Here is a 144,179-nt window from a genome sequence, read left to right as displayed (position 1 = left end):
ACAAAGTGAGTTAACTATCATATTGGGTTGGGGCCAGCCTGTCGCATACTGGGGCTGATGACTAATTTTGAATTGGAGGACAATGAGAACCATTCCAACCCGCCTAACACCTGAGCTAACTATTCTTTTTTTTCTTACTATTTACTTCTTTATTATTTTAAAGATACAAGTTTATCATAAACACATAGATTTGTATCAAGGCTTATGGAAAGTTATGCCTCCTGAAAGAATAATTTAAACTCAAAAAGTTGCCTCCGAAGATGAAGCCACATCGGCAATTTATACTTAATTTTTTTGTTTTAGCACATATGCAAACGCATCCAGTTGAATCTGTCATGTTACTAGAGCATGATTAATGGTTCTGGCCAACCTAGGTTGGGTTTTGGATCATTGGATAGACATGTACTAGGTCAACCAGCATTAGGTTGACACCACTAGATCAAAATGCATGAATGTTGACATGACTGAAGCTTGGCTGTGGGCTGAGTCTTCAATCAGGGGAAAGCTGTTGGTGTTGAGCCTCAGTTCTGGAACAGTTTAAAACTGACTATTTTCAGTACTGACTGATCTTGCAACACTTTGGGTGATGTCATCAGCATCACCACTCAGCACAAAGCATGGGTCCGCCAGGCATGTGTGCAGCTGCACAGAGCAATGAGAGGAGGAGCAGGGTGAGCTGCTTACGTAACATCCAGTGCAGCAGACGCCCAGCCCGGCTAACTACTAGAGCGGTGAGCTTGTCGGGTTGGGGCACTGGCGGCACAGCTCTCAGATGATGGGTGGCTTAGGGAACGGACTCAATATTAGTCACATTAAGCCCGTTCCCTAAGACACACATCAGCCGGTAGGCAATGGATTCAGTGTCCCCTTCTGACCAGGCACCCGGTGGCAAATTACTCTATTCCCTCCACTGGACTCGACCATGCAGTCCTTTTTTCTTCAAATGCCTCCTTATTTTAAATCTTGAAACAACCACACCACTTTTTTCAGAGAGTCCTGTATTTCAGTAGAGGCTGAAATTTTGGTTTCTGCAGAATCCCTCATTTCCACTTCTTAATTAGAGTTTGAACACTGCTGATTGGCATTCTCAATTGCTTGGATATCTTTTTGCATATATCCCTTTACTGTTTCATACAGTTCAATTACCTTTTCTTGAAGATCCTTTGACAATTATTTTGCTCTTCCTATGAATCCAGGCACGTCAGTGCAGCCATTGATGAAAGATACAAGGGTCTTTCAGGAGACCAGAAACTAACTGACCTTTTATACACACACACACACACACACACACACACACACACACACACACACACTGATTACAAGCAAACAGATCACAGGTGAGGATGGTTACCTTTAGTAGCCATTCACACCCATTTGTGTCAACTAGTTATCAGGCCAAAATCTCCAGAGTATGTAAACTTTTGATCAGGGTCATTTGGGTAGTTAAAAAGAGTAAACACAGTTGTTTGACAATAAATGGCTTCACCCAACCACTAACCATGAGTGAAAGAAAAGTTTGTGTTATCATCCATATTCTCTTACAAATGGCCAGAAAATCACAATTTATGCTAGGATATGTAAACATATATATATATATATATATATATATATATATATATACATACACACACTTCTGTGTAGGTGTTTGGCATAAATGTTTAGAACAATAGCCAATCTGGGTGCCCATGCAGAAATTCAACACCAACAGCATAAGCATGGCACACCACTCTTCTTGTTAAAGCATATACTGTAGTAAGGCTCTCAATAGCAATGTTTCAATGTGTTGCAGGGACAGCATATTTTAACATGAGAGCAATGTGGAAAATCCGGTCCAGGTTTTAGAGCAGCAGCAAGAGAAACTGATGTGATCAAAGTTGGGCTGATGAGCAGCACCTGTGGCTTCCTAATGAAAGTGTTTCGAGGGCAGAGGGACATTGCTCTTGTTGTTGGAATAGCTACCCAAGTGATAGGCCAGGGTGAGGGCTATGGTAGGGACCACTGGAGCCTTATGAAGAGTTTGTACTATGCTGTGACCTGTATGCTGCAATGCTGTAACCATTCTTGCAAAATATATATTCTTGCGATATATCGTCGATCCGATGCGATTTTTTACCTGTTCATAACCCCACCGCCGTGAAACTAAACAAGTACCGGCATTTGATAGGATATCCTGGTCACATCTGCTAAGGCTTTTGGAATATCAAGGTTTTTTGCCCGGAATTTGAACATATGTTCAAGATGATTTATAAAGAGCCTAAGGCTTATATAACTATTAATTCCCTAAACTCTCTGCTCTTTCTCTTACAATGGGGAACAAGACAAGGCTGTCCCCTATCCCCACTCCTGTTTAATTTGGCAATAGATCCAATAATAAGATTTTTAAACAATTGAAAAGAATGGGAGGGTATAACAATAGGCACGGAAGAACTAAAGATCTCAGCCTTCGCGGATGACCTATTGCTCTATATTTCAAACCCTAGGAAAACTATTCCCAAGTTAATACAAGTGCTGGAGTGGTTGGAGAAGATCACAGGCTTTAAATTGAACCATAAGAAAACGATGGCATTAGCATTCGGCAAAGAAGTGAAAAAAAGGATGAGGAGAACAGTTCCCGTTTACATGGGCAAGAAATCAGATTAGGTACCTGGGAGTCAATATCCCCTCGAAGTTGAGAGATCTATATGAAGTAAACTATACTGCCAGTCCACCCCCCCTCATTCTTCGAACCAAGATTGCTGGGCCTTCAATCTGATACCAGGCTGGTTCATATGGGTTAATTAGTTCCAGAGATATTGCGGGTAAACTGATTTTTTATTTCTGAAATGTAATTTCATGGCTGAGGGCAGATTTCTCTGGAACCAAATGGCCCAGTTTCAAAATCATTCGAAGCCCACTTAAAAGTTCTTCAATATGATAATGGTCTCATGTAAATGGGTCAGTTGGATCCAAAGATATAGGGGGGTGGGGGTGGGCAGAGGGGGGGTTTCTCTCCCCTTCACATCAGAAAATGCAGGGACTAGGCTGGTGTAAAAGGGGCCAACCTGGGAATGTCCCTGCATGATCCTGGGACCATATTCCCGGGTAAGTCCCTGCATTTTCTGGTGTGAAAGGTGTATTATTTCAAATAGCCGGGACCTGCAGTGCTCTGAATACAACTGGGCATACCCCCGTTCTCTTCCCTGGCTGTCACTTCTGCCCGGCGGCGGCTGTCCCCTAGTTGCCAGGAGCATGTATTCCCCCTTGGCAATGAGCATGTAATCCCACATTTCAACAAGCATGGAACCCCTGGCAATGAGCATGGAACCCCTGGCAATGAGCATGTAGGTAAGCAGCACGTGTGTAGCATAAATTCTAATAGGCATTATGGTGTTTGGCATAATACATATTGGACATTATGGTGTGTGGTTTAACATGTAATGGGCATTATGGTGTACATTTTTAATGCGCGCATTTGGTGCACAATGTCCCTGTTTGGGAAGCATATTGTGAATTTTGGCTCAATCTGTTTGGTATAGTGTGTATTTTGGCTCAATTCATGTCTCAAAATGTGAATTTTGCCTTAATCTGTGTGGCATAAAGTGAATTTTGACTCCATCCGTGTGCCTTAGTGTGAATTTTGGCTAACTCGTGTGAATTTTGGCTTATTCCATGTGGCATAATGTGTAAGTATAAGGGGGTTACTATCGTGTTGCATGATTTGTATAAGAAGTATATGGTGTGGTAAACTTAGATGACCACATAAAAGGTGCTGAAATGTTGTCTACCAAGTTTTGGCTTTCAGTAACCCCACCAGTATTTTAAGACATTGGCGTTCTGTGGGTGCAACACCCAACCAGAACACTGGTCACACCTCCCACATTATTAGGTGATGGCCACAACCGCTGTCGCATAATAGGCCCTTGATAATTTTCAGCTCCAGGCCCATTTAGACCTTAATCTGGCACTGCTTTTGAGCACTACATGTGAAGAATGGAGAATATTACGCACCGGACACCAGTTCAAAAATACGTGTCTCTGTTTATACCACTATGGAATAACCCAAGTTTTTCAGCACATAGAACACATGCATGTTTTCAAAGTTGGTATAAGGGAGGATTATGTTATGTACACCAATTCACAGATGGGGTTCAGTTTTTCCCCCTCACATGAGAGCAACTACAAATAAAATTTCCAGATTTGGTTTCCCAATTGTCCCAGTACTACAAGCTCTAAGCTATGTAACAAAAATAATACAGGAATTGAAGATAGAAGATAAAAATAATAAACTTGATGAGCGAATGAGAAAGGGAACACTGAACCCTTCAAGAGTATATTACACACCTCAGGTACGATTTTTAACAAAAGGCTCTACCAATGCAAATTGTTACAAATGTAATATGCCAGAGGCAGACATAATGCGCTGTCTATGTGAATGCCAAATAGTGGCATAGTTTTGGAACGAAATTTAGGAGTATATAAACAATACACTAGATATTCAATTCCAAATAACAAAAGACTGGGTGTTTTGGAATAATTATGTAGGTGAACAAGAATAGAAGCCCAATAAGGGAATCATATTCTTAAATATTTTTAAATAAAATAGCGGCTGTATAAAAAAAAACTATACTGTCAAAATGGATAGAGAGAACACCAATATCAAAAACTGTAATGGAGTCAAGAATCCAACAACTATTTCCACTAGATTGGGTAGAGAGCACCATGGATAAAGAGAAAACAGGTTTAAGATTTATAGAAATATGGATGCCATATATAAAAACACTAAATATAAAAACAAAAGAAGCCTTAGGAGAATGTTTTAAATCAACATCTTGGTTCAAATCAGAAAGGATGAATATAGGGAACCCACCCCTTTAAGCCTCAAATGAACTGAACCAAACAAATTAAACCAAATAAAGAAAGACCATAGGGAATTAGGCTTTTAAAGTCAATAGATAAACAGATACATGTAAATAAGTAAGACCAGGAATATACTAGTATTAAAAAAAAATATTTAAAGATATATATATATATATATATATATATATATATATATATATATATATATATATATATATATATAATGAAAAATTTCATTGTGCTGTAATGTTGTTATAATTTTTGTGGATTAAATTAATAAAAATATTTGAATTAAAAAAAGAAGTTCCACGCACTGTTATACAAGCTGCACATTAAAAAGAAAAATAATACCAAAAAATAATTTTGGTCTTCTTTATTGTTTTTGTGTACTGCACCCCAATAAACCATACTGATACTGTCAGAAGTTTTGTGTGTCAATAACCAGCCAGCTTGCTGCAGACCTTGAAAACAACATTGTGAGCTATAAAGTGGTCAAAATTGTCTGGAAAGGGCTGGAAATTAATGTTATTGAGGTTAATATTACTCTAGGGACAAGAAAACGCAAAAATGACCGTATATACTTGAGTATAAGTCGACTCGGATATAAGCCGAGGCACCTAATTTTGCAACAAAAAACTGGGAAAACTTATTGACTCAAGCGGGACCCTCACTCGAGTATAAGCCGTGGGGGGCTTTTTCAGCATAAAAAATGTTCTGAAAAAGTAGGCTTATACTCGAGTATATATGGTATGTGATTTTGGTGTTTTTTGACCATTTAAAAAAAAATCCAAATCCAAAGCCTTTCATCACCGCTCGACAAAGCAAAATCCAAATCCCAGCTACGAATCCAAATCCAAATCTTCGGCCCCAGCGCCCATCTCATCATCTAGTTTTTATGGGGGGAAGGGGGGGGGGGGTCGCTTTAAAAAAATATATATATATATAATAAGCAAATCCTATAAAACATCCTTATAATAATTGTATAAATGTATGTATTATATTATTTGAGGCAACTGTAATAATTAATTGATTAAAATATGAAATTAGTTTTCACATCTAGTCATTCATTGAGTATGAAATACAAAAATACGCAAAACAATCCTTGTCTGTAAGCCAGCTCCCAAGCAACTTTTTAGCTCAAATATGCATCTTTGTAACTCAAATATAACAATCATATGCGACAAAACCACTTAACGAGACGAGATGTTTTGATCAGTTTGATAAGTAGCACTTGTACATCTGTATGCAAATGATTCTAAAGGTGCCCATACACTAGGGTGATATTGCATACAATCTGACTCGATCCCCGGGTGCCCACCGGTCAAATGTCTCATAGATGGATATTATACGGTGCACATAATATCTATTGAATTGCATGAGCGATCGCATCCGCCAACACACCGACGCCCACCGCCAGCCCTCTTCCGGCATCCAATGTGGCATCGTAGACGGAAAAAAGCACTTTGGGCACCATAATATATCACATCGCATCCGATCATATTTGTTTATGGGCACCATAAATCTGTATACAATGTGTTATGATGCAGTAGACATGTTTGTGTGTTCTTTCACCTCAAGTTCAGATGTGCTTTATCTATGACTTTGCACATATGTTTCATGATGTGCAGTGCTGGTTGAGTGCCGAGAGGCACTGCCACTCACTGCAGCCCCTGTCAATGAAGCACTTCTAGAAGTGCTGTTTTTACCATTTTTTAAATGGGCTTTTTTTAGCCTACGGCTTAGCCCCCCCCCCCCCCCTCCCCGGCAGGGCTAGTGGGAGGCACGCTTATCGGTGTATTTTTTGTATTATTTTAAACAAACTTACAGGGAAAGCACTGCCTCCCCTGTCTCTCCTGACTGCATGTCCCTGTTTGAAACTAATTCCTGTGTGGTTAAAGTCAGCATCTGTGTTAACGTTTGCGTGGTGTTTTGCTGCATCTGTAGTGCTCTGCAGGGCTCACTCATGCTGGTCGTTTTGTGCCACTTGTCCTATTACAGCTTTGTGTAGGAGGATACACCTGTAAATCAGTATAAAACCATCTAATAGCTACTTTCTATTTATGTGCTTCTTACATAAGTGACATTATCCTGCCCCGTTTCCACATATATATATTGTCTGTTTGCTTTCTTGAATCTCTGTTAGGTATAAGCAGGGCAGCCGAGAGGAATTCCGGGCCCCGGTAAAAAATTGGGGGCGTGGCCTAAGTGTGGGAGGTGTGTGTTTTAAGGAGGGTGAAAGAAAACTCTAAAAACTGTAATCTCAGCAGCAGCACACATGCACAGCACATGCTGTAGAAGTGTGTGCTGCTGTTGCTACCCGGGAGGGACGGAGGGGGAAGGGAGGGGTCGGATCAGGGCCCCTGCGGGGCCCCCCCAGCAAGCCTGGGCCCGGGTAATTTGTACCTGCTCCCCCCCTCTCTCGGCTGCCCTGGGTATAAGTAACTGCAAAACATCAGGAAGCTAGTCATGCATAATCACATATACAGGTTGAGTATTTCTTATCCAAATATCCATTATCCAAATTATTCCGAAAACCGTACATTCCAGAAAGTGAAAAAAAAATGTTTTCTTCCTAAAAACTTACTGGGGACATTTAAAACAGCACTACTGAGGACATGATATGTAACTCGAACTAAATATGTGCAAGACAATGATTGCTTTGCATTCACATTCAGGGCCTTATTCTGGCTGGTTCTTTGGGATGCGCGTTCTTTCGGAAATGACCAAATGCCATGCACGGTGGACATTCTAAGAACACACACCCACAGGTCGTCTGCATCCATTCGGACGGACTCTCTAAGTAGAGGGAGTGTCTTCAGACTGCATCCAAACGTGCGTGTGCGGTGGGAACTCAAAGAATCTGCACGGTCTTACTGCGTCCGAACGGACAGGAATCTGACCGTACGCACAGAGTTGGTGTATGTGTGCAAACCTCAGTAATCTATTCGGAAGTCATGCTTCAGCAGCATGACACATTTATCCAATTAGGGTACCTCATAACAAATATATTTATTTTTCATTAAATCAATGACTTCCTAAATGACACTTTAACACATTACTAGCACTTTAGATTAACCCTTACATCATGCTAAGTTGTAAAACTTCATTGTTGCCCCTTTACCTGTGTTTTATGTATGCATACTATTTTTTAATTGCAAGGCAAATGCAATCATTCTAAAAGGGCAAATTGTGATTTACACATAATAAATGTCAAATACCTACAGTTTAAAACACAGTATGTTTGCAGCATATATTCTAGTATTTTGTATTGGCCCATTTAGGCAACAATGCTTCCAATTGAACCTGTGAAAAGAGTTTAATTAATCACTAATGACTAGAGGACTGGATTGTATTGTGGTCAGCTGCGAGTGTTTAAGGTGCGGCCGTACTAATTGGGCAATCCGAATGCCTGGCGCATGAACCATTGCCTTCCGAGAACTGAAACTTGCTTATTAACACCGAAGATTCCTGCCGTGTTGGTTCGCTTGCACTGGGTGTCCGGTCCGAATGCATGCCTACCACTGTTCATGCACTCCCACGTGTACGCCAAGATTTACGCCCAGTTTACCCACTTTGAAACCGCGTCCTTGTGTACTCCCACATGACGCCCATATTATGCCCATATTTCCCGAGGGAGTTCGGTGCACATTTGTAGACGATATTGCTGAGAACGAGTGCGAAGACACTGCATTGCACATGCGCATTGCGTTGCTTACACATGCGCAAGTAGCTACAAATCACCGTTCCAAAGAATTTGGAACGGACCGCACCAACCAGAATAAGGCCCTCAGTGCCTGATACTTTACACAACTTTGTTTCATGTTTTGAAACCTTGTTTAATGCACAAATAAAATATATTTCTGTGTATTTCATGTGATTGATGTGTTTATAAATCATAAATACAAGATGCTTTAAGATACATCATTGAAACATAAAAATATGTTAACCAGCATTTTGAATAAGGGATACTCAACCTGTATTTATTTATGACAGTTTCTTATATATTGCAGCAGATTCTGTTGTGCTTTACAATTGTAGACAGTGATAGAGCAAACTGGGTAAAAACAGACAGATGTGGAGGTAGGAGGGCCCTGCTGCAAGCTTAAAATCTATAAGAAGGACATTGGCCCTTATTATGATTGATTCACAAGGCTGTGAAATTCGCAGTCTTGCGAGTCCCCAAGACACCGCCTGCATGGCTGAACAAACCCCCCTCCCCTCGGTCGCCGCAATCGCCGCACTGCTGTGAATGGACAATTTGCATAATAATCCATTCGCAGCCTTGTCTGTGGGGGAGATATAAGTCGATGGACGGAAATCATTAGATAGTGTCTCTGATCTGCAAGCGCCCTGTGCGGGAAGAAGATGGGCAGCTGACATGAAACGCAGGGCATTCCCATGGGCTGTGCCCTCCGACGCCACCCCACGCCCCCTGGACACACTGCTACGTGCGAGTGAAATGTCGAACATGTAGTTCACCTTGCCTGCTTACACCCTGCATCTGGACATGTGCAGAAATGTGCCTGTGCATGCACAGACGCAAAACATTGGTCTCCCTTGCAAACGCCCGGGGGACGGAAGGAACCAGAAGAACCCCTATTGTTATAGACCAGGTGTGTGCGCACTGATGATAACAATTGCAATCAAACCAAGCAGATGGATAGGAGGCAATGTACCGTAAGATCTGCAAGCTCTGCATACCAGCGAATATACACATTTCCTCTGTGCATGCTATGTATCAGTCTCATAATTACCTTTACAGAGAAAGTTGTATACAAAATAATCCTAATAATTACTGGTCCAGAATGAAAGTTTTGCGTTTTCCTCTGTAAACTAATCCAAGTAAAAGTATAATGAATAATTATTAATAATGTTTCAGCGAGCACTTAGAACGCGACTTACCTGCTAATGCTGTTTTCATGATTGATATTGAAGGAGAGACTTACAATGAAGGCAAGTTGGAAACGGCAAAACTAGTCATTATCACTGTGCAGCCTTTGTAGTGTTGCTAAGAGACACCGTGACATGGCCTCCTGATACACAATGGGGTTATTTAAAGGAAAATTATAGCTAAAATACCCACTCACATATCGTCACTCATATGAAAGAGGAACTTGTCACAATTACGGATTGCATGCTTTACCATAGTACAAGACCTTATACTTGGAAGACAATGCTTTATTACTTTTCCATTCATCATTTTGGAAGCATGGCCTTATTCAGTTCTGGATTTGGAAGCACAAACAGGGGATCATTGCTTAATTTCTGGTGTATTGTCGCCATCCCTCCATGTCCTAATTTTGCTGTTGCAATGACATGTTACACCTCTGATTAACATTCACAAGATTTATACGGAACACTGCAAAATGCAGGAAAACTGGCAACTCTACAGAGAATTGTGATATATCGATGATTACCAACAGTGTTGCCTAATTATTTAAGACTGCAAAGTCAACTCAGGGTTTTTGACCCATGATACTAATGGGCATGGCAAAGCCCATGGGAGCAGAAACACTTCATCATGAATATAGGGCCTCCCCTTACATGCTGTCATTGTTACTGCATGCTAAAGAGGGCATGGCCATCTTAGGACAAGTCTTCTAGACAGGCTCATGCTCCGGTGCTTTGTCCATGCTCCACCTCCTCTTGGTGACTAGGAAGACTGGGTACATCTTAGACTATGTGTACCCAGTGCCACATTATCCAGTGCTGGGAATCATGCCAGGCACAATGATTAATGGCGGGTGAGGTAAGGGGGGGACGGGGACAGCTAGTGATATCCTTTGGCATCCTGCATGTACAGATGACATCACAAATGACCCATAGGAGAACGCATCGTTAACATCTGTACACTCTAGACAATATGCAAAGTTATCATGCAGATAATTTAATATATCATCTAGCAGGAGATAAACCAGATTTCCCCAAGGCTCAGAGCAGTGGTATAGTCTCTCAGACCATTTAAAAGGGCGGACGGCAAGACGACATCTTCACTCCATCCTGGCTGCCTGCCACCCAGTCCACTGATAGTGATGTCTTGTCCAGTGACTCCAGTAGTGCCCCCTTGTCCAGTCCAGTGATAGGGCTGTCTGCTGTCCTTGTCCAGTCCAGTGAAAGTGCTGTATAGTCCAGTCCAGTGAAAGTGCTGTATAGTCCAGTCCAGTGAAAGTGCTGTATAGTCCAGTCCAGTGATACTGTGTGTATAGTCCAGTCCACTGATACTGTGTGTATAGTCCAGTCCAGTGATACTGTGTTTATAGTCCAGTCCAGTGATACTGTGTGTATAGTCCAGACCAGTGATATTGCTGCAAAAGTCCAGTCCAGTGGCACTGATAAAGTCCATTAGTACTGCTGCATAAGTCCAGTAATTCTGCTGTTAAAGTCCAGCGATACTGCTACATAAGTCCAGTCCAGTAATACTGCTGCAAAAGTCCTGTCCAGTGGCACTGTTAAAGTCCATTGGTACTGCTGCATAAGTCCAGTAATTCTTCCGGTAAAGTACAGTGATACTGCTACATAAGACCAGTCCAGTGATATTGCTGCATAATTCCAGTACAGTGATACTCTAGAACAGGGGTTCTCAAACTCGATCCTCAGGACCCCACACAGTGCACATTTTCCAGGTCACCCGGCAGGTGCACAGGATGCACTCATTACGGACTGGCACATTTTAGAAGATCCACAGGTGGAGCTAATTATTTCACTTGTGATTCTGTGAGGAGACCTGCAAAACATGCACTGTGTGGGGTCCTGAACCCGAGTTTTAGAACCTGTGCTCTAGAAAGATAATGGAGAACCAAAATTTTGAGGATAAAATAGTGAAAGAACAAGAACCACTTCCTCCTAGTGCTGAAGCTACTGCCACTAGTCATGACATAGAACATGAATGCCAGCAACATCATCTGCCAATGCCCAATGTCCTTGTAGAAGGCATATAAAAGCCAAAATTGCAAAGTTCAGTAACTTGAAGAAATATTTTTTGGGGTGAAACGTATACTTACCAATATGCCATTTATGACACAAAGTGGCAAGGAACAGCTAAGGCCCTGGCCTATGGTCATGACTATTGGTTCAGCTTCACGCGATGATCTAAGGCCTCATCCTCACCCCGCTAGAAAATTTAAGAGAGTTAAACTGTCCCCAATGAGAGTCTAAGGGTGTTGGTTGTTGGCCTGATCTTCCCATCACTGTACGGGAAGAGGTGGCTCCTTCCACCATTTGCAGTACACCCTCTGCATATGCTGGAAGGATCACCCACAGTCCAGTTCCAGATTTTGATAATGAAGGTGTCAATGTTGTACACCAGGAGGAGGATATTGATGTAGCTGGCGCTGAGGAGGAAGTTGACAAAGAGGATGCTGCTGATGGTGATATGGTATGCCTAAATGAGGCACAGAGTGAGACAGTTGTTGTTCATAGGATGCCATAGGCCATGCCTGGGCAGAAGACCAAACAATCCACCTATTTGGTCTGGAATTTTTATCTACATTTAAACAACATGTCTTTGTGAAGAGCACGGTTCCTTTCTTCCGGGGGATTGGGAAGACAAAGGTTGGAGATAACTTTGAAGAGACAGATGCGGTTGAAAGTAACTGCTTTATTATTTGTAGTTTAATAAGAAGAAATATGACGGCTTCAGGCCTACGGTTTCAACCACAATCACAAGCTAGGGGTACAATTTTCCTGGCACTCACTGGACTAAATTAATTATCAAACATTACTCGAATAGCAACTATCGTTCAAATACCAGAACATAACACATGCTATTGACATGCATCTGACAATTCTTAGCAATTAATACACTGTGAACTAACACCATCATTTATCACTAACATCTCTAGCAATCAATAACTGATCCTAATGGTACCAACATATGTAGGGTCTACCAACATGTAGCTAGAGGTATCAATACCCGGTTACTGTCCTGAGTCCGAGCCTAGGACTCGGTCTGTCCACAGGGATAAATGTACCACTCTCCGGGAAGGCGTCTCTAAGGGAGAACCCCGGCCTTCCTACGGATCAATAACCTGGGTCTCGCTGTAATCAGGCCTTCCTGCGGATCAATGGCCTGAGTCTACTGCAATCAGGCCTTCCTACGGATCAATAGCCTGGAAGTACTTTAAGCAGGGGAGTGAGGCTGCTGTATCTTGGGGCAAGGTGAAATCCCTCTTGCATGATACGGCAGCAACTACTAACAGCCCTAATACACATTACAGGACAGTGGCATCAAGAAATAAGTACGCCCCCTGGTCCTATGGGGTACTCCTGAGTACAAGGGTAGTTCAGCACCCCGTGACCCTTGGGGGGAATCTCTAAGGGGGATCCCAGTGTCAGTTGGCCAGAGGGGCTCCGCAGGCAATCCAGGGCAGTTAAAGGCCCTTTACTTATGAGGTGGCCTGACTGGGCCAAATACCCTCTTTGGTGAGGGAGCTGCTGGCGTGGGTCAACCGAATACACTTATGGTACCTGTGGCCGTTGCAGGCTCCCGCCCGTTGTCTTCCGATGCACGCTCCCCCAGGCTCTATCTGGTTGGTGCTGGGGCCTCCTGATGCCGCGATCCGTCTCCTGCCAGTCACACTAGTGCGGGCGCACGTTGCGTTGCCGCACTCAGTCTCCCAGATGCCGCTGATGTGGGGTGATGTCACCCCCGGCTTCCGCTGCTCACATCCCTTGCAGCCAGGCACCTCCGTCCTCGGGTGCACCCGTACATTGGCCGCACGCTGCTGCTCTGGCCAGTCCCCTTCGTCCAGCCTCAGCCTCTCGCTGGCTGCCGGTGTCTCGGTCTCCCTCCTGCCAATCACCGCCGGGGTTACTAGACACCCTCTGTGCGGTGCAGCAGTCGGCGGCTCTCTCTCTCCTTTTTCGTCCCCCGCCGGATCTCGCGTGGGCTCTCGTCTCCACACTGGGGTTCTCTCTCTCCTCCCTCCTGGTGACCTCTCACCCCCGTCTTCGCGCCTCCGCCTCCTCCAATCCTGGCCGGGCTCCTTCCCCTGCTCATCGGCCCGGGGAGTCCCGCCTCTTTTTTTCTCTGCATCGGCACTTGGAGAGGAGTTAACCCCTCCTCTGCCAGAGGATTCATCCTCCCTGCCTCCTTTTAGTGGGACCCGCTGCGGGGTACCACATTTTTCCATATGTAGCTTATGTAAAGCAGGGGTAAGGACATTGGCCACCTAGGGACATCCTCCCTCATGCATCACCTGTAGCTCATTCATAAGTCACTGTTTAGTTCAGGAACTGTGGATATGACCTAAATCCCTTAGTCCTGTTGTATCCAAGCTCCTGAAACCCACACCAGCAACTCCCTCCTCATCAATTTCCTCCTCAATCTGGAGTGGAGGTAGTCCTGCAAGCCATGTCACCGGCATGACTGACTCTTCTGCCACGGGCCAGCAGTGCTGAATGGCAGGACCAGCAGAGGGGTTCACAGGATCAGTGTGACCTTTTTACTTCTTAATGTATGGTCTGGAAGGACAGGCAATGAGAGACAATGGAAGAGGTGCCCACTTCAGGCCTGGAGCCCAGCAGTAACTGACTCCATTGTTAATTCCATTGTAGTTCCGCTCCTGGATGCACTGTCCCAACAGGAGTTACTTGTTATGTTTCTAGGGTTATTCGTCTGTTATTGCCACAAATAGCTGTTGTAGTAAATGTTAATTGATGAGCAAAAAACCATATATATCAACCAATTGCACAATACACAGAGGACTGCATACGCCGTCATCATGATATGCATCTTCCTGTGGCAGCTGCTACAGATACTCTCTCAGAGAAAATGCTACACGCGTGGCTAGCCCTATCTAATAATGCTTTTTAGAGATTGGCTTTTTTGCAGTCCCCCTTAACATCAATGCAGACTGCTGCTGTTTATACAGGTTGAGTATCCCGTATCCAAAATGCTCGGGACCAGGAGAATTTTGGATAACGGATTATTCCGTATTTCGGAATATTTTAATATTTCAATGATGTATTTTGAAGTATCTTGCATGTATGCTGTATAAACACATAATATACACACAAATATATTTTATTACCACATAAAATACACACAAATATATTTTAATTGTTCAAAAAACAAGGTTTCAAAATGTGAAACAAAATGTGTGTACTATCTCAGCACTGAATTTGAATGCCAAGCAATCATTGTCTTGCACATATATAGTGCCAGTTACATATCATGTCCCCAGTGATGCTGTTACAAATGTCCCCAGTGAGTTTTTAGCAAAAAAAAAATTTTTTTTCACTTTCTGGAATGTCCGTATTTCGGAATAATTCGGATAACGGATACTCGGATACGGGATACTCGACCTGTAGTAATAGCTTGATACTATAAACAGCTTAGTATGGAGGAATAACAGCAATTATTAGTTCCAGAAATAGTCCAGTATTCTGACTACTGTTAAATAATATTTGGATTGCATAAATAAGAATGATACAAACTGTTCAGTGAAACCTGTGTAGTTAGCTAATATACCGTAGCTCTTTATGTAAAGCACAATCTGCATAACCTGACGTGCCTGCTCTGTCTGTTCCATAGCAAGAATCCCTCATTCCTCTCTTATGAGTCACCAGTCGTCTCCCAATGACCGTCACCTGCATAGTAACCAAATCTCTGCAATCACAATCCTCTAACACATTGCAATGTATAATATGTGACATGCTTTGATGAATGGAAGCTGTGTGTCTTTATATAACCTTATTATAAATGTGTTCATCCCTTGTATATGTGCTCAACAAAAGGATGTCTTTGTTATAAGTACACACAACAATGCATGGTGTGCATAATGGTCTCTGGGGCAATTGAAAAGTGGCCACATATAAGCTCACAGTTATAGTCAGCATAATAAAAGGGCTTATTGACAGTTGACAAAACAATCTTTGAAAAATAATACACAACTCCATCCAATAAAGCATGGGTCCTCAAACTGCGGCCCTCCAGATGTTGTGAAACTACATGTTCCAAGATGCATTGCCACATTTTTTCCTATAAGGAAGTGTTAAAACTGTGGCAAGGCATGCTGGGATTTGTAGTTTCACAACATCTGGAGGGCCGCAGTTTGAGGACCCATGCAATAAAGGATGGGATGTGTTTATGTGGTGCATTTATGTAATACTAGTCACCAACGTGTCACAATGACAGAACAACATAACAGTAATGTCAGCGCAGGTGGCTGTGCTTTGCACATGAATTATTCTGTTGGGCGCCGTCTAGTGGCCGCTGGTGCTCAAAACATGTCCTCCCCATAGAGGTGAGGAGCAGCCTTAGCCTTCTATCGTGCATGATGTAGCATTTACATTGTATTTATCAATGTGTAAAAAAAAAAAGACAACCTCCCTAAGGGATTTATTTACTAAGACGGGCATGCAATTGAAGATGGGATGTGGCCCATAGCAACCAATCAGAATCTACTTCTTATTTTTTTAGCACCGTCTAGAAGATAATAGATATAATCTGATTGGTTGCCCATAGCAGCACCCTATTTTCAATAGAACTCCCATCTTAATAAAAAAAAAAACTAAGTTCTTAAACTGAGCGTTGCTTTTATAAAAAAAAATGTGTCACATTGCCACTGAAATAACTGTGATAGGTATATAATGGCACTCTGTTAGATGCGTAACTATAGCAACAATGCTCAGCTTAAACATGAGGATACTTTGTAATGACACTTTTATACATGTTACCCGGGAGTTTGCCAGTTCTAGCGGGTATGGGTCATTGGGTCAACCAACCCAAGGTCGACGTGCATTGGGTCGACCTTGGGTTGGTCGACTCAATGTCGACATTCAAAAAAAACATGTTGACTGTAGACCTAGCCATTGTCGACCTAATACTTATGCCGACCTTCCATCCATGTCGACTTTAGGCATGTTGACATATGTCAGGTGTCGACCTAAGCCATGTCGACCTTCACTGCTCGACCCAATACATGTTAACATTAGGTGTGTCAACCTAATGACCGCATACCGGTCTAGCAGCTCCATAACATTGGGCAGGTCCAGTGCAAGCTTCTCAGCACCTGAGGCAAAACTCCCTGATGATCAGGGAATGCTTCTGCCTGACGTGACTGGCCGGTTACCGGGCAGGAGGATACCAGGCTGCCATCGTTTTAATACAATTATTTAATGAGTGCTACCCACTCAGGAAATGCACTGAAGCAGCTGTCTTCAATAATTATTCCTGGGGGGCTTGTCTTGCCCTGGTCTCTCAGATCCAGGCCAAGCTGGAAAAATGTGAGTTTGAAATACAACAAATAGCCTTCCTGGGGTAAATCCTTGGATCCCAACAAACTTCAGGCAATCCAAGATTGGGCACAACCAATTTGAAAGCCATTCAACATTTTCTCTGCTTTGCCCACTACTATAGGATATCCATTTGTTCCTTCTCAACTATAGTTCCGCTTATTGTTGCCTTATCCAAAAAGAGAGCTGATCCTTCACACTGGTCATCCTAATTTGCAGGCTTGAATCAAAGAATCTTAGATGCCATGACACAATGCTTTCTCCAGAATAAAGATGCTTCCGCCCAGTGTGCCTGACCAGTTTTTGGGCAACAGGACACCAGCCGGCCATAGTTTCATTACAATTATTTAGTGAGTGCCACCTTTTCAGGAACATGCACTGAAGCAGTTGACTTCCTGGGGTGCCTAGATGGCTCTCTTCTTTCTGATTGGATCCATTAGCCTTTATTGCTCTCTCAGCCCCAGCATACCTTGCCAGTTATAGCTTACCTGATGGTTCTCCTAACCTGTGAATACCGTTTCTGGTTACTTTGTTATCCATATCGATAGCCCAGCCAAAGTCTTCTACCTTTTGCCTAGTCCTCGGTCCAGCATACCTGAGACTCTATCCCTATTAATGCCGCAACATTCAGATTTATTCCCAGTCCCGCGAGGGGACGCGGATACCTGTAAAGCCCGCGAAGGGACGCGTTTACCTGTGAAGGTATCCGCGTCCCCTCGCGGGGCGCGCTGCGCTCGCCACGCTTCGGGCTCGGTGGCTCGCTACGCTCGCCACACTAATCTATTCTCAACTCCACGCCGACGTGGATAGTGGGGGTATGAAAAGGTCGGAGGACACGTACCGCCGCCGCTCGCCACGCTTTGGGTTCACGTTGATCGTGGGGTGGCGTTAACTATTTTTGGGGGGCCATTTCACTGGTCAGGGTTTTTTTGGGGGGTCTCTGGCCCATTTAACATTGTTCCCTATGTTGAATTGGTTAAATTGAGGCATTTTACATTGTTCCCTATGGGAAATCGCGGGCATCGCGTCGGTCGCATCGCATGCGATTTTTTATCCCGCATGCGATGCGACCGACGCGATTTTTTTTACCTGCGATGCCCCAGATCAAGATCGTTGTGGCCGTGCTAGGAAACAAGTACCCAGGCTAATTAGTGTCTGCACTTGTAAAAGGCAGAAAAAAACTGAGTCAGGGATTGGCTCAGGGTCTTTCTACCTGGGTAAATATGCATCAGGCCTGTTTTGGGACACCCTAATTATCTGTAGATCTATTATACCACACCCCTTGGCTGTTGTTCTGTACATAGTTGTTCTGCGCATTCCCTATTCACTCTGCATGCTTTCTGCCCCCTAGCAGGGTGTGTTGTGGCATGGGCCACTGTGCAAAGCTGTTAGGGGTCAAGGGTGCAGTTGTTGGGGGGAGAGGAGTATAGGAGGAGGACTACTTTGTCCATTCTCTTTACCTGCTGCCTCATGTCCTGCCCATCCCCCTGCCATGCTCAATTCTTGCCTCAGGTCTCCTTACCTGCACCTCATGTCACCTGTCTGTCTCCCCCTGCCTCTAGATTGTGATTTTACCGTTTAAAAAAACAAAAAAACGGTTTTTGGAAACGGTAAAAAAGCAGGGTCCTACCCGTTTCAGACCCATTTTTTGCAGTCTGAATGGGTCTGAAACAGTATTTAGGACCCCACACTGGTCCCCCCCCCCCCCCTTCCCTGGTTCCTGGGCAGCTCGGTCCAAGGCGGATGAGAACTAGCGTCGCAGGGACACCGCCGCTCATTTCACATTCCCCAAAGGGACTCTGCGCTGTGTGGCACTGGGGAGACTGCCCTTATCATCACCCCCGGACCGGGGTCTCATCTCCCCTGCTGCAGCATCTGATCCCGGCTCCCCTGTCTACAGCGAGGCATAGACACATTACTGGATTACAGGCTGGCTGTCCAGGTACGGGGGTGCTGCCTAACTGCACTGGCTTTGAACCTGTATTTGAAAAGTTTCCAAAAAACGGGTCTGCCAGATTATGTAAAAAAAACTGCATTTAAACGGTAATGTACCGTTTAAGAGATGCGTTGTGAAAGGGGTTTTACCTGGCAGACCCGTTTTTGGAAACGTTTTCAAATACAGGGTCAAAGCCAGTTATGTGGTCTGAAAGCAGCATTACTCACCTACAATCTATACCTGCATATATTCTCATTCACTTTCTGTCACTGTTATGTCTGGTTCTGTGTACCCTGTACTCTTATAATGTGTTCTATATGTACGGCGCTGCTTACCACTTGTGGTGCCTTATAAATAAAAATATAATAATAATAATAATAATAACTGACTGCAATTCTAAAACTACAGATCCTCCTACTTGCTTAATATAGCTTTCTATGTTGTACAAATAAGCATCAGTTGAGAACCTAATGATACTGGCAACCTGTAATAATACACATCCTTAAAAGCAGGAACCTACTATTTAACAGAAATAGCAAACAAGGCTGGATGATTTTTATGAGCACAGCATGTGTGCTGGGACCTGTATGTCCGCATACATTCACTGAGTCCAAGGGTTAAACAAAGACAAAGACAGTCACAAACCCACTTATAAACCTCACCAGTCTCTTTAAATAACCTCTAAAGCCCCATACACACTATTGTTCACAATACAGTCTAGTGTGTATACTCAATATAATTAATAATGCACGCTTATGCATGTCATTAATGATGATTGCTGTCTTCCAAACACGCAGGTCAATTTGGCAAAATAGCCAAGCGATCTGCATGTTTATAGGGCCCCAGTGACGACACTGAACAATATTGACGGACGATTTCATTCAGTGTGTACGGACAATGTCGGTCAATACGGTTAACTACAAACTGTCACAGTCTCCCGGACCGCGGGAGTCTCTTACCGGGTCCGGGGACGTGCGTTCTGCGGGCGGCAGGCTGGGCATGGCGGGCGGCAGGCTTGGACGTCCGGCAGCGGTTCAGGCAGCGGGCGGTTCAGTCCGGGCATCGCCGGCTTGACGCGGGCGGTAGCCGGCGAGTCAGCAGGCTGTCGGGGTCTCCCTCCGTCGGAGCTCCGGCAGCGTGTGTCCGGCTTCCGGGTACACGGGCGCGCGCTCACTAGGGGCGCGCGCACCGCACGTTCTAGAAATTAAAGGCACAGGCAGGAAACTAGGCAGCAGCCTGCAGGGGATAAAAGGAAGTCTCTGGCAGGGGAACTCTGCCAGAGTATAGGCTCACACCTACTCCAGCGTTCCTGTGCTTGTATCTCATCACACTTGCTATTGTTTTGACCCGGCTAGTTCCTGACAACCCTCTCGCTTAACCCCTGTTACTCCGTTGACCTCTCCGTGTATGACCTCAGCTTACTCCCGACTATCCCTCCGTCTCATCCCAGTGTACCGCAAACAGTGTCTCCCATGTATGACCCGGCTTGTTTTGGACCTTCTTTGCCTCTCCCCTGGGCTCCTAACTGACCGCATAGATACCGACCCGGCTAGACGACCGCCTCTCCATATTACCTACTCCCGGCCTCCAGCTCATAAAGGGAAACCTAACCAGAGGACCGCGACCGACGTGTCGAGTGCCGCAGAAGCCCAAATCCCAATTGGAGGGGTCACTGGCAGAAAACCCTCGGCACGGTTAGACTCCGCACCTCTGCGTTAGGTCTAGCCAATTCCTGAGCTGAATAGGCAGGTAGTCAAAGTACATTTGTGACAGAATACTCTGGCCCATAAATATGGATCCAGCGGCCGGTCTGTCACGGCAAAAGGGCTGGATGGAGTCGTGTGGTGCACAGGAACTGGAGACGGACCAGGAGGAGTAGGAATGAAACGTGCCGGTTTAATAACGGATTTCATAAATGATAAACTTCACTCAAATACTTCTTTAAGTGACAGTAGGATAACTTAAATAGAGTCCAGCACAATACTAATAACGGGCAGGTAAATATGGAAACGTATACTTGATGAGCCAGAGTACATAGAGGAAGATCCGGAAAGAGGTTGATTTGATGATAGAAGAAATGGATCCGGATGACTGAAAGATGATGGAATGAATGAGTTGAATGAAGGCGGACAGCGGAAAGCTGAGCAGGGTAATTCTGGGACACAAGCAGGAACAAGCACTAGGTAGGACTTGCAGCATTGGTGTCAGGAGAAAACTTCCTTGTAGAAAGATGCAGGGAGCAAGGCACCAGAGTCAGGAGGGAAAGAGCCAGGATCCGGGAATCAGCTAGGAGTTGTGAATGACTCCAAAGACTCATTGCACTGACACTGATCAGCCTAGGCAGATCCCCTATATCCCCAGGGGGCGGCTGCCATTGGCTGTCAGCGCAGGATGAGGAGGGAACCTCCACTCTGGGCCAATCTGTCTCCTGCCCTTAACCAAGATGGCGACGTCGGCCTCCCGGCGCCGCTATCTGCAAGGACGCCGCTACCCGACGCTCCCCTGCTGCCATCCCCACCTGGAGCTGCTGCTACCCGCACACCGCAGACCGAGACCTGCACACGCTAGCCGGCGGACGGGTGAGTACTGTACCCGCCGCGCTCCGTCGCGGCTACGTGTGACACGGTCCATCTCCAAAGGAGCTTCTGGAGCATTTGCTAACCAGGGTGAACAAGCAGGAACAGGATCAGGCTCAGATCATGCAATGCCTGCAGACCTTAATGCAACGTATTGAAGCTCCACCGCCTCCGGCTCCACTTCCTCCGGTGGCCGCAGCAAGTGCTGCTCCGCTTCACATTCCGAACCCCGCTAAATTCGATGGGAACCCTAAGGAGTGTCGGGGATTCCTAAATCAGTGCCTCATCCAATTTGAAATACAGGCGGCATCCTTCCCGTCAGATAGGGCGAAGGTAGCCTACATGATTTCGCTACTCACGGGTCAAGCTCTGTCCTGGGCCTCTCCACTCTGGGAGAAGGATCACGCGGTGATTAATAGCATCACTGAATTCATCACCGAGTTCCGTAAGGTGTTTGATGAACCGGGTGGGGTGACGTCCGCCGCTTCAGCCATTCTCCGGCTAAGACAAGGAACCCAGACTGTGGGACAATACACGGTTCAGTTCAGGACCCTCGCATCCGAGTTAGGGTGGAACGAGGAGGCTCTGATGGCCACCTTCACACAGGGGCTATCTGAGAAGATTAAAGATGAGTTGGCAGGTCGGGAGCCGTCGACTTCTTTGGACGACCTCATTTCCTTATGTACACGGGTGGACCTCCGTTATCAAGAGAGGGAAGTCAGCAATTGGAGGAACCCATGCAGATTGGGAAAGCTCGCCTTCCCTTCGCAGAAAGAGAGCGAAGATTTAAGAATCGATTGTGTCTGTATTGCGGGGAGTCAGGTCATCTCCTTTCTGCTTGTCCCAAGTGTCCGGGAAACGACAAGGCCTAACTGATTGTAAGGGGGTCAGGCTAGGCACACTATCATATACCTCTTCTCGAGTGTCCACAATTGGGTTCATCATCGATGTAACCCTAACTTATGGGAACTCTTCCTTGGTCTTCGAAGCTTTCCTAGACTCCGGCGCGGATGGTAACTTTATCACCGCAGACATAGCTAAACGCTTGGGAGTTCCGTGTCACGGACTGACGAATCCCCTACACATTATAGGGGTAGATGGCAATAGGTTGCCCTTTTCAAGCATCCGTTCCAATACTTCAGTAGTACAGATGAAAGTGGGGATTCTTCATCAAGAGTCCATCTCCTTCTTCGTGCTCCCTTCAGCAGAGAATCCCGTCATTTTGGGATTGCCATGGCTGCAATTACATTCACCTGTACTGGACTGGAAGCGTCCTCAAGTATTGGCATGGGGGCAGGAGTGTCAGGGGCGATGCCTTGAACAGACCAAACGACATTCCTGTACTTTATCTTCCTCCAAGCTGGGGACCGGGCCCAGGCTTCCAATCGCTTATCAAGCCTTTGCGGATGTGTTCAGCAAGAAAGAAGCTGAGAAGCTACCAGCCCATAGGATTTGGGACTGTGCCATTGATTTAGTTCCTGGGAAATGTCCTCCTCGTGGCCGAGTGTTTCCGTTGTCCATGGCGGAGTCTCAGGCAGTCTCAGATTATATCAAGGATAATTTGGAGCGAGGTTTTATCAGGGAAACCAAGTCACCAGCGGGAGCGGGTCTGTTTTTTGTCAAAAAAAAAAAAGACGGGGGTCTCAGGCCTTGTATTGATTATAGGGGTCTCAATGCCATTACCGTGAAGAATCGTTTTCCTCTTCCTCTCATCTCTGAACTCTTTGACAAAATCAAAGGGGGACGTATTTTCACAAAACTGGATCTCCGCGGGGCATATAATTTGATCCGAATTAGGTCAGGAGATGAGTGGAAGACGGCTTTCAACACGCGAGATGGACACTTTGAGTACTTGGTAAAATGCCGTTCGGCTTGAGCAACGCCCCGGCAGTTTTTTAGAGATACATGAACCATATCTTCCAAGATTTGTTGAACAAATTTGTAATTGTCTACCTGGATGACATCTTAATTTTTTCAGGGAACCTTCATGCACATCAGCAGCATGTTCAAGAAGTTCTAGTTCGCCTTCGTAAGCACCGGTTGTACTGCAAACTAGAGAAATGCTCATTCGAACAACAAGAGATGCCTTTCTTGGGGTTCATTGTCACTGGTTCAGAGTTACGGATGGACCCAAAAAAATTGTCTGCAATCTCTGACTGGCCACAACCGGTAGGGTTGAAGTCCATTCAACGCTTTTTGGGTTTTTGCAACTTCTACAGGCAGTTTATAAAAGATTACTCTTCTGTGGTAGCTCCAATAACCAAGCTTACTCGCAAAGGAGAGAATACCAAGGAGTGGTCTTCGGAGGCTAAGCAAGCCTTTTCATTACTCAAGCAACTCTTTGTTTCCGCACCCATCTTAAGGCGGCCTGACCCTGACAAACCCTTCTTTGTGGAAGTGGATGCATCTTCAGTAGGGGTGGGGGCAGTTCTTTTCCAAAAAGATGAAGCTAACAAATGGTACGCCTGTGGTTTCTTCTCCAAGAAATTTCAACCTGCAGAAAGAAATTACGCAGTAGGAGATAAAGAGCTGTTAGCCATTAAATTTGCTTTACAAGAATGGCGTCATATATTAGAGGGCGCAAGATTCCCAGTAACAGTCTATACGGACCACAGAAACCTGATGTACTTTAAGACGGCTCATTGCCTAAATTATAGACAGGCTAGATGGTCCTTATTTTTTGACCGATTCAATCTAGTGTTAACTTATCGTCCAGGAGACAAAAACATTAAAGCAGATGCACTTTCGTGAGTCTTTGGGCCAGCTGCTTCAGAGGAGTTAAATGACCAGAAGCCCATCTTAAAGTCATCTTGTTTTATTGCATCCTCCAAGAGGATTAAAGTCCCTGTAGGGAAGACTGGAAAAGAGTGTGTGGTGTGCAAATCAACAGCGGCTGGCACAGGGCGGTCAGGCCCTAAAAAATACAATGTAAGAAATAAAGAATAGTGCCTTCGCTGGCTGTACCAAATAATTGTATCAGACGTTTCTCAAAAATTAAACAACATTTATTAAAAACACTCAAATAAGAATAAAAATAAAATCACACTAGGCATGCAACTGACTTATAGTCCATATTATGGGATACGTTTGATCACTGGGATAGTGAATGTGCTTAGAATTGCTGAGAATATTAAGGTGCTATGAGGTTATATTACCATCCTGGTCGGTCTGGAAGGATGTTCGATTAACCAGATACGGGATCACAGTCCTGAGTAGTGCCCTGTTATGGGCAGGGGCTTGAACGCTCCTCTCAGATGTTAATGTCCTTTGGAGACTGGGATTTAGGGATCATGCAGATATCCCAATAGCTGGAACTCCAGTTTTTTCCAATTAGGACGTCGATGGATTGTTGATGGCTGTGTCCCTTATTTTAGCAGCAAAGTTCAAATGACCAGATTGTGGATGGGTTCCATTCAGGGGGATGTAGGTCTCAGGCACCGGGTCTTAGCAGCACAATGGGGTTTGTTTGGAAAAGGCTCAACGCGTTTCCCCGGATCTAACCTCCGGCTTCTTCAGGAGCAAGTGAAGAAGCCGGAGGTTAGATCCGGGGAAACACTTGCTCCTGAAGAAGCCGGAGGTTAGATCCGGGGAAACGCGTTGAGCCTTTTCCAAACAAACCCCATTGTGCTGCTGAGACCCGGTGCCTGAGACCTACATCCCCCTGAATGGGACCCATCCACAATCTGGTCATTTGAACTTTGCTGCTAAAATAAGGGACACAGCCATCAACAATCCATCGACGTCCTAATTGGAAAAAACTGGAGTTCCAGCTATTGGGATATCTGCATGATCCCTAAATCCCAGTCTCCAAAGGACATTAACATCTGAGAGGAGCGTTCAAGCCCCTGCCCATAACAGGACACTACTCAGGACTGTGATCCCGTATCTGGTTAATCGAACATCCTTCCAGACTGACCAGGATGGTAATATAACCTCATAGCACCTTAATATTCTCAGCAATTCTAAGCACATTCACTATCCCAGTGATCAAACGTATCCCATAATATGGACTATAAGTCAGTTGCATGCCTAGTGTGATTTTATTTTTATTCTTATTTGAGTGTTTTTAATAAATGTTGTTTAATTTTTGAGAAACGTCTGATACAATTATTTGGTACAGCCAGCGCAGGCACTATTCTTTATTTCTTACCTGTAGGGAAGACGTTTGTGCCATTAAAGTCTCGAACTAAACTTCTACGTTGGTTCCACTCCTCTCACTTCACCGGACACGCTGGAACCAAGAAGACTACAGAGATCATTGGTCGTAGCTACTGGTGGCCATCAGTCAAAACAGACGTTAAGAACTTTGTAGCTGCTTGCGATACTTGTGCTCAACACAAGTCTATACCACAAGCTCCAGTTGGGTTGCTTCAGCCCCTTCCAGTCCCAAGTCACCCCTGGGTTGACATTTCGATGGATTTCATCACCGAGCTTCCTGTTAGCCAGGGTTTTAATACCATCTGGGTGGTGGTGGATCGTTTTTCCAAGGCGGCCCATTTCATTCCCCTCAAGGGCCTTCCATCTGCTTCTCAGCTGGCCGAGAGTTTTATTAAAAATATCTTTAAGTTGCACGGATTTCCTCAAAGCATTGTGTCAGATAGAGGAGTCCAATTCACTTCCAAGTTTTGGCGAGCTTTATGCTCTTCATTTAATATCAAACTCAACTTCTCTTCGGCTTACCACCCCCAGAGCAATGGGCAGACCGAAAGGGTTAACCAAGACCTCAAGAAGTTCTTAAGGATTTACGTGTCAGCCAATCAGGATGATTGGCCATCTCTGCTCCCCTGGGCAGAGTTTGCCCACAACAATCTGTACCATGAGTCCACCGGGCATTCTCCATTCTTCATTCCAAATGGATTTCATCCTAATCTTCCTGAAATTTTTCTAAGTCTTCTAGTACTCTGCCAGCCATTCAACATACGGTCAAGAAGTTTCTGAGCCTCTGGTCTGAGGTGAGAAGAAACCTTACTAAATCCTCTGATCGCTACAGACGCTTTGCCAATCATAAAAGGGAAGAAGCTCCTCAATTTAAACCTGGAGATAGAGTATGGCTCTCCACGAGACATTTAAGGCTCAAAGTCCCGTCTATGAAATTAGCTCAAAAGTTCATCGGTCCCTTTTATGTTCTTCAAGTAGTTAATCCAGTGGCAGTAAGACTCAAACTTCCTAGATCCCTTAGGATTCCCAACGTCTTTCATGTGTCACTTCTGAAACCGCTTATTCTCAATAGGTTCTCTTCCCTCAGACGGCCTTATTCACCCCTCCTGGTAGGAGGTCATGAGGAATATGAGATAAGTCAGATTCTGGATTCAAGAGTTTCCAGGGGTCGTGTTCAATTCCTCATCGACTGGAAAGGATTCGGTCCTGAAGAGCGTTGCTGGGTTAAGGCTTCAGAAATTCACGCCCCACAGTTACTCCACAAGTTCCATCAGAAATATCCCAAGAAACCTTTCATAGGGTGTTCGGTGCCCACCCCTAGGGTGGGGGGTAATGTCACAGTCTCCCGGACCGTGGGAGTCTCTTACCGGGTCCGGGAACGTGCGTTCTGCGGGCGTCAGGCTGGGCATGGCGGGCGGCAGGCTGGGACGTCCGGCAGCGGTTCAGGCAGCGGGCGGTTCAGTCCGGGCATCGCCGGCTTGACGCGGGCGGTAGCCAGCGAGTCAGCAGGCTGTCGGGGTCTCCCTCCGTCGGAGCTCCGGCAGCGTGTGTCCGGCTTCCGGGTACACGGGCGCACGCTCACTAGGGGGCGCGCGCGCCGCACGTTCTAGAAATTAAAGGCACAGGCAGGAAACTAGGCAGCAGCCTGCAGGGGATAAAAGGAAGTCCCTGGCAGGGGAACTCTGCCAGAGTATAGGCTCACACCTACTCCAGCGTTCCTGTGCTTGTATCTCATCACACTTGCTATTGTTTTGACCCGGCTAGTTCCTGACAACCCTCTCGCTTAACCCCTGTTACTCCGTTGACCTCTCCGTGTATGACCTCAGCTTACTCCCGACTATCCCTCCGTCTCATCCCAGTGTACCGCAAACAGTGTCTCCCGTGTATGACCCGGCTTGTTTTGGACCTTCTTTGCCTCTCCCCTGGGCTCCTAACTGACCGCATAGATACCGACCTGGCTAGACGACCGCCTCTCCATATTACCTACTCCTGGCCTCCAGCTCATAAAGGGAAACCTAACCAGAGGACCGCGACCGACGTGTCGAGTGCCGCAGAAGCCCAAATCCCAATTGGAGGGGTCACTGGCAGAAAACCCTCGGCACGGTTAGACTCCGCACCTCTGCGTTAGGTCTAGCCAATTCCCGAGCTGAATAGGCAGGTAGTCAAAGCACATTTGTGACACAAACAACAAGAGGAACCCGCGCTTCTTATTGGGGTGTACACGGTGATATATGTGGAATGTTAATGTATCAGACAAAACCGTTTTCTTTCTTCTGGTGTGGTGATCAACTGACGACAAATGACCTCAAAGGCAAAAAGGAAAAAAAAATTGTTAGGCTCTGGTACTGGGGCTCACTTAGGCCAGAGGAAACAGCATAGATCGTGGGTCACACAATAAGAGTTATTTTTACACTTTTTCTTTCAATATCCCTCGGAGATATAAAGAAAGCTCGTAGTGTAAAAGGTAACATTAATTCAATCACAAATATAAAAAAACAACTCAAAATAATAAAGCCTGGTTCCATATCCGGCCTCCAGGTGGTTTGGAGGTACCTGGAGCCTTTATCTGAACTGGACTTTGGGACATTTTTCAAACACAGTCTGTGACATGGCAGGTAGGAGATGATTGGCTGGCTGTTTACTGTATATCACTTTTGAAGCTTACTGCATCTGGCCCTCTGTTGACCTGAGTTTTAACATCTAACCCCACATATGTTTAAAACTAGCCTTTTGTCAAAAGGCCAGATACGGTACCGGGCTTCATATATTATTTTGGGTTGGTTTTTTACATTTTTAATTTAATAAATGTTACCTTTTATGCTATGAGCTTTCCCTCTGCTTTGTTTATATCTCTGAGGGATAGTGGAAGAAAAAGTGAAAAATCACGTTTGTACCCCGATTTATGCTGTTTCCTCTGGCCTAAGTGAGGCCCACATAGGGTACAGGAGCCTAACAATTGCTTTACCAGAATACTGATCTTTGAAGTATCGAATCTGCACCATGAATAATATTTTTTGTTTTTGTTTCTGAGGTATATTGTCGCCGATTGATTACCACACCAGAAGAAAGAAAATGAATTTGTCTGATACATTAACATTCCAAATATATCACCATATACACCCCAATAAGAAGCTCGGATTCCTCTTGTTGTTTGTTTTGTTTTCATGTATGGTAAGAGGTGACACTACCGGTACCTTGCTGCATCTTAGTGGAGCGCAGAAATCTAATCATGTATTGTTTATAGAGTTAACTATATCAGCCACCACACCCGTCGTGTTGTGTGTACTAGGCTTTACTCTACCACACAAGAAGCTATAAGCAATTTGTAATATTCACAAATACAGCTGCAAACATTAAGAATTCTAACTCTTATAGTTTATAGGTATAAATGGTATTGTGCCTGATTCAGACCCTATAGCTGATCTGCAAAAATCGCACTTAAACTGCGGTATCACTGTGACCGCAGTTTAAATAGCAATGGAAGCGACTGCGCATCAGGGACGGTGACGAACCATTGCCATGGCGGTGACGTATGTTTTCAGAGAGCAGTCCAGACAACACAGGCATGTCCAGATCACTCAGGGGGAGGGATGTGGTGGCTGTGTGACATCACACTCAGCCTCTATGACCAGGGCCGGATTTGTGCCTAGGCCTGTGAGGCACCGGCCTCAGGGCGGCACCAATTAAGGGCGGCAGGCAGGCTGACATTCTGTTAAATGGCACAGCAGGTGGGCAGCGGCGAGTGACGAGCGCCGCCGCCGCAGACATGAATTATCATATGTCGGCGGCAGCGCCGCTCGTCACCCGCCACTGCCCACCCACTCTGCCATGCACATTACATCACCGCTTAGTTGCTGGGTCCAACGGTCCCCCTGCGCGTCCGGAATTGGCTCAGGCACATTGCTGCCGGCTCACACCCATTGGCTACTCTACACACACACAGTCTATTGGCTGCTGTGTATCCAGCAGCTGAGCTGTCAGTCACAGTGTGTGAGCCGGAGAGAGACTGACGGAGACACTGTGCTAATCACTGTACTAATAAGTGCCTCCCTCCCTTCGAGTCCTCCGTACAGTGAGCAGTCCAGAGTGCTTAAAAAAATAATAAGGTGGGCTACAGTTAAATTTTTATGAAATATATAAATAACAATGTATATACATATATGATTACATTAAAATAGGGGGGAGGGCACAAAAATGTTGTGCCTAGGGGCGGCCTGACCCCTAAATTCGCCCCTGTCTATGACCCAAAACATGGCTGGCCTGCGCCTGGCTTTGCAGCTAGAAAGCACAGCCATGTGCAGCCAGTACTGTGTGAAGTGCTCGCACTTTAGCGATGTGCCCGCAAAATTTTGTGGTCTTCTTGCGGAGAGCCAGGACCCATCATGCAGGATGGCCTTGCCTTGTGCATGCTATCGCTGGGAGTTGTAGTTAATGCAATCCTGGCTAAACTACAAATCACTCAATCAGACTCATTGCATGGGGGGTCCAAAGCAGTTTCCTTTTACAGGGAAAGACTGTTCCCCAAAATCTCCATCAATGAGAAAACGAAATTCAAGCCTCTATGCATGTCTCAAAAAAGAAAGGAACACTATTACGGGAATTCAATAATAGATATTTTCTTAGATGCAGTCAGACTATTCAATTAGAAGAATATGTTTTTTTTTACATGAAAAAAAAAAACATGTAAAAGATACCTCACCTATTAAAGAATGCATGCTGCCATTACTTTGAAAGTTGATGACTGCTCTTAGCAACCATAGCCATCTTATTAGTTGGTACTGGTATTTCTGGCTTATATGGTACTTTACAATTTTTTTCAGACAAAAGTTTTAGGGATGAATTTGGGGAGCTGCGCCATGTGGGTTGGTGTTTCTACACTGCTTTGGAGTGGCATACTAAAACATTTAATAAAAAAATGCAATGGCCTCTGTCTGATTGACAGAAAGAGGAGTTTGTGAGGAGGGACTTGGGCAGGGAGGCTGGTGACACACCCCAATTTCCCAGGAGTGGCCAGGACAAGGACTGCGTTGTGAGTTTCCTTGGACTTGCAAGCCGCCATGTGAGTGGAGCCTGCGAGACTCTATAGCCGATGGTCATAATGTTTCTCTAAATGTGCAATCACATCAAGGATTAATAGGATTGCAGATGCAGACAGGAGGTGGTATTACCTCACACTCAATGCAAATGCAAGAGGAGCTTGCATTTGCATTGAGTGTGAGGTAATTTAGATTTAATGAACATACTAAGTTACTCTACTCCTTCAAACATGCATCTTTTATATATATATATTTCTATATAAAGCAGGGGGTATGGTCTGGGTCTTGCGATAATTAATAGGAATATTGAGCCTCAACTCCAAGACGTCTCTCCTGTTAGTAAGAGACAAGAATAGATATGGGTAGAGGGGGGGTTGTCAGGAGTGCGCTCTATTCGTACCACCTAGCCCGTATAAACAATCAACATGATATTACAATCAGTGGGGCAGATGTATCATTAAGCTTGTTACGTTTGTGAAATAACGAGTCCCGCTTCTCCTGCATAACGAGGAGAAGCGGGCACTCGTTATGGGGAGATGTATTAACATCCCCCAAGCCGATAAGGAGAGCCGTTATGCCCAGCGTTAACGGCTCTCCTTATCGGCTCCCTCGCCGCCCCGCACATGCGCACTCCCCGTCGCCCCCCCTGCCCGGCTTACTGGGCATGCGCGAGATCTCGCAAAAACCGCGAGATCTCCAGCGCAGCCCAAGCCAGACGCAGGGCTAGCGTTGTCCCCATAGTGGGGGATAGGACAACGCTAGCCCTGAGCTAGCGAAGTGGCCGGGGCGAATTAACGCCTTGAAGGCTGTTAATATATCGCCCCGGTCGTTAATCCCTGGGGGGGATTGCAGGGACAGCCCCGCCGAGCGTAACTCGGCGGGCTGTCACTAGCGCACGTTAGGTGCGCTAGTAATACATTAGGGACAGACGTAATCCCCCCAGTTAACCAGCGTTAAGTGCATTTTTGCACTTAACGCTGGTTAATACATCTGCCCCATTGAATGTGTGAAGTAGAGTTCCGATGTTTCAACAATATCATGTAGACTTCGTTCAAAGAATAATCTTTTATTGTAAAAGAGCCCAACGCGTTTCGTCAACACGACTTCATCAGGGGAAAATTCAGGTAAGGAAAATAGGACGAATCACTCAAGTGGGTGATCACTTGGAGTTTGAAACTCCCAGCTAGAGAGGGATAACCAATAAAACGTAGTAAAAATAAAATCCCTGAAGTGGATCAATATCCCTTTAATAGGATGACTGATATCACCGGTTAGGAAATAGGATGAACCATGCAGGTTGCTAATCACTCAGAAGTTTGTAGTTCCCAGCCAAGGGAAAATAACCCACAATGGAGACAGGAAGTACTCACCACAGCTGACTGATAAAGTCGTGTTGACGAAAACGCGCTGGGCCCTTTTACAATAAAAGATTATTCTTTGAACAAAGTCTACGTGATATTGTTGAAACATCGGAACTCTACTTCACACATTCAATGATTGTAATATCATGTTGATTGTTTATACGGGCTAGGTGGTTCTAATAGATCGCACTCCTGACAAACCCCCCTCTACCCATATATTTCTATATGTCTAGTTTTTCGTGTGTAACCGAAACACTGTCATCTGCTGGCAGTGAGTGAAACTACATCTCTTTCTCTTTCACACATACAGAAGCACAGAGGCAATCACACATACAGAAACACAGAGGCATTCACAAGGTAGCAGACTAGCTTTCTAAGCTTTTGCTTTGAGCGGGTTTAGCTAGTATTTTAATATAATGACACGGTACAAGTGAATGTTTATTGATGAAACCAAATATACACTGCTACAGTGGGGTGGTTAGGGTTAAGCTGTTTTGAGGGAGGATTATTGCTAGGTACTTAAAAGGGGGGTTAGGGTTAGGCTGTGGGGTGGGAAGGTTAGGTTTATGCTGTGGGGTAGGAAGGGTAGTGTTAGGCACTAACAGGGAGGGTTAGGTGTAGGCTGTCAGGTGGAGGTTAGGCTGCAGTAAAGGATGGCTAGGGGAGGACAGGGGGAAGTGAGTATACTTAATGGAGCCCTGACGAGATCCCTGCATTGGGATGACATCCCCACTGCAGTCACTGTATTCTGCCACAGACCGTACTATCTAAGAAGTTGCAGTGTTTACTAGGATATCTGAACAGACTTTGGATATAGTTGATTAATATAGCCACATTGAAGGATGACTTCAGAAAACATTGCTAGTAGGGACAAGTTGTCACCTGCCCTTTATGTAATTATGTAAAGTTCATTTCCAGATTACAGTATATTATACTTGCTCACATTATTACAAAGACAAGTAGTAGCTGTTGATTCATGGAGGAAGCATTTTCCTGATCAATCATTCATGGCTAATTGCTCAATAGCACTTGACATAATGAATTCTTAAGTTTCGGTACAGACTGATCATGTCATATTTATAGTTAGATTCCTTCCAGCTTAGATTGACATGAAGTGCACTGTGGCCAGTAGACATTGTGTATTGCTGTGTGTGCCAGGACATTTCTGCCTAATCTTTGTTATCATGCCTGGATTTGTGATAAGTGTCACTACTTCGGTTACACTCTGCTCACTTGGGTCCTAATTGTTTGTACATATTTTATAACTTAATCATTATTTACTTAGTGTGATCATTTAAAAAACTGTAAATATGGTCTTTGGGGTCCATTTTTGGAGGATGTAGTGATTAGGTCGTCATGAACATTGATATTTGTTATGATATTGGCATTGTTAAAATGTTGAAGGCAACATATTGACGTTCCTATAATGTCATCATGTGAAATGTCAGCAATATCAAAATGCTGACATGTGAAATGTTGACTTTGTCAGAAAGATTCCAGATTAAAGTTCAAAGAGTATTGGGGATAGGCAAAAGGGAGGGTTGGATTGGCTGGTGGTTAGACACTAGAGGGAAAGTAAGGGATTATGGATAGGGTAGGTATACTGGGGCTCAGGACTGTCACAATGCTGTTAACGGCATTGTGGGCCGGGCCCTAGGCAAAGCAATGCATTGGGGCCCCTACTTAAGCAAATTTGCAGGCCGGGGAATTTGCCTATGGGAACACCCAGCATTTAATGGGCTTTCCCATGGTAATTCCCTGATGACGCGGGTACGGGGGGCAGGCGGCTGACATCGTATATATAATTTCTCTGCTACAGCACACTAGAGGTTTATTGGGCAGGGGAGAGCAAAATGTATGTTTAAATTATGCTACTGGGGACTCCTCGGTATACTCACCCAATCGCTGCTCCATCAGATGACTCACGTGAAAGTCACAGTCACATGGCCATCAGCATCCAGAAGATGCCACTACAGCTGCCAAGTCACCCCTGTGTGGGCCAGGAGGGAAGATATGTCAACATTCTGACATGTCAACATTTCATCAGTGTCTAAATGATGCTGGTCGAAATGGCTAATGTTGACACTACGTCCATGTCAACATTATTCATTATGACTGACATACCACATACATTTTTGTTATTCAAAGGAAAATCATATTACATTGAAACGTTGCAGAGGTTAAATGGTTGGGTAGAAGAATAATAGTGAAAAGTAAAAACTATCCTAAGGTGAGAAAGGTAAATTTAATCACGTTTTAATGTTTTATGTGGAGTAGCTTTCATAAAGAGACAGTCAGCATTATTAAGACTATTCTAAGTTACTCACAGAATAAAGGCACCCTTAGCAGTAAACCCCATGATGTTAGTGCCCCAGCAAATGCAGCAGCCAACTAGGAGGAATTATCAATAACAGGTATAGCTATCTAAGACCATTTATATATGTATGTGTCTGCCTCATATTGCATAGTTCCTCATCAGAGGAAATGGCTCTGACCAGTCAAAGTAATTACTCCACAACATAGCTGAAGATCAGGGCTTAAAGTGGTCCTGGAGAGGTGGTGGAACTCATGCCCCACCTCCAATTACACAGACCGGGTCAGTGCTAGAGTTTTCGGCACCCCCTACAATGTGCAAATTTGTGCTCTACTTGCTAAACTTTATAAAGGCACAGTGGTCTCAAAAGGGAAGAACGTGGTCACATAATAGTGCCCAAAATTCTAATTATACACATCACAATCATATTGACCACATGTAGTGTTCCTGATTCATATAATACCACATAGTAGTGCCCATTATTCAAGTTACGCTACACAGTAGTATTTATTATACATGTATGTCACACATACGTGTATAAAAAGAACATATTGTCTTCAGCATGCACAAAGCCTGCTTCTTTTAGTGGCTTTTCTTAACTTCAGTGGCAGTAATGGCATGACATCACATAAACCGTGCCAGAAAAGGAACAGGATTTTCTGTTCGGATAACTGTGTTGGTACTTGTTTCCTAGCACGGCCACCCCGATTTCCATCGGGGTGGTCGTGTCGGAAAAATTGCGTCGGTCGCATCGCATGATGATTTTTTAATTGAATCTAATGTGAATAGGGTCCCTGGGACCCGATTTTACATTGGATTCAATGTAAATATACCCTAGACCCCCAAATTTTACAACGTAAACCCCACCCCACGATAGACGCCAACCCGAAGCGTGGCGAGCGCAGCGGTGCGCGTCCTCCGACCTTTTCATTCCCCTACTATCCACGTCGGCGTGGAGTTGAGAATATAAAGTGTGGCGAGCGCAGCGAGCCCGAAGCGTAGCGAGCGTAGCGTATAACTTCACAGGTATACGCGTCCCCTCGCGGGGCTCGCTACGCTTCGGGCTCGGTGGCTCGCTGCGCTCGCCACACTATATATTCTCAACTCCACGCCGACGTGGATAGTAGGGGAATGAAAAGGTCGGAGGACGCGCACCGCCGCCCCTCGAGGGCTCGCTGCGCTCGCCACGCTTCGGGTTCACGTCAATTGTGGGGTGACGACGGGGCCATATATAATGTGAAATGGGTCATATTGGCCCATTTCACATTTTTCACATTTTTTACTATGTGAATTGGACTTAATCAAGTCCATCTCATCTTGTGCCATTATAATGGCACAAGACCGACGCGATGCTCCCGATTTCAATGTTAAAAAATATTTTAACATTGAAGCCTATGGCAAAATCGGGGGCATCGCGTCGGTCGCGTCGGGGCCAATGGTAATGGTCCCGACCGACGCGATGCCCGCGATTTTTCCTTTGCCGGCAAAATGGACCTGATTTCAAAGGAAATCAGGTCCATCGCGGGCATCGTGTACCTTAACTTAAAGGTACACGATGCCCAAGATTGTGGCCGTGCTAGGAAACAAGTACCTAACTGTGCAGTGATATGGTAGAGGTGGAACTGAGTTCCCCCTGCCATTAGAGGTAGTGGGACTCAGTTCCACCCAGGCGCCCCCCCCCACACACACACACACTTTAACCCCTGCTCAATATGTCCTGTGGTATCTGGCACCAAGACATAAGCAGCAGATCCCTTAAACCCAGTAAGTTGTGAGGTGGGGCCTCCATGGCATGGACTTGTTTTTTCAGAACATCCCACCGATGCTCAATGAGACTGAGATCTGGAGAATTTGGAGGTCAAGTCAACATCTTGAACTCTGTATCATGTTCCTCAAACACAGGGGCAGATTGGCCCTTATATTCACCGGGGAGTTTCCTGGGAGGCCGCAGCCAGAGAGGCTGAAAGATGCGCATTTTACACAAACACAGTAACATTACGTATATACATTATATAGCTGGCCTCAGTGGCAGGCAGCGTCACTGGTCAGCCTATGTCCCCGAATGGCCCCGCCTCCTCTGACTGTCACTGGCTGCATAGATTCATTCCTGGAGTGGCCCCGCCTCCTCCAGGCCACTGTCCTCCTCTCTCCCCACTATGCTGCTGCCGATGACCCACCTCCTCCCCCTCCCATCCTGCCTCCCCCTCAAGTCCTATAGGCACCATTTAGGGAAAGAGTGTGCTGCACTGGGGTCCCTCCCCAGGACTGTTGTGAGATCCTTCTCCCGCTGCGGGCAAGGTCGGGACCATGATGTTGCCGGTGCAGAGGTTGGGACTCTCTCTCACTCCCCCCCCCCCCTTCATTAGTAGAGCAGGGTATAGGGGGATGTTCAGTAGCCGTGGCGGCCTGGGCCAGGGTGCCTTGTGCCCCCCTCCCCCTTTATCAATTAGCGCTGTGGCCCGGATTATATACTGAAAAGGGCACTGGTGGGGTAAAGTGTATTCATTTCTGAGTCACTCACTCTATGCTCCGCCACGGCGTGCACTGGGAGGAAGACCAGGGACATTGACTGACAGTGTGTCATGTGCCTTCCAATCCACCCCTCCTGCTCACGCCAGCGTGTGACGTCACAAGCATGACAATCACTAATAGTGTCACAGGCCATGGCCCTAACTAGAGGGGGGCATGCGCCCCAGGTCCTTGCACAGCAGCCCACAGTTCCACTGAGCACCCAGTAATGGCTCCCAAAGCTACCTGCCATCGCCTCGCCGCTCTCCCTTCATCCCTGCTGCTGCTTCAGAGGACACATGCAGGGCACCAGCACAGAGGTGGGAATGTTTGTGTGTGTGGGGTGTTCCGGGTGTGGGTTATCCATCGGTGAGTATGGGGGGGGGGGGGTCCCGGGTGTGCATTGGCGCTGTTAAGTCCCTTACCCCCACCATGTGCCCAGGCCCCAGTGACTGGCGCAGGCAGCGGGCCCGCCTCACCAGGATTCCAGGATGCAGAGCAGCCAATGGCAGTACTACACCCCCCACTGTGTGCCCTGGCCAGTGGCTTCCAGGTCCCCAGACTCCAGGATGCAAATCAAGGCAACCCCAGGTGTTCTAGCATGCAAACCCTGGAAAAGAAGAAACCCGTAGCAACAAGCATGTAGGTAAGCGGCCCTTATGTGGCATAAAATGTAATAGGCATTACGGCATGTGGTATTATGTTTAATGGACATTACGGTGTTTGGTATAAAGTCTAATGGGCATTACAGGGTTTATTATTATGTGTAATGGGCATTATGGCATGTTCTGTAATATGTAATGGGTGTGTGACATGTAATTTTTGCTACCTACGGCACGCACTCTCCCTGTTTTTGGTTTGCCTGGCTCCTACACTTTTATCTAGGCTCTTACATTAACATAAAAATTGTTGAGACCTGGCATAACGTTTAATGAGCATCACAGTGTCTGGCTTAACCTGTAATGGGTATCACGGTGTGTGTTGTAACATGTAATGGGCATCACGGTGTGTGGTGTAACGTCTAATGGGCATCACGGTGTGTGGCGTTGCGTGTAATGGGCATCACAGTGTGTGGCATAGCATGTAATGATATCATGGTGTGTGGCATAGCTTGTAATGGGCATTGCGGTGTTCACCGTAACATGTAATGGGCATTTCAGTGTACTGTTAGAGTAAAATGTGCAATAAAGTGTGCGATAAGCCCTTGAAAATTTCACAGGCCTGCGGTTATCTGCAAATCCATTTGCAATCATTTACCATCAAATTATTTTCCTAATGTGTGCAGTCTGTGCATAGCCCAGGACTCTGGTGCTGCGATAGAAACAGGAACGGGGCCAGAACTGACGTCACAGTCTGTGACTGTAAAGGCCGCCATACACTATGCGATTTGGCCCCGATTTCACCCGATCCATCAGTGAAATCGGACCAAATCGCAGGTTTTGACACCCGGTCCGACCCGATGCGCGGTCCCGTGCGCATCGGGTCAGAGTCGGGACGTCGGACCGGCTGCACATAAGATAAATCTTATGTGCAGCCATGGGGACTCTGAGGACGCCGGCGAGGGAGGGGGGCGGGAGACGCCGGCGAGGGAGGGGGGCGGCAGGGGGAGCAGGGAGCTGTCATGCTCCATCCAGGTAGGGGGGGGATACGCCGCTAGTAGTGCGGATGCTGCGGGGGACACAGGCGGCAGTGACATAGAGCCAGGCGGGGGGAGCCGGGAGCTGTCAGTACTGAAAAAAAAAAAAAGCCCATACAATGAATGGGCAGCCTGTGATTGGCTGAGCGCTCTCTCAGCCTGTCAGCAATTGGCTGAGAGAGCGCTCAGCCAATCACAGGCTGCCCATTCATTGTATGGGCTTTTTTTTTTTTCAGTACTGACAGCTCCCGGCTCCCCCCGCCCGGCTCTATGTTACTGCCGCCTGTGTCCCCCGCAGCGTCCGCACTACTAGCAGCGTGCGTCCGTCACCCCAGCCGCCTTGCAGCATCCCCCGCCCGCCACCTCGATGTCCCCGGCCCCCCTGCTCGCTCCACTTTGCAGCTCCCCGGGAGTTGCAAATGATACATCGCATGCGATGTATCATTTGCAAAACTTGGCACATCAAGTGCCAAATCGTGTGTCCCCCTCCCGGGGAGCTGCAGGGGGAAATCAGGTCCGACTTGTCCTTAGGACTAATGTATGGGGGCCTTTACTTATGGGCCAGTGCTCTGGACTTGCCCCCAGGCTAAAAGTTGCCAGCCAGCCCTTGCAGAGTAGTGATATAGAGTAGTTATGTAGTGCAGCATATGGTGACGCACAGTGGCATGTGGGGGGACATGTTATGAGGGGGCTAGGTGACACGCTGCTGTGAAGGTGGCACACATTCCATCACGATAATAACTTCCTCATTTTCCTATAGAGTGGGAGAGCCCAAATCATATTTTTGCACATGGTCCCAGCTCTCGGTAGTTCCGCCACTTAGCGGCAGCGCAGCACACAGTTCCTCCTCCCTCCCACTGTCCTCTTCTCTCCCTGTGGTACTGCTGCCGGCTGCCCTGCCTCCTGCTGCCCCGCCTTCTCCCCGAGTCCTCTCCATACATACATAAATCAAGTAAAATGTATCAGTCCCCGATTAGCAGCACCCCTTCTTAATATTTTAGGGGTGTGACCTGATCGCGAGAGGTAACCACGCCTCCCACAATTAGGCCACACCCCAACATTTTACCGGGCCCGGCATACCTCTCTGCAGCTCTGATCGCTCCCACAGCCACATTAAAACCAAGCACGGGCGCTATCTGCCTACCAACTGGCTTGACTTATCACATCAAGTGGCTTTCACCACAAGATGTCTGCAGGCCCGGTCGGGCACACTGCATCGAGCGGCTCCCACCACAAGAGACCGGGGACTCATGCCAATTGGTGGCGACTGCAGGAAAACGGAATTGACGGCGGTATACACAGTGGATATGCACAGGTCCCACTGACTACAGCAGCCCCACATCACAGATGCAAGCACCAACTGGATGATTCTGACTCCACAGTGAGAATGGCGCAAACCCAGCATGCTGCACCGTTCAGAAAAAAACATCAGGATTACCATGCCGGAACACGGGTCCCAGGCCGACACAGTGGTAATTATACAACCCCTTCTCCTGTCTTTATCATACGCAGCATAAAGTAAATTTACAGTACCATCTACAAAGACTCTGAATAAACTGCTACAATGTATTTATTAAAGGAGTTATAATTTAAAACAATGCTAAAGTGTATCAATCGCTTCATTGACTATACTTTTGAAAAAAAGTGATACAAACGTTGCTGTGACATACAAAACTCATTGCCTTGCTAGAGTATAAACTACCCGGATTCCAGCAGTTTGAATGGAGAAATACAGCTAAAGGTTTCATAAATCTGCACAGTGGTCGCTGCATATTGACTGCATATTATTTGGTCATCAGTGTTTATCTATTTGTTTTATATATTTTTTTATGTTTCTCTTTTATGTAAATTTGTAAGAGATCTCATTAATAGAGATTAATGACTTAATTGTAATATATTCTTTTGATCTGTTAAAATATTTTATAATTTTTCATTAAAAAATGTGTATACATTGATTGATTGGCTTTCCACGTTGTGGCCCTTATTCTGATTGGATGGCTCCGAGTGCGGACAGACGGGCGATGGTTGGTGGTTTCGCATGTGCAGAGGCGTATCTGCGCATGTGCGAACGCCTCACACGTACAAACACGGCGTGAGGTCTGTGCAGAAAATGATCGTACAGAACCATCCGAGCAGGGGGTGGAGAGGGGCGTGAAGGGCTGTTTGGGCTTATTACCATATGCGTACGCCCCACATTTCATGGGCTTTCCCATGAAAAAGATGGGCATACGTATGGTAATGCAGCCGTGATACACGTGTGGAGGGCAGACAGCTGACATAGCCGGATGTCAGCTGCCCACACATATCCCTGCTTTCATACGGAAAAATGTCTGAGTGGTCTGGAGCACTCGGTGCTGTCTGACCGCTCGGTCCATCATTCAATGGTCGGCGAACATTGGAGGATGGGGGAGGTTCCCACATATGGAGGAGGTGGTCACATGAAACATCCACTCGCAGTACGTCCGGTCGGCGGCTAACCGCATTCGGATGGTGCGAGCGATCCGTATGGTAGCCTGGGCTAAGAACACTCGGTTCCTGTCCGAAATACGCATCTATCCGATTCAACTAGAATAAGGGCCTGTGTGTGAGCAGTGCCCCAAATTATATATTTAAATCTTTTTGGACTATTTATATAAGCAAAATCGAATAGAAAAATACACCGAATTGAACCATGGTGAATATTCTGATTTACACGCTCCCCTGCATGTACATGCGGGGCAGCGATGTTGACTGCACATGCACAGGCGCATTTCTGCACATGTGCAGATACTGGGTGCGAGTGGACATGGGGTGGCGGCAAGGGGTCGCAACCATGAGAACGCCCAGCATCTCATGGGCCTTCCCATGAAACACTGGGCGTTCCCATGGTAATGGGCTGGTCACGCGGGTGCAGGGGGTGAGCATCTGACATCAGCAGATGTTAGCTGCCCGCCCGCTTCCCATAGAGGTGTCTTACATCTGCAAGCACTGGAGAAATCATTCAATGGTCCGCGACAATCAAATGATTTGGCCCCCTGCACCCAGGGTCGGACTAGCCCACAGGGGTACAGGGGAATCCCACAGTGGGCCCCACTGCCTGGGGGCCCATCTCCTCTTGGGACTGTGATGTATTTCCTGAAGTGCGTTGCTGTTATTAATCTGGTACATTATCATGCATGCACTAGCAGTATTTACTGTATACACTGCTCAAAAAAATAAAGGGAACACTTAAACCACACAATGTAACTCCAAGTCAATCACACTTCTGTGAAATCAAACTGTCCACTTAGGAAGCAACACTGGTTGACAATACATTTCAGATGCTGTTGTGCAAATGGAAAAGACAACTGGTGGATGTTTTGGTCACTTTTGAAAGCTGGCGGTGCTTTCACTCTAGTGGTAGCATTAGACGGAGTCTACAACCCACACAAGTGGCTCAGGTAGTGCAGCTCATCCAGGATGGCACATTAATGCGAGCTGTGGCAAGAAGGTTTGCTGTGTCTGTCAGCGTAGTGTCCAGAGCATGGACACGCTACCAGGAGACAGGCCAGTACATTAGGAGAAGTGGAGGAGACCTTAGGAGGGCAACAACCCAGCAGCAGGAATGCTACCTCTGCCTTTGTGCAAGGAGGAACAGGAGGAGCACTGCCAGAGCCCTGAAAAATGACCTCCAGCAGGCCACAAATGTGCATGTGTCTACTCAAACTGTCAGAAACAGATTCCATGAGGGTGGTATGAGGGCCCGACATCCACAGGTGGGGGTTCTGCTTACAGCCCAACACCGTGCAGGACATTTGGCATTTGCCAGAGAACACCAAGACTGGCGCCCTGTGCTCTTCACAGATAAAGCAGATTCACACTGAGCAGGTGACAGACGTAAGTCTAGAGACATCAAGGAGAACGTTCTGCTGCCAATATCATCATGACAGATTTGTCAGTGGGTCAGTAATGGTGTGGGGCGGCATTTCTTTGGAGGCCGTACAGCCCTCCATGTGCTTGCCAGAGATGAGATCAGATCCCTTGTGAGACCATATGCTGGTGCGGTTGGCCCTCGGTTCCTCCTAATGCAAGACAATGCTAGACCTCATGTGGCTGGAGTGTGTCAGCAGTTCCTGCAAGACAAAGGCATTGATGCTATAGACTGGCCCGCCCGTTCCCCAGACCTGAATTCAATTGGGACATCATGTCTTGCTCCATCCACCAACGCCACCTTGCACCACTGACTGTCCACAGGGCCGGATTTGTGCCTAGGCCCGTGAGGCACGGGCCTCAGGGCGGCACCAATCAAGGGCGGCAGTGGCGATGGCTCTGCAGGCACCCCCTGCACCCTTTTATTCTATTTGTGTAATGCCGCACGGGCAGTGTCAACAGCGCTTTCCTTACACACTTCCCATTCCCTGTGAGCAGCGGGCAGGCAGTGCGGGGACGGAGAAGTGGTGATCCAACCCCTCTCCCCTCTGATCTCTGTGATGGTGCCGTCCGGGGCTTGACGTCACTATCTAGTGACCAGCCTCGGCGTGAATCACGCTGTGCGCCGCGGTAGCATGGGAGGGAGCCAAGCCGACTACAGAAAAGATTTGACAGAGCTCAGCTCTACAGCAGCTGAACCCCGGCGCAGACGAGTGAAAGACCCGGCGCCGACAAGGAGACATTGACCTTCCCTCAATGCTGCATAAATTGCAGCATATATGTTCACACAACACAGCATGTACTGATATGGTGTAGGGGAGGGGGAGGATGAGATAGGATAGGATTGTATAAAGTGCACCACCTCCCCCGCTCCCCTCCCTCTATGCTTTATATTTTATTTCTATCCTCTCTTTCTATCTCTCTGTCTCTCTCTCTCTCCCCCCCCCCCCACCCGCCCTCTGGACTAACCTTTCTCCCCCCCCCCCCCCATTCTGCTCTATCTAACCTTTCTCATACCCTCCAACATTTCAGTCTCAAAAAACGGTACAAACTGAGGGGCGTGGCCACCGTGAAAGGGGGTGTGATCATGTCCCCTTTCCCATCTTTTGAATAGATCATTATAAGAGGAGGTGGAGGCAGCCGTCATGGTGATTGCTGTATTGTGTGGGACACACACTTCTGGTGGCAGGCCTATGACAGGGGGTGGGACAGAGCCCTAGTCACTGTATTTGCAGCATGTCGGGCAGGGGTGTGCCTTTTCCCCAGCAGCAGAAGTTCCCAGGCATCAAATAGAGACTTTCTGTGTCTCTATATCACACACCGGCCCCACCTGCTCTTACCTGGCCCCCACAGGCCCTGGCCCAGGTAATTGGCTTCTCCAAGTTGCCGGACTTCTGGGCTCTGTGTTCGACTGCCCGGACGCTGAATGCTCCCCTCATGCTCCAAGCACATGTGCCAGCGTCTCAAGGAGGCTTTACGTTTAGTTACATACTGACAGCCGCTGAGTGCATGAGGGTCCGCGGCTGCTGTGTGACGTCATGACGCAACGCACACTTGCCGGAACCCACAGTGCACCCCTGGGAACGAGGGTTGAACCATTTTCAAGGGCCAGAAATACATTCTCTATGTACCACTGGCTCGAATGATCATTGATGCCTGTCATGCTGAGGAGGAGCCACCTGAACACAAAAAAAGGTACAATCGCTACATTTTGTTTTAGCCGGTACAGACCATTAAGAAACGGTACTGTACCGGCTAAATCGGTACAGTTGGAGGGTATGCTTTCTCTATCTCTCTCCTGCACTCTCTACTCCCACCTCTCCATCTAACCTCTCTCTCCTCTTTCTTCCTAAACCTCTCCCCGGCGCCTCTCATCCATCTAGATTCTAAATTCTCTCTCTCCATTACACCCTCTTTGACTCTTAATTCCTTCTTTCTTCTTGCCACCCCAAGGGGCTTGTTATGCCCCTGGGCGGCACGGCAGGCTGACATTTAAATAGCAGCATGGCAGAGCGGGTAAGCAGCGGCAAGTGACAAGCGGCGGCGCCGCCAACATGATTCATCATATGTCGGCAGCAGCGCCGCTCGTCACCTGCCGCGCTCCACCCACTCTGCCATGCACAGTACATCACAGGCTATTTCCGAAAGTCCCCCTGCGTATCCGGCTCCGCTGCTGGGCGAGCTAAGCTGAATTGCTCTGGCTCACTGTCGCGGGCGGGGAAAGCAGCTGAGCTGAGCAGCGCGAACCTCGCTGCAGTCAGTCAGTCAGCGTGAGACTGACTGAGACAGCAAATAAAGTTATTTCACTATCCCTCCCGATCCTCCATACAGTTAGCAGTCCAGACTGCTTTACATTTATTTGAGGTGGGCAGTAAAATTTATATGTAATCCGTGTATATATATATATATATATATATATATATATATGACTTGGGGGGGGGGGGGGGGGGGGCAAAAATGGTGTGCCTAGGGGCGGCCTGACCCCTAAATTCGCCTCTGACTGTCCAGGAAGCTTTAGTCCAGGTCTGGGAGGAGATCCTTCAAGAGACCATCCGCCACCTCATCAGGAGCATGCACCGGCATTGTAGGGAGGTTATACAGGCACGTGGAGGCCACACACACTACTGAGCCTCATTTTGACTTGTTTTAAGGACATTACATCAAAGTTGGATCAGCCTGTATTGTGTTTTTCCACTTTAATCCAGACCTCCATGGGTTAATAAATTTGATTTCCATTGAAAGTTTTTGTGTGATTTTGTTGTCAGCACATTCAACTATGTAAAGAACAAAGTATTTAATAAGAATATTTCATTCATTCAGATCTAGGATGTGTTATGTTAGTGTTTCCTTTATGGTTTTGAGCAATGTATATACTTATCAAAGGGCCCAGCCCATGCACTCTCTAATGGTTAGCCAAGCCTCTGTGACAGTTAGCCACACCCATTCTGGAGACTGGTCACACCCCTAAACAAGGGCCCCTATCCCTTATTTCCCCGGTGGGCCCTTCATGCCCCAGTCCGACACTGCCCGCACCCAATGCTGCGAATGTATGTTTAAATAAATAAAATGCTACACAGTTACACTTTATACAGTACAAAGGTGATAAGATAATTTCTGTAATATTTGTCTAAAATAAAAATAGCACCGAAGAGGTCTATATCCTTCAGGCACTGCCAAATCTCAACGTTAAAAAACTTACATAACACCAAGAGGTTTATCTGGTAACATTACTCAGCGGGTTTTGTCAGGTGTATATAAACACTACCATGAACATAAAGCTTGGTAACGTGTTATTGAGAACATTACACAGGAGGCAAAACTGGAAAATCTTGTTGCTTTGGGATTTCCAGAGCTTCGCAAGGAAAGATCTTAATCACCATCATCAGTGCATTCACAGGAGATGTATGGTGGGGATAACATGTCTTGTCCCAAGACATTTAAATTAAGCCTGTGTGACATAAGGGAAGGTATGGATGGTATGTGAACAAAAAGAATGCTATTACCTCAGACAATTCTATGCCCTTTAACCATGAAGATGCCATTATATCTGTTAGGCAGATACAGCCCATAATGGTGCAAATAGGTCACCGTTAGAGAAACCAAGCACTTGCATAAGAGGTAAAGAAATACTCAACCCAAAAGGTAACACTTAATTTAGGGCCTGATTCAGCATGGATTGTAAATGCTAAGCGGCTCACAGGTTATGCACAATGGTGTTGCACTTGCAGCGCAGAACAGGGAATGTCTCAGCCTGATTGTCAGGCAGAGGCTTGCGCAGGGAGGGCTGGCTCTGCATTTTCCCGAAATGGGGGGGTTGTCCCACATTTTCCCGCAGTGGCCAGGCCAAGGGCTGCACCACAAGGTGCAGGTCGCTTGGCCCCGCAAGATGAGCAGCCTATCATATTTGAACCTTACTGAATGAGGGCCTATGCAGTATGTAGTATGTAAAGTGCAGGAGTGAGTGCATACCACCTTGCCTGCAATTGTGAAGTATGAAAAGTGCAATCACATTATGGTTCTAGAGGAACAATGGTCGTGACGCTCCTCTATGACTGCAGCCTGAGTAAGTCTGACCTTACTCTTGTATTGCTTAAATACCACTTGGAGCTTTTTTTAGACACAACCATCGGTCTCCAGTGGGGCCGTGGGGGGTGGCTAATTTTCACCGGAGCCCGGGTATGATGGGCCCACGGCCCGCTACCCTGCTCCCTGTTGCAGAGAGCTGGAGACAGAGAGAGAACTAACTGCCGCTGCAGCAGCCTCTTTACCTAGCCCACCACACGCTGCTCAGTGTGGAGAGAGGCAACTGAAGTCCTCTCTCTCCCTTTACAGTTATGCTAACCCATCCACTGCCCACCGGTGTGCTGGCCATGCCCCTCATTTTACTGGGGCCCAGCAGAGCTTCCAGCACCCCTCTCCGTTTTACCAAGAGGCATAGGTTCATCTCAGTTGCCCCGAGAAAAGTTGATGTTTGGGACCTGCCCCCCACTCCACTTAAATAAAGCGTGTGCATATGTATATGCTGTGAGACAACAGCCAGTGGGTCAGGGTCAGACTCATGAGATTCAGCCATCTGAAGCATGCAGAATCAGGGTTTACCAGTGGGTCCCATCTCACAGTCCAGCAGCAGCGGTGGCATACTTGCCTACCTGACCCTCTCCTTCAGGGAGAAAATGCTCTGTTCCTGGACCTCCCTGGTAATGTATGATTACCATCACCTGTGGTGAGCTAGGTAATGGATAAGAAAGGTGTTTCACTACAGGTGATGGCAATCATACATTACCAGGGAAGTCCAGGAACAGAGCATTGTCTCCCTCATGGAGAGGGTCAGGTAGGCAACCCTGAGTGGTGGGTGCACCAGTGCTTGCTGCAGAGCAGGCTGAGCCATATCAGACAGGAGCTGTCCAGCCCCTATTGCAGGTGTTAGCAGGTCTCCTGAGATTTACAGCAGCAGCAGGTACACCGCAGAGCTCCATTGGAAAAGCAGTATTCACATTTGTTTCTGTACATGCAGGTGCCCCTTTAGGCTCAGAGTCCAGAGGCTGGCATCTCCATTGCCGCTGGGAGTCACATTCCTCCCAACACGACCCTCTCCACAAGGGAGGCTTGGCCGGGGCGGCGCTGGGATGTCAGCACATCCTAGCGGCACATTTTCACTGCAGTGAGCGGGATCTGGGTCACGCTGACCCGGGAATACCCGTTCACAGTCACCGCATCCTGTGTCGATTCAGGAATCAGGACCTGGGTAGAAATCCCAGGACCTGGGTAGAAATCCCGGAATGCTGAACACGGGATGCGGTGACAAGACCCTTTCACATTGAGCTAAATCCTGGGTTGATGCGCGTTCATGTGCAAAAACATGGGATAATTTTGCAAGTGTGAAAGGGGTATGAGTGTGCCTTGAGGACCGTGGTTGCGAATGCCAAGATTATGGCCTCTGTTGTGAGCAATGCTGTGTTTAAATTTACAATATAGCACCCATAAAACAGACCATCTCCATGTCAATGCAATCTTAATCCCAACTACAATGTTATGTGCATGGACCCTAGATGCTTGATGGGTGCAGAGGGTATGGATCATTGGGTAGACAGCATGATGTTCAACAATCATTAGGTCGACACCATTAGGTTGACGTGCATTAAGTTCGACATGCAGAAAGGTCAATATGACTGAAGGTCGACATGGGTTAGGTCGACAGGGTTATTAGGTTGACACAAGCATTAGGTCGACATGGGGAAGGTCGAAAGTCAAAAGGTCGACATGGGGTTTTTCATCTTTTTTTGTCCCAAATTTCGACACAGTCGACATGGACACTGAAACATAGCGCCGCGTCCCCTTACATGGCTGGCTGCGCTCGCCATGCTTGGGGCACACTATTTCATTCTCCTACCACACCCTAGTGGATGGTAGGACATGAAATAACGCCTGTTGGCACATGTCGGCTGAGATTTTTTAAAACCCCATGTCGACCTAATGCTTATATCGACCTAATGACCCTGACGGCCTTCAGCCATGTCGACCTTAATGGTGTTGACCTAATGCTTGTCGACCCGGTGCGGCTTAGGTGCACGTGCAGAAGAAAAGAAACTGCTCCCGTGGGCTGACTCAGAATCAGGCCCAATATACTGTATGTGCCACTCAGCAGACTATGTAAATTATTCAATGCATGCATATTGCTGAAAGTGTTCTGATTTATGACCATGTCCATGGTGTGCCATCCATCCTCTTCGTTCGTGCAGCATATAATCTACAATAAAAATGAATGAATAAGCAAGCTATGCACTGGTCAGCCAGAGAATGAGAACCCTGCTCTGTTTGGTTATTATCAATTAGACCTGGTGGAGTCTTGTCACATTGGCCCTTATTCTGATCGGTGCGGATATATCCGCGTGCGTTCGGCCCGCCGATGTTTTGTGTCTGCGCATGTGCAGAGGCGTCTCTGCGCATGTGCGAGCGGGGCGTACGGCCAAATCCCGCATGATATGTGAACACTCCGAACAGGGGGTGGAGAGGGGCGTGAAGGGCTATTTGGGCTCATTACCATATGCATACGCCCCGCGTTTCATGGGAGTTCCCATGAAAACGCTGGGCGTACGCATGGTAATGCGGCCGTGACGCACGTGTAGGGGGTGGACAAATGACATCGCCGGATGTCAGCTGCCCGCCCAGATCCCTGCTTTTGCACGGAAAAATGTCCGTGTGGTCTGAGGTTGCGGGTGCTGGTGGAGCACACGGTCCTGCATTCGATGGTCTGCGACCATCGAATGATGGGGGAGGTTCCCTTAGATGGAGGAGGCGTATTCCGTGAAAAATACACGTGCGGTCCGTTCGGACAGCTTCTTACCGCATACGGACGGAGTTGGCGATCCGTATGGAAGGCGGGGTTTCGCACGCACGGTCCTGGCCGCATAATCGGCTCCGGCCGCACCGATCAGAATAAGGGCCGTTGATCTGTATTTATCCAACGTAGTTAATACAGTTTAGCACAGACTCAGTATTTGGCATATTGTGTGCATGTGCAGTAAGTACGGTGATGCATATTTTATCAAAATAACTATAACTATGTTCAACTCTGCACCTATGTGGGTAGAAACTAATAAATACATTACATGCATTGTTCAAGAAATATCCATCTGTATTTGTCAGCCCATGTGTTGGACCTTACCCACACTGGCCCATACACTCTAGGAGGAGGAGGAGGAGAGAAGTGGTACTCAGCAGTGCTTTCTTAAAGCCAAGCATTGAGTATAACCATGTGCTGTATATCCCTTTCCCACTTCAAATGCCGGGTCGCACCTGACATTGGGCGGAGCAGAGTGGTGTCACTTTATCAGGGGGCGGAATGAGGCAGCGCTTGGAGCTGATGCTGTCTCCAAGCGCTACCTCCTCCATAGTGTGAATGGGACATGGGATTAACCCTTCTTTTGACCCAGGTTGGAATGCCGGGTTGCTGGACTTGGGAAATTTGAAAAGGCCTTTTCATACCTCACAGAGAACCGGGCAGGGCCGGTGCAAGGTTTCATGGCACCCTAGGCAAAATATTCTGCTGACACCCCCCCCCCCCCCAACTAAACCAGGAGTGGAAAACATAATTTTTTATACATACAAATATATATTAATACATAAATACCCCCTTACACCATCTCCCCCTCACATATGTGCTCCTGTCCGAACCACCTCACTCTGTCTCGCATATACCACAGCCACCTCCCTATGAATTACACACGTATGCCCAGCCCTACACCAAGCGACCATACTCACACAACCATACCCCAGACATGCACCCTCCCTCACACACCCATACCTCAGCTCTGAACCAAGTACCCTTTCTCACACACCCATACCTGCACCCAGCACCCTCCCTCCCTCCCTCACACAAGCATACCCCAGCCCTGAACCAAGAACCCTCACTCACACACCCATACCCAGTCCTGCACCCTCCCTCCCTCACACACCCATACCCCACCCCTAAACCAAGAACCTTCTCTGACACACCAATACCCCATTCCTGCACCATCACTCTCACACCCATACCCCAGCCCTGAACCAAGCACCCTCCCTCACACAACCCTACACCAGCCTTACACCCAGCACCCTTCCTCATACATCCATACCCTAGACCTGCACCCAACACCCTCAATAACACACCCAAACCCCAGCCCTGCACCCTCTCTCCTCACACAGACACACCTTACTGTAGTCACCTGTTTTCTCTTTAGTTCTGGACTGGGACTGTAGCAGCAGTGTGGTGGCTGGTGGAGTCTGCCTGGGCCGAGATGAGTAGGAGCTGGAGGCGTGTGCTACAAGGGGGCGGGCTACAGGCTGAAGTCTCAGTGCAGAAGAGCACTGAGCAGAAGCAGCAGCAGCAGCTATGAGGCACTGTGAGTGGATGGAGGAAGCCTGGAGGCTGGCCCGGCCAGCACCCGGAGGAAAGGCTTTTGCTGGTGAGAATAGACACTCCCGGGGAATGACAGCCAGGCTCAGCTGTTGGTTTTAACTTCCTGCACGGTACTATAAGCTGGTGCACCGACCTTATCCCCTCTCCTCGCCCTGTGTGTCGGCTGCTATGCCCGACCCCTAACCATCATGCAAATGATGATGCAAAAGCCTGCAGGTAGTGTATCCGATGGGGGTTGCAGGCATGACTGCATGGTGTCACCCCATTAAATGGTGACACCCAGAGCGGTCCACACATCCCGCATTCGCTAGGGAGCAGTGGAGGGTCACTGCTGCCGCTGACTGCCAGTGGTGACCCAAGCAGGGGGGAAGGGGGCGCTCTCTCCTCCTCCTTTTGTGTGCCTCCTGCAGCGCTCCTAAACTGAAATGACCTGGGCTAGGGTAAATAGCACCCAGCCCTCACTGAGTTCAGCGCTATGGAAATAATAAAACAGAATCATTTGCAGCTTGCGGTGCCGCACTCTAGTGGCCGGCGCCCTAGGCATCTGCCTAAAGCTGCCTAGTGGTGGCGCCGGCCCTGGAACCGGGTCGACCTGGAAACCACCCAGGAATGAGGTTGGGTTTTTTTTGCGGTGTGAAAGGGGTAGTAGAAGAGGCCCTTGTTATATTCAGATGAAGGGCCAGATGCACTAAGCTTCAAAAATGATAAAATGGAGATTGATAAACAACCAACCAATCAGCTCCTACCTGCTATGTCACAGACTGTGTTAAAAAAAATGTCAGGCAGGAGCTGAATGGTTGGTTGTTTATCACTCTTTATTTTATCACTTTTGAAGCTTAGTGCATCTGGCCCGAAGAGTCTTTGTTCCAGTTTAGGACAAACTACAAGTGGCCTATTGTTGCCAGCCAGTGCTGCAGTAATGTGTTCTGTTTACTTAAGCAAACATTTTAATTTTAATGGCATTGAAATAGCTCTCAAGTCTTCTAAAGTATATTTATGGTATGTAGCGTAATCATACACGATGGATGATTAATATTTATGCTACCAATTCCATATAAAAAGTAAGTGGGGACTGGCGATTGGGTTGGAAACAATCGGAGAGATCTATTACACAGATTATATTTACATGCCAAGTTTCATACTGTTCATTAAATGTAAAATGATCTGCTTGCTGATGTGCTAAAAAGCTGCCATTCTTTGTCAGGATGTAGGCAGACATTCTGTCACCCAATTTCAATCCTATTCACCCAATCTCGATACAGTATATTATTGTACTCACTTGGGCCACTTTACTAATACTTCTTGGCATGGCAGAGGAGAACTTAACCCAGATCTTCCTGCATGTCACTCAGGGCCGGTGCAAGCCCCCTGCCCGCCCCAGGCAAAACCCCCCCTGCGCCGCCCGCCTGGGGGGGGGGATTGGTCGACACTTACTACGGGGGGGGGGGTTTGCGGGCGATACTGCGGCGGGTGCCCGCACCCCCCGGAGCGCTGTACCTGGTGTAGCTGATATGCAGCTTCTGGGTGCTGCGAGTCCAGATCGTCCTATCCATCCTCGCTGAATCCCCAGGGAGCCGGCGGCTGAAATACCCCCAGCAGGGAGAGGGCGGCAGCGTTGATTCACGCCGGCCGGGATGTGATGCTGGTACCTCGGCGGCTCAGTACCGCCCTCCAGTGGCCGGTGCCCTAGGCAAATGCCTAGTCCTGCCTAGTGGTGGCGCCGGCCCTGATGTCACTGGTAACAAAAAAAAAAGATAAAATGAAAAGTGATCTATTGATGCAAAGATAGAGGGCACTGAATCAGTCTCTGTGTATCGAAGCTATAATGATTTAAAAAATTAAAAAATATATGTTTAAATAAAAAAGCTAATTTATTAATAAATATATAAACTTACAAATAATGGGATATGGTCATTAGGTCTATAACAAGTATTGGGTCGACACCACTAGGTCCACATGCAGCAAGGTCGACATGAGTTAAGGTCGACATGGGTCAATGTCAATTTCCGTCCCCCATGGCAAAGAGCAATTTCAGTCCCCCTTGGCATCGAGCATGAAGCCCCTGGCATCGAGCATGAAGTTCCTAGCAATGAGCATGTAGGTAAGTGGTACTTATGTGTCAAATGTCTAATGGGCATTACGTTTGTTATATAGTATGTAATGGGTATCATGTGTGGCCTTATGTGTAATTGGTATTACGGCATGTGGCTTTATTTGTAATGGGTATTACAAAGTTTACTAAAATGTGCAATTGGCATTACGGTGTGTGGTATAATGTTAGGCCTTGCCCCTTTTTGCCACGCAAGAGCTCCATCTACTACAAATCGGGGGGGGGGGGTGGATGCCCTTGCTCCGGCCACCGTGGCACTTAGCTACACCACTGGATGGATCAGAGAGGGCAGTTTGAGCAATCTAATGGGCTCCCTCTCTGTAACAAAGTTATGCCATGGCATCCATCAAACAATAGGAGAATGAGCTGAGACCACATATGGCATATACTATGTTTCCATTTAAAAATGGAGACCTTATGAATAATTTTCTGAAGAGGGGATAGAGAAAGAAGTCTATCTCCAACACTGGACCAGCACGGCATGAGCTGCAATACAGAAATGGCCTAATACATAACACAAATTTGATCCTATGGAATTGGGATAAATATTTCAAAGGACTGAAGTAGGTTGATGGTAGTCAACAAATGTTTCAAATCTTAAAAGTTTTTTTCATAGATATAGGGGTTTTTTCTGGTTGATTCGTTAAGATGCGAGTTCATACCCTTGCGAGTCAACCAGAACCTGGCCTGCGAATGGTGGTACGCCCGCCCCCTTCACAGCGTGTGTTTGCACGCAAGGCCTGCGAATGGATGTTTAACATAAACATCCATTCGTAGCCTGTGGGTAAACAACCACATCATTTGATGGTCACCGACCATCGAATGCTATGGAACGTGAACGCATATCTAAGTGACTCGTGCTAGCATCGGATTAAAAGTTGATGTGAGTTTTTTTAGTATGTTTCAAATCTCCAGGTCTGAATCAGGACCATATTCCAAAAAAATAACATTTCCGCTGCATTTCAGCCATGCCACAAAATGACCAGCTGGCATCATGTCAGTGATTCTATCATTAACAAGGGTGAGAGTGTTGATAGGGCAAGGCTGGAAATCACTTTGTCATGGTGATTGAGTTAGAATAACAGGATGGAAGCTTTAAAAGGAGGTTAGTGCTTGAAAATATTGTTCTTCTTATGGTAACCATGGTTACCTGCAAGGAAATATGCAGTCATCACTGCTTTGCGCAAAAATTGTTTCACAGGCAATGATATTGCTGCTAGTAAGATTGCACCTCAACCAAACAAATAATAGAATCATCAAGATCCTAGGAGATAGGTTCAATAATTGGGAAGGTTTCAGGGTGGCCAAGAACATATAGCAAGTGCCAGGACAGTCTCCTGAAGTTGATCGGAGCACCACCAGTGCAGGGCTTGCTCGGGAATGGCAGCAGTCAGGTGTTAGTGCACCTGTACACACAGTGAGACAAAGACTTTTGGAGTTCAATGCAAAAAGGAGCAAAGCAAATGCTGCCTCAATTCCACTAGAGAGGGACTTTTGGAGGTTAGCCCGGTGTCAGGAAGGGCAACAAAGAGTCCACTCTAGGGCAAACTCAAGACCAGACTTATATTCTGCAAAAGGTCCAGGAACTGGACTGCTGCGGACTCAGTAAAGTAATTTTATCTGATAAATCCACTTTGAGATTGTTTGGTAAATCTGGGAAAAACGCTTGTCCAGAGAAGGAAATGTGCATGCTACCATCATTCCTTTGTCATGCCAACAGTAAAGCATCCTGAGATCATTCATGTGTGGGGTTTGAGTCTCAGCCAAGGGAGTGGGCTCACTCACAATTTTACTTAAGAACACAGCCATGAATAAAGAATGGTACCAAAACATCCTCCAAGAGCAACTTCTCCCAACCACCCAAGAACAATTTGTTGAGGACCGATGCCTTTTCCAGTATAGTAGGTCACCTTGTCATAATGCAAAAGTGATAACTAAGTGGCTCATGAAACAAAAAAAATTAAATGTTGGGTCAATGGCCAGGAAACTAGCCAGACCCTAATCTCATTGAAAAACTTGAGAGGCGGTGGACAAACAAAAACCCACAAATTCTGTCAAATTCCAAGCATTGATAACCTATGTGCCATAGCCAAAGTTGTTATTGCCCGGTCCTGGATGGCAAAAAGTGGCCCAAGGATTCATGAATGGACTAGCTTGGTTAATTGTACTATGGAGCACGAGAAATATATGTATCTTTCTAGAAAGTCAATAGATAAATTCTTTGGTATTTGGGGGAAGTGGTACTATTCCAAGTACCATAATTAATAAAAGTATAAGAAGTTTTTCTCTTTCTTTTTTCCCTTTGTCATCACTCACAGCTGTGATTTATTAATATTCTACTTTTGCACAAGCTGCACTTTACTAATTGAAACGCTACAACAATCATGTATAGAATAGCGAGTTGGCACGATACCGATCAATAGCGACTGCTTAGTATCAATATATCCACTAATTATGTTTGTATCAGATACAGCAACCACAATTGAAGATGGGCACTTGTTAACACTTGACATGTTCTTGGGATCGTGTGCTGAGACACTCAGGACCGGGCCATGATGACTCTATAAGAATAACTTCCCTATGGCACATTAGGCTGCTAGATAATTGTTTTCTTAGAAGGGAATTTTAGCATGAATCAAATCAGGAGTAAGGTCTAATATATGCGCAACTGTATGTTTTATGTATAATGTTTCTGTTTGGTATGTACTCCTATGAGTAATATATGTATGTTTTCTAGAAAGTTAAATTAGAAACTTCTGGATATATGGGAGGAGAGATAATCTCTAAAATAACATACTCTCAATAGTACAGGAACCGTTGCTTTCTGTCTAGCCATCCACCGATGAGATCTATTATTATTCCATCTATATTCCTATCTTATTTACTCCTTTTGGTATTGGATTTTCTCCTATTTTTGTTGGTTGCCTAGATTATACTCCAATAGTTGAACTGGTATGATAGATGCGATTGGAATAGGACTTAATAAAAATGAGGTAGCATGATAATCTGAATATTAGAAGGAAACCTCAATGTGAACTGTAATAGTAGAAATGTTTTAAATATGCACAACTGTATGTCTTATGTGTATTTGTCTTGTGGTGTCTGTATTGTTATATATATATATTTAAACCTTCAATAAAGAACTATAATAAAAAAAAAAAAATTCCAAGCATTGATTAGTGAACAATGGGTGACCATCAGTCTGTATGTGGCCCAGAAGTTGATTGACAGCATGAAGAGTGAATTGCAGAGGTCTTGAAAGATGGCTAGGGAAATGCAGAGGATGTCAGGGGGAGGCAGAAATTGGCAGGGGATAGAAGTTGGTGACAGGAGATTGCAGTGAGTAACAAGAGATGGCAGAGTGTTACAGGATGGCAGTGGGTAATGGAGGATGCCAAGAATGTCGGGAATAGAATAAGGAGGCAGAGAGCAACTAGATAAAGGCAGTAGGGATTTTTTTAATGACTTTTCCCCTGTCCCTCTCCACATCCTATACTGTGTTCCTCCATCCACAGCCACAACCCATAATGTATGTGCGCAGTGCACCTTCCTTCCCTCTTATGCTCCCCTGCTGCTGATGAAGAGGGGGGGCGGGGGGGGGGGGGGATGCTGAAGTCACGGGAATTCCCAGCGATTTCATGGGGATGTCCAGAAAATGCTGGGCGTTCCCCTGCTCCGGCCAAAGACAATCACTCAGTGCTCCCTGCATGTCAGTGAATAGTTTTGTGCAAATCCTTCACACATGCAGACACCACACTTATAGCCAAGCCGTAGCACTTTCAGACAGGGCACAGTGGGAGCACCAGCTGAAAATGACGCTCCTAATTGTTGCCTAGAGCATGGGCGTACTGCACTGTTGATACTGTACCTATTACAGGTGCCTTCAGTAAAAACTGCATATGATGGGTGGTAGGCAAGCACAGAACATACAGATAGGGCAGTGGAGGGATAATACAAAAACATGGGGGGGGTGTTACACTACAGGACATACAGATGATGGGAGGGAAAGGGTACAATACAGGACATAAAGATAGTAGATTACAATATTGGACATACAGATGAGGGAGGACACAATAGAAGAAAAAGATATATGGGGCGTGGGGGGCTGATGGGTTTTATAAGAGGCACAAATAAAACACTTGAGCCTGTGGAGCCATTTTTTAAATGCTTCCATCACCTCCACCACTGCAGCCACGCACTGCCTTTCCATGCAGGGTACACAGCTGGCCCACAGGGATACAGGGGAAATCCCCAGTGGTCCCCTCTACCTAAGGGCTATACTGTTCCAGATAGTGTAGACAAGTTATACAATTGCGCTGTTCAGACATTGCTTGTTAAGCTGGGTATGCGCAGATGTTTACCGGGATGATATAGCAGCCGATGGTTCCACATATTCGTACCACTGTACACATTAGAATGATCTAATGACGGAAAGATGGACATAGCACTAATTCCTTCATTAGCGTACATCATGTTGCTAATGTTATCACCTGGTTGGCCATGCTGCAGGGCAACAATGCTAGTATAGGGTGTGTGGGCCCCACTGGCCCCAGGGTCCCATGCACACTTTGCACCCATTATAGATACATCAGTGGTGGGTACAGAATCTACCATGCTACTGGAAAGGAAGGGCCCACATGGGCCCTCTCCTCCCTAAAACCATTTATGCTCTGGGGCAAGGGTATTTTGTATCTATCATCCGCACTTCTTCCCTGCTCAGTACCCCTGCATCACAGACTGAACTACTGATTGTATTCATGAACATCCCTGTTTCTGTAATTATTGATCACTATTCAGCACAAAGTCAACATGGACACGTGGATATGGTCATTATGACAACATTGTGAATGCTCTTACTAACTGCATGGGGCTCATCTACATTTGGATATAAGTCATTTTACTAGATTTCTCTCAAATGTAGCAGTACACACTCATGCTTCTAGGTACCATGATCACAATCTCTTTTCACAATCTCCCCATCAGTGGGATGTACTAAGCTAAAAATGTGGTTTTCGGGGGTTTTACTGCATTTCGTAATGTATGAATCGCCGGCCGCCGCATCACCGCATAGCAGGGTATCGCCACCCAAAGGGTGGAGATACCCTATAGAAGCCTATGGGCTTCTTTTCGCCGCCTCTGCCACAAACCCGCTGCCTCCGCCGACCCCCTCTTCCCCTCCCTCCGGCTTACCTTGCTGCAGGTCCTCCTGGACCCGGAAGGTAAACCCCTCCTCCCCCTAGCAAGGCAGCCGGACGTCCTTCCAGCTGCAGGGGGGAGGAGGAGGTACCGGGGACTGCCACACTGAGCTGTCCCAGCATGAGGGGAGCAGGAGGTGGCAGGTAGGTGATGGAGACCCCCTGCACACCACATTACAGGTATCGTGCGGGGCCTCCGTCACCGCACCACTATGCCAGCCGCATATGTTAGTACACATGCACTGGCATAGCGGCTTCCGGGTGGCGATGTATATTAAGACATCCCATATATGGACCTAGACACGCCCTTTGGGTGAAGCATGACACACCCCCTCAATGGGGCACTGTGCAAAATTCTACCAACTACAGTATAATCTCCCTGAAACTAGTTTTCAAAAGTTTTAAAGATAGGCTGCGGTTAGGGTTAGATTTAAGGTAGATTGAGGATTAGGTCTCAAAACTGTTGACATTCTGAAGGCTGACATACACCTTATTCTAACATCATGTCACATGTCAACATAACTTCCATATCGAAATTCTGAATGGTGACATTTCATACCCCACCCTGCCCGGTATTCAGGTTTCCACTCCTAAAATTATGTATGTCTCATTTGAGTTCATTGAGTTTGTTCTTTGTAATTACAATTAATGGGGTTACTCTGGTTTACTCAGCCTTGCGAGACAACCATATGATGCCGCTGAATGCCGATATTACCCCCCCCCCCCTCGCACGCCGCATACGCTCGCACGGGCTGCAAATAGAAGTTCAACATAAACATCCATTCGCAGGCTGTGGGGGAACACCCACCTCATTAACCTTAGATATGCGTGGTCATTCGGCAGGAAATGAGTGGGCAGCTGTCATCTGGTGATGTCAGATGCTTGCCCCCGGCACCCATGTCACAGGCTGATTTCCCATGGGGGCAACTATCTGCCGCTGCCCCACACCCATTGTCTTGGGTGCATGCACCCGGTGAACAGTCTGTTTGCTGTGGCTGCACGCACACCGAGCATATGCACATGCGCAGAAATGCGGCTGCGCATACGCCCAACATCGGTCCCCTGAGCAAACACACGGGGGATGCGAATAGATTTACATAAGGGCCAATGTGTAACTGTGTAAAACAGGGCAGTGTGAAAGTAATACACTCATGTGGATATTTACTATTTACTAGCAAACAACATGTGTGCCATAACTAATAGTAACAATCTAAAATGTATTTACAGTAGATAAAATCTGGCAAAAAACGTGAGTGCTGATTTCTAGTGTTACTGCACAAATGTTGTATATAATCTTTACTACCTTCGATGTGCAAGAGTTAAATGTATTCTGCAGATTAATGTAAGCACTGCAGATTCAATCAGACTAATATATATATATATATATATATATATGTGCCATGTCACCTGTGTTTCTAATTGCATTGCAGAAACATCCTGTGCAGCCACTCAAAGAAAAAAAACTAGAACAGAGAAAGACATCTATTAACCAACAGTGGGAGTATTGTGCAGTCACTGGGAGATATGTAGATATGTATTAATCTTTAACTTCACTAGTACTAGAGAGGTTAATTTGGGGCTGTCCTCAAGCATAGAAGGTGGTGCTAGGTGAGACAGGCAGGAATGTGACCAGTGCAGTCTGTGGAAGGAGGGTGGGGACAGGTGTAGGCAAATGCAATGAGCCAACAGGAATGAGCTATTTACCTGCTGCAAAGGTTGTTCTGAGCTTTCAGTCCTTCCTGCGTGCAATCCACAGGGACTGACTGTGTGTGCTCCAGCAAACTGCGTGGACATCTTTGGGAAACATGCATTGCTAAAGACGATTCTTTTTTTAACAAGGATTTTTTAAAGGTTATTCTGTACAGAATGAAGAAAAACGCTTCCAAGCAGGGGACTCTTACCAAGCTTTTTGGAAAGAAGAACAACAATAACAATTCACTGTATGCTGATAATCCACCATGGATACTGCCTAAGGGAGCCAAGAAAGCGTCTGTTGACTACCATGGTTAGTGATTGGGGCTCTGTGGGGATAATACAGTACGCTGGGTGGTTCAGTTGTACGATGAGGCTCTGCAGCCAGGGTTTATTAGTACAGATTTGTGCTAGTTTCGGTACTGTGATCCATGAGGCACATGTGCAGGGCAACAGTGCTAATCCCATCTGGTCTAGGGCAGTAGTGGTGTAGGGCAGCAGTGTACTGTGAGACACAAGTGTAGTGCAACAGTGCTAATCTCTCTGGTGTGGGGCAACAGTGCTAATCACCGGTGGAGTGCATTACCAATCACTGGAGTAATGAATCTGCTGACGCCGTCTGTCATCTCTCTGCTCGGAGAAGTTCCAATCGGATCATTCACACCGATTTCAACAGGTGCATCATACCGAAGGTGTTGTAAAGGAACATCGGTCCGAAGGGTTATTTCAAGAGAACAATTATAGTTAACTGTTATAAAAATCTTTAATTTGTAGTGTAAACCCTTTTATATATTACACTGGTCAATTCTATATGGAGAAGACTAATAACATGTAACAGTATATTTTGAGTTATAGCACATTGTGTTCGGATTTCCATATGTTCTAGGTTTAGTCCATAGGGTTACTTACTTATCAAAATAGAAATGTGTATCTATTTATCATGTGTTTATTTTCTTTCAGAAATGTATGTAGAATCTGCAGTGTCTGCAACTTTTTATAAACTGTTGTGATTATGATTAGGTAAAATCCGTCACTGTCAGCAGTCACTGGAGAATCGTGGAGGGAGATTACTGCCTTTCTGTATGATCTGGGGATGTGATTTATAAAAAAAAAAAAAAGTGGAGTGGTCTGGACCAGAGGTTCTCAAGGACCCCCTAACAGTGCAAGTTTTACAGATCACCTGGCGGGTGCACTCATTCAGAGCCGGCCCTAGCCTAAATGACGCCCTAGGCAATATTTTGGCTGGTGCCCCCAAGTACCGCCACTAGTTCCGCCTCTGACCCTGCTCCCCTTTCCCAGCACCATCAACCCTCATCATAGCAGTCATCATTTTGGTGCTCCTACCCGCAATTTTTTAAATAGAAACAGTGCACACATTTGGTGCGCAGCCCAAACAGGGGTGTGTTCTTGCTGGGAAGGGGCATGGCCACATAATTTTACCCCTAATTCAAATTATGCCACACAGTAGTGCAACTTTATTCATATTATATCATGCGCTGGTGTCCCTTATTCATGTTACATCACAATGTAGTACCACTTTACCTTATATACATTACTCCTCACATTATTCACATTATACCCTTAGAAAAAAATCCTGAGAAAATATTGTATTTTAACCACCTCCATGGCCACACTGCAACCCAGCACAAAGCAGTGTGTGCTGGGCAGAGGAGAAGAGCTGCAGCTGCTGCTGTCACTTAAGGGGAGGAGGCCCGGGGCCCCCACTGGGCCCACCCATCAGACTTTGGCCTGGGTAATTTGTACCCCCTACCCCTTTTTCTCGGCACCCCTGATAATACCACACAGTAATGCCCCTTACACATGACACACATTATTAATGTCCTTATAACCATAATGCCCCTTACACATTATGCCAACCTTTATTAATGCCCTTCATACACATAATGACACACATAATGCCCCTTACACATATGTTGCACATTATTAATGCCCTTATACACATGACACACATAATTCCCATTACACATATTTTGCACATTATTAATGCCCTTATACACATGACAAACATAATGCCTGTTACACTTATGTCGCACATTATTAATGCATTTATACATGACACACATAATGCCCCTTACACATATGCCGAACACTATTGCACAACCAACCCACCCGCAGACAGCACTCGCACAGCCGCTGTGACCTCTGCCTCTGCTTGGATACAGATGTTTCCTCATACATCTTGTCTCAATAGGCCATGCAGCTCCTGGCCAGTTCTACTAACGTTGGGTGCCTTTTTTGATGAAAATTCGTCTTATTTGCATTGTTATGACCAGCACACACAAGGAGCTTCCGATGATTAAAATGATGTGCAGCGTGCCTATATTCTGTGTGCGACTGTGGCTGTACCTGCATACGGAATGCTATGTTACAGTGATTTCCATGAATATACTAGTTCATATGCAGATACAGCCTCACTCGCACACAGAATATAGGCATGCTGCATATCATTTTAATCAGCAGAAGCTGCTGATGCCCCTAGGCATTCCAAATGCCCTAGGCAAGTGCCTAGTTTGCCTATGCCTAAGGCCGGCCCTGCACTCATTGTTCTGGCACATTTTAGAAGATCCTCAGGTGAAGCTAATTATTTCACTTTTGAGCCTGTGTGGAGACCTGGAAAACATGACCTGTTGGTACTTGACGACCGAGGTTGAGAACCACTGGTCTGGACCACCACACATCGAGGCTGCAAGCCCGGGAATGGGTAAAAACCAAACCTAGCCCCGGAATACTGGTCTGGACAATATGGGGAAGCACTCTCTTCAAAGTGATTTAAGGGCCCCATACACTTGTGCGGGTTATCACCTGCAATACCTCGACAAATACCCACTGCATCATATGCGGCCCTTTTGCATATGATATATCGTATGCAATCCTAGTTATGGTTGCCACAAATCCTTGTGATCTCCAGATCCATTGCGCACAGGATTGAACATCGGAATTGGTGGTAAAGCACATATAATATGGCCGTTTTCACAGGAGTAATAGGTCCAATTAGTGTGGGGGAGAAAAAGGCCATATTGTACTATTGCATGGGCACTTTAGGATTGCTGCAGTTATCTGCTCCATTGGTCTGGAACTTCCCATATATCCAGTTATTTCCAGCCAGTGGTGTCACTAGGGGGGTGCGGGCCACTCAGTGACGGGAGATGGGTGCTGCACTGCAACAATATGTGTACAACCATCTCCTGTCAATGTGTAGGAGCCAGCACTGCAGACAAACTGGACCCAGGAGTAGTCCAAGAGCTCCAGGACATTGCAGTGACAGAAATGGGTTTCAGCCTGAAAATGACCATGCCTCATTTTCTGGTTTGGCTTCAAGATACTGCTATGACGGGTGTTTAAACAGGTTGGAATGCCGCTGTTTCCAGCTCGCTATTCATTTTTATTTGAAGGTGCACATATGGGATAAAACTATGAGGCCTAAAAATTGGTGCAGTGCTACAATTATTAATATTTAATTTAGCAACATGTTGGTCTCCTTTCAATTCTAATGAAAGGCTCCCCACTATGTACAAATAATGTAACTCTCTAATACAGCAGTAATTAGTTACTTCCCAGGCATAATGAAGGCGCCTACCATTTTGAAAGACCATTCCTGGGAAGTTGATACTGCATTCACATTCCAGGCGTTGCAGTAGAGCAGGCATTCCCAACCACGGTCCTCAAGGCACACCAACAGTGCAGGTTTTGTAGATATCCAGGCTTGAGCACCGGTGACTTAATTAGTATCTGAGGGATTCTAACTAAACCATCTGTGCTGAAGCCTGGATATCACGAAAACCTGCACTGTTGGTGTGCCTTGAGGACCGTGGTTGGGAATGCCTGCAGTAGAGGGATTTGGAGAGCCCCATAGGCCTAAAAACAGGGTCAGAGCAGGGCTCATTGTTTCCCTGTGCTGGCCCCACCCCCTGAACATGTGATGTAAGTGGGCCATGCTTCTGATAGGAGAAACTGTAGAGTTGCTGCTGGCAGTTGTACATACTGCAAGGTGCATATGTGGAGTGCTATTTGCCATCCCAGTCACCCTGCTGGCCAAATGCAGAGTCCATAAGCCTTTGGGCAAAGGCACCTGTCGCACACCCTTCTAAAGGAACCTTCATAAAGCTGTTTACACTATCTAATGATGGTGTTCTATAAACCATAAGGGCCAAAATCCAAAAAGCTTCTTTCTTTGGATTTTGGCACAGAGTAGTCCCCATTCAAAAATCCAGTTTTTTTGAGCGTGGTGATTTTTTATTTTTTTTAAAATACGGCCCATTGTAAACAGACTTTCTATAGTTTACATACTGTATGCACATATACATTTTATTTTTATATAATCTGTGTATATGCTATATGTGTGCGCATATAATGAAGTAAAAAGAAAGCTTAAATAAAATGTATACTGTAGTGTAATGTACATTTTCTTTTTATCCTTTAAAGATTAAAATTCTTCTGATTATCACAAAAAATAAGTCTGTCATACTCTATACGTTTCCTGTATAGTGGAATAATAACAGACTTTAGAGTACTTGTGTATTATAGCGGCACCCATCGCATCATATACCATAAGGCATGCGATGTTGTACAATGGCATACAATTTTAAAATTGTATCACATTATATATGGCATAGAATGCCATACAATGCGATGGGATGCGATTATAAATTGTATAAGCACGCTAATGGGTGCTTTACAATGTTAAATGCACCCTAATGGGTGCTTACAATGTTAAATGCACCCCCACGCCACCCCCCACTATAAACGCGAACCCGAAGCGTGGTGAGCGCAGCGGTACGCGTCCTACGACCTTTTCATACCCCCACTATCCACGTCGGCGTGGAGTTGATTTTATATAGTGTGGCAAGTGGACACTCATAACTTCACCGGTATACGCATCCCCTCGCTGCGCTCGCCACACTATATAAAATCAACTCCACGCCGACGTGGATAGTGGGGGTATGAAAAGGTCGTTGGACGCGTACCGGCGCCGCTCGCCACGCTTCGGGTTCACTTTTATAGTGGGGGTGCATTTTACATTGTACATTGTACAGTAAGCACCCATTAGGGTGGTTGTACAATTTTTAATCGAATAGTCGTGTAAAATCGCATGCCATCGGTTGTATGGCATACGATGCGATGCAATAAAAACATTGCACGACCAACATCGGGGGCGCCGCTATAATACACAAGTACCGACTTCAGTTTAATGATTGCACTCTAAAAAATTTGATCTAAATAATTAAGTATGGGTTTAATAGGGCCTACACACATGCCAATATTAAGGCATTTTCTAAGCAACTTTGCTTAGTTTGGCAAAGTCGCTTAGAAAATGCCCCTACATCGGTGTGTGTGTGTGTGTGTGTGTGGGGGCTATAGCGACAGCAGTGTGCGTCTCTGTTGCTGCCTGAGATTGATGAGCAGTGTCCAGCAATATCGGCATCGCCAGGGTTCTCTCACTTGAGAACACTGGCTCTGTCAGCTCGCTCAGCACATAGAGCTAACAGCTCGCTGTGTGTGTGTGTGGGCTGTCAGCTCTATGTGCTGAGCGACAGAGGTGCAGAACTGCCCGACCTAGCATAGCTAGGTCGCCCTACACACATCGTTATGTGGGGATGAGGTCAATATGCCGGTGGTCGAAGTACCGACGCCAGAATCCCGACTGCCGCAATGCCGGCATTTTTTTCCCTCCTATGGGTGTCCACATAGAGGGAGAATAAAATAGTCTGTCGAGCGTAGCGAGCCCGCAAGGGGGGGGGGGGGTGTGTGTGTGCATTGCGGCAGTCAGGATTCCGGCGTCGGTATTTCGACCACTGGGATTCTGACCGCCGACATATCATAACGGACCCTATGTGTGTAGGGTCGACATACATTAGGTTGACAGGGCTTAGTTTGAAATGCGTTTTTCCCCTGAAAAAAATTTTGGCTCTAATTTCGACATGCGTAACAGTGTGCCGCTGCGCACGCCATGCTTCGGGCACGTTGCCTCGTGCATACTATATTGTGACAGTTTGCACCTTTTAGGTGCCAGTGCCCTGCAGTGCATGTAGACCAGGCATGGCCAAACTATGACTCTCCAGCTGTTGTTAAACTACACATCCCAGCATGCCTTGCCATAGTTTCAACATTCCCATATAGCAAAACTGTTGCAAGGCATCGTGGGACTTGTAGTTTAACAGCAGCTGGAGGGCCATAGTTTGGACATTCTTGATGTAGACGAATATAGAGAAACTACATTGTGCGCACTGTCCTAAAATAGAGATGGGTCCATTAAAAAAAAAAATAATAATTGCAATATCTGTCCGTTTGTTTAAGGTGTGGCTCTAAAATGAAAATGTGTAGCGAGCTAGTAAGTCTGTATACAGTATAAAAAAGGAATTGAGTTTAAGGCTCTATACTTTGCATGAAAGTTATGGTTACATTTACATCTCTAAACCTCGTGATTAGTCATTCCCTCCCATAAATGTTTAACCAAAGCAACTCGGCCCTCTTCTGTCTTATTTTAAATCACAATCTACAGGCCTTTTTTTGTATGTAAAATCTTGATCTATTGTATACTGCTCAGAGCCAAACCATCCTTTTGGCAACTTAGGCTATTGTCTAGGGCAGTGATCGCTAACCTTTTCAGCTTGGTGTGTCGAAAATCATAAAAAAGTGTAGCCTTCCTAGAGTCACGTGTCACTTCAAGAAATATCAATAATTTGATGATATTTGCAGTCATTATACATATGCCACACACCGTGATGCCCCATGATACACCCCCCCCCCTCTCTCCCCTTCCAGTTGGACAGTGCTGGCTTAGCCGCTTCACTTGCGCACTTCTGGGTTTTCCTCTCCGCACACCGGTTTGTGAGACGTGCGTCACTCAAAGTGCCTTGGCGTGTCACAGGTTAGCCATCACGGGTCTAGGGCCTCTTTGGAACTCTGTGCAGGACCCAAGATTCATGAGTCTCTGGAAGGCTGCAAGGTCACCTGCTTAATAATTCAAACAAGTGCCTCATATTTCCCATGATTGTGAGAACTTTTTTTCAGTAGAAGAGGGGGGGAGGGGGCAGCCACAAGATTAAAATTATTCAGGGGGTTCATAATTCTGATCTCTTGACCCTAGTATACTTTCTTCTTCATGTCTGTACCGTTTCCATGAATCTTTAATGTTTTTGCTCCGTTCTATATTTGTTTTGGCATTGTTTGTAATGCAGACTGTTAGGATAAAATTGGCACAATACAAATAAATGATGATGATGATTTATGGCTCGACCACTCCTGTACTGTTGGTTAGTTATCGGCTATACATCTGTGGAATGAGTGTAAATATTTGCTTGTGCAGCGCTCATTGCAGGGATGCAGCGTGGATCCAGATTGTAGAGCAGAAGAATTTCATATTTGCTTAGTTTGAAATAATCAACCTGTTGGTCTCTCCATGACGCAATTAAATGCATCTTTGACGTCTGAAACATTCTCAGACAATCAGAAGTTTGTAGATTTTATTCCATACTGCACCCTGAGAAATAAAAGTTAGCGATATTATAAATAAATATTGTACATTGCTAATGAACACGTAAAACGATGAAGTAATTGTTTAACTTTAAATAAAATATGTTTTGATCTAAGTGTCTGGTGTTGACATGACCTCCTCCCAGATTTCACTCTGCTGTAGTGCTGTTGACATCTCACCACAGATCAGTGACTACTTGTTGGGCTGTTGGTGTTAGGTGAAGTGTTGATAATGATTTTCTGTCACCTGCTTCTTGCAGCTCAAACTGTGGATCCTCCATTTTGCCCTTGGACGCAAAGTCATGAAATTGATATTATGGTCTTTAAAGAATGTTGTATTTCATATAAGTATATCACATGGCCGAGCTTGCTATAACATGGTGGTTCCCAAACTCGGTCCTCCATGCTTGAGCACAGCTGATTTAATTAGTACCTTTCATTGATCAACCATGGCCTTCTAGGGTGCCTTAAGGACTTAGGAATAGATTTATGAAGCAGTGATAAGGGAGAAGAAGTGATACAGTGCCTGGTAATTTTATCACTGGCCAATCAGCTCCTATTTAAACCCAGCCTGTAACTTAAGTCAGAAGCTGATTGGCCAGTGATAAAGCACCAGGCACTTTATCACTTCTCCTCCCTTATCACTGCTTCATAAATCTACCCCACAGTTTGGGAATCCTTGGTATAACACAATTGTCATTATATTAGATATCTATCTATCTATCTATCTATCGATCATCGAGTCAGCGACGCTAGGCATTTTCGAGGGCACAGGGCATATTGACAGCCCAGAGCTGAGTTCCGGCATGATGGATTTATATAATATAGATTATAATATTTGTGCAAAGAAATTCATACATTTGTGCAAAGAAATTCATACTATTTTACACACACTCCAGCAATTACCATTCAAACCGCCTGCATGCTTGTGATGTATCGAGGCATGGACTCCATAAGACCCTTGAAGGTGTCCTGTATCTGGCATCAATATATTAGTAGCAGAACCTTTAAGCCCTCAGTCCTGTAATGCCGCATCAAATTCTGCATTCTCCATTCTACCTGCATCATAGTCCTTGGTTGTTTCCACTGATCTTTGTAAAACCCATCAAAACATATGGCTGTCATTAAAAATGGCCTTTATTCAGGCTCACAATGATGAGGTCACAGAGGGAATAAAAAGGGGAGGGGTGATGGCCGACTAGTTACTCATGTGTAGTCCGAAGTTCCTGACTGTTGCTGTGTAAAACAGAAGAAAGCTGCAGAGGGCTTTATGTAGCTCATGGCCCTGTGCTGCCTAGTACAGTGTCATTTGAGGAGGAGGAGACCTCAAGTTCTGAGCAAGAGTGCTAATTCTCAATGTCTGTATTTGTGGAGGAGGCGAGCCCTGGTTTCATTGACCATGGCAAGAATCCTGAAGATTGGCACTGCTAAACATCCTGGAATGTGGTCAGAGACCGTAATCAAGGAGAGGCTTTCATGACAACTGTGGAAGCTTTTTAAAAACAAATCATGTATAGCTCACTTCCAGCTGTTGCGTGCTTCCTTTCACTATATAGAGGACGGACTCACCTCGGCACTGACCACAGAGATGACCAACTACCGCAAGCCCATACAGTTAATAAGGAGACTAAGAATGGCTATCTAGTGGTATGCTACCCCCAGGGAGTACCGCACAATCTCCTGCCTGTTTGGAACTGGCACCAGCACTGTGTACAAGATTTTGTACCAGGTCACAGAGGCAATATTGGATAACCCGTACAACTGCTTAATCTTGCCTGATGGCAAATGCCCAGATTACACCATACAAGGCTTGTAACTCTCTCTGCCAGCTCTCCTAAAACACAGCCTTTCCCCAGAAACACAAGGTCTCTGGCTGATTACATCAGCAGCGAGTGCGCTGGGAGGACCAATAAGTGCTGTTTGGATGTATCGGTGTTCAAAAGCCCGGGCAAGAGCCATTTCCATGGCTTGTCATCCATGTTTTACCTGCAAAAAACCATGCTAGAGTCCTCTGTAAATATATTTTCCTTGCAGCCAGCCCTTTTCCACTGACACGACCCGGCAAAAACCCTGGTTCTTAGGCCATTGTTAAAGGAGGTGGGGCCTCCATTGCGTGGACTTGGTTTCCCCAGCACTTCCCAGAGATACTCGTCTGGACTGAGATCTGGGGAATTTAAAAACAACCACCATCAGAAAGGGTAAGCAGCCGACTAGCTGGACACAGCATCCGGCTCACATCATATACTTGTTTTATCAAGGTACATACATCTGAACTGTGTTTTTTGAATATCCCATTATCTCCACCCAATACAACTCTACCTACAGTGACCAACCCCCATTAAGACCTTCTTACATATACAATATTTTGCAAATGGGAAGCAGCACAATTTTTTTTTCTAACATGAAGTATAAATACTATATCCAATATACATATTGTCAAGTTTTGTCTCTTTACCCCAGATATCCATCTTTCTGAGATGTCATGTGGAAGAAATCAAGATATTTTGCTACATGATCCAGTGTCATTTTGCTTTCATTAGCTGTTTTCATTCCCTTTCTGTTTATGTTGTGGCTTGGTACCCTAGTGACTCACTCCTACAGCTGCATTAACTGTTCATGCACAGCTACTGTAACTGCAGTGCAGTGTCATTTGAGACTTGCTGTACAATATCATATGGTTTCTTGGTGTAGCGTATGCACCAGAATTTGCTAATTTAACGTGCACATAAATGAACATTTGGTAATGAGTATTTCTGGAATTAATGTTCTAGTGGAAAATAATCCTTTTATGCACGTGGTTTCCACACTTTTGATTCGCTGCGCCCAGGAGTATTTTTATAATCATTTTTATGGCACACCTAGGTCAAAGGTTTCTCATTCTCAAATTGCCGTAATTTTGAACCAGGACTGGTCAATGAGTCTGGGGCTGGTTTTGGGGAAACTGCACTATTCTTTTTGTCCCCTGTAATTTTTGGAACCAGGAAAAATATTGGCTGCATTATTTTTACCCTCCAATATAGATTTCAGTTTAGAAGTAAAAACCCCACCCAAATCAAACTCTCTCTGAACGTGTTACATCTGCCGCCCCCCGCGCCCTGCAATGTACATGGGTTTGTCCATTAGAGTGAGAATTTGATTTTGCGAGTGATTTTTGGGGTCCCTTGAGGACTGCAATGGGACCCTCTGCCTTCGCAGAAGTAATATGAATGTACATTTTAAATAATTTCATAAACAGTGGTATAAATAATACATTTTGGCAGTATTTAAATAACTAATTGGAATATTCCAGTCATACAGTATAGACCTAACTAGCTGTCTGTGCAATTGCATAGGGCTGTAGTTTGAGAACATTAACTATCAGGCTTTACTTCCAGTTGGGTTGAATCATCTGTGTTAGAAGTACCGGACACTAGTGTAAACAACTTTTTTGAAAGGTGGCTTGAACATCAACAGCATCGGATACATTAACGTATAATGCATGCAAGAGTAATGGGATATTTTAATACTGAAATGGATAGATTTCTGTTATTGTAGCGCTGTTAGTAACCTCTTGATTATATAATGTCTGATGCAATAGAATCACCATAAAATAAGGATACTGTACACTGGTATCAGCTCACCATTTCTGATTTAAGACCCTTCCGAGACTTTCTCCACCGCCTTGTACTTAAAGAAGCAAGGCTTGATAAATCTCCCACACATCTAGCTTTGGTAGCGATGCAGGGACGGACCGGTATCAAGAGTCTACAAACAAACAAAAAATTAATCAGTCCCAAGGCGCAGTCACTCTTCTTCTGCCGGTCCGAAAGAAGGGGTCACCACTCAACCCCACGTGGATGCAGTTCAAACAGAAAAAGGACCAATGGCGATGAGGAGGTGTTTACCGGCCAATGAAAAGATAAGAAATATGATAGCAGGTTAGAACCCTCAAATATCAATCTCTTGGTCACAACACAGGAGGGGGTTCTTCGTTAGCGTACCCGTACTCACACTCAGAGTTGAGGTTATGTGCTCATAAAGGTATCTTTTGTAACACTAGGGAATTTCACCACAAGTGGATTTCGACAACCAAATGCGTACCGTACTCACAAGTCGGAATTGTTGGTACAGGCGCATAAAGGTTTCTTTTACTTTGAAGAGAGAGGTCCAAATCTCTCATTTGTAAAATGTTCTCAGCATTAACACCATATAAAAGACAAAGAAGCCTCTTTCAGGAAAGGGGAGTACATATTTATTGATACAAAACAAAATGATGGGGAGCACCAGATGTAAAAAGCACGGTACCTGGTGACTGGGGTATTGGCCTTATACCCCAATCATATCCGCAAGCAAGTGGTACAACTCCCCAAAGGCAGTACAGCAAGGCTCCTCTCCTGCCAACGCGTTTCGACAGGATAACCTGTCTTTTTCAAGGCTTGAAAAAGACAGGTTATCCTGTCGAAACGCGTTGGCAGGAGAGGAGCCTTGCTGTACTGCCTTTGGGGAGTTGTACCACTTGCTTGCGGATATGATTGGGGTATAAGGCCAATACCCCAGTCACCAGGTACCGTGCTTTTTACATCTGGTGCTCCCCATCATTTTGTTTTGTATCAATAAATATGTACTCCCCTTTCCTGAAAGAGGCTTCTTTGTCTTTTATATGGTGTTAATGCTGAGAACATTTTACAAATGAGAGATTTGGACCTCTCTCTTCAAAGTAAAAGAAACCTTTATGCGCCTGTACCAACAATTCCGACTTGTGAGTACGGTACGCATTTGGTTGTCGAAATCCACTTGTGGTGAAATTCCCTAGTGTTACAAAAGATACCTTTATGAGCACATAACCTCAACTCTGAGTGTGAGTACGGGTACGCTAACAAAGAACCCCCTCCTGTGTTGTGACCAAGAGATTGATATTTGAGGGTTCTAACCTGCTATCATATTTCTTATCTTTTCATTGGCCGGTAAACACCTCCTCATCGCCATTGGTCCTTTTTCGGTATCAAGAGTCTGTCCGAGGGTTTGTAGTGGCACATTGCCATCCCGCATGTCCTCCCAGCACTTATTCAGGTGAACCGACCTATCAGGTCATCGGCCTTTCAGGCATTTGCTAAAAGTTGCCTCTAGGGAGATGTTTGAATCCTCTGAGAGAGCAGCAGCGGAGAATTTGAACATAGCTACCAATTTTATTGGCTATTCTATATAAATGACCAGATTATTTGTTGCTATGTTTATTTATAGATTGTGGGCCAGATTCTGTAAACTTCAAAAGTGGTAAAATGGAGAGTGTTTAACAGCCAGCCAATCAGCTCCTACCTGCCATGTCACAAGCTGTGTTTGAAAAATGTCAGGCAGAAGCTGATTGGTTGGTTGTTTAGCACTCTTTATTTTATCACTTTTGAAGCTTAGTGCATCTGGCCCTGTATTTCTATAAGAAGTTTGACATATCTTGTGTTTCTCAGCAGCTTCTATAATTATGCTTTTGCGAGCTATATAGACTTGTAACTTTCCTCGACACGGTTTTTCGGCCATTTTGACAAAAAAATTTTTTATCATAAAGATTAGACCTTTCCCAAGGGATATGTAAACTACATAAAACATATTTAATGCACATTTTATTTGTATGTACTACATACATAGCGTTCATTACAAATACCAATTACATGACTGTTTTTATATAGCTCTTTCCACATCACTACACATTAAGTATTAGGCTTACCATAGTATCCCCTTAATACTGGCCACTCACAAAATATACAGGATTAGTGGCTGGCTGACTTCAAGCCTGAATTTCACCAGGTTGTAAGCAAATAGAGAAGCAGTGTAATTCATGAGTATCCTAGTTTAAAAGGTTAGTATGGTTAAGCTTATTTATGTGGTTCACCGTGGCAGGTACCGGTCATGGTAAAAAATGGATTAAGGGGCGTTGTAAATTGCAGTTTGTACTGGTACAGATTGAGTATCCCTTATCTGAATATCTGTTACCTGAATTATTCCGAAAACCATACATTCCAGAAAGTGATATATATATATATTTTTTAATTTAGCAGCACTACTGCAGGCATGATATGTATCTGGCACTATATATGTGCAAGAAAATTATTACTTGGCATTTTCAGTGCCTGAGATAGTACACAAATTTTGTTTCATGTTTTGAAACCTTGTTTATTGAACAAATAAAATATATTTGTGAATTGTATGTGGTTGATGTGTTTATACAACATAAATGCAAGATACTTCAAAATACATCATTGAAATATTAAGGTATTCCGAAATATGGAATAATCTGTTACTCAAAATTCTCCTGGTCCCGAGCATTTTGGATAAGGGATACCTGCACTGTACTTTTTAGTGCTTTATTGGGATGACTGTTTTTGTCATAGTTCATCTGTTCTCCATTGCAGATGGAACACAACTACCTCAACAATTTTTAAGGTAATGGGATAGTTTATTCCAGTGTGTGTGTGTGTGTGCATACATACATACATACATACATACATACATACATACATACATACATACATACATTCTCCAAGTTTGCCAGAGTTGTGCCCACCAAACTTAAACTTTTTAGTTTTTTTTACAGCTGCAGTAATTTTCAAAACCATGCCTTGTATATGAATGCCGCTTTAAAAAAAAAAGTCTGCCTCCGGGCCAGCTTCCAGCACTTTCGGTGATCTGACACTATTAAATATGTGGTGGCAAATGCACTTTAACAAATGCTATTTGACCATCGATTGACGCATCGATCGTCTGAAAGAGAGAAAAAAATTCTATGTTTCACTATCTCTAATGATTTCAACATTTCCATACTATTGTATTTCAATGGAAATCATGCAGATATTAATATCGGAACAAAGGTACTTATATGTTAGTTGGGCGCCCACTATAGTTAGTACGCTCATACCCCCACTATCCATGTCGGCATGGAGTTGATTTTATATAGCGTGGCGAGCGGACGTGTAAAACTAAGCAAATAGCTTAGTGGGTGCCCAACTAACATATAAGTACCGAAACAAACACCCTACTGTGTATTTTTTCCACATTGGAAGGATCACCTGCTGATTGTGTCCTGTATAGTGGCTGTGTCTGTGATGGTCCATTTGTGTTTGAGGACCATCAGACACCACAATCTGTACATGAGGACCATCATGGAGACTGTGCTGTGTGTGGTCATCGACTTCTGTGCTTTTGTAACTGGGTATCTTCCAAGTGTAATGTGCTGAAGTTTGCCCCTTCAGTGTCGGGTATTAAGCAATAGGAATATATTCCTTACCCATTGTAGAGAAATCCCTGCTGATTCTCCAGGATACGACCAGATTGTTTTTCTGCTTATCTGACACACACTGGCCTATTGAGACGGTGTTTGCATACAAATCTCTGCATTAGGCCTCTGGAAAGCTTGGAGCTAGGTAAAATACTAACCAATCTTTTTTTGCTTGATTGGTTCTCTCCCTCCCTCCCCCCATTTTTCTCACAGGAATTTTTTTTTTTTCAAGTTAATAAAAAATAAAAAAAAATGTAAAGTGAACGCCTTGAACGAGAAGAGCTGCTGTCTTTCATTGTTTAACTCGCAGTAGACTGATGTAAGATCATTACTGATTGGTTGCTATAATGAGTAAGCATATTGCACATTTTAGCAGTGTTGAGATTTCTCATTCATGTTAATGCTGATAATGTACACCGTCCATATAGTATTCATGTTTTTGGAGATATTTATTGTGATTGCTTGATTTTATTTATTTGCTTGATTTTATTTATTTGTATTACTGTTTTTGCTTTTCAGCATTTTGTAATGCTAATGTTGATAATAATAAATGTGATCTACACCTAAAGGTCTGTTTTGCATTTAGCTATACAATGGCAAGGCCAGCACTGGAGGAGTATATTATCTACGCCCATTATGAGGCATTTTCTCTGAGGCGTGGGCCTGCAGACATTTTATATGAAACCTCAAAACTAGTGAATCCTTTGGTAACAACCACACCTTTTTATTATAACGATCCTGTGTTGCTAGTCTCTGCTTTGCACACTATACTTTGCTGTCTGAAGTAGGTGTGTGCTCTGCAAGAAATGTGCCTTGTAATAGGAAGCATAAGGCACAACTAGGTTAATGGCTGGGTTTGTTTGTTTATTTATTTTATTTTTTCTTCCGCTTCAATTCACATGTTTTGACAGTGGTTCAGAGGATTGTGTCATAAGTGATGTATTCCTTGCTCTTTCCTCATGTCATAACTTTGCTGTGACATTCCATAAAGTAGGCTTAAAATGTACTCCAGCCACATTCCATTGCTATCAAATATCAAATTCTTAACCAGTCACCTTTACAATGCCAGTATGTGTTGCAGAAATGTTTGTGTAATATGTAGATCTCACTGAGTGGATTGTTATGGACATTTTTTACATTTCTGTTTGTGTTCACAAAAGACTTCAGCACAAGAACAATATGGCATGTAATAATTCTCTGCTACTTTTTGAAGAGGTTGCTTATGATTCAATTGAATTAAAGAAATGATTGAACTTGTAAAAAACACAAAAAGGAAAAATATATATCAATAATGTCTCTCTAAACTTTTACCAATCATTAGTGACTTTCAGACCTTTTTAGACATTGGTATAAACCTGACTTCCCTCAAGGTTTCTCCAAGATGTACTGTACTCACATTCATGGAAACTGATCCCTACTTGTCCTAGATGTGTTATAGACTTAATCTAGGGCACATCTTGGTGTACGTTAGATACTATATCCCAGAAACGCCAAATCCTCCTCTCTGGGCCTTTTGGAATATGAAAAAATTGATATTTCGTATATTCTCTTCCCAAATTAAATGATTTGAGATGCCTGATACTTTTTGAAAGAATGTATTACTATTTTCCACTTTGTAGGGATATCCTTTCTGTCCTACAGTATATTCATTGCTCCTTTCTTCAGTACTGGACTCCACATGAAATTCTCTGGGGAAGGGACCAGGAGACAAATGGGTGTATTCAATGTGGGTTTTTTGTTTGTTTTTGTTTGTTTTTTGGGGGCAAATTTGATTTGCTTATTCAATCCCAGTGCTGATTTTTTTTTTTGCCTGGGTCCAGCATTGTCAAAAACAGCATGTATCGGCGATAATGCCGCAAATTCACTAGTTTTTTTTGGGTGTAATGGTTAGCAATACCCACCATGGCCCTAACTGTGCAGAGTTTTTTGTATATGCTCCCCGTGTTTGCGTGGGGGTACTCCGGTTTCCTCCCGCAATCCAAAAATATACTGGTAGGTCAATTGGCTTCCAACAAAAAAATTAACCCTAGAATGTCTGTGTGCGCATGTACGTGTGGTAGGGAATATAGATTGTAAGCTCCACTGGAGCAGGGACTGATGTGAATGTTCAACTATACTCTGTAAAGTGCTGCATAATATGTATGCGCTATATAAGAAACTGTAAATAAATAATAAAGTGCAATGAATACAATAAATGCAAATTAATGTATATGTACAAGATGACTGGGGCAATCTGCGTCTTTATATCACCATTCCAAGGTGGTGCGGTGGGCTAGGTGCTCAGATTAAAGTCCCGGGTAGCAATTGTTAATGGCGATTAAATATGACCAGAGAGAGAATAAGTGAACAGCGCAGGTTACGTAATAAGTCCGCAACCAACGTACCCTTTATACCTAACTACGTGCGTACAAAGCGTAGCGCAGCGTAGTGTACCTTTTATTGTATTATGTACACGGAGAACCAGTACCTTAATCAGAGATTCCTTCGCAGTATTTTGTCTCTAAACTGCGAATATACCTTATCGGACAGTGTCCGTAATATACCTTGTCGCTATCATGCGAATAAACAGACACGACCACTGTATAGAAATAAGGAGATAAGAACTCCGTAAAAGGTTGTATTTAAGTCCCTAATGGACAAAAAGGGGGTTACAGAAATAAGAATAAACAGGTATAACAAGTAACACAATATACTAACAATGAATACTAAACAAACTCTGCTAAGGGGAAAGAAAACAGATACAAGACACAATCAGCCAATCAATACAATAAGGACAAATACCGTTAATGCAACCGTTACCGTTCTCATCAAATATGCGAAGTGTAGTCCGGTCAGAGCTCACTATCGTTCAGGGATGAACTATAGTCCGGTGGTCAGGTCAGGGAAAGGTAGATGTGCCGAAGAGACTTTGGCTGCTCTGGGTCGCCTATCTTATAGGGTCAGAAAGGGGAGGTCAAAGGCCGTTCTCATTGGTCAGGGGTCGAATGTCAGGTCAGCTGTGATTGGGGGGTAAGCTGATACACCTGGTTTGGCTAGGTCCAGGGGAGTGAACTTTAAGAGTCCTTTGTTCGGTGGTTTCGGCGTCAGCAGTGATAAGAACTGGTTTCATCTGGATTTCTTTGTTACATTCTTTCAACAGAAACTGTCCCTGGATTATGGATTATGTCCATAACTATCGGGCAGTGTTTATTGCGAAATATTCGCAATGACCGGAATACTTTGCATAATGAACTGAACGGAACGGTACTAAACACGATACAGATAGATGTATGCAGGGCTAACTAAGCTATGTGTGGCGTTCTAAACCTTTAACTATATTTTACTTAGGGTCAGTATGTATTTATGAATTTATGTGTGATAGTATGGCTACTCTTCTGGTCCACTTTGCCACGCATACTCGGGTATGGAAACTTTATTTGCGCAACTCTGCGAACCAAAATGGCGGCCATACTATCCTAAAATGGCGTGTGTGTGTAACTCGACTTCCATAGTCCACCCTTTAACAGTAATTATAAAACTGTTACAATACAAAACATTTCACACGACAATACAGAAATTCATAATCCTAACAGAGAAATTGGGATACATGAATTAAACATATAAGGGGAGTAAACCATCTGCTCTCGGCCGATCCAGGATCATGGATAAACGATGGGCCGCATTTATCGAACAACCTACTCAGGGTCACGAAGGATAATGTACAATTTTGGGATAAAAATAAAAACAGGGGTGGTTACAACATATACACGTTCACAAATATGGTTTCTTTAAAGGGAGGTGGTTTCGATTTTAGGGTCATATACCAAACCCTGGTCTTCCTCTGTATCTCTCGTTCTTACACTCATGATTTCGGTACGTTTTGTCTTTCCCCGGGTCACCACCTTTAAACATTTGAACAACAGCACAAAGACTATGATGGCACCACCGATACAGAGAAGGAGTTTTCCTATGCTAGCTATGATCCCTTGCGCCCATTCTCCTAAACCAGAGAACCAGTGCATTGGATTCAACCAGGAGGTCCATTCACTAACTTTGTTACCTATTTCTGCCAGGCTGATATTATGTTCCCTTCTAAATTCCCATTTAAGCTGAAGAATCTCATCCATCCGGTGATCGATGATTTCTTCTGGGTCTTCAGTATTGTTGGTGATATATGTACAACATTTCACCCCAAACTGTGTAGAAAGGGTGACACAATATCCTCCTGTCATAGCTGTCAGATAGTTCAACACCATTCGATGTTGGACTAGCTCTCTTTTATACGCTTGCAACTCCTTCCCAGTGTATCTAAAGGTGTCATCATAAATCTCAGTGATGTTATCTACCAAGCTGGCTAATGCTTGTATATATTTAAAATTTATGACTCCTCTGGCAGTATGGGTGATATCTAAAGCAATGAGGAGTTGGATACCGAACGACTCGTGTATCATTTCGGAAGCTAGGGGTTCTTTCCTGATGGTTAAATCCCTTTTATGGATTTGGTCATAATGGGTATGAGTGTAAGGAGGAGAAATACCTCTGTGTATGTTCATCATCTCATCATGTGTGAGGGTCATCACTTCCGGTAACACTCTGCCTAGATAACAAATACCAACGTAGTTCATGGAGAGCCATTTGTACGCCCTCCTACCACAAATATAATAAACATCGTCAGGGAGAAAATAAGGGACAGAGTATTTCATGATCTTGTCACACATTATCCATAAGAACATCCCCGTCCCCTGTTCCCTGACTTGTTCCTCACAGATTTCTGGCTGTAGGGTTACATTACAGTAGCCGGCTGATACTCTGCCGGCCATCATTTTACTTCTCTTCACCGTGTAGACATATTTATAGTGTCTCCCACTGGTTCGGATTTTTAACAACAATTCTTTATCAATAGGCTCTCCATCTGGACGTTGGGAGTAAGTTATTGTCTGGTTATGCCATGTCACTTCCCAAGTACCAATCGCTCTGGAACTCGAGAAATTCATACATACCAGGGATTTATCCACTTGGTATGGGTGTAATCTAAGACTAGGGGACCTGGTATACAGGTATCTCTTATCCAATGGCCTCCCCTTATTTAATACGCTTATCTCTGAAATATTAAGCGGGTATGGGACTAGGCCTACACTACTCCTTTTATGTAGCACTTGTGAACACACCCAGCATTCTGTTTGGTTTAAAACCTTACCCACTAGTGAGTGGTAATCACTCAAGGGATGTCGGCCGGTAGTTGCCGTACTTGTCGACTGACATCGCTGGATGCATTCTTCTTCCATTTTAGGTTGACAATATCTACAGACACAGTACTCGCCAGACAATAACTCATCACATAGCCCTTGAACTACGTTTCCCTCATACCTTTTACCTTCTCCTGTCATGGGCAAAGTGTCAAGCTGGTTTAGGGATTCTACCTCACCCATATCTGGGTCCATTATTACACTGTCAGAACTCCGCTCCGATCGCTCTAGGATGTGGCAGCCACCGAGTATCTTTGGGTGAATAAAAGAACACAGAAAGAAAACAAAGACATATATGCATAACTGTGAACCTTTTGCTTGGAGTCCTTCCATCATCTCTACCAGGGGACTTTTATTTTGCTCTGCTCTTAGACCTTTGTTCGCTCAGGTTGCTCGACCTTGGCTGCTTCTCAGTGTTCCCGAAACAATGCTTCTAGCGACACTTCTTCTCTCTCGCTCTCTGCACACTGGGACTCTGGGTTACTGGCTTTCTTGCAGTGGGACGAATGTATCCAAGTCTCTCTCTCTGCGACTTTAATTGATGTAGTGCTGGTCAACAAAACTTGGTACGGTCCTTCCCAACGGTCTATCAAACAACCTGAGCGTAAAAAATTTCGGATCATAACAAAGTCTCCTGGTTTAAGATTATGACAATTCTCTGTAGGCATATCAGGGTTCAGTAACTTCAGCTGCTTTTGTTGCTCCCTTAGCTGTTTGTTTAGCTTTAGGATATACTGTACAGTTAGCTCATTGTTACATTTGAGATCATCCTGTGGGTCTATCATGATGTGTGGCTGCCGACCAAACAATATCTCGAAGGGGGACAAGTTGAGCGGAGTCCTGGGAGTGGTCCTAATGCTATACAGCACAATAGGCAATGCCTCTGGCCATAACAACCCTGTTTCAGCCATAACTTTACCCAATTTGTTCTTAATAGTACCATTCATTCTCTCAACTTTGGCGCTCGCCTGGGGACGATATGGAGTATGAAGTTTACTATTAATCCCCAGGAGTTTACACATGATTTGGAAGACCTCTCCTGTGAAATGAGTGCCTCTGTCACTCTCAATGACCTTTGGGATACCATACCTACAGACAAACTCCTGACATATTTCTTTGCTGTAAAGGTAGCAGTGTTGGAGGCAGCGGGGAAAGCCTCCACCCAGCTAGAAAACATGTCAACACAAACTAATACATATTTCAAATTCCTACAGGGTGGTAACTGTATGAAGTCGATTTGTATTACCTGGAAAGGGCCTTCTGTAGGAGGGATGTGGGATGGCTCTGTTGGGATGGCTTTTCCAACGTTCTTCCTTAAACAGGTGAGGCATGACATTGCCACTCTACCTGCTTGAGAAGCGAACCCTGGTGCACACCAGTAGGCTTTTACCAGCTTGCACATACCTTCCTTCCCAAGATGTGTCAGCCCATGGGCCGCCTCGGCTAGACTAGGAAGGTATGCTCTGGGGGCCACTGGTTTCCCGTGTCCATCTCTCCAAAGTCCGGTAGACTCTTGGCCACATCCCTTCGACTTCCATACTGCTCTTTCCTGTGGGGAACACAAATTCTGCATGTCTATCAGTTTGGATGTGGATACCATGTTCAGTGTACAAAGGTTGGTGGGATGGGTGAAAATATTTACAGGGCATGCGGCCCTTTTCGCTGCCTCATCAGCGCGGCTGTTACCAAGTGACACCGGGTCCTTCTCTGATGTGTGAGCTTTGCACTTGATAACAGCCACTCTGTCTGGAAGCTGAATAGCTCCCAGAAGTCTCCTAATATATGTCGCATGCGCCACTGGTGTGCCAGCCGCCGTCATGAAATTTCGGAGGCGCCATAGGGCTCCAAAATCATGGACTACTCCGAAAGCATATCTGGAGTCGGTATATATGTTGACTGATTTTCCTTGGGCCAGTTCACATGCTCTGGTCAGTGCCACCAGTTCCGCTACTTGTGCTAAGTGAGGTGGTCCCAAGGGTTCAGCTTCCACAATACCTTCTCCATCTACTACTGCGTAGCCTGTGCACAGCTCTCCCGTGTCCGTCTGTCTATGACAGCTACCATCTGTGAATAAGGTTATGTCTACCTCACTTAATGGGCTGTCGCTTATGTCAGGACGTGCTGTGAAGGTCTGATTCAGGTAGGACATGCAATCATGTTTGTCCTCACTCTCACTAAACTCTGCTTTACCATATTCAGCAACATTCCCATCACCCTCCACCCTTTGTGCCTTGGAAGGCACATGAGGAAGGAATGTGGCTGGGTTTAGTGTGTTGCATCTTTTGATGGTAATATTTACTGGGGCCATCAGCGCCAGTTCCCACTTAGTGAACCGTGCTGAGGACACATGACGTGTTTGGGCAGAATTTAGGAGGGCAGAGACAGCATGGGGAGCATGAACAGTTAAATCGTGTCCCAACACTACGTCCTCACTCTTACTTACTAGTTGTGCTATTGCAGCCACACTTCGTAAGCAAGTTGGGAGTGAGCGTGCTACTGTGTCCAGCTGGCCACTGTAGTACGCTATTGGTCGGTTGGCATCACCATGCTTTTGTACAAGTACTCCTGCCGCACACCCACCTGATTCAGTTCCGTACAGTTCAAAGGGTTTTCCATAATCTGGCATTCCCAGTGCTGGGGCCTTTGTTAGGCTCACCTTTAGTTCCTCGAAAGCCAGTTCAGATTCCTCAGTATGAGAGACCCGATCTGGCTTAGTTGAGGAAACCATCTCTTGTAGTGGTAATGCCAGAATAGAGAAACCTGGGATCCAATTGCGACAGTATCCACACATGCCTAGGAACGTACGGATCTGATGCTGGGTCTGCTGAGGCTGGCGGATTGCTTGAGTCCAGGAGTTCTGGTCCTCACTGAGCTATGTCGATCGGGTGTCCGCACTAAGTTCGGTATCAATATGGCGACCCTGGGGGAGCCCGGGGCCACCAGGTTGTCCTAAGGAGGGGCTACAGACTAGTGCAGGATTTAAGAGGGGTAAACAAGGTAGTTGAGAGCCAATTCCCCGTAGTGCCAAACCCAGCTGTCATCCTAATGCAAATCCCGGACGAGCCCCCAATTGTTAATGGTGATTAAATATGACCAGAGAGAGAATAAGTGAACAGCGCAGGTTACGTAATAAGTCCGCAACCAACGTACCCTTTATACCTAACTACGTGCGTACAAAGCGTAGCGCACCTTTTATTGTATTATGTACACGGAGAACCAGTACCTTAATCAGAGATTCCTTCGCAGTATTTTGTCTCTAAACTGCGAATATACCTTATCGGACAGTGTCCGTAATATACCTTGTCGCTATCATGCGAATAAACAGACACGACCACTGTATAGAAATAAGGAGATAAGAACTCCGTAAAAGGTTGTATTTAAGTCCCTAATGGACAAAAAGGGGGTTACAGAAATAAGAATAAACAGGTATAACAAGTAACACAATATACTAACAATGAATACTAAACAAACTCTGCTAAGGGGAAAGAAAACAGATACAAGACACAATCAGCCAATCAATACAATAAGGACAAATACCGTTAATGCAACCGTTACCGTTCTCATCAAATATGCGAAGTGTAGTCCGGTCAGAGCTCACTATCGTTCAGGGATGAACTATAGTCCGGTGGTCAGGTCAGGGAAAGGTAGATGTGCCGAAGAGACTTTGGCTGCTCTGGGTCGCCTATCTTATAGGGTCAGAAAGGGGAGGTCAAAGGCCGTTCTCATTGGTCAGGGGTCGAATGTCAGGTCAACTGTGATTGGGGGGTAAGCTGATACACCTGGTTTGGCTAGGTCCAGGGGAGTGAACTTTAAGAGTCCTTTGTTCGGTGGTTTCGGCGTCAGCAGTGATAAGAACTGGTTTCATCTGGATTTCTTTGTTACATTCTTTCAACAGAAACTGTCCCTGGATTATGGATTATGTCCATAACTATCGGGCAGTGTATATTGCGAAATATTCGCAATGACCGGAATACTTCGCATAATGAACTGAACGGAACGGTACTAAACACGATACAGATAGATGTATGCAGGGCTAACTAAGCTATGTGTGGCGTTCTAAACCTTTAACTATATTTTACTTAGGGTCAGTATGTATTTATGAATTTATGTGTGATAGTATGGCTACTCTTCTGGTCCACTTTGCCACGCATACTCGGGTATGGAAACTTTATTTGCGCAACTCTGCGAACCAAAATGGCGGCCATACTATCCTAAAATGGCGTGTGTGTAACTCGACTTCCATACAATATATGCGCACCACTGCACAGGCTTGGCAGAGAAAACGTGATGGTATCAGTGTCCTCCCCTCAGCGTGATGGCATCCTCATAACCTGTTTCGGAAAATGATTCTATCTTCAGATGAGTCTCATGCGCCATTTCTGTTAACCAGTCTTCTGTCTATTACATTAACATCAAAACAAGATTTTAGAAAGACCATACTAAACATATACCCCTTTCACACTGCACTTTTAAAATGGTATATTGACGTTTTTTTTTTTTCCATTTTAAAACGTTTAAGGCTGCAGTGTGAAAGTGCCAGAGTTGATTTACCGGTTAAAGTTAACTGGTATTTCAACACACGTTTAAAAAGCAGAGTCCTACACGTTTCAAAGCCGTTTTTTAGGCAGTGTGAATGGCTCTATTTCTATGGCTTGAAACGTGTCCCTTGGGGGTTAAACGGGTTGAATGTGTGAATGGTATTAAATGCTTTTTAAAACGGTTTTCACCTGCAATGTGAAAGGTCTTAAGGTTCAGACCCGTTTTAAAGTCCCATTTAAGAATACAGGGTCAATACCCGTTTCTGCAATGTGAAAGAGGCATTATTTTTCATCTACTACTTGTACTTTATTTACCAAGCAAAATGTAAAACCTATTAAAATAAACAAACCAGATTGCAACATTTTAGCAGTCATCATTTTTGGAATTTGACATGCTCCAACACATTAATACTATTGAATTTGAAGGGTAACCTTCATTTAATTGGAACGTAGTATGAGATTATTGGGTAATCTACAAATTAGATGAGACCATTGGGGCAGAAGTGCCTACTTTTTATAAAGAATCTCTTTTTATAAAGAATATACACATCTACTTTATAAGCATGGACGTTCTATTGATGAATTTGAAAAAATGGTCTTGCATGTAACGACTAAATAAATTGGCAATGAGAATCCTTATTTGAAAATGCATGTACCCATAGAGATTACAGTGCCTTCTAATCAAAGCCGTTAATTGACATTGATGAGCTTTATACACATTAGATGACCCTGCAAATGATGCAACATTGTCAACTATTTTCTTTAAACTGGCGGTTTTCCCTTGGAGGAAAAATATAGTGCTTACAGTCATTGCTGATATAGTTAAGATTTTATTGCATGTACAGATGTTAACGACCCCTGGGAGTACGCATCATTAACAATATAGTGTGTACACATATTGTGTGATTGGAAGCCACAAGCACTGAGTTTACCTATTACATTGTCCATAAATAAAATGAACTGGTCCTGGACCACCATCCCACGGCACCCCTGCAAGTGCTCTGAGGCACCCCAGGATGTCGTGGCACACCGTTTGGGAACCACTGCCATACTAGCAATAGGCAGGTTGGTTAGTAGGTAACAAATTCTGATTGGCTTTAAATAAACAGTCACTTTATCCAGCACTAGCAATGGGTCCTAGAGCACTTACGGAAGCAGGTAACACATAGTGGTTGGCTTCGAATCACCAGTCCCTTTATCCAGCTTTAGCAAAGGGGCCCTTAACCCTTTCAGTGCCAACATTGCTTTGAAAGATCCTGAAAATATCTGATAAAAATGTCTGTCACAGCGACTGCTCTTTTTATTTTTACTGCAATATTGGTACTTGTGTATTATAGCGGCGCCCCGATGTTGGTCGTGCGATGTTTTTATCGCATGCCATACAACCGATGGCATACGATGCAACGCGATTTTATATGACTGTTCGATTAAAAATTGAACAAGCACCCTAATGGGTGCTTACAATGTAAAATGCACCCCCACGCCACCCCCCACTATAAACGTGAACACGAAGCGTGGCGAGCGCAGCGAGCCCGCGAGGGGCGGCGGTACGCGTCCTACGACCTTTTAAAACCCCGACTATCCACGTCGGCGTGGAGTTGATTTTATATAGTGTGGCGAGCCACCGAGCCCGAAGCGTGGGGCGCGGGCCCGTATACCTGTGAAGTTATGCGCGTCCCCTCACGGGGCTCGCTGCACTCTCCACGCTTCGGGCTCGCCACACTATATAAAATCAACTCCACGCCGACGTGGGTAGTGGGGGTATGAAAAGGTCATAGGACACGTACCACCGCCCCTCGCGGGCTCGCTGCGCTCGCCACGCTTCGGGTTCACGTTTGTAGTGGGGGTGCATTTAACGTTGTAAGCACGCTTTAGGGTGCTTATACAGTTTATAATCGCATTGTATGCCATATACAATGTCATACAATTTTAAAATTGTATGCCATTGTACAATATCGCATCTCATACCATCGTATGCCTTATGGTGCGCCGCTATAATACACAAGTACCCAATATTTAACGAAAGCCTCCACCCAGCTAGAAAACATGTCAACACAAACTAATACATATTTCAAATTCCTACAGGGTGGTAACTGTATGAAGTCGATTTGTATTACCTGGAAAGGGCCTTCTGTAGGAGGGATGTGGGATGGCTCTGTTGGGATGGCTTTTCCAACGTTCTTCCTTAAACAGGTGAGGCATGACATTGCCACTCTACCTGCTTGAGAAGCGAACCCTGGTGCACACCAGTAGGCTTTTACCAGCTTGCACATACCTTCCTTCCCAAGATGTGTCAGCCCATGGGCCGCCTCGGCTAGACTAGGAAGGTATGCTCTGGGGGCCACTGGTTTCCCGTGTCCATCTCTCCAAAGTCCGGTAGACTCTTGGCCACATCCCTTCGACTTCCATACTGCTCTTTCCTGTGGGGAACACAAATTCTGCATGTCTATCAGTTTGGATGTGGATACCATGTTCAGTGTACAAAGGTTGGTGGGATGGGTGAAAATATTTACAGGGCATGCGGCCCTTTTCGCTGCCTCATCAGCGCGGCTGTTACCAAGTGACACCGGGTCCTTCTCTGATGTGTGAGCTTTGCACTTGATAACAGCCACTCTGTCTGGAAGCTGAATAGCTCCCAGAAGTCTCCTAATATATGTCGCATGCGCCACTGGTGTGCCAGCCGCCGTCATGAAATTTCGGAGGCGCCATAGGGCTCCAAAATCATGGACTACTCCGAAAGCATATCTGGAGTCGGTATATATGTTGACTGATTTTCCTTGGGCCAGTTCACATGCTCTGGTCAGTGCCACCAGTTCCGCTACTTGTGCTAAGTGAGGTGGTCCCAAGGGTTCAGCTTCCACAATACCTTCTCCATCTACTACTGCGTAGCCTGTGCACAGCTCTCCCGTGTCCGTCTGTCTATGACAGCTACCATCTGTGAATAAGGTTATGTCTACCTCACTTAATGGGCTGTCGCTTATGTCAGGACGTGCTGTGAAGGTCTGATTCAGGTAGGACATGCAATCATGTTTGTCCTCACTCTCACTAAACTCTGCTTTACCATATTCAGCAACATTCCCATCACCCTCCACCCTTTGTGCCTTGGAAGGCACATGAGGAAGGAATGTGGCTGGGTTTAGTGTGTTGCATCTTTTGATGGTAATATTTACTGGGGCCATCAGCGCCAGTTCCCACTTAGTGAACCGTGCTGAGGACACATGACGTGTTTGGGCAGAATTTAGGAGGGCAGAGACAGCATGGGGAGCATGAACAGTTAAATCGTGTCCCAACACTACGTCCTCACTCTTACTTACTAGTTGTGCTATTGCAGCCACACTTCGTAAGCAAGTTGGGAGTGAGCGTGCTACTGTGTCCAGCTGGCCACTGTAGTACGCTATTGGTCGGTTGGCATCACCATGCTTTTGTACAAGTACTCCTGCCGCACACCCACCTGATTCAGTTCCGTACAGTTCAAAGGGTTTTCCATAATCTGGCATTCCCAGTGCTGGGGCCTTTGTTAGGCTCACCTTTAGTTCCTCGAAAGCCAGTTCAGATTCCTCAGTATGAGAGACCCGATCTGGCTTAGTTGAGGAAACCATCTCTTGTAGTGGTAATGCCAGAATAGAGAAACCTGGGATCCAATTGCGACAGTATCCACACATGCCTAGGAACGTACGGATCTGATGCTGGGTCTGCTGAGGCTGGCGGATTGCTTGAGTCCAGGAGTTCTGGTCCTCACTGAGCTATGTCGATCGGGTGTCCGCACTAAGTTCGGTATCAATATGGCGACCCTGGGGGAGCCCGGGGCCACCAGGTTGTCCTAAGGAGGGGCTACAGACTAGTGCAGGATTTAAGAGGGGTAAACAAGGTAGTTGAGAGCCAATTCCCCGTAGTGCCAAACCCAGCTGTCATCCTAATGCAAATCCCGGACGAGCCCCCAATTGTTAATGGTGATTAAATATGACCAGAGAGAGAATAAGTGAACAGCGCAGGTTACGTAATAAGTCCGCAACCAACGTACCCTTTATACCTAACTACGTGCGTACAAAGCGTAGCGCAGCGTAGTGTACCTTTTATTGTATTATGTACACGGAGAACCAGTACCTTAATCAGAGATTCCTTCGCAGTATTTTGTCTCTAAACTGCGAATATACCTTATCGGACAGTGTCCGTAATATACCTTGTCGCTATCATGCGAATAAACAGACACGACCACTGTATAGAAATAAGGAGATAAGAACTCCGTAAAAGGTTGTATTTAAGTCCCTAATGGACAAAAAGGGGGTTACAGAAATAAGAATAAACAGGTATAACAAGTAACACAATATACTAACAATGAATACTAAACAAACTCTGCTAAGGGGAAAGAAAACAGATACAAGACACAATCAGCCAATCAATACAATAAGGACAAATACCGTTAATGCAACCGTTACCGTTCTCATCAAATATGCGAAGTGTAGTCCGGTCAGAGCTCACTATCGTTCAGGGATGAACTATAGTCCGGTGGTCAGGTCAGGGAAAGGTAGATGTGCCGAAGAGACTTTGGCTGCTCTGGGTCGCCTATCTTATAGGGTCAGAAAGGGGAGGTCAAAGGCCGTTCTCATTGGTCAGGGGTCGAATGTCAGGTCAACTGTGATTGGGGGGTAAGCTGATACACCTGGTTTGGCTAGGTCCAGGGGAGTGAACTTTAAGAGTCCTTTGTTCGGTGGTTTCGGCGTCAGCAGTGATAAGAACTGGTTTCATCTGGATTTCTTTGTTACATTCTTTCAACAGAAACTGTCCCTGGATTATGGATTATGTCCATAACTATCGGGCAGTGTATATTGCGAAATATTCGCAATGACCGGAATACTTCGCATAATGAACTGAACGGAACGGTACTAAACACGATACAGATAGATGTATGCAGGGCTAACTAAGCTATGTGTGGCGTTCTAAACCTTTAACTATATTTTACTTAGGGTCAGTATGTATTTATGAATTTATGTGTGATAGTATGGCTACTCTTCTGGTCCACTTTGCCACGCATACTCGGGTATGGAAACTTTATTTGCGCAACTCTGCGAACCAAAATGGCGGCCATACTATCCTAAAATGGCGTGTGTGTAACTCGACTTCCATACAATATATGCGCACCACTGCACAGGCTTGGCAGAGAAAACGTGATGGTATCAGTGTCCTCCCCTCAGCGTGATGGCATCCTCATAACCTGTTTCGGAAAATGATTCTATCTTCAGATGAGTCTCATGCGCCATTTCTGTTAACCAGTCTTCTGTCTATTACATTAACATCAAAACAAGATTTTAGAAAGACCATACTAAACATATACCCCTTTCACACTGCACTTTTAAAATGGTATATTGACGTTTTTTTTTTTTCCATTTTAAAACGTTTAAGGCTGCAGTGTGAAAGTGCCAGAGTTGATTTACCGGTTAAAGTTAACTGGTATTTCAACACACGTTTAAAAAGCAGAGTCCTACACGTTTCAAAGCCGTTTTTTAGGCAGTGTGAATGGCTCTATTTCTATGGCTTGAAACGTGTCCCTTGGGGGTTAAACGGGTTGAATGTGTGAATGGTATTAAATGCTTTTTAAAACGGTTTTCACCTGCAATGTGAAAGGTCTTAAGGTTCAGACCCGTTTTAAAGTCCCATTTTAGAATACAGGGTCAATACCTGTTTCTGCAATGTGAAAGAGGCATTATTTTTCATCTACTACTTGTACTTTATTTACCAAGCAAAATGTAAAACCTATTAAAATAAACAAACCAGATTGCAACATTTTAGCAGTCATCATTTTTGGAATTTGACATGCTCCAACACATTAATACTATTGAATTTGAAGGGTAACCTTCATTTAATTGGAACGTAGTATGAGATTATTGGGTAATCTACAAATTAGATGAGACCATTGGGGCAGAAGTGCCTACTTTTTATAAAGAATCTCTTTTTATAAAGAATATACACATCTACTTTATAAGCATGGACGTTCTATTGATGAATTTGAAAAAATGGTCTTGCATGTAACGACTAAATAAATTGGCAATGAGAATCCTTATTTGAAAATGCATGTACCCATAGAGATTACAGTGCCTTCTAATCAAAGCCGTTAATTGACATTGATGAGCTTTATACACATTAGATGACCCTGCAAATGATGCAACATTGTCAACTATTTTCTTTAAACTGGCGGTTTTCCCTTGGAGGAAAAATATAGTGCTTACAGTCATTGCTGATATAGTTAAGATTTTATTGCATGTACAGATGTTAACGACCCCTGGGAGTACGCATCATTAACAATATAGTGTGTACACATATTGTGTGATTGGAAGCCACAAGCACTGAGTTTACCTATTACATTGTCCATAAATAAAATGAACTGGTCCTGGACCACCATCCCACGGCACCCCTGCAAGTGCTCTGAGGCACCCCAGGATGTCGTGGCACACAGTTTGGGAACCACTGCCATACTAGCAATAGGCAGGTTGGTTAGTAGGTAACAAATTCTGATTGGCTTTAAATAAACAGTCACTTTATCCAGCACTAGCAATGGGTCCTAGAGCACTTACGGAAGCAGGTAACACATAGTGGTTGGCTTCGAATCACCAGTCCCTTTATCCAGCTTTAGCAAAGGGGCCCTTAACCCTTTCAGTGCCAACATTGCTTTGAAAGATCCTGAAAATATCTGATAAAAATGTCTGTCACAGCGACTGCTCTTTTTATTTTTACTGCAATATTGGTACTTGTGTATTATAGCGGCGCCCCGATGTTGGTCGTGCAATGTTTTTATCGCATGCCATACAACCGATGGCATACGATGCAACGCGATTTTATATGACTGTTCGATTAAAAATTGAACAAGCACCCTAATGGGTGCTTACAATGTAAAATGCACCCCCACGCCACCCCCCACTATAAACGTGAACACGAAGCGTGGCGAGCGCAGCGAGCCCGCGAGGGGCGGCGGTACGCGTCCTACGACCTTTTAAAACCCCGACTATCCACGTCGGCGTGGAGTTGATTTTATATAGTGTGGCGAGCCACCGAGCCCGAAGCGTGGGGCGCGGGCCCGTATACCTGTGAAGTTATGCGCGTCCCCTCACGGGGCTCGCTGCACTCGCCACGCTTCGGGCTCGCCACACTATATAAAATCAACTCCACGCCGACGTGGGTAGTGGGGGTATGAAAAGGTCATAGGACACGTACCACCGCCCCTCGCGGGCTCGCTGCGCTCGCCACGCTTCGGGTTCACGTTTGTAGTGGGGGTGCATTTAACGTTGTAAGCACGCTTTAGGGTGCTTATACAGTTTATAATCGCATTGTATGCCATATACAATGTCATACAATTTTAAAATTGTATGCCATTGTACAATATCGCATCTCATACCATCGTATGCCTTATGGTGCGCCGCTATAATACACAAGTACCCAATATTTAACGAAACTTCCGTTGACTTGGCTGTTCTTGTATTTATTTATACTAAAAAACAGTTGCTGTGAGCGTCGCTGGTATTTTTAGCCGATGTTTTGAGGATTGCTCACAGCAACGTTGGCATTTAGTGGGTTAATGTGTAGCACCCAGGTGAGCAGGTAAGCTTTCGTCTCTGTTCAGCAGAATATTTCCATGAATGTTGCATTTACAGATGCTAGCAAAACAGTAGAATTGTGCAACCCTGGCGAAAAACACAACAAACTTACACAATATAGGTTCTGTAAATAATTTTCACTGCCAAGTCGCCCTAGAAACTTGGAAACGGAGAACAGACCATAGTGCAAAAATTGCCATTCACAAAAACCAATTTATTGGTATTAAGTTACTCACATGGAGCTGTATTTTTGATAGCATGTAATAAGGGTCTTTTTTAGATCAAAGCCAGTTTCAGAAGAACCCTGAAAGGACTTAAAAACAAACGGAATCTAGTGCAACATTGTATAAAAAAGTTGACATACAATTTATTGGTAAAACTCACAAAGGATGTAGATAAAATCGCATATAGCCCATACAAGGGCAAACAGGACTCTCAAAGGACCATCAGGTATGGCAGAAGGAGCGTGAATTCCCCGTTCTAATTCCCAGGAGTCCGGTCGGCATCAGTGGTTAGGCTTTAGCGCGCTTTCGGGCTCAGGTGGCCCTTCATCAGAAGCATACTCACTGAGGTCGAGCGGGCCTCTTTTAAGCCCAGCACATCAGACACAATTACAAGCAGCTGTGAGTTCCGGGACTTCGTAACCCGGAAGTGTGTCAGAATCATATCCGGGAACTTCAAGTGTCCGTCTCAGATGTTCCACCATGAGGTAACCCGGAAGGAGGTGTAACGTGCTGCTGTTATGTAGTTCCCGCACAAAAAGGTTCCCGGATTTTTAGGTCCCATGATGACAATATACCATTGGGTATATGTGAAACGCAAACTTCCGCTCCTTATGGAATGCACGTCCATTTTGTGGCCGTAACTCAGCCGTAATGTCCATATAAAATGAATTAAAAAATACAATGAATTAGGCACTAGAAATATATACATAGAATATATATACATATAAAACGTATACATATATGAAATACAATTATACAAAAAAGAGAGATAAATTTGAAAGAAGGGAAAAAAATGGAGGGTCAGATTACAAAAACCATTTAAGTTCGAATTCGCCGTTAAGGCCATGGGGAACTAAAGTTTTAAGTTTATGTATCCAAGTCATTTCTGCCTTGGCCAGGCGAACATCCACATTATTGCACTTCCAGTTAGGGTTAATTTGTTGGATTCCCCAAAATGCCCTTATATGGCATGGACTGGAATTATGTACTTTAGTAAAATGTGTCGACACTGTGTGCCCCTCCAAATTCTTCCTTATATTATATATATGTTCTGCGGTCCTGGTCTTAAGGCATCTAGTTGTCTTGCCTATATAGACCAGGCCGCAGTCACACTCAAGTGCATAAATAATATTCTTAGAGTTACAGGTTATGAACTCCTTTTATGGGATATTTGATTCAAATTCTTTTATTTTGCTGGGTCCTTTTGTTGTTCTGCACATAAGGCAGAGGCCGCAGCGATGGAATCCCTGACTTCTTATACTGTTTCTTTTAGGAGCCTCAAGGGCACTTTTCACTAAGGAGTCTTTAATTGTTCGAGACCTTCTATAAATAAATTTAGGTCTTGGGGGAAGGTGTGTGTCCAAAACTGGGTCACTTTTCAATATTCTCCAATTCTTCCTAAAAATATTTTCTATTTCCCTATGTTGATGGTTGAATTGGCTGATAAATGACCATTGATGGTCATTGTTTTCATTTTTCTCCTTCCTGTTGTTCTTAACAATTCTGTTCTATCTATAGACAAGACTCTCGATTTGGCATTGTTTAATTGGTCCTCAGTGTAACCTTTTTCCAAGAAACGGTTGGTCATATCATCCATCTGGTCATGGAGGACTGTAGTTTCAGTGCAGTTCCTCTTAACATGCAGAAACTGGCTATACGGAATGCTGTTAAGCCAGTTATCATGGTGTTGGCTAGTGACATCAATTAGGCTGTTGGAATCTGTTTTCTTCCTGTATACGTTAGTGTTTAATTGTCCCTCTTTTATATATAAGCACAAATCTAGAAAAAAGACTTCTTTACTTTTAGAGAAAGTTAGCTTGATATTTTTGTCATTATCATTTAGAGAATTACAGAAGGCATCTAGATCGTAATCAGGGCCCTCCCACACAAAAATAATGGGCTATATGCGATTTTATCTACATCCTTTGTGAGTTTTACCAATAAATTGTATGTCAACTTTTTTATACAATATTGCACTAGATTCCGTTTGTTTTAAAGTCCTTTCAGGGTTCTTCTGAAACTGGCTTCGATCTCAAAAAAGACCCTTATTACATGCTATCAAAAATACAGCTCCATGTGATTGTAACTCAATACCAATAAATTGGTTTTTGTGAATGGCAATATTTGCACTATGGTCTGTTCTCTATTTCCAAGTTTCTAGGGCGACTTGGCAGTGAAAATTATTTACAGAACCTATATTGTGTAAGTTTGTTGTGTTTTTCGCCAGGGTTGCACAATTCTACTGTTTTGCTATCTCTATTCCACAAATCCATCTGGTGAGGGTTCAATTTTGTGTCAATCTAGGCTGAAATCACTGGTGCGCCTGAGACATACAAACCCCTTTGTTATGCATTTACAGATGCTGACTCTTATGTTTCTTTACATTGTTTAGTATTCATCTATACCTTTTTTTTTTTTCATTTCCAGATGATGTGCTGGGTACATTTTCATTCCTTGATGACTCAGGAACTGCAACTCTGAAAGCTCGCCCCGGTCCCCGTGTTAGACCCACGATTCAGTTTTCTACCAGTGTAAGTATGCCACAACAGCACTATTATTTTACACATATCAAACTAGTAGAGATTGCTGAGCAAATGTTGGCAAGCTTGCTCCTACCTCCGTGTCCACAGTCGTTACAGAAGTAGCAGAATTAAGAGTATCTCCCATGTAGTGCAAATGGAATAACTAAGGTAGCCAATGCCTGGTATTTAGTTCACCATGATGTGATGAAGGCAACTTTCTGTCTCCGCTATCCATGATATGCAGTCAAAATCTAGTCATGTGATGGTGACATGTGGGACCGCGCATCGCCGTGGCTATGGGGTGTACACACGGAGCAATCCGTGCTTCATTTCTAAGCGATCTGTTCAGACCTAGACCAGAATTTTAAGTATATTAGGGACTGTCTCGATGATACATGGACACAATGATGTCATTCTTTATGCAAAATGTCTTGCAATTCTGATTACTCATTCTATGTGTGGCACTAACGATCTCAGCATGATAGCACCTCACATTACGTTTAGTGAAGGGGTACAGTCTAAGTGTCCCCCCACCCCCCATATAAACCATATATAACCCCAATTAGTGTACAGTGTTGCCTCCCACATGGCTCACTTTGCATAGTACAAGGTGCTTCTCTCTGCTGCAGCTTCACTTGGCACAGGTTTCTCTTCAATTCCATTGTAGACGAGCCGGAATGGGGCCAGATGGGCCCATTTGTTGTTCCAGGGTGGCACACAGAGAGCCGCTGGACTCGCGACTGGTCTGGCGGCTCCCTCTGTGCTTCGATCAGGTCTAGCAGAGGGGGGGTATCAAATAGAGCTATTACCCTTACTCCTGCGTGCCAAGATCAGCAGTGCACGCATCCACGTGCGTGACTTCACGTTGAGCGCGCACACAAATGCCAGGGCCGATTTGGCAGCTCAGTCCGTCCCTGATTGTAGACCATGTGGATGGTAAAGGGGGGGGGGGGGGGAATAGACAAAATTTAACCAGTTGACCTTTTTACATGACCTATTCACCATGTCAACATAATGCATGTTGATCATAGGGGGTCAACCTGTTGACCTGTCTACCGGACACCACCTGTTAGTAAATGGTGTCTCTATGGAGGTGGAGGAAAGAAAACAATTATTTTATAGGACTTTCTTTCTTATTCGTTCCGAGCAGAGTAGATATCAGAATTGTCCTCTAACAAGCATAGACAGGAAATCTTGAATGCCAAGATAAATAGCTTGTGCATGAATCATAACCTTTATATTGTATTGTTATTTCTGATAGCTTTTATGAAGTTTTTTTTTTTCTCTTAACTTTTTCAATATTTAAAAAAGATAAACCTTTCAATTTAGCTGTTGGTAACATCCATGCATAGGCACACCCCACCCAAATGGTGATGTTGCACATATCAACCAATCAAATTTGTCTATCATTTTGTAGGATGCAATGGAGAAATGATAGATATAATCTGATTGTTTTGATCTATGCATAATCACCTATAATTTTCTATTGCATCCTAGGAAATGATGATCTGGTTATGTTCGTCATCATCATCTATTTAAATTTTTAGAAGCTTTTAGTAAATTCACCCCCTAAATCTCTCTGTAAATTTTACATTTGCCCCACCTGCATGGCAACATGGTTTTGACCAGTTGCTTGCTTTTTTTTGCTTTACTTTTAAATTGAACCCAACGCATACCTTCCAACTTCTGACGTGCACGATGCGGGACACTGCTGCCGCGCGCCGGAGGCGCGTCGGAAATTTCGGGGGCGTGGCCTAATTTCGGGGGCATGTCCTATACTTGCGGCTCACCCGCGAGGCCACGCCCCCATTTTGCCGCTATGGGGGCATGACCCAGAGACTCTGTGAGCCTCTAGCCATGCCCCCTGGCTACGGGAATAGACGCTGTATGCATGCGCACAGCGTTTATTCCCCGCTGCTTAGCAGCTGACAGGGGGGACTCCCAACAGCCCCCCCACACCGCGGGACACTGCCGCCCGCGGGTGGGACAGCGGGACAGGCCCTGATAATCGGGACTGTCCCGCTGAAATCGGGACTGTTGGGAGGTATGCCCAACGTCCTGTAATCTGTTAGTAGTGACTTCTCATTGTTCTAGGATGTATTACCTGTAATTCCTCCAAGAGCTGCCCTTTTGCACTGTGCCACCGATGTGGCAGTGGGTCCCTAACGGATCTCCCTTACCTGGCTTCTGCGGGGCGAGCTCTGCCGCCTCCTCCCTGCACCCGGAAGGGGATGTAGGCTAGGGAGGAGGTGGTCACTGGTCCGGACATTTTTCGTCTAGTGTATCCCGCCCACAGTATGAACAAGGGTTGTTTGGTAAGTGTGGTAAAAAAAACAAGTAAAACCTTTTATAATCTCCCTCAATGGTGATAAACGGTTACCAATTTTACCATTATGTTTAGAGTGGAACTTTACTAGCGTTATGTCACCAAAAGAATTCTGGTGCCAACTCCTAGAAATGGACTACACTTCTCAAAAGAAAGACCCTTGTTAATATTGGTACCCATTTTATAGTGTCGGTTTGGAGTATAGTTATTTTAAAGCTTAATACATTTGGCTTTGAGGGATGAGCTTAGACACGCAGTTGAGTACATGATATGTTAGAGAAAGGTTAGGCAGAACATGTGTAGTACTGAGGAATTCAAGAGACTTTAATCTCTTGCCTAGATGTCCAATGTACAATATGTTATAATTGAGGATAGCCTTCAATCTACAGCATCCTGAGAAATCTAGCACACATTAAGGGATGACTTAACTATGGCTAAAATAGGCATCAATATCCCCCAACCCCCTGCATGGTATGCAGTCGGAAGTAATGTTGCTTCATGAGGCCTTCTATACCACCATTGAGAAATACTGTCTGCAGAGAATGGCTTGTTTTTAATACGGTAAGGGATGGAATTAATTTACCTTGCAGGGTAAAGGGTGATATCCTTGAGATTTAACCCCCAGGGCTATTCAATGACATACCCTTTTTCCTTAAGAGGTAAATTACCTGCCAAAACATCTAAACCCATATAATCCAGGATATGTTTTTATAGAGCTGCAGGTTAACAAGCTTCCAGCATTTAAGTGGAGACTGCGGTTGTTAACGGGTTTCCATGTGCTCCAATTGAATAGCTCCAGCAGATCAATTAGTCTGCAGTAATTTATTCCCAACTCATTAAATCCAACCTTGACTGTTTTATTTGTATGAATGTTTTTGGAAATCACATGAGTGACCAGATTTATATATACTTGTCACAAAACCCTTTTTAACTCTTCACACGGCCAAAAGGGAATACTAAGGGGAGTATTCAATGTCTGTCGAGCTCTTTATTTTTGGCAAGCTTTTGTTGTTTTCTTGATGAGAGGTTGGTTTTTTATGAGGTCGCCTATTCATTGTCTAGTTTTCTCGACTTGTCGAGCAGAGTTTGCCTGATTTGGTTTTCGGTTTCCTCGGCTGTCGAGTTGAAAATTTCTCGACTTGTTGAGTTATTTTGGATAAAATCTGTCAAGATAATTCCTGCATTCTATTCAATGTCAAAGAGTACGCCTGACCTCGACTGTTTGAAATCACCCTCAAATTTAACTTGACAATTCTTTCTGTTGTGACAAGGGTTTCTCTTGTTGCATGTCCAAGAATTGTGTTAAGTGTATATGCAGGATTCCCTAATGTTTGTAGTGCTTATCTTGACTTCTGTCTTTGATATTTTGCTAAATATTCCTCTTTTGTTTCATTTTCCATTTGCTGCATGTTTATACACAAACACTTATGTTTAGGGGCCCCTTGTATCCATGCTGGGGCAGAATTACCCAGGATTCAATGTTTTTTGTTGCCGTTCTTTTGTTTACTTCTCCCACAATGCACTCTGTTTACCAGAGCTCTCACTCCTGTACTGAGACTTCAGGGAGATACCAGCATTGTGCAGTCTGCTGATTTGGAAATGGTTTTTATAGGAGAATTTGCGTTTTTAACAAGATATCTACTTCATTGACTACAAAAATGGAGCCTATCTCTGACACAATTGCCCCTTTCCTCTTTGAACTTCTTGTGGTCAGACGTCGTCATCAACAATAGGCGAGAACTCGACTTATCGAGCTAAATTTTCATGTCGAGCAAAACTAGAAAAACATATGCTCGACAATTTGGACTGTTACCGGTGGGATTGAATACCCCTTATAGCTTAGTACATATTAGACAATGTGTACCCAACACAACGACCTTACCGATGGGGACCCGGTAGGGTGCCGGCTTTGGCAAGTGCCTACATACTTGCTGATGATGGGGGTAGGGGGGTTCTCCTTAGCTATCTCCTCTGTTGTCTTGCATGTGCAGGTGACAGAGCGTGCTTCGTTTACGATATAGTTTGTTAGCTTTAAATGGGAATCCACATCGTTAATGATAGGTAGTACGCACTAGACTATAATGTCATTGCGATGATGTAGAAGCAACAAAAAAACTAGCATGTTGGCACCGAATAAATGAATCATCAATGTAATAGTTAACACTACCTGTTTCTAGACGTACTTGTTTCTCATTAGTCATAAATTGCAATGCATTCTTTTAGAGGGATGGAACCAGCTTTGTTGAAACCACTCTGTTTCTATATGGAGGCACTACATGAATTCATGACCACAAAACTGAGTAATACATGGGAAGGGTTCATCCCAGAGATGGTTATATTTTGTTTCTTGTAGTTTATCAGACTACCCATTAGCCCTGCTGCTAAGCATAATGTGATTTGCAGTGTTGAACTGGATTGGGACAAGAGGTGAAAAGTGGCCAAATCTGATGTATTTGACATCTGATCCAATGAAAAGAATGGTCCCTGTGCTCATCTGATCTGCTGCAACTTCTCAGGGGGGAGAAGTCGCAGTAATGTACGGCCATCTTAAGTCGTGCATCAATGTCCTCCATAAACTTGCCAGACAATTGGCCTAATTCAGAGCCGTACACAATACCAATGTTAACGTAGTTAAGAAAAAATAAAAACACATTTCTAAAAATATACCAGGGAAGTCATTAAGAAGATCACTTTATAAAATGTGCTTTTTTTTTTGTACTAGTCCATGAAGCCTGTTCCATGCTAATCAATGTACTTCTGTCTCTGTAGACTCTCTCGCTCTCTATTTTCCCTCAGAGATGGCTTATTAATTAGTGTTGTGAGTGATATCTGGAATGCCGGCTATATACAAATCATCATGTTTCTGGTTCCAGGCTTTACGTACATTGGCCTTCATTCAGATCTGATAGCAGTACAAATTTGTTCTCAAAATGGGCAAAACCATGTGCACTGCAGGTGGGGCAGATGTAACATGTTTAGAGAGAGTTAAATTTGGGTGGGGTGTGTTGAAACTGAATTCTAAATTGCAGTGTAAAAATAATGCAGCCAATATTTACCCTGCACAGAAAAAAATTAACTCACACAAATCTAAAGGCCCCCATACATTAGGCCGACTTGTCCTAGGGACAAGTCGGACCCAATTTACCTGCGAGCCGCCCAGCAGCTCCCCGGGAGGCTCACATACAATTTGGCACTTGATGTGCCATTTTTACATGGGATAAATCGCATGCGATTTATCCCATGTAAAAAAAAACCCGGGGAGCTGCAGGGCGGTGAGCAGTAGTGGGGGCGGGCAGTGGTGGGGACGGGCAGCGGTGGTGGGGGCGGCCAGCGGCGGTAGTGGGGGCGGGCGGTGGGGGGGGGGTGGTCAGCGTCAGCGGGCGGCTTTTGCGGTGAGCGCAGTGTACTTACACATAGCAGCAGCGGCGGGGACGGGACGCGCAGTGGCGGCTATTATATTTTGAAAATACTTGTCAAATGACCGGCCGCTCTCTGATTGGCTGAGAGCTCTCCGGCCAATCAGAGAGCGGCCGGTCATTTGACAAGTATTTTAAAAATATAATAGCCGCCACTGCGCGTCCCGTCCCCGCCGCCGCTGCTGCTATGTGTAAGTACACTGCGCTCACCGCACACGCCGCTGGCCGCCCCCACCACCGCTGCCGCTGGCCGCCCCCACCACCGCTGCCGCTGGCCGCCCCCATCACCGCTGCCGCTGGCCGCCCCCACTACGCCCCCGGTGTCTGTATGCATATGCCTGTCAGGTGGCAGGCATATGCATACAGGGAGGTCGGACGTGATCGTATGTACAGACCGTCCGACCTCCCTGATCCGGTCCGATGCGCACGGGACCGCGCATCGGATCGGATTAAATGTCACATACCTACGATTTTGGGCCGATTTCATCCGATTATCGGCACAAAGTGCCGAAATCGGATGAAATCGTCCCAAAATCGCATAGTGTATGGGGGCCTTAACTCTCTCTGTACATGTTACATCTGCCCCTCTTGCAGTGAACATGGTTTTGTCCATTTGAGGACAAATTTGTACTGCGATCAGATCTGAATAAGGGCCATTGAGTAAAGTGCACCTAGAACTTGTTAACCAATGTGCTGCAGGAAACCGAAACAGAATGGGTCTAATTCCGATCTGTTAGCGAGGCTGCAATTTTTGGAGATGGACAAAACTATGCTGCTCTGCAGATGAGACAGATGTAACATGTGCAGAGAGAGAGTTAGATTTGAGGGAATTATTTTGTTTCTGTGCAGGGTAAATAGTGCCCACTTTATGGTTACACTGCAATTTAGATTTCAGATTGAACACACCGTACCCAAATCTAACTCTCTCTGCACATGTTACATCTACCCCACCTGCAGCATGGTTTTTTCCATCTGCAAAAATTACAGCCTTGCTAACAGGTCTGAATTACAGCCTTGCTAACAGGTCTGAATTAGGCCCAATGTGTCGAATAAAAACAATAGGATGACACATGATTGCTGCCAGCTTATAATTGATGGAAATAACTGTGCAATTCTCTGCAAAGCAGGGAACACCCTGCAGTATGTGCCTACTCCACCCTTTTATCCCCATTGCAAAGCCTTGTTTTTTCATGACTCCAGAGCTAAGCACATATTTATTTATTGCCAGTTTGTTATATGTACAACTTGTTCTTAATGAAAGTTTGATTTAAATATGAGCTATCTGTAGCTCTAACTAATGGAAGTAGTAAATTTAATAGGCTATTCATGAGTAAAGCATAAGTATGAGGACGAGGATTCTGTAAAAAAATAATCTAAAATCTTCATAGGGGAAAAGATGGCGCTGTAAGATTTTAAAATGCTGTAAAAAAAAAATGATTAACTAAAAGAAACATAAACATAACCTGAAATAACAGGCCCCAGTTACTCACAGCTTCAACCAGAATGGGATCATTGGATAGACATTCATTAAGTCACTAAGCATTATGTCGACATGAGCATGAGCGACAAAACATTGTCGACATGGGGAAGGTCGACAGTCAAAAGGTAAAAATGTTTTTTTTTTTTTCACTTTTTTTTTTTTGGGCCTGAATGTCGACATAGTCGAGATGGACATTTAAAAAAAAAAAGTGCACCGCGTTCCCTCGCATGGCTCATTGCTTCAGGCACACTATTTTATTCTCCCACTATGCCCTAGTGGATGGTAGGGCATGAAATAGCACCTGTTGGCACATGTCAGCTCAAAAAAAGTGAAAAAAATCACTCATGATGTTCAATGGTTTTACCTGTTACAGCACCGTATTTCCCAAGATTTTGTAACTACATTTTTCCATGGAAACTTTGTCCACATGCCTGGGACTGAGCACTTTGCCTTATTAGGCCTCACCTTGTGGCAAAATGCTGCAACTCACTGGTTTTGAGTTGCCCGGCGGCATTGCCGGGAGTCAAGTACAGGGGAATTCTCGCGAGAGGTTGATGGTTCTTGCGAGATTCCTCTTAATCAGCAGCAGACGGAGACTGTCAGTCCTGTTCAGTGTGGGACGGCTGCAGCAGGACAATTTATAAGAGAAATTTTACATATGGCCCCTGAAGGATTTTTTTCCCCATACAAATGGCCCTTGGCACAAAAAAGGTTCCCCAGCCCTGTTCTATAGCATAAGTGATGTAAATAATGTAGGATGGAGCGTCATTTTATTTCAGCAGTAGAATAATATACATTCTATTCTTTCCACTTTTGGTAAACCCAATGTTTCTTATTTCAGCACACAGACACCCAGGGACTAGCTGTACCTACACCTTCTGTTCCACAAGGGTTTATAGACAATGCCTCAACAGGTAAGCTTTATCTTTTTAAGTTTTGTTTTGAGGTTACTTATTTGTAATTAATAGGTTTGTAAAGTTTCATAAGGACATGAAGATCATGCAATATTTTCAAATGTTTTACAAGTTGATGTGCCATAATGGAGGTCCAAAGAGCATGTGTGAGGGGTGCGATAAGATTCAACACAGTCCCGTCCTGCACAGAGTAACAATCTAGGTCTGTGGCCTACTCTAATGGAAGTGTCAAACACTTTCGAAAATTCATTAGTCTCTTGGAAGTTCTGGGAGAGCAGACACATATGCTACATATAAGTTATAGTTGCATCCCTTTTATAAACAGTGTAATCTAATTAAATTTTAGACAGGTTATGATGGTTTGTACCCCTGGATGTTTTTACCCAATAGATGTTTGTCCCACCTTATTTTAAATGTATTTATTGTGTCTACCGACACCCCCTCTCCAGGAAGGAAGTTCCAAATTTAACAGCCCTGGTCGTAAAAAAGATTTTTCGGTACTTGTGTATTATCACGGCGCCCGCTAAATCGGCCGCAAATCGGATGCAAAAATCGCATCCGATTTGTGGCCGATTTGCTGCGATTTCCTGCCGATTTGCATCCTTGCACACCCCAACTATCCAAGTCACCCCGACCTGTTCATACCCCTACTATCCACGTCGGCGTAGAATTAATTTTATAAAGCGTGGTGAGCGGACACGGAATACACGTCAAGTAATCAGTGTCCGCTCGCCACGCTTCGGGATCGTTTTACGCGTCCCCTGCCACGCTTCGGGCTGCGCTCGCCACACTTTATAAGGGCACTGTGATAATACACAAGTACCGATTTTTCTTCTAAGGGTTTGAAATCTTCTTTCCTCTAGTCTAAATGCATGCCCACATGTTCTAGGTTCCTTCCTCAAATCAAAAAAGGTGCCTAATGGTTCCTTATATTGGCCCCTGATTATATTTGTACATGTTTAGCATTTCTCCCCTTAAGGGTGGTATTCAATGTGAGTGTCACGGCTCGACCGAGAACATGCAGGCGGGATTCAATGTCCCGCCTGCTGGGAAGCGAGAAGGGGGCGTGGCCGCGAGTTGTGGCCGGGAAGAGGCGACCTGCAGCCGGCAGCTCATCACTTCCCAGCCATTCTCGGCAGAACGAACCCGACAGCTTGTGATGTCGGGCTCGTTCTGCCGAGATACCCTGCTCAATGCTGTCTGGGAAGACTGCATTGAATAGGGCCTGGCGGGCATCTCCCCGACGGGAGATGCTCGCCGGTGATTGAATATCCTTCTTAATTTCTCATTTGTAGTAAACAATCCCAATTTGTCTAATCGGTCTTCATAGCTTAATTTCTCCAACCCTTTTATTAGCTTTTTCCAATTCCATGATGTCCTTTTTTTTTGTAGTGCGGGGTCCAGAATTGTACTCCATATTCTAGATGTGGTCTAACCAATGCTTTGTGAAGAGGCCTAATTACATTTGAATTCCTAGTCTCCATACCCCTTCTTATAAAGTCTAGTATCCTGTTGGCCTTATTAGTTTCTACATGACACTGAGCACTACACCCCGGTTTGTTGTCAATTTTGGACTCCTAGATCCTTTTCCAGTTCTGATTTACCCAATGCCACTGCGTTTAGGTTATAACTAGCACACTGGTTGTGTCTCCCGAGATGCATAACCTTGAATTTATCCACATTGAACCTCAATTTCCAATTTTTTAGGTCGCCCTGGTGCGAGGAGACATCCTTTGAATGTTCTAATTACCATGCACAGTTTTCTGTCATCAGCAAAGATTAAGACTTTGCTGAGTATACCAACCTCAATATTATTAATGCATAAATTAAATAAGAGACCCTAGACCATGTCTACAGCATTTCCATTATCTAAGTTGTTGCTGACTTCCTCATAAAAGCTTATTAAATTTGTTTGGCACAAGAGATTTTTCACAAACCCATGTTGGTTATTACTGATTATACTATGGGTCTATAAATGTTTTTGGATATCATCCCTTTAAAATTCCCTCAAATTAATTTACCCACTATTGACGTTAAGCTCACAGGTCTATACTTTGGTGGGTCTTCCCTTTTTTTTCCTTTTTTTTGAATAATGGTACTACCTCTGCTATTATCCAGTCCTTAGGCACCTTAAGTGAAGTATGTCTGTATAATCTAGATCAGGGGTGGCCAAACCTGTCCTCAAGATCTACCAACGGTGCATGTTTTCCAGGCAATCTGTGGATCTATAGTAGGAATGAATGCAGCATGTTTTAAAATGGGACAGTTAGTAATGACTACAGTTGTGCACCAGCTAGGTAACCTGGAAAACGTGGACCGTTGGTAGATCTCGAGGACCGGTTTGGCCAGCTCTGATCTAGATCCTGTAGGCAAGATTTTTGGATTTGCACTGATTTCTAGGGAGTGCCCTTAGAATATGGCAATATAATGCTAATAGTGGTGGAGACGACTAGGAAATTAATAGATCTAGAGGGGCTGAAGGCCAGTTGAATGCACACTTATTGCTATTGCACCAGCAGTGCTTGCACAGCGCTAAATGTATAATATATTCAACAATAGGTACATATCTTTATGGTGCATGTGCCCCCTTCTATATGTTTAACCTGTACCTGTTCTATTCATCAAAGTCTTGCACAAGTGTTGACTTTTTTTTTTTTTTTTTTTTTTTTTGGGTTGACAAGGGTTCATATTTACTTTAAGCTAACTGAATGGCGCATGATTCCCTCAGCATGTTGTCTGTGATCTGTACCTCATACTTACCTACTTTTGAAAATGAGTTTCAGGGAGATTATGGGGCAGATTTATTAAGCTTGGAGAAGAGATAAACTGGAGATAAAGCAGAGAAAAGGTAAAAGGAGATAAAGCACCAGCCAATCAACTCCCAACTGTCTTTTTCAAACACAGCTGATTGGCTGTGCTTTATCTCCTTTTACCTTTTCTCTGCTTTATCTCCAGTTTATATCTTCTCCAAGCTTAATAAATCTGCCCGTATAGCTGGTAATAGTTTGTCAAAGCGCCCCCATTGAGGGTGTGTGTCCTGCTCCACCCAAAGGGTGTGGCTAGTTCCATATATGGGGAGATTGTGAAAAGAGATGGTCAAAGAGGCATCTAGAAGTGTGGGTGTGTACTGCTACATCTGAGTGGAATCTTTTAAAATGACTTCTATCCAAATGTAGATGAGCTCCAAAGCAGTTAGTAAGAGCTACTATACTTGGTAAAGTGCTGGGAAATGGTGCTGATGATTCAATGTAAATTTCCTCTACCTCCCCCATGGCAGCCATTACATATGGGTTTTTCCCTGATTGGGTAGCTTTGGAAAGGAAAAAAAGACTCCTCCTGTATAAAAGGCTCCTCCTACTTCCTGCTTGTGTCTTTTTTTCCTTTCCCTAAAAGCATGGGTAGCAGAAAGGTGGTGGCTTACCCTGCGAAGTTTTGGCTGGAAATCTCCCCTCATTCCCTTCGGGGTTATTGAGGGGAGGGAAGGTACCTGCAGGGTGCCTGAGTCTCACAGGCCGCATGCCGTCCTCAGGTATGGGCGGCTACAGGCGGTGGCGTCCTAGGTGGCCATGGGAGCGGTCATCTGTCCGGGTCCATCAGTTGTGAAGCCGGGCGGGCGTCGGGGACACTCGCAGCAACATGGAGCTGCGAGTGAGAAGGCGTGCGCGCGCGGGAGGCGCCGGAAGATGACGACGGGCGCTGCAGCGTCAGCTGCGTGAGAGCGCACGCCCGGGAAAGCCGGCACGTGCACGCGAGGCGCGGCTGGATGACGCGACCGGCCCTGATTGGAGGAGGGCCGGCGCGCGGGTATATGAGCCGCAGCACTAGACACTATGTCACCAACGGAGCTCCCAGCGGTGTGTGCAAGCAGCGGCAAGCAGAGATCGCGTTGGAGACGGAAAGTTACCACTGGGTGGTAAGTGGGCTCACAATGTGAGTAATTATGCCATATATGCCGCTGGACACTGAGGTATCATGTCTTTTTAGACTAGAGTGCCTAAAAATGGAGGAAGAAAAGAGACAGGCCATGCAAAAGTCGGGGTAAGCCATCATGAAATAGAGCAGGAGATGTAATGGTGTTCATGGATACTAACTAAGGGCTTGTATTATGCAGGTCAGACAGCAGTAAGGATAAAGCAGGAAAAGCCAGGCATAAGAAACAGCATGTTGACAAATGCCTGATGTGTGACAAAAACTTGCCAGATAAACACGTGGGCAGTGTATGTGAGACATGTAAAGTCCCAAGGATTCCTTTGTCACAAATGTCCGGATTGGTGGACATGATTAAAACAGCCCTAACCGGGACTTTCGTGACCCAGGAAGACCTGGTGAAAGCAACCGGAAAAAGAGGGCGCTCCCGCATGAGTGAGGGAGAGTCTGGGGAGGAACCAGGAATCTCTACAGCTGAGGCTATAGAGGATACAGATGATACACCAGTGGATAAAACTGAGAGTGACTTCAGTGTGGATATGGTGGAAAATCTGTTGGCTTTGATAAACAAAGCACTCAATATAGAAGAGGCACCAGAGGAGCTTAAGTTACAAGAATTATTGTTTAGAGACAAGAAAAAGAGGAATAAAATTTTCCCATTGTCTCAGCCACTGACAGACATAGTTCTGGATGAATGGAAGCATCCGGATAAAAGGACTGTGGTCCCGGCTAAAATGGGGAAGATGTATCCTTTTCAGGCAGATCTCACGGCGGCGTGGGATGAGCTGCCGAAAGTAGACGCAGCAATTGCGAGGCTCTCCAAAAAGACTACCCTCCCCTTGGAGGACGCGAATAATTTCAAGGACCCGATGGAGCGTCGAATGGAGCTGGGGCTAAGGAAGCAACATCTGGTTGCGGGAGCAGCACTAAGACCGGCAGCAGCCATGGCCATCACTTCTAGAGTGACGCGAGAATGGTGTAATCAGTTGGAGGCGGACATGCTGGACGGCATAAAGAGATCGGAGCTGCTCAAAACGGTGCAAAATGTACAGTTGGCAATCGAGTTCATGTGCGAAGCATCACTGGACGCAATGAGGCTGGCAGCTAGAGCGGGTGCGGCAGCAGCAGTGACCAGGCGGGCGCTATGGCTCAAACCTTGGGCAGCTGATGTACAGTCAAAGAATAAACTACTGACTTTACCTTTCCAAGGAGACTACCTGTTTGGCACCCAGCTAGACCAGATTATTACAAAAATTTCTGGAGGCAAATCAGTGTGGCTGCCTCAAGAAAAACAAAGTAGGAAAACGCCGGCAAATAGAAATTTCAAGTTCCAAAGTCAAGAGTATAGAGAGGCGAGAAGCTATAGACCGGGCAGAGGGTACAGAAGAGGTACCTGGCTGTCAAGGGCGAATTTTCGGGCCCAAAGGGGCAGAGACAGCAAATTCGCCGCAAAACAAAATACACAATGACGCCGAACCCCAGGCGGTTGGGGCCAGGCTGCTCGAATTCCTGAGCGCCTGGGAAGCGTCCACTTCGGACAAGTGGGTGCTGGAGATTATAGGACAGGGCTACAAAGTAGAGTTCAAAGAACGTCCAGGGGCATTCTTCACAGAATCTCCAATACCAAGGGATCCGGTGGAGAAAGAAGCCTTACTGTCCAGCCTGAGAGAGATGGTACAGCAGAAAGTGGTGGTAGAAACGCCACAATCGCAAATAGGAGAAGGCTGGTATTCGCGGTTTTTCGTGGTCCAAAAACCGTCGGGGGGATTCAGGACGATACTGGATCTGAGAAAATTGAACCAGCTAGTAGAAGTAAGAACGTTCAAAATGGAGTCGGTAAGAGGGATATTACCAGATCTCAAGAAGGACGCTTACATGACCTCTATAGACCTCAAAGACGCGTATCTTCACGTGCCCATTTGTGTCAGCCATCAGAGGTACCTGAGGTTTTCTATCCAGGGGATAAGCTACCAATTCAGGGCACTACCGTTTGGCCTAGCGACGTCGCCAAGGACGTTTACCAAAATACTAATTGTTTTAGTGGCAAAGCTCAGACAAAGGGGCATAGTGATATGGCCGTACTTAGACGACTTGCTAATCATGGCGGAAACAAGGGAACTGGCAGTAAAACACACCGAGGAGGTCTTACAGTTTTTGACAAAGCACGGTTGGTTGATAAACAAAAGCAAAAGCCAATTAGAACCATCAAACAAGATAAAGTACTTGGGGGTGATCTTGGGCGCTCCGGGTCACCTTGACGCCAGAAAGACAGGAGAAGTTGATCCAGTCAATAAAACCCTTACTAAGAAAATCAGTGACAACAGCGGAAGCATGTATGAAGGTGTTAGGACTGATGGCATCGGCGTTGGAAACCTTACAGTGGGCAAGATTCCATACGAGAAAATTGCAGAGGTGCTATCTGACGCAGTGGAACGGCAACAGCAAGGATCTGACCCAGCGGATTCGGCTAACACAAAGGGCGAAAGAAGATCTGAGGTGGTGGTCAGACAGAAGCAGGTTGCAGGCAGGAAGACTGTTCCATCTACTCGACCAGGTAGTGATAACAACAGACGCAAGTGGAACTGGATGGGGGGCGGTCTGCGAGAGTCAGTCGTCCCAAGGGGTCTGGTCAGCAGACGAGAAGAAAATGCACTCAAATCTCAAAGAGATGAGGGCAGTAGTGTGTGCGTGCAGAGTCTTTCAGGAAATGGTGAAGAACAAGGAGCTGGTAGTCAGGTCGGACAACCAAGTAGTTGTGTCATACATAAACAGGCAAGGAGGGACACGGAGCTTAGGCATGATGCAGGAGGCCGAGAGGCTGCTGGCCTGGGCAGAGGTACAAGTACAAAGTTTAAAAGCAGTTTACTTGGCAGGCAAGGACAACCAAGTGGCGGACGGCCTAAGCAGGACCCTGTGTGTATCAGGAGAATGGGGACTGAACAGAGAAGTCTTTGCAATGCTGGTGAAAAAATGGGGCAACCCAGGGGTGGATCTCATGGCATCAAGGCAAAACAGGAAAGTGGAGAGGTACTTTTCAAGGTTCCAGGACCCACATGCCGAGCAGTGGGACGCGCTAACTGCAACGTGGCCAAAGCAACTTCTCTATGCATTCCCACCGTTTCCTATAATCCCACGGTTCCTAAGAAAGGTGCAGAGGGAGAAGGCGACAGTGATTGCAATCTTGCCAAGCTGGCCCAGAAGGCCGTGGTTTCCCCAATTACTCCGTATGACAATAGAGGGACCAATGCAACTCCCAAGGAGGACGGATCTGCTGATACAGGGCAGAGTGCAGCAACCTCAACCGTCAGCCTGGAATCTGAAGGCGTGGTTGTTGAAACCAGGACACTGCTAAAGAAGGGATTCTCTAGTCAGGTGGTTGAGACCTTACTTAAAGCAAGGAAGCAGAACACATCGAAAGTGTATTACAAGACTTGGTTAAAGTATACATCATGGTGCAGGGAGAAAAACAGAAGCCCAGAACAGATTCCAGTAATATTAGACTTCCTGCAAGAAGGCCTAGATAGAAGATTGGCAGTTAGCACTCTAAAAGTGCAAGTGTCGGCACTGGCAGCTATGCTGGATAAAAATATAGCAGAGGATAGATATATCCAGAGATTTTTTCAAGCAGCGAAAAAGATAAGGCCAAGGTTTCACCAGCCGTTAGCACCATGGGACTTGAATTTAGTGCTCAATGCACTCATTAAAGAACCTTTTGAGCCGTTACAAGAAGTCTCGCTTAAAATGCTTACTTGGAAAGTGGCTTTTCTTGTGGCCATAACATCGGCCCGAAGAGTATCGGAAATACAGGCTTTGTGGTCGGAGGAACCCTTCATGAATGAGTATGAGGATAAAATAGTATTACGAACAAATCCGCAGTTCTTACCCAAAGTAGTATCGAACTTTCATGTAAATCAGGAGATTGTTCTCCCCTCGTTCTGCGGGAACCCCAAAAATGAGAAGGAAGTCCGACTGAACAAACTGGATGTAGTTAGGGCCCTGACCATATATAAACAAAGAACGGGAGAAATAAGGAAGGATAAGAACCTATTTGTACTTACAGAGGGTAAGAATAAAGGACAGAAAGCGTCAAAAATGACGATTGCCCGATGGATTCGGAGTTGTATCTTAGAAGCATATAAAGCAATGGGAGAAGAGCCACCCAAAGGGTTGAAGGCGCATTCAACCCGAGCGATGGCAGCCTCATGGGCAGAAAAGGGCGAAGCATCCATACTAGAGCTGTGTAAAGCCGCAGGATGGGCTTCGGTGCACACCTTTGCCAGATATTATAGGCTGGATGTGATGGCGTCAGCAGACGCAAAGTTTGGACGTAAGGTATTGTCTGCAGTGATATAAAAAAAAAAAAAAAAAAAAATATATATACATATAAAAAAAAAAAAAAAAAAAATTGATTAAAAAAAAAAAAAAATCATGTGAAAGTTATGTTGAAATATGATTTACCCAGCCCGGAAATGTGGAACTGCTTGGGTATTACCCATATGTAATGGCTGCCATGGGGGAGGTAGAGGAAATATCAGATTCTTACCTGATAATATGTTTTCCTCTACTCCACCATGGCAGCATAGTTCCCTACCCGGTATTTTTTGTGCAACTAACTGTTTGTGTTTGAGAGCTAGGAACAAAGACACAAGCAGGAAGTAGGAGGAGCCTTTTATACAGGAGGAGTCTTTTTTTCCTTTCCAAAGCTACCCAATCAGGGAAAAACCCATATGTAATGGCTGCCATGGTGGAGTAGAGGAAAACATATTATCAGGTAAGAATCTGATATTTATCTATCTCATTCCTTTTCCCAAAAAAAATGTAACCGTGTAATGTGGGCTAGGTGACATAAGGGAGATTGCTAGACTGAAGCTGTGTACACACGGGGGCGATAGGGGCTGAAATCACTGGAAATCTGGTCGCTGGAGACCATATTGCCAGTGATGGGAGTGTGCCCCGGCGATAAAAATGGCTGGTGTGCGCTCCTGTTTTCAGCCCTGTTTTAATTGCTGGTCGCAGGAGCTTGCTGATTACCAGCTGATTACCTCTGCGGCACCGCCGGCAGAGGTTCTCTTTCATCAGTGACCATCTCCGAGTGAGCGCAAATCGGCAGCGACATAGTAAGGGCAGGCAAGACTATATAGTGCAGATCTGCAATATATAGTCTTTGTGCCTGAATACTCACTATAGCACCGGCGGCCAGAGGGAGAGGGGCTTCTCCTGGGGCTGCAGGGCTGATGACCCGGAAGTCCGCCTAAAGAGGAGGGCGGGGGGTGTGGCCTGATGTCTGCACGGCTGGGGGGGGAAGCTGTTTGATGTGCCGCGGCCCCGGGTGTCGCAGCACGCTGGCATCTGTGCCCCTGACAGGTACTGTCCTCTGCTCTCCTTCATGCTCCCCCATGGTCAACATGCTGCCGTGCGATGCGAGTCCCGATGCCATCAGATCGCCTCGGGACTCGCATCGCATGGCAGCATGTCGACCGTGTGTACACACCATTAGAGTACATAATAAGACCCTTAAGAAAACCACAAACGCTGATAAACATAATAAATACATGGATGCAATTATCAGCACAAATCTCACATAGCCTTCAGTAACAGTTCTGCATAAAACATGGCTAGAACAAGCGAGGAGGACATTAGGCAAATGCACTAAGCTTCAAAAGTGATTTAAAATGGAGAGTGATAAACAGCCAGCCACAATCAGCTCCTACCTGCTATGTCACAGACTGTGTTTGAAAATGTCAGGTGGGGCTGATTGGTTCATTGTTTATCACTTTTGACGCTTAGTGCATTAGGAGATCTACAGATATGTCCTCCTACACTATTGCTGTAATCATGCCAAACATCTCTTCTTGGCGTGCCAGTATTGGGTGACTCTGCTTGTGCGGTGTGTCTTTTCAAGTGAATATTCAACTAAATTACAGTATTGTGACAAAACTACTTCTCTAATTATCTGTGACATTTGTGTGTGACATTTGTATAGCTTGCGCGCCTGAATCTGTATATATGAAGCGGTGAGATACAGTCTCCGCTTTACCTTGTACTTCAATTACAGCTCAGATGTGGTCGCACACAAATATACAAATGTTAAATCAAATTCTGTGCTCACACCCTAATGCTCCAGGCAGAGAGGAGGGGGTCTGGCCGGACGAGGCTGGACACTGGTTGTCTCCTTTCTTAAGACACTCCTGCACCCATCGCTGCTTTGTTCTTTGGTACTTCCAAACAGCCACTCAGCAGCTGCAGTGCTCAGCCCCCTCTGAGCACTGCTCATCTCCAGAGATTACTAACAGTATCACAATGGATATTTTGTGATTTTTAAAATATTTCTGCTAAAGTTAACTTGCAAGGAGAGCGTTAGTCATAAACGTATACGTATTTTTATACGGTTTGAATAGAAAAGTGGTGAGCCCTTTCATTTCAAGTTGTATTGGAGAAGCCTTAAGTCTTTTCAGTGAGATGGATAGGAGCACCCCAGCAGTTAATTTTGGTGTGCACTGCAAGTACTTAGGTAATAGGTATAATGCAGTGATTTAAATAAATCATATGGCCACTTCTACATTTTTATCTTATTTATTTAGTTAGTTTCTTATATAGCGCAGCAGATTCCGTTGCACAATTGTAGACTGTGATGGAACAAACTGGGTAACAACAGACAGACGTGGAGGTAGGAGGGCCCTGCTACTAACTTACAATCTATAAGGATATAGAAGGGAAACACAAGGACAGGCACCAGTAATAGCATAGCAGTTCCACCAAGTTGCAGGTCCAGAAGGGAAGCTAGAAGATACATAAGTGCCTCAGAGGCAGGGTCGGCTCTACCATTAGTCCGCTTTAGGCAGCTGCCTAGGGTGCCAGGATCTGGGGGGCCTATCAAAAATTGGCTGTACAGTATATGAGTAATATGCAACTTCTAAGACCTCACTACCATACTTTTCCTTGAGGCATACTTCCCTACTTTACTGCTCCCTCCTCCTTGTACTCTGTTGTGGGTGTCAAAGGGAGGCCTCCAGGGAAATATGGGGACTTGTCCATCTTCCCGGGTAGGGCTGGGAGGACCAAATTATTTTTGGGAGTGGGGGCAGTGGGTTAAAGTTTTGCCTAGGGAGCTGAGAAGCCTTACACCGGCCCTGCTCAGAGGGTTATGTGTGTGGAACTTTAAATATGATAGGCTTGCCTGAAGAGGTAAGTTTTCAGGGAACGCTTGAAAGTTTAAAGGCTAGCGGCGAGTCTTTATACCCCTTTCACATTGCAGCTTTAACACAGTATATTGCTGTTTTTTTACCGTTTTAAAACGGGAACAGCTGCAGTGTGAAAGGTCCATTGTCAATTTACCGGTTACAGAAGCAGGATTAAAAGCAGGATCCTACACATTTCTGAGCCTTTTTTCCTGCAGTCTGAACAGTTCAGAAACGGTATTTGCTACAAATGATAACCACACAAGGGTGATAGGTTATCTCCCTGCATGATCCCTGCCCACAAGCAGAAAAAAAACATTTAAAATGACATTGTATTGCTTTCTATGGGTGAAACGGGTTGAATCAAAAGGTACAAAAACGGTATTGAAGCTGCAATATACCGTTTACAACAGGCAATATGGAAGGTGTTTAACTGGCTTTTGACCCATTTTAAGACCCGTTTACAAAAATTGGTTGAAAGCAGATTTGCAATGTGAAACCAGTATTACATAGTAGGTAAGTCTGAAAAGACTTGCGTCCATCTAGTTCAACCTGATATAGATATCCATTGCTGATTTGGTAGGTTCTGGTATTTTACAGACAAATTATATTTCTTATTTGTACCCATGGATGTTTTTCTCCAGTAAATGTTTGTCCAACTTTGCCTTGAACGCATTTAACCCCTTCAGTGGTTTTTTTTTTTTTTTGGGACAGCTCCCCACTGGGCGAGTTTTTTTTATGGGGAGCGCTCCCTTTAAAAAACCCACCACCGCCTACCTGGGTCCGGGCAGCGCCGCTGAACTGTCACTCAGCGGCTGCCCGAACCTGCGCCCCCCCAGCACTGCGTCCCTTTCCCCGGCAGCCGGCTTGTCATAAGCCGGTGCCGGGGACTTCATACAAAACCCGGAGGGGAGGGGGGAGGAGGAGGGAGCCAGAGGCGCCGCAGAGGGGAGGGAGCCGGGAAGCACTGAAGCTGCCTGAGTTCAGTGAGTGAACTCAGCAGCGCTGCCCGGCTGTAAACAGTTGCAATCCCGAGAATTTTCCGGGCTTGCCAGACTGGGCACTGAGGCACAGCCCGGAAAATTCTCGGGATTGCCACTGAAAAGGTTAATGAGCCAGCCGTTACCACCTCTCTGGGAAGAGAGTTCCAGAGTTTGACTGTTCTGACCGTAAAGAAATTCTTTCTACTAGCTGAATGAAATCTTTTTTTCTTCTAATCTATACTCATGCCCTCGTGTCCTAGATTCCTTTCTAGTAGAAAAGAGGGTGTGTGACAGTTCCTTATATTGGCCCTTGATATACTTGTACATGTTGAGCATGTCCCCCCTTAAACGTCTCTTTTCTAATGTAAATAGTCCCAAATTGCTTAATCTCTCTCCGTAGCTTAAATTCTCCATTCCCCTAATGAGCTTTGTTGCTCGCCTTTGGACTTTTTCTAATTCTATGATGTCCCTTTTATAGTGTGGGGCCCAGTATTATTGTGCATGGAAGGGCATTCCATAGGGTGGGGTCAGCCCGATAAAAGTCCTGTAATAGTGAATGGGAGCTAGTGATCTGTGCAGAGGGGAGTGGTCAAGTTGGGAGATATTTTAAGATAAGAGATCTATTCTGGTGTATGGATAATGGCTTTATATGGGAGTAGAAGTATTTTATAATGAATATGGTAAAATACAGGCAACCAATGGAGAGAGTGGATCAGCAGACAATGAGCATCTTGCTAGGAAGATCAGCCTAGCAGCAGCATTTAAAATGGATTGCAGTGGTGGGAGTCTGTTCTTGGCAAAACCAGTCAGGTGACTATTGCAATAGTCCGTATGGGATCAAATGAGTGCACGGATAAGCAATTTGGTAGATAGGGTTGTATTTTGGATATGTGTTTTTTTTTTTTTTTTTTTTAAGATTCATGTAACATGATTTGGAGACAGATTGAATGTGAGGAACAAAGGACAGTTCCGAGTCGACGTTGACCCCTAGGCAACAAGCTTGTAGGGTAGATTGTCGAATTGTCGACCGTTATGGAGATGTCAGGATGGTAACTGTTCTTGGCTGGTGGGAATATAATTAATTAATTCTGTTTTGCCAATGTTGAGTTTAAGTTAGTTTGCCAAGAGATGAGAAAAGGAGAGGACCTAAAACTAAGACTTGCGGAACTCCGACTGACAGAGCTAGTGAAGAGATGGTGTAGTCAGAGAAATGAACACTGAAATAGCAATCAGATCAGTAAGATGGACGATGGATCACATGCGTCCCTGCTTCTCGCTGCTAGGAGGGAGGTCCCAGGATGGGTGGTTGGACGGGTAGCAGGTCTGATCACCTGGTCGAGTCAGATGTGTACCGGACCACGCATCGGAACCGACGGCATGTCAGGGAGAGCTGATTTTGGTCCGATTTAAGGGACCAATTGGTCACATTGACCAGATCATTCACCACTTTAGTCAGTGCTGTCTCAGAGTGTTGTGGATAAAAGCCTAACTGAATTGGGTCTAATAGGGTGTGAGTGCTAAGAAAGTTGTGTGTGGGGCGAGTAGACAAGTCTATCGAGTAGCTTGGAGAGGCATAGGAGCTGAGATGGGCTGGAGAGAGTTAGGGTCAGAATTGTTTTTTTTTTTTTTTTCCGAATGGGAGTAATCACTGCATGTTTCAACAGAGAAGGAAATGTACCAGTAGCAAGAGAGAGATTGCAGTTTTTAGTTAAGGTTGGGTTAAGCACAGGAGATAGTTTTAATGACTTGTGCAGGTAAGTGAATATAAGTAGTATTATAATATAAACCGTGGGAGTGGTGGAATGTACTTAAATTTATTACATAGACTTACGAACAACAATTTGACAAGTAAAGTAGACCCAGGAAAACTAAATTATCTGAAGTATTTTTATTTGAGTTAGAAAATCATTAAAATTTCAAAAATATGTTCAAACATTAACTTTTAAATTAGTTCTACCTCAGTTCAACTTCACTAAGGGGAAAATGTATCCTCTTGTGCTTATCTTGTATTATTTTTCCACACTAGCTTCTCCCATTTCTCATGATGAAGCAGGTCCAGCCTTTGGCAGGATGTCTTATTAGTTTGCAGAAGTGGGAAAAGTTATTTTACCTGTCCAGTAAATTGTGCTCTTCCTCTTTTGGCTGTAGCTGCTGCCAGTGACTGGAGCTTGCATACATTCTGTACATGTTCTGGTGATTTTCTCCTAGTGGCACCTATGTCAATCTGTGCAAACTGCACAAAAACAGACATGCAGGGCATGTGATTCATAGGGTCAAGGTAGGACACAAGCAAAATGTCAAGTTGGTGTCAAGTTCTACATTAGACTCCCAATTAGTGTAGCGTGTCCCTGTGCTGTCTTGATAATATAGTGCCCCCATAATTTTGCGCATTGCCCAACATTAGAACATGATGGGAAGATTACTGGATTAAAAGATCTACAGTAGGTAGACTCCAAAATGTAAACATGGTAGACATTGGCAAAAGGTAGACATGTTTTTTTTTATTTTCTTGTTTGTGTCTGTTTGGACACCGGAGTACATGGACCCTCCAATGAGTGTAGCGCATACCCTTGAATGGCTCTCTTCACTCGTCATGTTTCGGGACTTTTAAAGTTTTTTTTAAAGAGTCTACATGGATTGTAAAGCATGAAAAAGTCCCCCAAAAATTAAGACTTGTAGTTCATTTTCATGATGACCTTTTGTTAAGGTCAACCTTGTGCATGTCGACCTTTTGGTGTCATGGTGTAGATCTCTCCCCAGATACCGATTAGAAGTGGTAGCTCCATTAAATAATGTGCAGTTACGGTACTTGTGACTTATCTGGGCGCCCGATGTTGAAATTGTATGCCAGTACCCTAAGCATGCGATTTGACGCGATTTCCCTTGAAATTCCCTTGAAGAGAAAATCGCTATTGTATGCTATTGTATTGCATGCGATTTTAATATGTACAGGCACCCAGATGCCTGTTTCATATGTGAAATGGCCCCCCAGACCCCATTTTTAATTGTATACCCTCCCTGATGGCTAAATGACACCCATTGTTAAAGCCACCCTACTATCAATGCCAACCCGAAGCGTGGCGAGCGCAGCGGTACGTGTCCTCCGACCTTTTCATACCCCCACAATCCACGTCGGCGTGGAGTTGATTTTATATAGTGCAGCGAGCCACCGAGCCCGAAGTCTGGCGAGCGCAGCGAGCCTCCGAGCCCGAAGCGTGGCGAGCGGACGTAGATACCTTCACAGCTATACGCGGCCCCTCGCGGGCTTCACAGGTATCCGCGGCCCCTCGCGGGGCTCGCTGCGCTCGCCATGCTTCGCGCTCGCCACACTATATTAAATCGACTCCACGCCGACGTGGATAGTGGGGGTATGAAAAGGTCAGAGGACGCGTACCGCCGCCGCTCGCCACGCTTCGGGTTGGCGTTGATAGTGGGGTGGCGTTAACAATGGGGGGCATTTAGCCATCAGGGTGGGAATACAATTAAAAATGGGGTCTGGGGGGCCATTTCACATATGAAACAGGCATCTGGGTGCCTTCACATTAAAATCGCGTCGCATCGCATGCAATCTGATTGTATGCGATGCGATTTGACGCGATTTTTAGGTGCGATGAAGAAAATCGGGCGCCCAGATAAGTCACAAGTACCGCAGTTACCACTAAAACCCATAACATACATGTATCTCCATATTTATTTAAATTGATAAACAAGATGTTTACACATCAAAAATTGCTTGGAAGATGATTGATGAATCAAGTATTAAACAACGTATAGATGTATGTATATTTAAAGTCTGCATGGTGGTTGAAAATAATAGAATTTCATTTTTTATTTGATTGTAGGTAATGGACCAAAATTGAATGGAAACTACAGAATGTATAGTTCTGTTGGAGATTTGCGCTTTAATAATTATTATGAGGATAATGATGATGAGATCCCTGCACCCCCATCTATGCCACCACCACCACCTCCTACCATGGCTCCTCCCCCTCCACCACCACAAGAAAGTCCTCCTTCATCAGCCATTTCTTCCCCAGCATCACCAAGTCCACCAGACTTTATACCACCCACACCATATTCTGGTCCATCAGCTGGTGAACAGCATCAAACAAATAATGTATCTAAATGGAAATCTGAAACTGTTCTTAATGCAGTATTAAAAGAACAACCAATGACTTTGCCAAACAGGTTTTCCCTAAATCCGGCATCTTCCCATCTCTATGGACAGACCAACTTTGACATAGAACCCAAATCCACTTTACCAAAGTCTTTCAAGGTTCCTCCCCCAGCTCCAACAAGGATATCTTCAATGCAGCTGCAGGAACTTCAAAGCATTGGCTATGCCAAAGAGCCTCCAAAATCACCAGTGCCATCTAGTTTTAATCCAAGCTTTCAGGCCAAACTTCACTCAGCATCTGTTCAGGGACAAACCTCTCTAAATGACACCTTGAACAAAAGAAAGTCGATGCTTATAATGGAAGATCTGCAAGATTTGGCATATAGCACTGATCATAGAGTAGAACAAAATACTAATATTACAGATACAAATTCCAAGCCTACTACCTTGAAGGCAACCACTGATATACAACTACAACAACGTCCAGTTGAATTATCTAGTGAAATAAAAAAACTAGAACCTGGAATAAATGAGAACCAAAGACAACCCAACAAAATGAATATAATGAAAAGTGACTTGGCATCAGTGGATTTTGGTAAACCTAGGGAAGGACCAAAACCTCCTCAGAGCATCACGGAATATAATAAACTAGCACTTAAAAAAGATGGCTACACATCAGATGTAAAAAGTTTGAAACCTACTGTAAAAGTTATCTCCGTTAAACCAATATTAGGGGAGCTTTCATCAAATACAAATATCCAGTCTAAACATGATTCCTTAACAAGAAAGCAAATGGACACACTCCCTAAAGAGTTGGCCAGAATAGAAAATGAAAGAAATTTTGCATTTCAAGGGAGCTCTGGAGGGTTTCAAGAATCTCCTCCTACACCACCCCCTATGGCTCCACCACCACCACCCCCAATGATGGTTCCACCAAGTCCACCATTAATGTCACTTGTCACAACTGCATCACCACCTGTGGTTCCAAATATTACACCCCCAAGGACCTTTACTACCATGAATCCTGTTGCCCCACCACCTGCTCCTCCTGTGACTTCAGTCCCAGCACTACATCAGGTTTCACCATTGCAATCTCCAAAACTAAAAGCTATTGCTGTTGCACCTCCCTTAATTGCCCCACCACCACCACCACCAAAAGCCCCACCAGCACCACCACCTCTTCCAAACCTGGGTATTTCATCTAGTCAAGAATCACAGTTACCTTTGCTAAAGGCATTGCAAGAAAAACAGCAGACCCTAAAACAGGTTCCAAAAAAGTTTATAGAAGTCAGATCTGCTAAGCCAGCTACCATCTCTGGTAATGAACAAAAAATCAGAGTTGGCAAAATAAAAGGTGAGTTGGAAGCTCTATTTTCTCCAACGAAAGATAACAAAGGAAGAGATCATCGATCAGGTTTGGAAGTAAATAAAAAGAATACCGATGGAAATGTTCCCCAGTCTAGAGGGGGGGAAAACACTTTAGTGAACTCATTGATGCTGAAAGTACCTCTCATGCCCGCTAAATTCGAGAAGGATGTTGATGCAGACAACTCTGAATGGCTTCCCAAAAGTAATAAAATGGATATTCAGATTCCTGAACCAGACTACCTACCATTAAGCCCTAAGCATAATATTGAAAAGCCGACCTATTCAAATGTGCAAAATGAAATTGCCAAACACTCTCTTCAGACCTCTGTACCAGTACCAGTGCCGCCTTCTCCTCCAAAAGCCACAGATACAGTTGCTATAATGACAAATTCCATTCCAACCTACAAGCCACATCATGACCGGAAGGCATCGGCTGGAAGCTTGACCTTGGATTCAGTTGTTTCAAAACCAGATGAAAATGGGAGTGTAAAAGTGAACATTGATCGAAAGATTGCAGAAAACATGTCTCAAACACTTGCAAAGCCAGAATCTTCTGTATCACAAATAGAAAGTGAAATAAAGCAAACTGACAAAGTAGAAGGTAATTCTCCAATGGCTTTGCTTATGGCTGCAAAGAAACGAGCAACAAAAGGAAATCGATCTGTAGAAAGTGGTAATCTCCCTAAAATTTCTGTTAAAAGTGGACAAGTTACAAGTTCATTGAGCACTCAGTATTATCCAGGGAATACTAACACCTTTGTTGTTATGCCTAAGAAAGAACATGGAGGACAAATTAATGAAACCGAAGTCAATAGTTACATTTATAATCAAACCAATGACCTGGCTAGCAAATCAAGGTGTAAAGAGGAAGAGTTCCATTCACCTAGTTTAAGTTCTTTAGGTTTGAATTCTCAAAACTCCTCCAATTATGGAAACTCTAGTCTGCTTCATGTTGGTAACTCAACTGGTCTACAGGTTTCAACTACAGACAGTAACATAGAATATCGGAAGTCGAAGTCTTCAATGTTTGATACACCTACATTCGATATTGCCTCTTTCCCATCACCTAATACCACTGCAATTGCAGACGAGGCCTTTGAATATGGAATCATACCACCACCAGCAGAGTTCACAAACAGTCCAGCAGCACCAGCTGCCAGCTTTTCCAGAATGCAACAGCAGGAGCATTCTTATATTCATGATAACAGTAAAGGTCTTAAATCTGATTTTGTATCAAATTATGACTGGAGTAATACATCTAGTCAGCCGTTGTCGTTTCATACATCAACTAGCAACAGTGACTTTGGCAAATACAGTGATAATTACAGCATTGGACTAAACCGAGATTCACAGAAAGGCTCTCTAATAAAGAAACGACTGTACATGCCTGAGCCTGAACCAGAGAGTTCTTGGAACTATGGAAAAAGTATAGGCTCTTTAAGGCCTTCGGCTTTGCCAAAGTCTTATATGCATAGTCAGTCTGGTTCCAATATGGTTTCAGATCCACGACGTTTTAGTCACACACCAAGATATGTATCACAAGGGAGGAGAGTGTCTGCTGATAGCCTTAGCAGAATGGCACCACCTATGGTTGACATGAAATACAAATCTCAAAATTCTGATTATCTGGTTGGACCAACATCAAACAAGTGAGTGTGTTGCTTTTATTAAAATATACATGTCAATGTTTTATTGTAAAATTGTTTCAGCAAATACTGTGTAAGTGCACAGGAGTAGATACACCGAATTAAGTTTAAGTGGGATATTTATATTTTTATATGGTAATATTGAAGGTACTTGTGTATTATAGCGGCGCCCCCCCCGATTCCCATCGCGCAATGTTTTAATCGCATCGCATGCCATGCACCCGATGGCATGCGATGCGATGCGATTTTTGCCCCCTATACGATGAAAGATTGTATAAGCACCCTAAAGGGTGCTTTTAAGCACCGTAATGGGTGCTTACAATGTTAAATGCACCCCCACGCCACCCCCCCACTATAAACATGAACCCGAAGCGTGGCAAGCGCAGCGGTACGCATCCTCCGACCTTTTCATACCCCCACTATCCACGTTGGCGTGGAGTTGAGAATAGAAAGTGTGGCGAGCTCAGCGAGCCACCGAGCCCGAAGCGTGGCGAGCGCACGCGGATACCTTCACAGGTATCTGAGTCCCCTCGCGGCCTTCACAGGTATCTGCGTCCCCTCGCGGGGCTCGACACGCTTCGAGCTCGGTGGCTCGCTGCGCTCGCCACACTTTCTATTCTCATCTCCACGCCGACGTGGATAGTGGGGGTATGAAAAGGTCGGAGGATGCGTACCGCCGCCCCTCGCGGGCTCGCTGCGCTCGCCACGCTTCGGGTTCACGTTTATAGTGGGGGGGGTGCATTTAACATTGTAAGCACCCATTAGGGTGCTTATACAATGTTTAATCGCATCGCATTGTATGCCATATACAATGTCATACAATTTTAAAATTGTATGGCATTGTACAATATCGCGCGATATCGCATCGCATCGCATACCATCGTATGCCTTATGGTATGCGATGCGATGGGCGCCGCCAAAATACACAAGTACTGTACCATATTGAATATTACATGGGCTTTTTTAAAGGCTACTGATCTCAGGGGGTCTGTGCCAGAACGGTCATTAAAAAGAAACCTTTCACAAAGGATGCTATGTTTTAATCCACCCATGTAATGGTTATTTACTCTACCCACTCAAAGAAAACATCAAACAAAGTAAAAAAAAACAATTATGAATATTTGACAAGATATGGGTGGCGAACATAAGTTGTGCACAGCACAAAACAATAGGTGACCTGGTGACCATTAATCAGAGAACTAAATTACATTAAACAATCAGTTTTCAGAAAGTATCTGCAAAATGTTGAAATGATAAAAGGATCTATTTGCCTATCCATTTCCTTCAAGATCCTTTCACCAGCGCACCCATTCGTTTTCACCACCACATTCTCAGTCATAATAGCTATTTAATACAATTACCACCAACTGTAATTTACGAAAGTACTAGACAGCAGGGAAATAGCAGAGCATCACACCCTTCAATGTGCACTGAACAAAAATGGAGGCTTTAGTAGTGATCCCTCTCAAGTCTGTTGCATCGTTTCAAGCATTGGGAACTTGGGTAGAACCCACTTTGGTACTTGTGTAGTTTCACGGGTTCTACGCTCGCCACAAAATATGTAAAAAAAAAAAAAACTTAACTCCATGCCAACATGGATAGTTCATACCCCCACTATCCATGTTGGCATGGAGTTGATTTTAAATAGCGTGGCGAGCGTAGCGAGCCACCGAGCCCGCAGCGTGGGCTAGCGAAGCGAAGCGTGGGGGTACACAAGTACCCCCACTTTCAACTCAAACTGTACCGTATTTATACACCAATATTGTTAGAAACAATTTTGTGCCCATGTTAATGCTGCAACAGATATATTGGTAAATGTCTATCAAGGGCAAACCTAGGAGGAGAGCGTTCCAAATGCATATTTTTGGAAATAGTAAAAAAAAAATACTTGCTGCATTAAACTTGCATTTTCACACCCTCTAATGAAAGGAAGCACTTCATTGGCTACTGGCTGAGAGAGGAAGCAATGTGTTAGAAAGGTGTAGTTGAGCAACTACGTGTATAGAGTCTGACTTTTTTTTTTTTTTTTTTTTTTTGAGAACTCTCCCTTCAATCTTAAAATAATGTGGCAAACCTTTTTGCATTCTGGCTCTACATCTCTCTGTATAGGGCATGTTTTGAGATTATGTTGAGAGGTGGTAGGGAGCTTAGATTTTATTTGGTGAAATAGGTTGATGTTATATATTTGTTTTGGTTACTATTTTTACTGTAAGTGTACAATGTGTATCACCGTATGTGCGGTTTTAGATTAAATGTTTCAGCCATATAATTGTGGTTTGAGAGAGAGGATGAGCAGCTTTATAATGGAGAGTAGTAAACAACCAGTCAATTGGCTCCTAACAGCCATGTTACAGGCTAGGTTTGACAAATGACAGGTAGGAGCGGAGTGGCTGGTTATTTATAACTCTCCATTTTATGACTTTTTGAAGCTTTATACATGTGCCCTTAAAATGGCAATAAGTGTCAATGTGTGTTTGAATTGATGAAAAGGGTGGTGTTTGAGTATTACTGTAGCAAGCCTAGATCATACCACTTAACTGTACCAATTGTGGAGACTGTAAAGAACATTTGTCTACACATCCTGATGCAAGCAGAAGCTTAGTTATTTTAAGTAATGCTTTGAAAGCACCCCAGAACATGTGGCATGACATAACACCATTTTGTGTGTACCACAGTGTATTGGTTGCCATGCTCATTTATTACATTTCTTAGATTGTGATATACCGTATTTCGGTAATAAGACACATTTATTTTTATCAGAAAAAACACCACAGGGCATATTTTCGGGGTAGGGCTTATTTTAGCCCCTCAGTCCTGCTTTTATCCACATCATGCCCCTCAATCACCTTATACTGTAAGCACAACTGCGGCTTTCCTTTCCTTCTGCGTTTTTCTGCCACTCAGCCTCTCCTCCGCCGCCGCTTAGTCACTCCGCTCCTGCCTGTGTACAGACGCCACTCAGTCCTTGAGGTGCGCAGTGATGTCGCATGCACAATGCATCCCAGGGACCACTAATGTCAGCAGAGGCTTCAGCTGTACCAGGGCTGCTACTGTAGCAGCAGCACCCGTTTCATGTGGGGGGCAGGAGGGCAGAGCTGGAAGTTTAGCACAGGTACTGGGCAAAATGGGGATTTAGCTAGGGCTTATTTTGGACTGTTGTCCAGAAGTAAAGGTAGGGCTTATAATCGGGGTAGGTTTTATCAGGGAAATGGGGTAGATGTTGACTTCGTAACTGACCTTACTTTCTTTTCCACAGACCACAAAGCACCTACCAGCAAGGCATGACATTCACCGTCAGACCAGGTACCAGGCAGCCGATTACTCATACATATCAAGGAGGCTATCTCTGAGAGTGCTATGTTCGGAGTGCAAGGTTCCGGACCTCTTGTTTGAACTTTTCACGAGACTTTTTGTTAGCATAGATTGATAGTGACTCAAATTGTAATTGTGCAATGTAAAGCTGTTCCTTAATGGATGAGTTAAGCAGAATTAATTGTACAATGATTATTGCTTTTTATTTGCAATATCTACTTATGCGTTCCAGAGAAGAGGCTAACTGAGCAACAAGTAATAAGCTTTAAAAAAAAAAAAAAAATTTAAATTATTGTTGCTGGTTGTACTGTACAAATGTACACTATTTCCACTTCATATTGTATCATAGAAAACTGGAGCCTAAAAAGTTGGAAATAGAATAACCATACAGACAGATTTTTTTTAAGCATTTTACTTTTATTTTCCCTCTATTTGTTTTAGGTATTCATTCATTCATTGATTGTTTTGTCTTATTGTCATGTACCAGTTGTTTAAATATTTTGGCATGAGGTTTATATGCAGTTATGTTTTATAAGTGTATAGATATATATTAAAAACTAATGATCGGTGTGTACTGTACAGTTGATGTACATATTATTTTAAAGGAACTCTCCATGAGGATTTCCTAAACAAAGCACTTTGTATTTGTTTGTATATTCAATGTATATATGTGCATCTGGTGTCTTTTTTTTTTTTTTATGTGCCTTTAAACTATATATATATATATTTACAAGAGACAAAGTAACTGTCCAGTTCTGCCTTTTTAATAAGAATACATAAAGCTTTTGCATGTTTTCTTCAATGTTATTCTAAAGAAATTAAAATATTTTATGCTAAATATTCCATGGTGACCAATTTCCTGTTTGTTTATGAAGTTTACATGTCAGTTTCTGCATTGTACAATGTAAGGTTCCACGTTCTTGTAGATGTCATGTACAGTGTACACCTCTCCCATCCACACAGAAGCTTTACACTGCTGTGTATTTTACCACACCACTCTGAATGTGCCATCGCAAACATTGATATGCTGTTCCAATAATTCATCACTAATGTCACAATGAGGCTGCCTAGTATAAGGCAAAACATTTGCTTTCAGAGACACGAACGCCATCTTCAGATGCTGTTGATTGCTGAACCGTGCTCCTTGTAGTAGGTTGGAGATCTGAGTTGTGAAGAGGCATTCCTTCCTTCACCTCTGCACTGCAAGACTTTGGGTCATACATGTGTAGTGGGCCAGAATGGGTAAATGACACTGCTGCTTCAGGGGATAACAGGACAGATGATGTCTGCATCAAACAATACTGAATTGCACCAGTGGTTAAGTTTCCGACACTACTACTTCATTATCAGGGGCCACCAGTAATAGAAGAAGTTGTCACTCCTCTGCTTTCATCTATTATCTTCCCAATACTGAATCAACTTAACTGTATAGGATGTTACAGGTTAGAGAGAGTCCCTATTGCTGGAATTCGCTGTGCATGTAATTCACATATTATTTGCAACATTAGACTGACTGCAACCAAGATAAGATCTGGGGAGGGAGATCTACCTTAGATGCAAATGCTAGGAAATGAATTGTCATACCAGTGGTATAATGTGTAATAAAAAAAATTATAGATTATATAGTGTGTATGTATGTATATATAGTAACCTACAATTGCAAGTGCTCCCCACCCACTCATAACATGCTTCTTGTTTTGGGAAATCCTCCTAAATGCATCGCCTCCTCATTAATAGAATATATGACCATAAAAATGATATATCTGTCTCACAGAATGCATCTGTTCACCGCTGATGACTACATAGGGTGTGTATTTATAGGTGGAGTGAATCCTTACTTAAAACACACAATACAAAAACTGCATGTGCCAACATGACACTGCCTAGCAATAGCAAATACATTGCACACATCTTCTACAACAATGGAGACCTCACATTTCCAGCAAAGCCAGTTTACTTTTTTTTTTTTTTTACTTTTAAAAGATTACTGTAGCTTTGTCTTAAACCATGAAGAGGTGTATTGTATAGGTGAAAGGGAATGTAGATATACGTGTTGAGGCTTTTGACCTGCGACCTCGGAGGTTCTGCTGGAGAGGTCATATGGCTAATTGCATGAGGCATAATAATGTGATTTGCATTGTGCTGGAACAGCCCTGTGTGCAGTACTGTGGATTCAGGCAGTATGTTCTGGGGCCAAAGGGGAGAGGTCATCAGGCACATTGTACTCCAGATCACTAGGGAGTTGGCAAGATGTGAGAAGGTAGACCACATTTCAAGGAGAACCTCCAAAATGTGGCACTCACAGACCTACACTCTGAATATTAGGATTTACAATGGTACAAGAAATGTGATCTGTTTGCTAAACAAGAATCTGTGATTGTGAAATTATAGGTTACATATAATCTCAGTCCTATTGTGCACTAAACTGCCAGTAAAGAGGTTGCTTTACTGGCAGATACAATGGGTGAGATTTAATAGGATGAGAGATTCAGAAAGTGAGAGATTTGGTGAGCAATCTCCAGGTTTTTTTAAAGCGGCAATCATTTACACTGCAAAATCTGATTTCTTACCAAATCTCTCACTTTCTGAATCTCTCGTCCTATTAAATTTTACCCAATATTTCTACTGTTATTTGCCATCTGTTGGAATCGGTGGCGGAGCTTGTGAGCCCAGGTGCAAAAATATCATTTGAGCCTCCTCCTCCCACCCCAACCCATGTTTACAATATGTAATGTGACCGGGGCAGCAGTGGGCCCCTTTGTTCTCAAGGGCCTCAGTGCACTGCACCTACTGCACCGATGGTAGTTCCAACACTGGTTGGGATGCGATCTCACATAAGCAATAGATTTGGATGATCATGATAATGGTCAATTGAACCTGTTGTGATTTGTGAGATGTGTAGGACTGGGATCACCTAATGTGAAAATCAACTATCAAAATGTGCACCTGTTTCAGGCAATCCACAAGTCTTGAAAACCTTCTTAATGTCTAGGCCACACATATAGTGCAGTAGGAGCAAAATGAAGAGTTACTCTGCGCAATATTGCTGCTTTACATTTCCTCCTTTTACATTTTTTTTTATTTTTTTTTTAGCTTTTGGAAGCTGCTGCTTAATAAGTTTACCACTAAGTATTCATTATATTAATGAAGAAGAAACCATAAATATTTGATTCATTGTGGCTGCTGGTAATGGCCTAACTACCTATTTTGCGCCCCCCCCCCGCTAAATTTTGGGTGCCCCCACTCCCCTCCCCTCGGCTTCCCCCCATGCCTGTACCTGCCTGGCCGCATCTGCGGTCACGGTCCCGTCTCTCCCGGCGCACCGGCTCCTGCTGATATAAAGAAAAGTGACTCTTAGAAAATGGCTGCCCCCATACTGCAGACAGAAAACGGACTGCAGTATGGGGGCAGCCATTTTCTAAGTGTCCGTTTTCATTATAGCAGCAGGATTAGAGCCAGCGCTGGGAGAGACGGGACTGTGACGGCACGGCAGCAGGTACCGGCAGAGACAGCACAGCAGCGGGTAACTATAGCCCCGCAGACCCCCGGCGCCCAAACTTTCTCTGTGCCTCCCCGCCACCGCGGGGGCTGGTCGCTTTTATGATTCCTGCTTTCTAGTAAATTCATGATCTTAATATTAATTTAATTCACAAAATAGTTAAGGAAACAGGGTTCTGGTTCCCTTTTAAAATTCAATCATAGGGTGGTTTTGAGCCATTAAATAGAGCCCGATCTCCCATCTAAAGTGATGGGAGAGTGCAGGGCGATTATTTAATCTATTTTACGGTCGGGTTAGCTATGCAGTCACGCATTTCAGGTCACCATGCCTGGGGATAGCAAGCTGAAATGCCGGTGATAAACTATTTTCTACCGCCCATAATGTCAACTTGTATTCTTTCGTAATATATTGTAGCAAAGCATCAATATTTAAAAATGTATATAATTTCCTCACAAAACCTGGTACCTGTGGCACAACAAAATAACAGCTCCCAGCCTGGCATTCTGTGATTTATTTTTTTCTAGAGAAAACTTGACTACAGTATTCTTGGGGAATCTGTCTTTTTCTGTTTAGTTCAGTCTAGCATTATTTTACCCCCTCTTCTCGGCTCATTGGGCCAGATTCAACATGAATTGCAGTTCTGTTGCTATTAGCCAACTTGAACACTAATGTGCATGCACAGCTGCTGCGTCGCACATGTGTGAAGCTCAAACTGCAGCCGCATCGGGAAGGATTCGATTGCAGTTTGTTTGCTCTCATGACCGTTAGCATCACAAGCAACTGCTTCTAGGCAAAAAGTAGGTGGCGCTGCACCTGCCTAGAAATCCAATCCTATTTCATTTCTGAGATGCGATTACAATTTCATCAGGGGGAGGGAATTTATGCAAAACTGAAGCTGAATCCGGCCCATTGCCTCCAGCCACCTTACCTTAACAGAAAAAAGCCAGCAGTCTTTATATCCTTCGTGCCGACTTTGTGGCTCGCTTAGAGTGGACGATTTAACATGAAAATGTTCTCCGTAATTAGAACTTCACCAGAGATGGGTTCCATTAAAATTATAAGGCCAGACCAAAATATTACTAGATCCTAGATAATTTATATATTAAAGCAGAGTAAAAATGGTTATGCACATTGTGCCTGCAATGAGGGAGCAGAGCTCACCAGCACCCCATACTGCCCCCAAATGTGAAGTCATGGGTGGAGACAGAGCCCCTGGCAAAAGAAGTGTGGAGAGTTGCCCTAAGTAGTGCTAAAGCTTCACTACTGGCAACAAAAGACAACCTGCTAGTCTAATGCAGGGGATATTGGCCACGGTACTGTTTGCGTACCCCTCCCTACCATGCATAAGTTGCCAGGAAGTGTTCTGGGTGAACAACCACCCCATATTTTTGCAAAACCTAGCCCATAGACAACAGTGGCGCTTGCTCCCCCAAGTGGCTGCTGGGGCTGCCTTACAATAGTTACGCCTCATTTTGAGGCTTGGTAAATATGACCGCTTTGCAGCCCCCAGAGAATACATTGTGCATCCAACAACACACAATGATTTGGAAACTTTACTAAATAGAGACTGAAATGCAATTAAATCTATATACCACTCGGGCGCATTAAGAAAGGAGTTGGCCTGTGTGCAGTCCCATTTTGGGCCTCCTCCTCTCCACAGCAGGCAGTGCAATTCAGACAATAGGATGACTGGTAAACCATAGCACAGTACCAGAGTCTACTGTTCCTGAGCAGGTCTACAGGCAAAATGGTGAGGTAGAAATTTTCACATTGATTTTTCTAGTGGACATGCACAAAATGCTGAAAAATGGACACTGTCAGTTTCCTAGTGCTTACTGCAGCACTGCTGTAACAGACGTGGGCCGCTATAGTGGTAAGTATTGAAGAAATGGGTAAAGAGATGTATGGTGTGGTGTGGGCCCTCTGAACCCAGGTGCTTGTATGCACGCACTGATTCCACTGCCAATTTTTCCAAGGTCAGTTAAGAAATACAGAAGAGAATAGGCTTTGCAGGCCTGGAAGACCACAGCGTGTCTGACGTGACATGCTTATGTAAATAGCATTCTTATGGCTGTTTATTTGTGAACCAGCAAAACAGGTTTACGCTATGCTATTACATATCCTCTCAAGTCTGTTTTTTTGTTTAAATGCATTTACGAGAATCCCATAACTTAGTGTGAATGGTATTTACATGTTAAAATGTATTTACAGTAGCAGACCTATAAGGAAGCTGCTGTGCAGGAAACAAGTGCAGTCATGTACAATAATCAATATTATTATTTTGGTGTAGTTGATAAAATATTGTGTTTAATTTTTTGTACCCTCTCTTAAATATTTCTACTGCTACTGAAAGATTTTTAATTAGCATAAACTTTGTAAAAATAGAATGTGAAATAAGGGTAGTTGTACAAGTAAAGTCACCCTATGATATCCACATAGATCAGGACTGGACAACCAGGTGTGGTAAAACTACAGGTCCCAGCATAACCTGCCAGCCAGCCATCTGTTGTTTGGCAAAGCATTATGGTGCTTGGCATTTCACAACACCTAAAAAAGTGACAAACTACAGGGCTCCTCTATAGCTAAGCTGCATGCAAATTGCATGTAATCAAAATGTCACCTCCCCCACCCCATTAGTTATTGGGTTATGGCCATCTTGTGGAATGGTCAACTGAGCACACCTACGGGAAAAACCTGCAGGCGCCATCTGTGCTTTATTGAGAATTCACCTTGCATTTCACATTTGCCCTTGGGGTTTTCTGTTCCAAACAATGGCAATTAAAGGAAACCACACTTACTTTCTCTCCTGGTATTAGAGAGTCTTGACTGCGAGAATTGACAACACTCCTCCAGAGACCTGAGCAGAGCATTATACAATCGCTGGGAATTTCATCATTCTAACCGAGGCTTCCTCAGCTCTGCCTACCTGGATCACCCAATGCACAGTATGAAAAGGCAGGTAAATATGAGGGAAAAGGTTAAGCTGAGAGGCAATGAGAGCAGAATTTTCATTTACGCGTGCACATGGTACAATGGATCTGGTTACCTTTACATTATAGACACTGTTGAAGACCATTTTGGAGTCTGAGCTAATCTGCATTAAATTTAACTTGTCTATTTATTAGGAACCAGTACCTCATAAATATTAGCCAATGTCCAAGAGATGTTACTATAGTCCTATCTCCCAACTGTCTCTCCTCCCAGCACCGCCACGGGACACTGCTGTGCATGGATGAGACAGCCTCCCAAAATACTGGCCTATACCGCAAGACTCGTCAGTTGCCTACAACAAGAATACCTTGTTTGTGTATTCGGGACAAATCAACTTACCTGTGAGGAACATTGGCATACAGTAAGTTGTCTCCACAAGCTAAAGGGTGAATGTTGTTCACATTTATTTTATATATAGAGAAAGAAAGTGGCAAAAAGCATCTCGTAGTGTGATTGAATTAGTGAATCTTAAAATATAAACTGTTATAAATAAATAAATTGTATATATATCTATATATTTATATATATATCTATATATATATAGATATATATACACACCATGTGAACAACACAAAACAATGCCTTGTTACAGTACAGTACATTTGTGAACTACATGCAAAAGCAGACATTATTTCCCCTACACCTTCATGTATTTGTTCACCTTGCTTGGCAACATGTTTGGTGCAAACACAGTTAAGCTGTGTACACACGGGGGCTTTAGGGGCTGAAATCGCTGGAAATATGGTCGCAGGCGACTATGTTGCCAGTGATGGGAGTGTGCCCCGGCGATAAATCGCCAGGTGCGCGCTCCCGTTTTCAGCCCCGTTCTAATCGACCAGCTGATTTCCTCTGAGGCACCGCCGGCAGAGGTTCCCTTTCATCAGCGACCATTTCTGGTCGCTGATGAAAAGGAGAAACTGAGCAATATATTGCTCAGCCATATACCGCTCAGCTATATGGCTGAGCAATTTATCTCCCCGTGTGTATGGGGCTTAACTTTCAAACCTGAATCAGACCCAATATCAGGATGAAGTTCAAAACCGATTATATGGATAAAACGCATTGAGACAGTTCTCCTAATTTCCATTCCTCTGGCTGCGTTTCACAAATTATTTAACAAAGCTCTTTTTGCACTAATTAAATATACTCTTAATGCTTGTTTTTCTTATGTGTAAAACATGTGTTTTCAAATGTATTACACTATATAATTATTTTTTCACTTCTATGTAGTTTGGCTTTCCTAAGATTTTGGATTATGAGATTTGTCATGCACCTTGAACGACCATGAATAACAAAAGATATGCCACACATTCTTTTGGGTTGTACACATGGGGCGTGTATTTGGTATCATTTTAAATATTATATCTTACTATTTTATCATACTAGGAACCATTATCTATGCAGGATTCTGCTCAAAGATTGCCACCTAAAGTTTAGAGAGTGAACTTCAAAAGAGGGAATGCACACTCTCTCTCTCTCCCCCCCCCCCCCCCCCCCCCCCCTGGTGCCCATCTGCCATTAAGAGTACACACGCACACTATGACCTCTGATGCCAATCTACCATTCCGAGTAGTTTCCTGACACAGCATTACCTCTCTGGAACACCCCAGGAGCAAATTCTATGCTCATCCGGTGAGCCATAAAAGGTAAATCTTGAGTTCTTAATTGTCTTTTCTCTGAGATCTTTAATACTGGTACGTCACACAGACACACACACACACACACTCCCACTCCCACGCAGCTCTTGCAAGGACACATCCAATAGATTTCAAGTTAATCATCTTATCTCGTGAGTAAGTCGGAAGATAACATGGAAACGTTTCTCTGCCACACATCCACTATTACTTGTACACTTTTATAGATATGTGCTATGAACACAGATCAAAGATCACATGTGACACTGTAGAAAACATGACATCTGCTTTAAAGCCATAAAGTGCTCAACAGAAACTGTAACTCATTACTTCTTCAATACCGCAATACCTATCTACCATAACTGATATCACTAGGTACAATTATGTGATAACATTTGGACAAATACTATTCATCTGAGTAGCATAGAGTTGTATACTGGGCTGTCCTTCATGGCTAGATTATTTTCTTCTAGTCTTTTGATTTGCATAGTGGGCGTGCCTTTATGATGCTGACATGCACCTAGTGTATCGCTGCCAGGCTTTCTTTACCGATTCTGGACTCCTACATTTTGCAAGTAGGGATGGACATTTGGAGATCCTATATAGATTTTGACTTGATAATATTTATTTAGTTTCTTTGTATAGCTCAGTATATTCTGTTGCGATTTACAATTGGAAACAGTGATCGAAAAAAACTGTGTGCTAACAAACCGACAATGGCCCTTATTCTGGTTGGTGCGGCCAGAGCCGCACACGGTGCTCTGGCCGCACAAACCAATCCCCGCCCACGAGACGGATCGCCACGGCCGTCCGTACACGGACGGCTGGCGATCCGCATAAAAATGGTGGGAGCTGCCCCCTGCATTCGATGGTCGTCGACCATCGAAGGCAGGTCCGCACGCCCCAGCAGCTCCCGCAAGCTGAGACCACACGGACAATCGTCCGTGTGCTAGCTTGTATGGGGGCTGAGAGCTGACATCCGGCGACGTCAGCTTTCCGCCCCCATGAGTTGCGTCATACCCTCATTACCATGCATACGCCCCGCGTTTGCATGGGAACGCCCATGAAACGCGGGGCGTACACATAGCGAAATGAGGGTATGAAGCCCCTCACGCCCCTATACGCCCCCTTGGCGGCGGACGAAATACGTCTGCGGCGAAGGGGGCTGCACATGCGCAGATTGACCTCTGCGCATGTGCAGAATAAAAACATCGGCGGTACGGCCGCACGCGGGCCGTACCGTCCGAATTAGAATAAGGGCCATAGAGAGAAGAGAGCCCTGCTCGCAAGCTTCTAATCTATAGGGCTAAAAGGTGGGATACATAAGGATAGGATTCCATAGCATGGCAGTCCCACCAGAGTGGAAGTCAGTCCTGATGGGATGCAATTAGATATGAATGCTACTGAAAGTTATATGGAATAATATACAATAGGCTTGCCTGAATAGGTGAGTTTTCATGGAACGCACTCCATAGGGTAGGTGCTGCCTGGAGAAAGTCCTGCAACTGTGAATAGGATCTAGTAATAAGTGTGGATGAGAGACGCAGATCTAATGCAGAGCGGAGAGGTCGGGTGGAAATATATTTTGAGATGAGCGAAGAGATATATCTTGATGTAGTCACGTTAATGGCTTTGTATGTGAGTAGTAATATTTTATATTGAATACAGCAAAATACAGGCAACCAATGGAGGGAATGACAGAGCAGATCAGCAGACTTTGAATGCTTTTTAGCACCTGCCATGTGCCGCTGACGGCTGCACATATGACTTATTTTATGTACAGCCCCTCCGACCCCCTAATCTAATCGCACGGGATTGTGCATAGCTGCTTTTTAGCACCTGCATCCGATACTAGATGTGTGCCAGCGGAGTTTAAAAAAAATAAAGAACACATACAAAAAAAAAAGGCTGGTCACTGTTTTGCTGCTAAGAGAGCTATCTGAGCCAATCAGCAGCCACCCATTCTTTTGAATGTTTTTTTTTTAAATTCTCCTGCCCCCCGACCACAGCTCCCCAGAAGTACATACATGCCATCAATCACATGTGATTTATCGCATGTAAAAATGTATGGAGGCCTTAAGGGGTCAATCCTGTTAAACATGAGTAGAAAGAGTGGCAACATACTGTATTTACAACACCTCTGAACTTAAAGATTTTTGTAAGCAGGTGTTTGGGTCTGTGAACAAAAATTAACAAATTCAGGGTGAGATTGGGCTGTGAGGGAGGAATAAGGAAACACATGGGGGAGGGAAGGGGGTTCAAGTTGCCTAGAAACCCTTCCTTCCCCACAGCCTGGCCAGTGGCGACTACATGCAGTAAAAAGTGAGGAATGAATCTACATTACATGCCCAGTGGCAGTATGTTTTCCTACTGTATGTTTGTGTTCAGCCATTGCACCAGAGAGGGGGCCAGATGCACTAAGATTCAAACGTGCGAGTGTATGGGGGGAAATCATTCTATGGTTGGCTGCGCTGAGCAGGTATTGACCCGCCTACGTCCTTAGGGGAACGCCCATTAAACGCTGGATGTTCCCCTGCTCTGGGCCGATGTCCGTCCACCCCCCCACTTCCCCTGCGAACGCCATGGAGAGTGTGATACTCACCGAATGCGTTTGCACAGCGGGTCTGCTCATGCATATTTTTACAGATACGCATGCGCAGAACCGCAACATCAGTCTCCGGACCGAATGCACATGTCTGCGAGCCAACCTGAATCATCCCATCAGTGTGCAGAGGTGAATGTTAGGACAAAGCGTACTGTTGTGAAATTGCCCTTATCTTGCTCGCTTCTGACTTTATAACAGGCAAGAAGTTAAGCAAATATTTAAATTCCATGCCTGCTTGTTCACTTTAGAAAAGAAGCATGTGCCCTGTCACAGAATGAGAGCCGGATATTTTATATGTACAAAAGTAAACACAAATTGAGGAATCTCAAGGGTCATATCCCACATGCATTTTGATTTTGTGCAGAATACTAATTAGAATTGTCCAAAATTGGTATCATCAATGATTTATGTTGTATTATTATGTTGTATTATTTCACAATACATTCTAATAGGGGAAAACGCACAACTTGAACTCACGTTTTCACTTAGAAGTGTGTTTTTGTGCTTGCAAGTTTGTGTCACTTCAAATTATGTATATTTAATGGTCGCACACATAACCTACAGGCAGATATTTAGAATAAGGCCCATTGTGCTTATGAGATAACATTTCCTTGCGAGCTCATATTATTCCCATAAGTATTGCATACCCTCCAACTGTACCGTTTCAGCCGGTACAGTACGGTTTTTTAACGGTCTGTATCGGGGGGGGGGGGGGGGGGGGGGGGGGGCAGGCTTGCTGCAGGGGCCCTGGTCTGACCCTCCTCTTCCCCCTCCGTCCCTCCTGGGCTGCACACACCTACAGCATGTGCTGTGCTGACAGCAAGCTCAGCATGAGCGTCTCCCTGACAGCGTGAGAGCTCATGTTGAGCCTGCCTCCAGCACACAGCATATGCTGTAGGTATGTGGTGCTGCTGCTGCTGAGGGGGGGGGGGGGGGGGGGGGGGCAGGCTTGCTGCAGGGGCCCTGGTCTGACCCTCCTCTTCCCCCTCCGTCCCTCCTGGGCTGCACACACCTACAGCATGTGCTGTGCTGACAGCAAGCTCAGCATGAGCGTCTCCCTGACAGCGTGAGAGCTCATGTTGAGCCTGCCTCCAGCACACAGCATATGCTGTAGGTATGTGGTGCTGCTGCTGCTGAGGGGGGGGGGGGAGGGGGAGGGGGGGGGGGGCTGGGGGTCGACAATAACACTCCTTCCTCAACTTTACAGTGTGTTTTCACCCCCCCTAAACATTTTTGGGGTGTAGCCTAGTCACGGGAGGTGGCACGCCCCAAATTTGCCATGTCTGCTGACAACACATGTGATGTGATGACCTTCAGCAGTAACTTTCTGGGGTCCCGTAATTATTTTTATTGTCTGATGGGATCCCAGAGCAAAATAGTTTGAGGAACCCTGGTCTATTGTAATTACACGACCAATAAGATTTAAGTTAGAACACTTCTCTACCATAATAATTGTATAGTATTATCATTATGAATTATGATTTTTGTGTATTTATAGTGATGCACCCTAATCAACTACTCTCGCTTCCCTACCCATTCACCGTGGATGCCAGGTTTCTAAAGAAAATTATACTTGTACGTTTCTTTTTTTGCTATTAAAATGATGTGCTTTCTCCCAAGCTGCTGTGTGAAGATCACCTCCTGGTGGAGATTTGGGGAATTTCGTAGAAGTTCATTATGTCCTTTAGTGAAAATGATACAATATGTAACCTTTAAAGATACAAATTAAATATATAGGTTTTTACTTTACTACCCAATGTCATATAACACAAACAGTACATAACAGTATAAAAGAACCAAGATCATTTATCACACATTTTTTTCAGCATCCTGGTAGAATACTAATAACAGGCAAAATAGGGGGCACAAAAGAAGATTAAATAAACACACACAGGATATATACACAAGTATACATGCATACAAAACACACAGAGACTCGTCATATAGACATACAAATACACTACATATGTATTTACATATATAGAAATATATTAAAAATATATATTGAAAAAAAAGATTTTATATATATATATATATATATATATAGATAGATAGATAGATAGATAGATAGATAGATAGATGGTGTAATTGTTAGCATTACTGCCTCACAGCGCTGAGGTCATGTTTTCGGTTCCCACCATGTCTCTAACTGTGCGGAGTGTGTATATTCTGCCCGTATTTGCGTGGGCTTACTCCGGGTATTCCGGTTTCCTCCCACAAACCAAAAATATACTGGTAGGTTAATTAGCTCCCAATAAATGAACCCTAGAATGAATTTTTGTGTGTGTACATGTGGTAGGGAATATAGATTGTAATCTCCACTGGGGAAGGGACTGATGTGAATGTTCAAATATTCTCTATAAAGAGCTGCGGAATATGTCAATATTTAATGCTTGACCGAGTGCTATTCCCAAGTACCTTACTTAATTATTGCTCATAGATATTTTATCTTAGCTTTTCTAACTTCTGAGGACCATTAATAGGCACTCATTCATTGTTTAACTGTATGCTTTGACTGTTTTGTGATGTGCCCACATATGTATGTATATACACACACACACACACATACATACACAACATGCTCTGCATACTGTACATCAGTGCTATTTTTCAGCAGGAACCAGCAGGAACTCAGTTCCTGAACCTCTAATTAAATATGACATCATCATGAACTGAAAATGTACTTTTCATAAGATAAGTTTTATTTTAAAGTCACCTGTGAGTGCCTTTGTTTCTAAATACAATATATCTATCTATCTCTCCCTCCCTCTCTCTATTAAATATGTTTTTTTTTATTTAATTGATCCACCCCCAGACCTGGAGTTCCTGAACCTATTTTTCTGGAAAAACAGTACTGCTGTACATACATAAAATTCTCTCACACACACTTCATACAGACATACACACACAGAGAGAACATACATAGACACACACTGGTGGGGCCAGAGCGCACGGAGCATTAATGGCAGTTGCTTCTGCAGGAGGCCAGCGGCTCCGTACGATGGGGTGGCAGCTCTGGGTGAGAGGGTGAAGGTCTGCCCATTTACTCACGCTCTAAAAACACTTTTCATGCAATGCTTGGTGGGGGCCCCCTAAGAGACATGGGGACCTGGGGTAGAGTACCCCCGGAGCCCACCCTCTTAATCTGGCTTTGTATAGAGCAATGCCTTTGAAGCTCTGAGAAGTCGTCCGTAATCCCCCCTTGAGCCATCAGGGCAGGAGTATTGTGTGCGATATATTGTATTCAGTCTTTTTGCATACAACATGGGATGCATCAATCCCCCAATTGCATAAAAATTGCAAGTATATTGACAATTGTATGGGCACATTAAGACTCCAGAGTGTACAGCTTCCTCACCTAGGTAAGAACTAACAGTGTTGATGTATGCTACCAAGGTCAACAACACCATTCTTCTGGTACTGGACATACAGTAATACCCTCTTCAAATTCTTCCACCTGTCGTCCAACCGCCTTCACTACCCAGATTGAGGCCAGCACTAGTCGAGCAATAACGCTTGCATAGGAATACACAGTCTTGATGAAGCTCTCCAACTTAATCCTTAAGAGAAGATACATCCGGACTAGTTACAATAGCAGATGAAACCAGGCAGGCAACATAGGCATCCCACTGGAGGTAGTGTCTCCCATGTAGTCTGGTCCTTAGCAGGCATAGGATAAAAAGAACAAAATATGGTGTAACCTGGGTTACTATTGAGAGCTAATGTGAGTTGTGTTTCCAAAAAGGAACAGCTGCTTAAGTAGTAGAAGAGGGTAGTCAGTCCTCAAAGATAACCAAAAAAGATTAAAAATACATACAGTATGTGGGATACACATATGTATACAAAAACAGCGCTAAACCAAATAAATGATTCACAATTTTAGTGCAGTAATTGTATTACATTAATAAAGTAAATAAACAAAAACACACATAAAACAGTAATAATAAGTCTAAAGTCTTGATAAATGAAAACGTTTAATAGGCTGAGCCCATATTGCCCCTAGAAGGTCCTCCGGCTGTACCAATGCTGGAAACTCCAATGATGCCTTTTACTGGAATTTAAGCACTGGACTCCTGCTAGCCTCGCTTGTGATAATTTTGCATACGATGTATCGCATGCAATCCCACTCACTGGAGCATGTCCAGTTGCTGCTGCAGGAACAATCTCCAGATCCCAGCTGATGCGCACAGGACTGTACAATGGATCGGTATTGTATGTATATAATATGTGATGTGACACCTTTCACACAATGTATCAGCCTGACCTATTAAAATCGTGTAGAAAAGGACCAGGGGCCTTTAGACCAAAAAGTCTGGTCAGATTCCTCGGTACTTGTTTCCTAGCACGGTGCCCGTCGGGTCCCATCGCATACCTTAACTTAAAAATACCTTGAAAATTGGTCGCATCGCATGCCATTATAATGGCATGCGATGCGACCGACCCGATTTTTACATTGGACCCAATGTTAAATGCCCCCCAGACCCAATTTTTAATTGTAAGCCCACCTGATGGTGAATTATGTGAAATGCCCCCCCCCCCCCCATTGTTAACGCCACGCCACGATCAACATCAACCCGAACCGTGGCGAGCGCAGCGGTACGCATCCTCCGACCTTTTCATACCCCCACTATCCACGTCGGCGTGGGGTTGAATTTATATAGTGTGGCGAGCGCAGAGAGCCACCGAGCCAAAGCGGCATGGGGGGGGGCACTTAATATTGGGGCCAATGTAAAATCGGGTCTCAGGGACCATTTAACATTAGTTCCAATGTAAAAATCGGGTCGGTCGGGTCGATCGCATCGCATCCGGTTTGGTCGCATGCGATCGACCCGATTTCATACAATTAAAATCGGTGGCGCCATGCTAGGAAAAAAGTACTGACTCCTCTACAAGAACAGCCTTCACCACCCTCATCAGTGTTTCAACCTCCACCAGAGACACAGAATGCTGCAACACCGAGGAAGTTTCTAAACCCTGCACAGTCTATGCACACGACTGCATCCACAGAGGTTCCAGTGAAGCAACTTGTGCTGGAGAAGCCCTTATGGAGGGCATGCATGAAGATGTGCTAGTAGAGGGGGCAGACGATAGCGTTGGAAACCAATCGTCTATGATATTACCTGCGTCAAAGGCTAAGCAGGCCCCTGAGTGTATGGCACGGCTGATAGGAGCTCCCTCATCATGGAGGAGAAGGGGGTCGACCCTATTAACCCCAAAGAGTGCGGATAATTCGCCAAGTACGAATCATCACGACACTGGGTGCACTTTACGGTGGGTCGAATTTGCTGAAAAGTGCTCGCACCTCCATAGGGGTGCAGGCAAATTTATGTGAATTCGACCCTGTGAAGGATGCTAGTTAGGGTTAGTTCGGTTGCCATTTTTAACGTGAAAATGGCAACTCGCATCCTTCGGGGGTTAATAGGATTGACCCCCATTGGTGTGCCCGATTGCTTCTCGTCCATGATGAGGGAGCTCCATTGTTGTCTGGATCAAGGGGTGATTAAGGGTTAACACAGGTCTTGCAAGTGAGTGGCACCAGAGCGCTCACCCAGTTAGTATTCTTGTTCTTGGAAAACATAATAAATGCAGTTTAAGCTATACAAAGAGGGCAAAAATGTTTGCTATAAACTAACAGCAATATGAAACACAGAGTAATAGACAAAATATGGGTAACCACAGTGTTCCCTAGTAAATGGAATCGGTAGAATCCCAGACAGCAGAGAAATAAATTTGCACAAGAACACTCAAGAACAAAACCAGTGGGCTACAGTGATCAATAATCCAGCTAAGGAAGAAGTACAAAAGGTGTTACCAGGCAGCCAGGAGCAGGGTATACTGGAGACAGGAGCTGAGCTAAAGCACCAAGTGCTCAGTCAACCATGTTGCAAACTCAACCAGGGGTTAGGAAATCCCTCTTCAAATTCTTCCACCTGTCGTCCAACCGCCTTCACTACCCAGATTGAGGCCAGCACTAGTCGAGCAATAACGCTTGCATAGGAATACACAGTCTTGATGAAGCTCTCCAACTTAATCCTTAAGAGAAGATACATCCGGACTAGTTACAATAGCAGATGAAACCAGGCAGGCAACATAGGCATCCCACTGGAGGTAGTGTCTCCCATGTAGTCTGGTCCTTAGCAGGCATAGGATAAAAAGAACAAAATATGGTGTAACCTGGGTTACTATTGAGAGCTAATGTGAGTTGTGTTTCCAAAAAGGAACAGCTGCTTAAGTAGTAGAAGAGGGTAGTCAGTCCTCAAAGATAACCAAAAAAGATTAAAAATACATACAGTATGTGGGATACACATATGTATACAAAAACAGCGCTAAACCAAATAAATGATTCACAATTTTAGTGCAGTAATTGTATTACATTAATAAAGTAAATAAACAAAAACACACATAAAACAGTAATAATAAGTCTAAAGTCTTGATAAATGAAAACGTTTAATAGGCTGAGCCCATATTGCCCCTAGAAGGTCACACCAGCATTCTATTTCACTGTGAGCCCTGTGGCAAGTCTTTCCGTCACAACACCTAACCCGACTGCAATCTCATACACAGGCGTGACATAGCCACAGCGAATTCGGCAGCGAGTTTAGTTGGGACTATGTAAAAACCGGACCCGGACTAGACTCCGGACAGGACATGAAAATATGCAGTCCGGAGCTTGTAGGGTCCGGTCCAGGGGGTGTCCTGTCTGGGGGGGGGTCTTGTCCTTGAAGGGGTGCCCATGATAGCTATCACCAGGGACAAGGGAGAGGGGAGGGGAGATTACAGCCTCCCCGTGTGGTCCGGACTGTCCGGTTTTTGCTACATGCCCGGACCATACAGGGAGACTTTATTCTACCCCTTCTCCTCTACCTGGTGACAGGTGTCACAGGCAGCCCCCCCGGACAGGACACCCCCGGACAGGACACCCCCCGGACCGGACGCTACAAGCTTTAAAATGCAGGTCCGGGGGTTTTGTCCTGGTCCGGTTTTTACCCATACCCAGTTTAGTTAGCTAAATTCATACCCTCCAACATGACCCATTGCATTCAGTACACAATGCTCTGCTCCTGGACGTCCCTGGTAATGTATGATTGTCATCACCTGTGTTGAAACACCCTTCTCGTCAATTACCTAGTCCCACACAGGTGCTGGCAATAATACATTACCAGGGAAGTCCAGGAACAGAGCATTGTGTACCGAATGCATTGGGTCATGTTGGAGGGTATGTCGATTTAGTTTAGTTATATTTATTTAAGGCAATACCAGTCCAGAAAAGGAAAATTATAAATAAATTAAGCAGACACCACAATTGAACAGTAAAGACCACTATTTTTCAACACTTTTTTGCACCTCGTTTGTACCTTGTTTTATTTTTTTAAAATTGAAAATAAAAACAAAAAATATACCCTGAACTAAGGGAAATTTTTTATGGGAACTATAATAAAAGCTGATTTCAACTTCTTTTCATTGGAATCCAGTAACGGTATCTCTAGAGTGCACCAATAAAGTCTCTTTCTTTCCTTCTTTATTTTTACATGATATATTTTAAGACGGGGAACACCACCCCCTAAATGTGCAAGGGGAAAATACGATAATACAGAACCAGATGAAAACACCAATACCCTAAGTGTCCAAATGTACATGTTAATAAGGACATTAGTGCGGATCTAGTAAATTCCCTATCCCCTTTTCAAACAAATAGTTAGTGGTGGACCTGAGACTTGCACTCCCTGCTGTGTGGTCATCAGCCCCATTACTGATTCAAGGAAATAAAAATCACATCTGATGCAAATAAATTAAATTATATCTCATGTCAGTGTATGACATATCCAGGGGAAGGATTGCTACATAGTAATGTGTAATAGTCTACAGTGCAAGTAGCTTAATAGCAAAGTAGGTAGCATTGCAGCTTCCCAGCACTGGGGTCCGGGGTTAGATGAAAGTTAGGACTCATTAAGGACTGGAGTGGGGAAACACTACATTTGAAGATCCATCAGTATAAATATCCCCTTCTCCTTGCATCATATAATGCTGATTTCATACACTGACGTCACAGAAAGTAGTTTGGGTGTA

At 44.6% G+C, this 144,179-nt stretch overlaps 1 protein-coding gene across 2 annotated transcripts; it reads left to right on the top strand.

The window, feature by feature from the left end:
• Positions 1-59,780: 59,780 nt before the first annotated feature.
• C2H6orf132 (chromosome 2 C6orf132 homolog) lies at positions 59,781-126,966 on the top strand. Of its 2 annotated transcripts, none has more exons than XM_083172808.1 (5): positions 59,781-60,194; positions 94,622-94,725; positions 102,780-102,852; positions 118,783-122,074; positions 125,328-126,965. In XM_083172808.1, the coding sequence occupies exons 1-5, from the start codon at positions 60,056-60,058 to the stop codon at positions 125,419-125,421; spliced, it is 3,702 nt and encodes a 1,233-aa protein (XP_083028934.1). In that variant the 5' UTR covers positions 59,781-60,055; the 3' UTR covers positions 125,422-126,965. The 2 variants fall into 2 exon arrangements, with proteins under 2 accessions (XP_083028934.1, XP_083028935.1); XM_083172809.1 differs by lacking the exon at positions 59,781-60,194 and adding an exon at positions 60,431-60,573 and having other exon boundaries at positions 125,328-126,966.
• The last annotated feature ends 17,213 nt before the right edge of the window (positions 126,967-144,179 follow it).

Source organism: Crinia signifera, chromosome 2, assembly GCF_055691185.1.
Source record: "Crinia signifera chromosome 2, ASM5569118v1, whole genome shotgun sequence".
Lineage (NCBI taxonomy): Eukaryota > Metazoa > Chordata > Amphibia > Anura > Myobatrachidae > Crinia > Crinia signifera.
The sequence above is the reverse complement of the archived record's forward strand: the minus strand, read 5'-3'. Positions and strand labels throughout refer to the sequence as shown.

Bases quoted from the DNA above. Each gene is read 5' to 3' on its own strand.
- C2H6orf132 (XM_083172808.1), top strand. From the start codon at position 60,056: ATGAAGAAAAACGCTTCCAAGCAGGGGACTCTTACCAAGCTTTTTGGA. The intron at 94,726-102,779 runs GTAAGTATGCCA...TTCTTATTTCAG, and splicing joins CGATTCAGTTTTCTACCAGT to CACACAGACACCCAGGGACT. The intron at 102,853-118,782 runs GTAAGCTTTATC...ATTTGATTGTAG, and splicing joins TATAGACAATGCCTCAACAG to GTAATGGACCAAAATTGAAT.